At 40.4% G+C, this 142326-nt stretch overlaps 6 protein-coding genes, 3 non-coding genes and 1 pseudogene across 16 annotated transcripts; 6 read left to right on the forward strand and 4 right to left on the reverse strand.

Annotated features, from left to right (window-relative positions):
- The first annotated feature begins 8581 nt into the window (after positions 1-8581).
- On the forward strand, positions 8582-42202 carry CCNT1 (cyclin T1). 3 transcript variants are annotated; one of them, XR_007406588.1, is made up of 10 exons: positions 8582-9040; positions 11186-11267; positions 18039-18167; positions 20648-20708; positions 22171-22233; positions 23743-23788; positions 25353-25516; positions 25678-25748; positions 36130-38005; positions 38297-42202. XR_007406588.1 is itself a non-coding variant. In XM_025477466.3 (10 exons), exons 1-10 carry the CDS (start codon positions 8880-8882, stop codon positions 37848-37850), a joined length of 1959 nt encoding a protein of 652 aa, XP_025333251.1. In that variant the 5' UTR covers positions 8582-8879; the 3' UTR covers positions 37851-38095. The 3 variants fall into 3 exon arrangements, 2 of the variants coding, with proteins under 2 accessions (XP_025333251.1, XP_025333250.1); XM_025477466.3 differs by lacking the exon at positions 38297-42202 and having other exon boundaries at positions 36130-37302; positions 37842-38095; XM_025477465.3 differs by having other exon boundaries at positions 36130-42202.
- A 4153-nt stretch (positions 42203-46355) lies between these two features.
- KANSL2 (KAT8 regulatory NSL complex subunit 2) lies at positions 46356-65638 on the forward strand. Of its 6 annotated transcripts, none has more exons than XM_049102875.1 (10): positions 46356-46510; positions 47032-47290; positions 48482-48660; positions 49178-49292; positions 51871-52038; positions 52460-52622; positions 54160-54256; positions 58536-58789; positions 64074-64224; positions 64857-65638. In XM_049102875.1, the coding sequence occupies exons 1-10, from the start codon at positions 46384-46386 to the stop codon at positions 64910-64912; spliced, it is 1569 nt and encodes a 522-aa protein (XP_048958832.1). In that variant the 5' UTR covers positions 46356-46383; the 3' UTR covers positions 64913-65638. The 6 variants fall into 6 exon arrangements, with proteins under 6 accessions (XP_048958832.1, XP_048958831.1, XP_048958834.1 ...); XM_049102874.1 differs by having other exon boundaries at positions 64074-64193; XM_049102877.1 differs by having other exon boundaries at positions 58536-58687; positions 64074-64193.
- On the forward strand, positions 54348-54484 carry LOC112678337 (small nucleolar RNA SNORA2/SNORA34 family). The gene has a single exon (XR_003147517.1). It is a non-coding gene; the product is annotated as a small nucleolar RNA SNORA2/SNORA34 family (small nucleolar RNA).
- On the forward strand, positions 63021-63153 carry LOC112678338 (small nucleolar RNA SNORA2/SNORA34 family). Its single transcript, XR_003147518.1, has one exon. It is a non-coding gene; the product is annotated as a small nucleolar RNA SNORA2/SNORA34 family (small nucleolar RNA).
- Positions 64518-64653, forward strand: LOC112678339 (small nucleolar RNA SNORA2/SNORA34 family). Its single transcript, XR_003147519.1, has one exon. It is a non-coding gene; the product is annotated as a small nucleolar RNA SNORA2/SNORA34 family (small nucleolar RNA).
- A 15963-nt stretch (positions 65639-81601) lies between the features above and the next one.
- Positions 81602-84276, reverse strand: LOC112678181 (lysozyme C, milk isozyme). Its single transcript, XM_025477271.3, has 4 exons — positions 83973-84276; positions 82805-82966; positions 82135-82213; positions 81602-81783 (listed from the first exon to the last, which is right to left on the reverse strand). Exons 1-4 carry the CDS (start codon positions 84109-84111, stop codon positions 81717-81719), a joined length of 447 nt encoding a protein of 148 aa, XP_025333056.1. The 5' UTR covers positions 84112-84276; the 3' UTR covers positions 81602-81716.
- A 10276-nt stretch (positions 84277-94552) lies between these two features.
- LOC112678154 (olfactory receptor 11A1-like) lies at positions 94553-95556 on the reverse strand. Its single transcript, XM_025477259.2, is given in 2 exon segments — positions 94553-94896; positions 94899-95556. Coding segments are annotated over 2 exon segments (1002 nt in total).
- A 23311-nt stretch (positions 95557-118867) lies between these two features.
- LALBA (lactalbumin alpha) lies at positions 118868-120895 on the forward strand. Its single transcript, XM_025477270.2, has 4 exons — positions 118868-119035; positions 119362-119520; positions 119969-120044; positions 120561-120895. Exons 1-4 carry the CDS (start codon positions 118903-118905, stop codon positions 120619-120621), a joined length of 429 nt encoding a protein of 142 aa, XP_025333055.1. The 5' UTR covers positions 118868-118902; the 3' UTR covers positions 120622-120895.
- Positions 120896-124208: 3313 nt separating this feature from the next.
- Positions 124209-127079, reverse strand: LOC112678153 (olfactory receptor 8S1). The gene is made up of 2 exons (XM_025477258.1): positions 126310-127079; positions 124209-124371 (listed from the first exon to the last, which is right to left on the reverse strand). Exons 1-2 carry the CDS (start codon positions 127077-127079, stop codon positions 124209-124211), a joined length of 933 nt encoding a protein of 310 aa, XP_025333043.1.
- Positions 127080-129146: 2067 nt separating this feature from the next.
- LOC112678152 (membrane-associated progesterone receptor component 1-like) lies at positions 129147-131786 on the reverse strand (annotated as a pseudogene).
- Between the last annotated feature and the right edge of the window lie 10540 nt (positions 131787-142326).

Raw genomic sequence — 142326 nt, forward strand, 5'->3', positions numbered from 1 at the left:
GAGTTTGAGTAAGTTAAGCCTCTGTTTATTTTAAAAAACCACAGTGGTACCTATTTCATAGAATTATGAGAATTAAATGAGATCATACAGATTTACTTAGCATAGTGTTCAGCATATGATGGAAACAAACAGTATTCAAATGTGAATATGGTACTTCTCATGAGTCTTTATTTCAAGCAGTGATATGCTGAATCTGTCCATACTGATTTTTGAGCTCCTGTTAAATTTTCAGGAATTTTGCAAGCTGGTTAAAGCCATTATTAAAAATTATCTAAATTTACAATTGAATAAATTATTAAAAAGGTAATAAATACTAAAAACTCATCTCTTCCTAATCATTTTACTATATTTTACTATTACATATGTTCATTAAGTTATTTATATCTAAAAAAAAAAAAGTTATTTATATCTATTGTATCTGGATATTCTATTTTTATTCTTTTTTTGCATTGCTTTTCAGGATGGGAAGTTTCTGTTGACATATCTTCAAACTCTGATTCTTTCCTTGGTTGTGTCCAGTGCACTGATAAGCCCACCAAAGGCATTCATTTCCTTTACAGTGTTTTTTGTTTTTTTAAAAGTAAGCTCTAGGCCCAACATGGGGCTTGAACTCATGACTCCCAAGATCAAGAGTCCCATGCTCTACTGACTGAGCCAACCAGGTATCCCTGTTACAGTGTCTTTTATTTCTAACATTTTCTTTTGATTCTTAGTATTCATCTCCCTGCTTGCATTACTCATATATTCTTGCCTGTTGTCCACTTTTTTTCCAATAGAGTCCTTAGCCTATTCATCAGTTAAATTCCTAGCTTGACAATTCAAACACTTCTGCCATATATGACTCTAGTTCTGATGCTTGCTTTGTCTCTTGAGACTGTATTTTTTATCTTTTATTTTTTAAAAAAGATTTATTCATGAGAAAGAGAGAGAGAGAGAGAGAGAGAAAGAGGCAGAGGGAGAAGTAGGCTCCATGCAGGGAGCCCAATGTGGGATTTGATCCCGGGTCTCCAGGATCATGCCCTGGGCTGAAGGCGGCACTAAACCACTGAGTCACTTGGGCTGTCCTATTTTTTGCCTTTTAGCATGTCTTAAAACTTTTTTGTAAAAAGTTAAATGTGATATATTGGGTAAAAGGAATGGATGTTTTACGTTTATCTGTTTGGGAGTTTGGCTGGTGTTTCCTGTTTGCTATGGCTGTAGGTCTCAGAGGCTAAAATTTCCTGATGTTTGTCTCCCCTGTTGTCTTTGGGTTTCCCTACAGACTCCTTCTTCAATAGGGTCTGAGTTTGTAGTTCTTTCCTTCTTTCTGTTGTAATCTCGTTATTATATAGATCATCTACCAATATGCTGGTAAGGGTGGGCAGATGGGGAAAGTGCTTTATAATCTTATCAGGTCTCAGTATTTTAGTGAGCTTGTGTCCTCTCTGAACTGTGACCTTCACAAATGCTAGAGTTATTTTCCTTTTCCTACATTGGTTAGGCTCTGTTAAGTAGCTTCCATTGAATACAGGCCGTTGTTAAGGAGAACTGAATGCTCTGGGCCTATTTCTTTTTTTTTTTTTCTAAAGATTTTATTTATTTATTCATGAGAGTCAGAGAGAGAGAGAGAGAGAGAGAGAGAGGCAGAGACAAAGGCAGAAGGAAAAGCAGGCTCCATGTAGGGAGCCTGATGTGGGACTCGATCCCAGGTCTCTGGGATCAGGCTCTGGGCTGAAGGCAGCGCTAAACCACTGAGTCACCTGGGCTGCCCTCTGGGCCTATTTCTATGTAGCCCCCTTCCTTGCCAATAATGAAATTTTTCTCCAACCTTCTTAGTAAGACCTATAGGGCTCCTGAAAGTAAAACTCATGAAACTGTGGGGGCCCCCAAGAGTTTTTTTTGTGTTTGTTTTTGGTCTCTCACTCTATGCCAAGTTCAGTCTCCAGCAATTAGTCAATGGCCCTTTTAGTATTCCTATCAGTTGCTGGTTTCAGAAGTAGTTTCTGCTTCCAATAAGCCATGAGTCTTGTTCTGTCTCTTCTGATTCTTTTTTTTAAAGATTTTATTTATGTATTCATGAGAGACAGAGAGAGAGAGAGGCAGAGACACAGGCAGAGGGAGAAGCAGTCTCCATGCAGGGAGCCGGATGTGGGACTCGATCCTGGGTCTCCAGGATCACGCCCTGAGCCGAAGGCAGATGCTCAACCACTGAGTCACCCAGGCATCCCTGCCTCTTCTGATTCTCCAGTTTTTGTGGTGGGGGTTTGCCATGTCCCCTCAAGACTCAATCTAACAAGGGTTGTTGATTTTCAGTTTATTCAGGTTTTTTTGTTGTTTTAACAGGAGCAATGACTTCCAAACTCTTTACATAACAGAAACCAGAAGTCCCTATGTATTGTATCTATATGGAGGAAATACTATGTGTTGGTATGCTCATCTCTTCCCAATTCCATGCTCAGTGATGTCATGTTGGTAGCTTGAAATTGGCCATAATGGGCAGCCCAATGGCTCAGCGGTTTAGTGCCGCCTTCAACCCAGGGCCTGATCCTGGCGTCCCTGGATCGAGTACCACATCGGGCTCCCTGCATGGTGCCTGCCTCTCCCCCTGCATGTGTCTCTATCTCTATCTGTGTCTCTCATAAATAAATAAATCTTTTTTTTTTTTAATTTTTTTTTTAATTTTTATTTATTTATGATAGTCACACACAGAGAGAGAGAGAGAGGCATAGACACAGGCAGAGGGAGAAGCAGGCTCCATGCACCGGGAGCCCGACGTGGGATTCGATCCCGGGTCTCCAGGATCGCGCCCTGGGCCAAAGGCAGGCGCCAAATCGCTGCGCCACCCAGGGTTCCCATAAATAAATAAATCTTAAAAAAAAAAAAAAAAAAAGAAAAGAAATTGGCCATAATGGGAAAATTTATTCTACAGAAATTGGTAAATGTTCAAAGTTTGATTTCTTTTTGACTAGACTTAAGAAAGTGATAGAATATGTAAATAATGTAGATTAAGTTTAAAAGTGTATCATGTCTATGCCCATTACACTGTCAAGAGCACAGGGGCACCTGGGTGGCTCAGTGGTTTAGCGTCTCCCTTTGGCGCAGGTTGTGATCCTGGGGTCCTGGGATTGAGTCCCATATCAGATTCCTTGCAAGGAGCCTGCTTCTCCCTCTGACTATGTCTCTGGCTCTCTCTGTCTCTCATGAATAAATAACTAAAACCTTAAAAAGCATTCATTGTCAAAGAGCACAAAAAATCAAAAGGTTCTTCCAGTTTTCAAAAACTACTATCTAGTTCAGCAAAGATGTTGCTTAACTCACTGATAAATAGGGATGCCTGTGTGACTCAGTGGTTGAGCATCTGCCTTGGGCTCAGGGCTTGATCCTAGAGTTCTGGGATCAAGTCCTCCGACAGGCTCCCTGTGGGGAGGTGCTTCTCCCTCTGCCTGTGTCTCTGCCTCTCTGTGTCTCTCATGAATAAGTAAATAAAATCCTTAAAAAAAAAAGTCACTGATAAATAAGTGAGTTCCAACGTAAGTCTTATTGTTTCATCTTTTTTTTTTGGAGGGGGGGAGAGACAATGGGAGAGGGAGAGACGGAATCTTAAGCAGGCTCTACTGCTTGGCTTTATCTCACGATCTTGAGGTCATGACCTGAACTGAAATCAAGAGTCAGATGCTAACCTGACTCAGCCACCCAAGTGCCCCTTATTGTTTCACTTTTATTTTACTAATGCAAATGAAAATGTCAATGACTAGTCAAAACTTTTTTCATTTGTTGGGGCTCCTGGGTGGCTGAGTCAGTTAAGCATCTGACTCTTTAATTTGATTTCGTCTCAGGTACATGATCTCAGGGTTTTGAGATCAAGCTCCATGTGGGGCTCTCCACTCAGAAGGGAGTCTGCTTGGGATTCTCTACCTCTCTCTCTCTCTCTCTCTCTGACCCTCCCTTCGCTTGTACATGCTCTCCCTCTCTCAAATAAATGTATAAGTCTTTGAAAAAAACCCTATTCTCATTTGTCAAATGCAATCACAGGTTGGTTCTTGAATCAAGAAGTTGGCAAAACTGAGTAAAAGCATTTTTTAAAAAAGATTTTATTTATTTATTCACAAGAGAGAGAAAGAGAGAGAGAGGCAGAGACAGGCAGAGGGAGGAGAAGCAGGCTCCATACAGGGAGCCTGATGATGTAGGACTTGATCCTGGGACTCCAGGATCATGACCTGCCAAAGGCAGAGGCTCAACCACTGAGCCACCCAGGTGTCCTGAGTAAAAGCATTCTGTGAGAAACAACTGGTGATAAGAAATTTATAATAAAATTGTTTATTGTATTTTTTATAAATTGTGTGCTATACATCTTTTTTTTTTAAGATTTTTTATTTATTTATTCATAGAGACACAGAGAGAGAGAGAGGCAGAGACACAGGCAGAGGGAGAAGCAGGCTCCATGCAGGGAGCCCGATGTGGGACTCGATCCCAGGACTCCAGGATCATGCCCTGGGCCAAAGGCAGGCGCTAAACCGCTGAGCCACCCAGGGATCCCACATCCTTTTTTAAAAAAAAAAAAAAAGAAAAAAAAAAAAGATTTTTATTTATTTAAGAGAGAGAGCACGAGCCTGGGGGCGGGGTGAATAGAGGGAGAAGGAGAAGGAGACTCTTTGGTGAGCTTGATCCCAGGACCCTGACATCAAGACCTGAGCAGAAGACAGATGTTCAATGGACTGGGCCATCCAGATGCCCCCATGCTATACATCCTTTATATCAGTAAGGTTTTTTTCTTTTTTAAATTTTATTTATTTGAGAGAGAGAGAGCGCGCGCGCACAAGCCGGTGGAGGGGAAGTGGGAGAAGGAGAAGCAGGCTCCCTGCTCGGCAGGGAGCCCCATGTGGGGCTTGATCTGGGATCATGACCTAAGCTAAAGGCAGCTACTTAACCAACTGAGCCACCTAGGCACCCCTACATCAATAAGTTTACGTTTAAACTTACATATGTATACACACATATGCAATTATTTTCTGGATAGCTGATTATTAATAATTTATCAGTATACCCGCACACCATGGCCAATTTCAAGCTATCAGTATCACATCAACTGAATGTGGAATTGGGAAGAGTTACAAATGGCACACCAACCTTTGTTTTAATTTGGAGGCTATATAAATGTTGGAAAGAAATGATCTTAACAGTAGTAGATGATAATGTTCGACATGACATTCATAAGCACAACACAAAATAAGATCAAACCATGAAATATGGTGTAATACTATATTCAAAACAAGATTAGTCTAGGAAAAGTAGCTTTATAGGTTTCTTTTACAGGAAACAGTGTCCAATTTAAACTTAAAAGAAGAAAAAAAAAGAAAATTCGTCTAGTTTAAGATTTTGTCAATTGTTCTTTAAGGACAATTTACCTGAAGGTTAACATTATTTTGACAACAAACATGTACTGAACACCTACTGTGTGCCAAGATGATGTCCCATCAGGATCCAGAGATGACACCTAAGATCACACAGGTAGTTAAAAGAATAGCTGGGAATTTTAGGGATATTACATTAAATGAAATAAGCCAGTCACAGAGACAAACACTGTATAATTCTACTTAAGAGATCTAAAGCAAAGTAGAAACAAAGTAGAATGGGGGTTGTCAGGGCTGGGAGGAGGGGGAAATGAAGCATATTAGGCAGAAGAGTTTCAGTTTTGCAAAATGAAAAAGTTGTAGAGAGTTGTTCTATTACAATGTGAATATGGCTGACACTATGGTACTGTACGTACAAGAGTTGAGGGTTTAAAAGAAAAAAGAATAGCTGAGATTTGAATCAGGCCTGATTAAAAACTCATGTTTAGCAATGGCTATTCCTGCCTCCTTCTTTCAAGTCTTTATCTTCTCAAAGAATAATTTACAGGTCCCTGTCCTCTGTATGGCAGGATAGCAACCCACTGATTACCACCTGCATTGTCTAGCTTAACAGATCCCTGAAACTTTTTCTCGGAAAATTGTTATACTCAGCCAGGATAGCAAATGCAAAATTGGAATCCTCAATCTAAGAGTTTAAATGGAGGACCAGCTGTGCCTGGATGGGTCAGTGGGTTAAGTGTCTGCCTTCAGTTCAGGTCGTGCTCTCAGGGTCCTGGGCTTGAGTCCTGGGCTTGAGTGGGTAGGGTCCTGGGCTTGAGCCTCCAGGCAGTTCCCTGTTAAGTGGGGAAGTCTGCTTCTCCCTCTCCATCTGTCTCTCCCCCATTCGCGCATGCATACACACACTCTCTCTCAAATAAATAAAATCTTTTTTTAATAATGTAGAACCAGGGATGCCTGGGTGGCTCAGGGGTTGAGCGTCCAGGGGTTGAGCATCTGCCTTCAGCTCAGGGTGTGATCCTGGAGTCCCGGGATCTGGTCCAATGTCGGGCTCCTTGCATGGAGCCTGCTTCTCCCCCTGCCTGTGTCTCAGCCTCTCTCTCTGTGTCTCTCATGAATAAGTAAATAAAATCTTAAAGAAAAAAAAGAATAATGGAGAACCAAACACAGGACAGAAATGGGCAAGAGGATTCTGGAAGAAATAATTTTGGCTGTTTAAAAGACAATATAGGGGATCCCTGGGTGGCTCAGCCGTTTAGCACCTGCCTTCCACCCAGAGTGTAATCCTGGAGACCCGGGATCGAGTCCCACGTCCATGCAGGGAGCATGGAGCCTGCCTCTCTCTCTGTATTATCTCTCATGAATAAATAAAATCTTAAAAAAAAGACAATATAATGACTACATAGTTGAAAAAATGCTTAATCTATTAAAAGAAACAAGTCTGTGATGTTAGAAGTTTGAAATTATACATTTTTAAATGTTATAACCTGAAATAAGTCATTTAAATCTTCCCAAAACTCAATTTTTCTGGAGTAAAATGTAGCTAATGCTAATTATAGGTAGTATATGGCAAAGGAGGGGCTGAAATGGGAGGAAATACTTCTGAGAGTGAATCAGAATCAAACTGAGCAGCAGCAGCATGTCTAAAATGACAAAACTCAAAATATTATAAGAGATAAAAAAATTCTAATACTCTCCCAATTTAATCAAAGTAAACGGTTTCAGAAACGCAAGAATGAAGTCTGTTAAAATGGAAAGAACAATGGAATTAGACTTGATTTAAACACCTACACTTCATAGCAGTGTAGTGTAGGGCAAACTTCTTAATCTCCCCGAGCCCTAAATTTCTTCATTGTAGGGTGCATTTATGTGACATGTACTGACTACCAGGGCCGGGACTGTACTAGGTAGGTGCTATGGATACAACTCACTTTTCATATAACAACAAATACTATGATGACATCTACTGAATGTCAATAGATTTCCTATGTGCCAAGTACTATTATAAAGCCTTTCAACTGGGCAGCCCGAGTGGCTCAGCGGTTTAGCGCCGCTTTCAGCCCAGGGCCTGATCCTGGAGTCCTGGGATCGAGTCCCATGTTGGGCTCCCTGCATGGGGCCTGCTTCTCCCTCTGCCTGTGTCTCTGCCTCTCTCTCTCTCTGTGTCTCTCATGAATAAATAAATAATATATTAAAAAAATAAAGCCTTTCAACTAATTCCATCTTCATTTAATCCTTCTCAACCTAAAACGTAGGTACTGTTGTTGTCATTTACATTTATACAAGAGGTACAAAGAGGTTAAGATATCTAGGCCAGGATCAAACACGCGTTAGGCGTTCAGCGGGGATGTTTCTTGGCGGGGGACAATTCTTACGTGTGCAAGGTGGAGGTGGAAGCTTTCCACAACGAAGGGCCAGTTTTAGTTCACTCGTCCACAGAACAGGGACTGAAATAGTACTACTACCTCTCGGGGTTTGGGCCTGCTATTTATTTATTTGATTTGATTTTTATTTATTTACCTCTTGGGGTTTGGGCCTGCTATTTATTTATTTATTTATTTATTTATTTATTAGATTTTTATTTATTTACCTCTTGGGGTTTGGGCCTATTTATTTATTTATTAGATTTTTATTTATTTACTCATGAGAGACACAGAGGGAGAAGCAGGCTCCCTCCGGGGAGCCCCATGCAGGACTCGATCCCGGGACCCCGGGGTCACAACCTGAGCTAAAGGCAGATGCTCAACCCCGGAGCCACCCAGGTTCCCCGGGGTTGGGCCGCCTTTTAAATGAAAATAGTATATTTAAGAGTAAACAGTGTGTCTGGAGCATGGGAATCCGTAAATCAATACTATTAATTAAATTTGCATTCCGTTATGTGGTATCACTATGGCGAAGCACAGGCAATTCTTTTCAAAGCTCTAGATAATGCTGCAAAGCGCCTTCGCAAAGTTTACACCGCTACCAAGAACCGAAGAGCTTTCTACCTGCTTTCTCTTACGATATATACGGTAGGGCCACTCTCTTTGATTACTCTGTCCAGTTTTGGACAATCTCACCTGTTCCCTCTGTCAAGCTCGCTATCCTCCCCCATTTTACGTCGCCACCTCCGTCACAAACGAAGTTCTCCGAGGAACCGCCGAGGGGCGCGTGGGCGGGCGCCTCCTCCCGCCACAACAGTTGCCTGGCCACCTCGTCCACCACGCGACGACTCAGCGCAGCTCTCGCGGGAGGAGACGCGGTTTCCAACGAGACCTTCTAACCCCACCCAACCCTCTAAGGGTCACGTGACTGGCGCCTGCGTCCTCGACTCGAGGTCTTTCCTGGTCTCCTACTGGCTGTTAACTCGGCTACAGGCCGTCGCGAGGCCCATTCCGGAAGTAGCCCCTTTATCTAGCATTCTTTTGCGGAAGCCTGTTACAACCCAGCCGGCCACCTTTCAGCGGAAGTTCGTCACGTCGCAGTTGCCCCCGCACAGCGGATGTGTGTCGCCGCTTAGGTGACGCTGGGAAGTGCTTGCAGCCTCCGCCGCTGCCTTCTGGTTGAAGCACTATGGAGGGAGAGAGGAAGAACAACAACAAACGGTGGTATTTTAGTCGAGAACAGCTGGAAAATAGCCCATCCCGTCGTTTTGGCCTGGACCCAGATAAAGAACTTTCTTATCGCCAGCAGGCGGCCAATCTGCTCCAGGACATGGGACAACGTCTTAACGTGTATCCTTGCGGCCTAGGCCTCCGGCCTTGGAGTCAGACCCGCCTTGCTCGGGCGTCCGGGCTCCAGGCTCTGTCAGAGACGGTAGAGGAAAGAGGGGGGACGGGGGCTGAATGTCTGGGTGGAGGAGCCCACGGTGGGGCGGGCTGAAAGTCAGTGTTTGCGCCCGAGAAGCGAGGCGGAGTTAATTTCCCGCTCGCTCACCAGGGCCACCAGCCTTGCTGGGAACTCGTATCCTTCGCAGCTTTGTATTTGAACCAGCCCTTCGTAGTTTCCTTTCGTTGTGTTCTGTTCTCTTAGTCTGGTGACTTAAGAGATTTTACTTTCCCGCTATGCCCTAGGGGTTTGGAGGAGGTTTCGCTGTGGATGGCCGCCTCTTGAACTTTAGTGTGTAAAGAGAGTTTGAGAAATTCAAGACCTGGAAAGTCTTCGAAAGACAGAGGGTGGCCCAGAACTAACGCCCCAGCTTTGATTCAAAATCCGTTCCTTCCGCTTAGGAACTGTTTAAGAAACCTGTCGAATTCTTGGTTTTCTCGTCTGTAAAATGGAGTCCTGCCCCCTTGCATCTAGTTTTTAATGCCTAACAAAATGTGTGGCACTCGTGTTCAAACGGTAGTTATTGTTAAAGTTTTAGAATTTCAGAGGAAGGAAGGATGTCAGTTTCTATTTGTAAGGATATAGACCCAGGGATCTAATGTTTTAAAAGACCATTTACAGAATGTGGAGTTTTTAATGTACTCAGTTCTAATGTGTATTTGTTTTTTTTTAATATTCCAAAGATCAAGTTATTAATTTATTTTTAAAGATTTTATTTATTTATTCATGAGACACACACACAGAGGCAGACACACAGGCAGAGGGAGAAGCAGGCTCCATGCAGGGAGCCCGATGCGGGACTCGATCCCGGGTCCCCAGGATCACACCCCGGGCCGAAGGCGGCGCTAAACCGCTGAGCCACCCCGGGCTGCCCAAGATCAAGTAATTTAGTGATTTTTTTTTCCCCCCTCAAGTATTTTTGTCAGAAAATATACTCATTTCCTAGCAGAGAAAGCTTATGTAGTTATAAACTTCTTTGCGCTCGGGAAGTGGGGAATTATTTCTGAGTGCAGCTTCTGTTTAAGTGTGTCGCTGGCTGTAATGTTTGTTGTGTCTTAAAGTGTTTGCTCGCTTCAAAAGAAGTGTTCTCTTTATTGTGGATATCCAGTTTGTTTCCTAAGCATCCGGTTAGTACTGAGTTGAGCTTTTGTTTGAAATTGTTTCAGTATGTCTAGCCCTTTTTTCTGTGTGTGTTATTAAGGTTGTTGACATCTTGGGACCACGGCCTCTTCTGATAACCCGCGTTCTCTTCTGAGGTTTTTAGAAGTAAGACATTTAAAATTTTTTCTTGTTAGTGAATGAGTATATCAAATCTTTCCGCAGTGTTCCTGTTCCCAGGGATCACCGAATGGGAAGGCTTAGTCTCCACAGACAAGTGGGACTGAAAAAGCTCATTTCTGGACCTTAGAAAGTGAGGATATAGTGGAGACATACCTAGGAGCTGGATTAGGGAGGGCATTGTAAGTCATGTGAAGAGATACCCTGAGCTAATGGATCACCACTGCAGGACTTTCAGGAGGCAAATGACAGGTTTAGGTCTACATAATTTTCTTATATTCCTTGATCCACACGTGTTAAGAAGCTTGCTTATCAATTCAGATTTACATATTGAAAACTGGTTGTGTGTAGGGCATTATATTGTGTCAATTGGTGTTTAATAATTGATGAAAGAAAACAGATTTGCTCTTTAATTTGGAAAATTAAGTATGATTTTCATTTAGAAGCACATACTGGGGCAGCCCGGGTGGCTCGGCGGTTTAGCGCCGCCTTCAGCCCAGGGCCTGATCCTGGAGACCCCGGATCGAGTCCTACGTCGGGCTGGAGTCCAACGTCGGGCTCCTTGCATGGAGCCTGCTTCTCCCTTTGCCTGTGTCTCTGCCCCCCCCCCCCCCCCCCCCCCGTCTCATGAATAAATAAATAAAATCTTAAAAAACAAAAAAAGGAAGCACATACTATGTTTGTCTTGCTTGGTCCTTTTGGGAGGATAGGGAGGTTATATATTTGGGGGTTGTACTGCTGTCTGTTTTGGAGCCTTAACTTTAGGATTTTAGCTCACAATTGACTATCAACACTGCTATAGTATACATGCATCGATTCTACATGATTCAGTCCTTTACACAGTTCCATCGAAACGTAAGTATTTTTTTGTATGGTATAATCTTTTTGTAATCAATTGCAACAACTTGTGTGTGTGTGGGGGTGGGGTGGTGAGGGTGGAGTTGATCTTTGTTGCTGAACTGGGATTTGAAGTTTAGAATTTAGGATTGATCACTTTCATTATGTGTCACACTGGATCCAGTTTTCCTGTAAACTGTCCAGGCAGTTATTTAGTAGATTTAGTACATCCTTAGAATAGATGGCTTCTCTGATAAAGAAATAGATTGTTGAACGCTTAAACTTGGCGTTTTCGGGTTGGGAGAGGAGCATTAAAGGGGAAATATTGCTTAATTTAAGTGTAGTTTTTGAAGTGGTAAATAATAAAATAGCCAGAGGAAGACAAGTGAATGTAAGTGATTTAGATTTTCTAAAAGCCTTTGATATAATTGCAATCAATGGTTGGAGAGGGAAGGCACATTATGTGATGACTGGGAGGTGACTTTTAAGATAGGAAAAAGAAAATAATAGTAATAAAGGGATTTTTCTTTTCTGGACAGAATTGTAAATAGTGCTATTTTCAGTTTTGATACCTGAAATGGTCCTATTTAACATTATTATAAATGACTTGGAAGCAAGTGCATAGTGATATCCCAGTTGCAGGTAAGATTTATTTATTTAATAAAATGACAAGGTAATAGGACTAAGCCTGATGAATACTTCATATGGGTTTGTGAGTGAAATTTTTTTTTTTTTTAAGAGAAAGGTTATGTTTTGAGGAAAAGTGTTTAAGACTTCCCTCTAGGATGATAGACTTTGAGCTCTTTTTTGTTTTTTTTTTTGTTTTTTCTTTTTTTGTTTTGCTTTTTTTTTTTTTTTTAGACTTTGAGCTCTTTTTTTAATGCCATGGAAAGAGAATCTATGAAGCTAGATATTGCTCTTATAATGTAAGGAATTGGTGTATTTACTGTTGGGAATAACTGCATAGGAAACCATTTGCATCTGTGGATTAAGTATTCCCACTTATTACTGATTATCCAGTCAGCTTGCCTTTCTCTTACCAGTAGACCTCTTACCTCCAGCCATGTTCTACCTCTGATTGCAAGAGCAATTTTATTAAGATAGAAAAAAGCATTTAATGAGGCTATCTGATAGTTCTAGAATAGAAGGTAGTAGATAAAGAATGAAATTCGAAGAGGAAGTCCATAATCATCTTGCCAGTTCTGAATGTCTTCTACGTCTTACCTTTTATTATTGTAAAGATTTGAAATCCAGGATGTAATACATCTCAAATCAACTTGTCCACTTTATGCATGTATATAGTATATATTTCTATTTTTATCTTTTAAATTATATTTTTCCTTATTTCCTGTGTTTTAAGCTTAGCAAGGGCAGAGACTCACTTTTCTGTGTATCCTCCAAAGCACCGTCAGTAAACTTGAATGAATGAACGATCTAGTAATTATTTAATATGGAGAGATTCTAGTGGATAACATGACCTTTGCCAAAATCCAATGACTTTTTAATTTTGAGACTGTTGATCTCTCTAGAGAATCAATTTTAGGCATCTGGAATTAACAGATCAGAAGCATCACCTTTTAATATCTTAATTTTAAGAGTTAACTTATGATAAATCCAAGTTCAAATTGGAGAATATTTAATACATTGTTGTAGCATTGATATTTATCCTGTCAAGCTCCCATGCATTTTTTCATGTTATTTTTTTCTCATTACAAGGGTAATATGTATGGCAAAAATTAATACAGAAATGTATAATGTAGAAAGTGAAAGCTGTTCTGTAATCCTACCCTTCAGAGGTAACTATTAATAAATGTTTTTTTCATATAGTTCCTTGGACATTTTTGTGTGCATATACTAGTATTTATGTATTTCTAATAAAAAATTTCTTCTTACCATACTACTGTTATGTGAGTTGCCTTTATCAGTTGAATATATATTGGATATCTTGACCTTTGAACAGGGTGGGGTTAGGGGTGCCAACCTTCACATCATTGAAAAACTACATATAACTCTTGACTCCCCAGAAAGTTAACTACTAATAGCCTACTTTGACCAGAAGCCTTACCAATAATCCAACTAACACATATTTTATATATCTATCATATACCATATCCTCACAAAAAAGTATGCTGGAGAAAAAAATATTATGAAAATCATAAGGAAGTGAAAATACAATTGCAGTACTGTACTGTATTTATAGGAAAAATCTGCACATACATGGACTGACACAGTTCAAACCAGTGTTGTTAAAGGGTCAGCTGTATTTTAATTGGCCACATGATTTTTTTTTGTGTAGTTACCATAATTTACTTCACCTATTTCTTTTAGCTACCTATTGGTGCATATTTGAGTTTTTTCTAGTTTAGTAACTATAAATAATGTTACATAAAATTGGTACATATATAATGTATGACTTACATGACCTTTCTAATATAAATTCCTGTAGGTAAAATTACTATGTCCGCAGGGCTGCATTTAAAAAATTTTGTTGTGTCAATTTGCCCTTCTGAAAGATTGTATCAGTATACATTGGTTTGTTGTGTTAATTTGCCCTACTGAAAGATTATATCAGTATACATTGTTTCATTGTGTCAGTTTGCCTTACTGAAAGATTATATCAGCATACATTGTTTCCAGCACTGTAATAAGAGAAAGTCCTCTGCATCCTCACAAATAACATACTCATTACATCAGGAAATATTAAGTTTTAACTAATTGCTGAGCACTTGGGATACAGTGGGGAGCAAGATAGAGGGTGTCCTGAATTATTTTCTTTTCTTTTTTTTTTTTTTTGAATTATTTTCTTAATTTACATTTTTTCAGTTAGTGAAGTTGACCTTATACCTATTATTGGTCATTGTTCTCATGAAATTGAAGAACTGGCTTAAAAATTGACTGTTGATTCTCTTTGCCCCTCTTTTCTGATTTTCTTATGTATACGAGCTCTCATGTATTAGAGCTGTATGTCAAATGTTGTGAATACTTTTCTCATTTTGTTGTATCTCTTTGTTCATAGTGTTTTGGAGCCTAAAAAAGTTTTGCCTTTTAAAATTAAAAAAAATTATTTTTTAAAACTTAAAAGATTTTATTTATTAGAGCGAGAGAGCAAGCACGAGAGAGACAGAGAGCATGAAGCAAGGGGGAAGGGTTGAAGGAGAGAGAGAAGCAGACTCCCCATTGATCAGGGAGCCCAATGTGGGACTTGACCTGAGCCGAAGACAGATGCTTAACTGACTGAGCCACTTAGGTGTCCTAAAATTTTTTTTTGTTGTTGGAGGTTTAACAGTAAAGCATAAAAATTTAAAGTGTGCAACTTGATTACTTTTTGCATTATTATTATCACATGTATATGTAACCATCACTCAGATCAAGATAAGTATATTTCCTACACCCTGGAAGATAAAGAATTTGCCTTTTGATGGAAATAAATTTTATTTCTTTCGTGGACATGATTAAAGGACTGATTTATTTTCACTTAAATTCTGGCATTGCAGTACTCTGAGAAGAAATTTAACCTCGCGAATTGAATTTCTGTATGTACTGTCAAATATTTTCAAATGAGGGAGTGTAAAATTATGGTGAGCAGCCTGGTGTGTGTATTTATGTCATATTTCATACATTATAAAATGTAGGTGTTGTATTTTAATGCCTAACAGATTTGATTGGGTGTATTATATTCTGATTATCCTTAAGGAGTCAAGCTTAGTGGTTAAGAGGATGAGCTCTGGAGTCAGACATGTCTAAGTTTGGATTTTTTTGCACTACTTACTAGTTATATGGCCTGAGTAAGTTACCATAGGCCTAGGTTTTTTCATCTCTTTGGAGTCAGTAATAATAGTGCCTATCTCACAGTGCAGTTAATAAGTTTATTTATTTATTAGAGAGGGAGTGTGAGTGGAGGGAGGGGCAGAGGGAGAGAGAATCTCAGGCAGACTCCCCATTAAGCAGCATGGAGTCCAAAACGGGGCTAGATCCCGAAATGCTGAGATCATGACCTGAGCTTAAATCAAGAGTTGGACACTTAACCAACTGACCCACCTAGGGCACCCCAGTAGTTAATAAGATTTAAATGAATTAATTTACAAAGTGCCTGTACGTAACAAGTAATAGGTAGCATTTTTATTCTTTTAAAATGATGGAGGAAATCTTATATTCTTATCTGGTATAAGAATTCCTCTTAGAAATTGCCTTTGAGGGCAGCCCCCGTGGCGCAGCGGTTTAGCGCCGCCTGCAGCCCAAGGCATGATCTGGAGACCCTGGATCGAGTCCCATGTAAGGCTCTCTGCATGGAGCCTGCTTCTCCCTCTGCCTGTGTCTCTGCCTCTCTCTCTCTCTCTCTCTCTCTCTGCATCTCTATGAATAAATAAATAAAATCTTAAAAAAAAAAAGAAATTGCCTTTGATAGGAAAATGCTGTTGTAAACTGGCTTGGTAAGTGATTCCATAAGGACCAATGAGTATTTACATGGTTGACTGCAAAATTTAGACTGAAATTTATCTTTTGCAGTCTTTCATTTAATGAGTTACTAGCTTGCCTTTTCTTAGCCATTGTTTGTGTATACTGTATTTTAGTTTGTGCCTTTTGAATAAATCTTTAGCTCCTTGAAGGCAAAGTAGTAGGCTTAAAATCTTAGTGTTGTCTTTAGCTAGTTCTTTTCCTTTTCTGTTTTTTTCCAATTAATTATAAAATCCTGTTAATTTTTAGAGTGTTAACTTTTTTCTGTATGTAGTTGTCATAAAACTAAAAGAAGACAATAAAGGAGGAAATGATGATATTCCTGTTCCTAACTGCAGAGATAATCCTATTGACATTTTAGAATTTTTTTTTCTCCACATGCAAATACATAACACATACATTTAGTGAAGCCGTATTAATTTTCTAAAATCATGCTATGGGTTTCTTTTTTTTCTTTTAAGATTTTATTTATTTATTCATGAGAGGTACAGAGAGAGAGAGAGAGGCAGAGACACAGGCAGAGGGAGAAGCAGGCTCCATGCTGGGAACCCCACGTGGGACTCGATCCCGGGTCTCCAGGATCACACCCTGGGCTGAAGGCAGCAGCGCTAAACCACTGAGCCCCCTGGGCTGCCCACCTGTGGGCTTTTTTCCCCTTTATTTCTACTGCTAGTGCCTACTCTAAACTTTATTTCTTAATGCCTGGATTACTAATTTTTTTCTTTTTAAAAATTAACTTTTAATGTGTTTCATTCTTTCCTTTTATTTATTTGAGAAAGTGCATTTATGATTGGGAGGAGGGGCAGAGGGAAAAGCAGACTCCCCACTGAGTCTCTGGACTCCTGGACCATGACCCCAGCCAAAGGCAGATGTTCAACCAAATGAGCCACCCAGGCGCCCCTAGATATTTCTTTCTAAATATTTCTTAAACTTTTTTTTTTTTCTAAAATCTTCACTGTCACTCTCTTGTTAAAGCTCTTTTGTGTTTCACATCCCATTATTTATATCACCTACTCAATTTAGTGTGCATCATGCTCTGATTCCTTACATCTTGTTCATGCCCCATCTTCTGGTTCTGCTTTGCTTATCCTAAGGTCTAGGAATATATATGGAGCTTGCTGCATACAACTGCAATAGATATGAAGGAAGAGAATTGTTACTGTGAATTGGATTTGTGGACAAAAATCTGTTTCAGCAAAGTAGCAGATAGTATCAGGGATACAAATAAATATTAGAATGCTTGTTCTACTCATTAAAGTGAAATAGATATTAAATTGTATAACATTATTTATTATATTTTTTTGACTCCTGGTTCTTGCCATTGCTGTCTTTGATTCACTGAAATATTCTTCTTAAGATTCAGTAGAAATTCTTGGTTTCCCAGGTCATTACCAGGCTACATTTATGTCATATTGCTTTAATCTCTTATATTGTTTAATGACTGAATTTGTTGTTTACTGGTGTGTTGGCTTGAGATTTTTTCCCCCAAAATGCCTTTGTATAACATCTTGAATATAATAAGTTTTGAATTCTCTTTTTTAAGATTTGTGTTCCCCTCAGATATAATTGAGATAATTCACATACAATAAAATTTATCCTTTTAAAGTGTACAACTCACTGGGTTGTTGTTTTTTCTTTTTTTTAAGATTTTATTTATTTTAGAGAGTGAGTGCGTGCTTGAGCAGGTGGAGGAGCAGAGGGGGAGGGGGAAGGAGGGGGAAAGAATATCAAGCCGACTCTGTGCTGAGTGTGGAGCCAGACAAGGGACTCCATCCCATGACCTCGAGATCATGACCTGAGCAGAAACCAAGAGTTGGACGCTTAACTGAGTGAGCCATCCAAGCGCCCCAATTCACTGGTTTTTAGTGTATTCATAAGGTTGTGCAACCATTGCCACGATCTAACTCAACAACATTTACATTCTCCCAGAAAGAAACTTAGGCATTAGTGGTCTCTTCCATTTTCATTTTCTTCCAGCCCCTGGCAACTACTAATCTACTTTCATTTTACTCCTTTAAAAAAAAAAAAAAAAAAGTATATAGAGGGTTATGATATAAACTTAAGAAAGAATCTCATTTTAAATAGCCAACTATTTACATCTAGTAGTTTATCTCAAAGATAGCTTTTAATGAGAGTTCATTGAAGGATTGGTTTTTGGGAGTGGATGTAAATGAATGGGTGGGAGAAGGGAAGACATTTTAAGGAGAAGAAAAGGCATTAACAAGAAGTGAAGTTGAGGCAAGCGAAGAACTTGGTTTGAGACTTAGATTTTTTTAAAGGTCTATCTTGATCTAGGAATAAATAATAAATATGGTTTATTTTCTTTCCTTCCAGTCTGTGGCTCCAGCAGCCTTATTTCTAGCAGCTAAAGTAGAGGAGCAACCAAAAAAATTGGAACATGTCATCAAAGTAGCACATGCTTGTCTCCATCCGCAGGAATCACTTCCTGATACTAGAAGTGAGGTAGGGGATTAATTACACATATCCATTTTTCTTTATTTATTTTGATGATAACTTAGTTTTGTAACTTTGATTTACTGAGGTCTGAATGGGGAGTTAAGCTTTTGGGTTTTGTTTTTTCCTTTACAAAAATGTCAGAAACTTTATGGCAAAAGTTTATTCATTATAGTAAAATTGGAAAATACAGAAAAAGAAGAAAATGTATTACCTAGATATAATTTGGACCACAGTTATGTAAGTGAATCATTATTATTTCTAGCTTCTTTGAATAGCTACACACGTGTGTACCTTGTATGTCTTTTCCACCTATTATATTGCAAATATTTTCCCATTTTCTTTATTTTTTAAGATTTTGTTTATTAGAGAGAGAGCCCACAAGTAGGTTGCAGGACACGGGGACAAACAAACTCCCTGCTGAGCAGGGAGCCCTCACTGAGGCTTGACCCCAGGACCCTGAGATTGTGACCTGAGCCAAAGTCAGATTTTTTTTTTTTTCAAAGTCAGATTTTGATTGAGCCACCCACCCAGGAGCCCCGTGAATAATATTCTTATAAATAAGTTTTTATTATGGACTCTAAAAAGAAAAAGAAAGATCCTGTCATTTTTTTTTTACTTTTAAAGAAATTACAAAAGTTATATATGTTAGTTATAAAGGAACCTGAACATTTAAGAATCGTTTAAAATTAAAACTCCTCTCCCCTCTCCCTAGTAGGATCCTGCTGATTATAATCCCAGTATATGTTCCATCAGACCTTTATCCTAAGCATGTACACATAGGCTTTTTTCCTTCCATCCTTCTTTGACTTTCTTAATGAGGGGAAACTCTGGCTTTGGAAGTCTGTTGTTGGGGAGTGATGAGTTGTGAGAAATTTGGAGATCTGATGTTTTACATGTTTAAACTGTGGATTCCTAAAAAAAAAAAAAAAAAAAACAACAAAACTGTGGATTCCTATTACTAAGATTATTTAAGTCTCTTATGATGGATGTGTGCATTATCCTTTAACAAATAGATAAATAAATTCGCATGTTTTGATCATGCTGGAGAAAGCAGTTCTTATCTAATTTGAGAGGGAGAGAAAGCACAGGGAGGGGCAAGGGATGGAATCTCAAGCAGACTCCCTGCTGTGCGTGATTTCCCACAACCCTGAGGTCCTGACCTGAGCTGAAATCACAAGTTGGATGCTTAACTGAGCCATCCAGACACCCCTTTATTTCGATGATAGCCCTTAGTTACGTGAATTGTTTCACATAGCAGTGTCTTGACTTCCTTTGTTTTTCTGTTGTGGGTACAGCAGTAGGTCTTGTTCAAAATTACTGCCTTGGACTTTTATTTTAGGTTTTAGACTAGCAAATGGCATTGGTCCATAGAACTGACCAAATGAAAAAAAAATTTGTTTTAACAAAGTAAAACAAAAAATAATTCTCACTTTTTTCCCTCTAAAGTATATTTATCAAATTTCTCATCTGAATTTTTATTCCTTGTGAGATGGGGAATCTTAGGGTAAGATATTTTCTTCACTATATGGAGAGAAGTACTAGCATAGCTTAAGTTCTTATTGGACTCACTGAAGATCATAAAGTTAGGTGGAAAGGTCACTGCAATGTAGCTCTAACTCCTGCCTTATGTCTCATTCTCTTAGAGTTCTAGACCAGTGCAGTCCCACTAGAAATCACTACAAAGGGACAAAGGGAGTCATGTGTAATTAAAAATTTTTAACTTTCATTGAATTTCATTTAAAATCTTCATTAGAAATAAAATCTTCATTTAAAAGAAGTGAAAGAACTGTTATATTTTATATTATTTATATAACCTCAAATATTGTCATTTTAGCATAAATCGATATTAAAACATTAATGAGGTCATTTACATTATTAGTTTTTAATTAAAAGTCCTCAAAATTTGGTGTATATTCTATTGCACATTTCAATTTAGACTAGCTACATTTTAGGTGCTCAGTAGCCATGTGTGGATAGTGGCTACAGTATTGGCTGGTACAAATCTGAGAGAATTTGTTGGTTTATTCCCTTTTCCTTTGAACTCTTCTAATTCTTAGAAATATAGCATTACCTCAAATGTGAAGGTTTGTCAGGAGTCAAATGTTTGAGGTTGCCTATAGTACTATAGGAAGGGTCTACAAATGTATTTTGATGGTGTTGAAAAAAAAAGTATATATATTTTTAGTTGTCTTTGTCTACATTACATGACTTTAAAACCTAAAATGTCAGTCTTGAAAATGAACCAAATCTCTGGTGCCTTTTCTGTAGCTAATTATGGATAAAGTGTTACTTCAATGTGCCATTTTTTCCTTCTTTTAAGAGGAGAATTTGTGCTAAATAGAGATAAAGATTGTATTTCAGTTCCTAGGCTGCCTGCTAATTCTACATCCCTGCCGTTTGTTGGTTTGGTTTCCCTGGAAGGAGTTGTTTATACTTTATATATTGTGCCTTCTGGGGGAATAATTTATATGTCTTCTCATCTGCAGGCTTACCTGCAACAAGTTCAAGATCTGGTGATACTAGAAAGCATAATTCTGCAGACTTTAGGTAAATTTATTTTTCTTTAAAACATTAAGAAATGTATATAGAGTTATAAATTTGCAAAATAGGAAACAGGAAGAAAATCTCTAGTGAAGGTTCTTGCAAATTATAGAGGTTGTGGAGTACAGAGTTTAACCCTGACCTATACCATAGAGAGAAGGTAGATATAGCTGTCCTTTGGAATAGCAGTTAGCAGGTTTTTTTTTAATTCTAGGATCATGATTTGCTTTGGAAGGTTTGGCACTTTTTAACTTTATGATAAATGCAGACACTAAAAAACTTTTCTCCTTTCATGGATTTTTTATTCTGTTTTTTTATTCTATTTAGATAACAGTATTTATTTTTAAAATTGGTAATCAGTGGTTTGTTTTTTATTAAAGTTCAATTTGCCAACATATAGTATAACAACCCAGTGCTCATCCTGTCAAGTGCCCTTCTTAGTGCTCGTCACCCAGTCGCCCCATCCCCCCACCCACCTCCACTTCCACTACCTCTTGTTCGTTTCCCAGAGTTGGGAGTCTCTCATGTTTTGTCACTCTCTCTAATGTTTTTTAAAGAGGTCACATAGAGTTCTGTTTTTTAGATTATTTATTTGAGAGAAAGAACATGCATGTGTGTGTGCCTATGTGGACGGGAGGGGCAGAGGGAGAGAATTTTCAGACTCTGCCCCAGATGCCTCTCTAATCAGTTTTTAAAACAGCAGAGTGGAGGTGGAGAAATTCAAGCTCCAGCAGTTGAATGGCTGGGAACCCAGATGTTCCATTATTATTTTTATCAGAGACACTACCTTCAAAAGCTTAGCAAATAAGGAAAATAAAAGAGATTTTCCTAGTTCTTTTGGCCTCTTTTTCTCTTCTCTGGGTAAGGGAGGAGTTCGTGAGTTGTGTTGGAAAGTTACTGGTATGGCTATATTTTAATGCATGTCGGTACACACAATTCTTCAAGGCTTATCTTTTTTTTTTTTTTTTGTAGCATATGTGCTGCCAAAGTGAGCACTAAAAGGTTATTTCAAGTTAATTTCTGTTAATTAGCTTTTTACTTTAAATTATCTTCAAAGTAACTATTTTAGGGGACAATGATATTTTTCTGGTGGAATAAATTTTTATTAATATTTTAATGTGGAAGCCAGTAAGATCTAAGTTGCATAAATCATTTATCCACTTAGAATAATTTTCTGTTTATAGATTATTGGTTCCTCAGGGGTCTTGAGACTGCATTAGCTTTATCATTTAGTTAAAAACATAATTGTCTTTGAAGATAATTTGTGTTAGAGAAGAATATGCTGTATGTGTTGTGTGACCCTCTGAAACAGCAGTGTTGGGAGAGGGCAATGAGGGAGACCTGTGATGATGACTCACATAAAAGAAGTATAAAATGTCTCCAGTATCTTTAGCTTTTTAATTAAAGTGCTTTTTTTTTAGCTTTTTAACTAAAGCTTTTTTTTTTTTTTTTTTTTTTTTTTTTAAAGGCTTTGAACTAACAATTGATCACCCACATACACATGTGGTAAAGTGCACTCAATTGGTTCGAGGTAAGGAATCCCAACTTGAAATTGTTTTACCATTTAATAGCCATGATTTATTTACTGTGACAAATATATAACATTGATGCTTTGCCCAGAAGTTAAATTGAAAGGATTTACTGGGCTTAAATCAAAATGATTATTTCTAATTTGGGATTTTTCTGCAGGGTTCTTAAAGTTTTTAGGTGATCTCCAGTTAAAGAAAATTAGTCTCTTGAGAATATTTGTCAGAGTCTGGAGCAGATTTTATAAAGTCAAATGATTAGTATGTAATGACAATTTAAGGATATTTTGGGAGTGGTGATCTTAATGTGATTCTAGGGTTGATTGTCCTAGGCAGCCTTTTATAGGCCACTCAGAGGATCATCTAGAATTTATTTGACTTATTTCCATGATTGACAAAGTCTTGGTAGGACATAGTTTTTATTCTTTTTTTTTTTTTTTTTTTTAAGATTTTATTTATTTATTCACAGAGAGAGAGAGAGAGAGAGAGGCAGAGACACAGGCAGAGGGAGAAGCAGGCTCCATGCAGGGAGCCTGACATGGGACTTGATCCCCGGTCTCCAGGATCACGCCCCAGGCTGAAGGCGGTGCTAAACCCGCGAGCCACCTGGGCTGCCCCATTTTTTAAATTCTATTTTAACCGTAATAACTGTAATTGTATGAAACCTTGTTCCTCTTCTTTAAGTGTTAATATCAATATCTAGACACTGGTGCAATGAAGTTCATTTTAATTTTGTAGATGAAACTGATAATTGGCCTCATTTTATATTTTGCTAATGTGTGCTTCGTCTGTAAATTCCCAATGTTTTCCCAAGTTGTTTATATTTACAAAGCATTAGAAAGTTTATATTGAGCAAGGATAAGGTTAAATAAAGGTGGATATATGCCCATATTGAAAAGACTTAAGTTTTAAGGAAAATTAAAGTTTACTTTATTACTCAGAGCAGTTTTTTGGGGAAGGGTGAATGTGTTTTGTATTTTGTTTTTTCCTTCATTGTGGTATATCAAGTAATTGTTATTTGATGATTTGGGGTCTGAATGACAGGCTATTCAATTTAAAAAAATTTTAAGCACAAATCACTTTTCTCAAATATATCAGGGTCTTCTAGGTTCTGATCTTGCGTCCAAATTAGTTCATCTTTTAGTTCAGTACTTTTCAGTGAACTCTTGCATCAGAATTTCTGGGTTACTTGTTAGAAATGTTTGTGTCCTCCAAACATATCGAGTCACACTGTAAAGAGGATATCTAGGAATTGCATTTTAAGCAAGTACCCCAAATACTTGGTGTGCAGAGTAAAGCTTGAGTCCCTAGGTCTGGAAGCAGCATAGTTATTATAATTAAAAGTTGCTAATTTATCTCTTTGGTAGAATACTAAACATTGGGTGGTCAGGGACCATGTCTGCTTTATTCATTATTATGTTTCTCTACTTGGATATATTAAATGCTCACTAAATAATTGTTGAGAATGAATGGAACTAATAATTTTTCCCTCCCCCCCCCCTTTTTTTTTTTAGCAAGCAAGGACTTAGCACAGACTTCTTACTTCATGGCAACTAACAGGTTTATATTTTAATATTTTTCCCCTCTATTTTTGGGATAGGACTTTACTGGGGTTAGAATTTTTACTTTTTGAGGGGTATATATCGGGTCTAGCATTTAGTCAACTAGAACCCAAAGACCCAGGATGGATATTTGATACAGTGTATTACAGACAATTCTCTGGTAAATGTTGATTTTTCTGTACAGTTTTCATATTGTAAATTAAATTTCCATGGGGCTTTTTAATTTGCTAAGGTGATGTAATTATGTAGTACTGATTGTTTGAAAGCCTACTTGATTCTGCATGTCTTACATTGCTTTAAAATATCCAAGAGCATGGGCACCTGGCTGCTCAGTTGGAAGAGCGAGTGGCTCTTGATCTCAGGGTCATGAGTTTGAGTTCCATGTTGGGTGTGGAGATTAGTTAAAAATAAAATCTAAAGAAATAAATAATCCAAGAGCATAATTCTGTAAGTTTAGGTAAACTTGTAGTTGATAGTGACTGAGAATCTAATTTGGAGGATTCTGCAATAATTACGGTATTTATTTATTTTCAAGATTTTATCTACTTATTAGCACAAGCAGAGGGACTGGGTGGGGAGTCCAACACCCAGGTTGATCTCAGGACCCTGAGATCATTACCTGAGCCAAAGTCAGATGCTTAACCAAATGAGCCACCCAGGTGCCCCAATAATTATGGTATTTAAAAGACTTCCGTTTTCTTCCCCCATTGCCAGATAAATGTGCATGTATATGTGTAAAGAGTTATAATATTTTTTCTTCCTTCTAACCTTTTTAAAACAAAAATTATTAATATATGACTTGTATTACCAAATTATTTGCTCAGTCTCATCTCCAATTGATTAATCATGGAAAACCAAAGATATTCCTACTGACTGTCAGGACTAAGAAGTTCATTTTTATACCCTGATAGAAGAAAGTTTTGAAGTAAACCATCAATTAAACACATTCACAATTGAGAGAGTGTTCATTTTTTAATTTTATTTTTATTTTTTATTTAAATTCAATTTAGTTAATATGTACTGTATTATTAGTTTTAGGGGTAGAATTTAGTGATTCATCAGTTGGATATAACATCCAGTGCTTATTACATCAAGTGCCCTTCTAAATGCCCATCACCCAATTTCCCCTCTGTACATTATTTTAAATAGACCAGACCTGTGATTGGCACGAGATAAGATGATTTTAAGACAGTTTAAAGTATTTGATTTAGGGATTATATATCAACCAAAAATATTATAATTTTCCTTAAGTTCTAAGTTATTCTCAGGATAATAGATCCTTATTTTAAAAAACTGAGTACCCTATTTGGTTTGGGTCCTGGTCTTTCGTCAGTGGGTGAGATTGAATGAAATCTAGCCAAAAAAATTCAGAAATGTTACCTGAGCAGGTGGGTTAATGGAAAATCATGTTGAGTGCTGGATCAGAGCACTGGATATTTCTTACCCTTCTTACTCTCCAGTGTTTTAATTTTTTTTTTCTTTTTAAATAATGGAGAGTTTTAACTTTGGGTTCAGAATTGAGAGCTCATGACACTCTCTTGTTTCCTTCCCTCTGATGTCAGCCTGCATTTGACCACATTTAGCCTGCAGTACACACCTCCTGTGGTGGCCTGTGTCTGCATTCATCTGGCTTGCAAGTGGTCCAACTGGGAGATCCCAGTCTCAACTGATGGGAAGCACTGGTGGGAGTATGTTGACGCCACTGTGACCTTGGAACTTTTAGATGGTAAGTTTTAGAGTAAGGGACCTTGGAAAGCACTTGCTCTTCATCTGTCACATATCTGGCCCAAAGTGACTTGATTCAGATGAAAATAGTTAGTTGAGGTTATTCTTGTTTTTTACTTCTGTTTCTCTGAGTTTTTCTTAAATGTTCTATTTCATTTGTAGAACTGACACATGAATTTCTACAGATTCTGGAGAAAACTCCTAACCGGCTCAAACGAATTCGGAATTGGAGGGTAAGAATTATTGCTGTCAGCTTGTGGTACAAAACCAGTTTATTTTTCTTTTAACTGCACAGTAAATATACCAAAATTGGATATGTACCCTGGATTTGGAATTTCCCTTTTTCTTAGTTATGTCATAATCATGACTTCAGCTTCATAGCTTGGATACTGGCCCGGAAGTTAATGGTAATAGGTGATAGCAGGATTTGTTTTGTGTTGTGCAACTCTTGTGATAGTCAGCAACATTGGTTGAGTGTTTTCTATGTAGAGACTGTTAGGGGAAAAAATGTAACTTCTCTGAGTCCTAAAGTGTTGGATTCTGGTAGAAGAAAGGTAGAGTTACAAGGTTAGAGCTGGTATCATTCTGTCTTTGACATTACTTGCTTTTAAATGGATTGTAGAATTTTGTTTTTATAGATGGAAGGCAAAAGTTGTATTTCAAATATTTTTCAAAACTTATAATGAGATCATTCTTTTTTTTCCTTGGCATCAGATAGAAAGTTTGTTTAAAAATATTCCTGCCAAAAAAAAAAAAATTCCTGCAGGGCAGCCCCTGTGGTAGTACAGCGGTTTAGCGCCGCCTGCAGCCTGGGGTGTGATCCTGGAGACCCAGGATCGAGTCCCATGTCAGGCTTCCTGTATGGAGCCTGCTTCTCCCTCTGCCTGTGTCTCTGCCTCTCTCTCTCTGTGTCTCTATGAATAAATAAACAAAATCTTAAAAAAATAAAAAGATAAAAATATTCCTGCAATCTCAGAAATTCAGATTGATAAATTTAATCTCATTCTCCCGAGTTTGTGAGTTGTAGAAAATGAGTTTACCTAGATTTTTTTTTTTTTTTTTTTTTTTTAAAATTTTTTTAATTTTTATTTATTTATGATAGTCACAGAGAGAGAGAGAGAGAGAGGCAGAGACACAGGCAGAGGGAGAAGCAGGCTCCATGCACCGGGAGCCCGATGTGGGATTCGATCCCGGGTCTCCAGGATCGCGCCCTGGGCCAAAGGCAGGCACCAAACCGCTGCGCCACCCAGGGATCCCGAGTTTACCTAGATTTTAAAGAATTGACAGTACATAGGTCATCACTGTGGTCATATGACACTTCACCAAAATTTCTGAAATTTGCTTTTGGACTAACTGCTGTCATAAGTCATAAGACATGGATAAATTTTAGATATGCACAAATTATTTTTTTAGTTGGCTTGTAGCATTGGTATAGATTACTATAACTTTTTGGTGGTGTGATAGAATACTTAATATAAGATTTATCCTTTTAGCCAATTTTTTAGTATACAGTACTGTGTTGTTAACTATAGGCATTATACAGTAGGTCTCCAGGACTTATCTTGTAACTGACTTTGTATCCTTTGACTAACAGGTTCTTGTTTTTCCCTACTCTCCAGTCCTCTATTTTACTCTGTCTGAATGAATTTAATTCTCTTAGGTTCTTCATATAAGTGAGATCATATTTTGTCTTTCTGTGTCCGGCTTATTTCACAGCAAAAGGCCTTCATTCATGTTGTGGCAAGTGGCAGGATTTCCATCCTTTTCTTTTTTTTTTTTTTTTTTAATTATGGTAAAATGCATATAGCATAAAGATACCATCTTAACCATTTTTAAATGTATATTTTAGTAGTATTAAATATATTCATATTGTTTAACCGTTATTACCGTTCATCTCCATAATACATTTCATCTTGTTTTTGCTGAGTTCTGAGTTCAGTGTGGGGCTTGATCCCATAACCCTGAGATCATGACCCAAGAGCTGACACCAAGAATTGGATGCTTAGTCAACTGTGCCACCCACGTGCCTCTCATTTCATCTTGTAAAATTGAAACTATACCCATTATTATAAGTCCCCACTCTCCCTCCCTCTCAACCCTTGGCAACCACAATTATACTTTCTATCTTTATGATTTTACTACTTTTAAGTACTTCATATAAGTGGAATCATAAAGTATTTGTCTTTTTGTGGCGTATTTCACTTAGCATAAAGTCCTAAAGTTTCATCCATGTTGTAGCATATTGTAGAATTTTATTTATTTTATTTTATTTATTTATTTATTTTAAAGATTTTATTTATTTATTCATGAGAGACACAGAGAGAGAGGCAGAGACACAGGCAGAGGGAGAAGCAGGCTCCATGCAGGGAGCCCCACGTGGGACTCGATCCCGGGTCTCCAGGATCACACCCCAGGCTGAAGGCGGCACTAAACCACTGAGCCACCGAGGCTGCCCCGAATTTTGTTTATTTTAAAAGCTGAGTGAGGGATCCCTGGGTGGCGCAGCGGTTTAGCGCCTGCCTTTGGCCCAGGGCGCGATCCTGGAGACCCGGGATCGAATCCCACATCGGGCTCCTGGTGCATGGAGCCTGCTTCTCCCTCTGCCTGTGTCTCTGCCTCTCTCTCTCTCTCTCTCTGTATGACTATCATAAATAAATAAATAAAAAAAAAAAAAAAAAAAAAAAAAATAAAAGCTGAGTGATACTCCATTGTATGTACCTAACACATTTTGCCTATCCATTCATCTGTTAATGAACAATTAGGTTGCTTCCATATTTTAGCTGCTGTGAACATGGGTGTATAAGTATCTCTTTAAGACCTTGCTTTTTATTCTGGTTATATATCCAGAATTGGAATTGCTGGATTATATGGTAGTTCTGTTTTTAATATTAACTTTTGAAGTGGTTTTAAAACTTTTTAACTAGAAAAATAAAACAAATTTTTGAAGTCCAGATTGTTCATTTTTTCTTTTGTTACCTATACCATTGATATCATATCCAGAAATTAATTCCTTTTGTTACCTGTATCATTGATTTCATATCCACTGTTAGGAAGCTTTTGTCCTCTTCTAAGAGTTTTATTAAGCCCTTTATCCATTTTTGAGTTAATTTTGTATATAGTACTAGATAAGGGTCCAACTTCATTCTTTTGTATGTGGATATCCAGTTTTCCCAGCACCATTTATTGAAAAGATTATCCTTTCCCTGTTGAATGTTTGGCATCTTTGGTGAAAATCATTTGACCATGTATGCAAGGGCTTATTTCTGAGTTTTCTCTTCTGTTTCATTCATCTGTATGTCTTTATGCCAGTACCACACTTTACAGTGATTATTTTAGCTTTGCAGTAAGTGTTAAAATCAGGAAGTATAAATTCTCCAGTTTTGTTTTTCATTTTCACTTTGATTTGGCTATTTGTGGTCCTCTGAGATCCCATATGAATTTTAGGGTGGCCTTTCTATTTCTGCAAAAAACATCATTGGGATTTTGATAGGGACTGCATTGATTTTGTAGAAGCTTAGGGTAATAATATTCACATTTCAACAATTTTAAGCCTTTGAATCTAGAACATAAATTTTCCATTTAGGTCTTTTTTTTTTTTTAAGATTTTATTTATTTATTCATGAGAGATACAGAGAGAGGGAGGCAGAGACACAAGTAGAGGGAGAAGCAGGCTCCATGTAAGGATCCTGGGAATCCGGGATCACGCCCTGAGCCAAAGGCAGATGCCCAACTGCTAAGCCACCCAGGCGTCCCTCCATTTAGATCTTATGTAATTTCTTTTAGCAATGTTTTGCAGTTTTAATTGTACAAGTCTTTCACCTCCGTGGTTAATTTATAAGGTTTGGTGGTTTTTTTTTTAATACTGTTGTAAATAGGATAGTTTTCATAATTTACTTCATAGATTGTTCATGTATAGAAATGCAGCTGAATTTTATGTGTTGACTTTATATCCTGTTACTTTGTTGAATTCATGTATTAATTCTAACTTTTTGTGTATGTAGACATTTCTATATAAGGTTATATCATCTGCAGACAAATATTTTACTTATTTGCCAATTCTTTTCTTTTCTTTTCTTTTCTTTTCTTTTCTTTTCTTTTCTTTTCTTTTTTTTCTTTTTTTGAGAGAGAGAGGGAGGGAAAACATGTGAGTGGGGAGGGGCAGAGGGAGAGAGAGAGAGAGAATCTTAAGCAGACTCCATGCTCAACACTGAGCCCAGTGTGGGGCTCCATCTCACAACTCTGACATCATGACCTGAGTAAAAATCAAGAGTCAGATGCTTAACTGACTGAGTCACCTGGGTGTCCCTGAATGCTTTTTGTTGCCTGGTTGTTCTGATGTGAAGTGAAAGGGGGCATCCTTCTCTTGTTTTAGATCTTAGCAGAAAACCTTTTCAGTTTTTCACTGTTGAGTGTGATATTTGCTATGAGTGTTTCATATATGGGTTTTATTATGTTGAGGTAGTTTCCTTCTATTCCTAGTTTGTTGCGTGTTTTTTTATCATGAGAAGGTGTTGGATTTTGTCAAATGCTTTCTATATCTAGAAAATCGTGTTTTTTTTTTTCCTTTATTGGGTTTATATGGCATATGGATGATCTTTGTATGTTGAACCATTCTTGTATTCCAGGAATAAATCCCACTTGGTCATAGTGTATAATCCTTTTAATATGCTGCTTAAAAAAGATTGGTGTTACTTCTTTAAAAGATTCACCAATGAAGGCATCAGGTCCAGGGCTGTTCTTTGTTGGGAGATTATTTTTTTATTTTATTTTTTGAGATTATTTTATTATTAATTCAATCTCCTTGCTAGTTATAAATCTACTCAGATTTTCTATTTCTTTATGGGTTATTCTCAGTAGGTTTTGTATTTCTAGGAATTTAATTTGTCCATTTCATCTAGATTATCTAATTTATTGGCATATAATTGTTGAGAGTACTTTTATAATCCTTTTTATTCTGTAGAATTGATAGCAATGTCTCCACTTTTATTTCTGATTTTAGTAGTTTGAATCTTGTTTTTTTCCTAGGCCATCTAGCTAAAGGCTTAATTTTGTTCTCAAAAAGCCAATTTCTAGTTTTATTAATTTTTCTCTATTCTATTTTCTATTTTATTTCTGCTCTAATTGTTATTTCCTTCCTTCTACTTGCTTTGGCTTTCGTTCTTTTTTTTTTTTTTTTTTTAAGATTTTATTTATTTATTCATGAGAGACACCCACACAGAGAGAGGCAGAGACACAGGCAGAGGGAGAAGCAGGCTCCATGCAGGGAGCCCGATGTGGGACTCGATCCCGGGACTCCAGGATCGCGCCCTGGGCCAAAGGCAGGCGCTAAACCGATGAGCCACCCAGGGATTCCCGTTCTTTTTTTTTTTTTTTAAGATTTTATGATTTTTTTTTTTTTTAAGATTTTATTTATTCAAGAGACACACAGAGAGAGGCAGAGACAAAGGCCGAGGGAGAAGCAGGCTCCCCATGGGGAGCCTGATGGGGGTGTTGATCCCACAACCCGGGATCACAACCTGAGCCAAAAGGAGATGCTCGGGATCCCTGGGTGGCGCAGCGGTTTGGCGCCTGCCTTTGGCCCAGGGCGCGATCCTGGAGACCCGGGATCGAATCCCATGTCGGGCTCCCGGTGCATGGAGCCTGCTTCTCCCTCTGCTTATGTCTCTGCCTCTCTCTCTTTCTCTCTCTCTGTGTGTGACTATCATAAATAAATAAAAATTAAAAAAAAAAAAAAAAAAAAAGATTTTATTTATTTATTTTGGGGAGAGGGGAAAGAGAGTGTGAGCCCTTGAGAGTGAGTGCTCACACATGGGAGCAGGGGGAGGGACAGAGGAAGAAGTAGATTTCCCACGGAACATGGAGCCTGACCCTGGCTGGATCCCAGGACCCAGAGATCATGACCTGAGCCAAAGGCAGACGCTTAACTGACTGAGCCACCCAGCAATCACCTTGTTGCTGATTTCTAACTTTGTCTTGTCAGAAAAGCTAATTTGTATCATATTTGTCTTTTTTTTTTTTTTTTTTAAGATTTTATTTATTAATGAGAGAGACAGAGAGAGGCAGGCTCCTCACAGGGAGCCCAATGTGGGCCTTGATCATCCCTGAACTGGGATCACGCCCTGAGCCAAAGGCAGATTCTCAACCTCTGAGCCACCTAGGCGTTCCCATATCTGTCTTTTAAAAATCTAGACTGGGCAGCCCTGGTGGTGCAGCGCTTTGGCGCCGCCTGCAGCCTGGGGTGTGATCCTGGAGACCCGGGATCGAGTCCCACATCGGGCTCCCTGTGTAGAGCCTGCTTCTCCCTCTGCCTGAGTCTCTGCCTCTCTCTCTCTGTGTCTATGACTAAATAAAATCTTAAAAAAAAAAATTCATTAAAAAAATAAAAAAAATAAAAATCTAGACTCACTTTGTGGCTTCATATATGGTGTCTCCTGGTAAAGGTCCATGTGTACTTGAGAAGAATGGTTTATACTGTTGTTGGGTATGTTCTGTTTATGTCTGTTACATCTGGTTGGTTTATATTTTAAGTTCTGTTTCCTTATCTTTTGTCTGGTTTTTCTGTCCAGTGTTGTGGGTGGGTATTGAAGTCTCCAAGTGAAGTCTTCTGTCAGTTTTGATGGTCTTTTATTGGTATATAAATGTTTATAATTGTTATAATTGCTATATTGAGTCTTTTATTAATATATAATGTCCTTTCGTATCTCTTGAAACCTTTTTTGTTTTTTTATTTTTAAAAAAATTTTTAAAGATTTTTATTTATTCATGAGGGACACACAGAGAGAGGCAGAGACATAGGCAGAGGGAGTAGCAGGCTCCATGCTAGGAACCCGATGTGGGACTCAATCCTGGAACCCCAGGATCATGCCCTGAGCCGAAGTCAAATGCTCAACCGCTGAGCCACCCAGGCATCCCACCTTTTTTGTTTTAAAGTATATTTTGTCGCATATCAGTATAGCCATCCTTGCTCTCTCTTGATTACTGTTTGCATGATTTATGTTTTTCCCTCCCATTTTCAGCCTGTTTGGGTCTTAGGATCTCAGTTGCTTGTAGATGGCATATAGCTGGATCATATATTTTTATGCATTTTGACAATCCCAGTCTTTATTGGAGAGTTTAACCTATTTACATTTTTTTTTAAAGATTTTATTTATTCATGACAAAGAGAGAGAGAGGGAGAGAGGCAGAGACACAGGCAGAGGGAGAAGCAGGCTCCATGCTGGGAGCCTGATGTGAGACCCGATCCCGGGTCTCCAGCATCATACCCTGCGCTGAAAGCGGCGCTAAACCGCTGGGCCACCGAGGCTGCCCCCTATTTACATTTAAAATAATTATAGAAAATGTCATTATGCTTACACAGTTTGTTTTCTATATGCCTTGTCTTTTTTTGTCCCTCATTTCCTGCATTACTGTCTTTTAGTTGATTTTTTCATAGTGAAAATTTTAAATTCCTTTCTCATTTTGTGTATATTCTATTGCTGTTTTCTTTTTGGTTACCATGAAGATTACATTACATCATAAAGATATAATAGTTTGAATTTATACTAGTTTAACTTCAGTACATGCAGAACTTTTCTTCTTGCTACCTGCATCTCCATATCTTTTAGTTGTTGATGTCACAAAGTTGTATCTTTTATATACTCTATGTCTCAGAACATTAACTAATAGTCCTTTTAAATGCATTAGGCTCTTAAATTAAATAGAAAATAAGATTTGAGTTACAAACCAAAGTTACAGTAATACTAGGTTTTCCTTTCATTATACTTTGCAGGACTTCTTGAGCACTTGAGCACTTCTTGGATGACTGGTCTAGTAGTCATGAACTCCCTCAGCTTTTACCTATTTGGAAGGTCTTAATTTCTTCCTCATTTTTAAAGGACATTTTTGCTGCATATAGGATTCTTGGTTCACAGGGTTTTTTTTCTTTTAGCACTTGCAGTGTATTGGCCCACTGTCTTCTGGCCTCCAAAGTTGCTGATGAGATACTTGTTCATGATCTTATTGAGGATCCCTTGTACCTGCTGATTCACTTCTCTCGTTGCTTTCAAGATTCTCTGGCTTTGGCTTTTGAAGTTTAGTATGTCTTGTGTGAGCCTCTTTGAGTTCATCTCACTTGGAATTTGTTGAGCTTTTGTTTCTATTCATGTCTTTATCAAAGTTGGGAAGTTAGCAGCCATTTTTTTTCCATATATTCTCTCCGCCCCTTTTTGTCTTTTGTCCTTCTGGAATTTTCATGATGCATGTGTTGGTCCACTCGATGGTGTCTCTTAGACTCTGTTCACTTGCTTCAATCTTTTTTCATTATAATTTTCATTGTCCTGTCCTAACGTTTGCTGATTCTTTCTTCTGCCTGTTCAAATCTGCCTTTGAATCCTTCTGGTGGATTTTTCATTGCAGTTATTGTATTTCTCAGCTCCAGGATTTCTTTTTGGTTTCCTTTTAGGTTTTCTGTCTCTTTATTGATATTTCCATTTTGTTCATATATTGTTTTATTAGCTTTGTCCACAATTCCCCTTATATAGTTATTTGAGTATCTTTAAGGGAGTTATTTTAAAGCCTTTGTGTTGTAGTTCTGCCATTTCAGAGGCAGTTTCTGTTTGTTTATTTTTTTTCTTTTGAATGGGTCGTACTTTCTTGTTTTTTTTTAAATGCTTTGTGATTTTTTTGTTGAACACTGGACATTTGAATCTGATAATGTGGTAATTCTGGACATCAGATTCCCAGGCTTTTCTATTTTTTCTTAACTGTTTTTGGATGGAGGGGTGGATTTGATTTTGTATGGTGTCTTTGCTGAAGGTCACCCTGAGGTATAAACTAAGATATTCTCACTTCTTTTCTGATCCTTTCCCTGAGAATATGTGATCAAAATTTTCTAGTTCTCTCTGTATATGTAGTTTTTATTTTTATTTATTTTAAAAAAGATTTTATTTATTCATGAAAGACAGAGAAGAGAGACATAGAGGGAGAAGCAGACTCCTTGCAGGGAGCCCATTGTGGGACTCAATCCCCCGATTAGGATGACACCCTGAGGAAAGGAGAAAAAAATGAGTGGGAAATATCAGAAAGGGAGACAGAACATGAAAGACTCCTAACTCTGGGAAACGAACTAGGGGTGGTGGAAGGGGCGGGGGGTGGGGGTGACTGGGTGACGGGCACTGAGGTGGGCACTTGACAGGATGAGCACTGGGTGTTATTCTATATGTTGGCAAATGGAACACCAATAAAAAATAAATTTATTAAAAAAAAAAAAGGGATGACACCCTGAGCCCAAGGCAGATTCTCAACCGCTGAGCCACCCAGGCATCCCTGCAGTTGTTTTTTTAATATCCTGCTCTTTAATGTCTGGCTCCCGAAAGGGGAAAAAAAACAATAAATGAAGGGGAGAAAGGGTGCCATCTTTTAAGTCCCCTGGAAGTCACTTTAGCCAGAGGCGCAGGAGGTTGTAACAGTAGAGGTAAGTGCAGCAACAGTGGCTGCCTGCCTTTGGGTCTGTACCTCTGTGATCAGAAGCTGCAATCAGGGATCAGAGCACAGAGCCTGATATTTGCAGGATAGAGTCCTTTTTGTGTACTTGCTCCTCCAGGGTGTGTAAGCTATTCTAGGAACAGGTGCACAGCTGCCTCCATTGTGGCTGGGGTAGGAGATGGGTAGTTACTAATGTGCTGAGAGATGCAAGAGTTGATGTAAGTTAACTCCAGTTTACTGTCCAAGGCTTAACCCAAAAGTTGCAAGCCTTTTTTTTTTTTTAAAGATTTAAAAATTTTTTTATTTATTTGTGAGAGACAGAGACAGAGAGAGAGGCAGAGACACAGGCAGAAGGAGAAACAGGCTCCATGCAGGGAGCCCGATGTGGGACTCGATCCTGGGTCCCCAGGGTCAGGCCCTGGGCTGAAGGCGGCGCTAAACCACGGAGCCACCTGGGCTGCCCAAGTTGCAAGCCTTTAACAGACTCCAGAGTTCCAAAATAGTTACATCAGACAAATTCTGCCAGTGAAATTATTGTCTAGGTGGGGAGACAGATTTCTGGTGCTTCCTTCTCTAACTTTTCCCCAGAATCCTTTTTTAAGGCAAGGTATGATTTCATTGTACTTATATGCCACATTTGCTTATCCATTTACCCATTGATGGACATATAAGTTGCTTCCATCTCTTGGCATGAATAATGCTGCAGTGAACATGCAAGTGCAGAGATCTCCTTGAGATCTTGTTTGTGTTACTCTTGACTTAAGGTTTTTTTTTTTTTTTTTTTTTTTTTTTTTAAATTTTTATTTATTTATGATAGTCACACAGAGAGAGGGAGAGAGAGGCAGAGACACAGGCAGAGGGAGAAGCAGGCTCCATGCACCGGGAGCCTGACGTGGGATTCGATCCTGGGTCTCCAGGATCGTGCCCTGGGCCAAAGGCAGGCGCCAAACCGCTGCGCCACCCAGGGATCCCTTGACTTAAGGTTTTTAAAATCTTACTTCTAATGTTACAATCCCAGAGTAGCCTCCTGCCTGTGGGCTATCCAGGTCTTCCAGTGTTGCAGCAACCACAATCTCCTCAATCCAGGTTTTTTTTTTTTTTTCCATTTTATAAATTACCTGTGGTGAAGAGATGTCATTTGCTTCATTCTAGGCATGCCAGGCTGCCAAGAAAACAAAAGCAGATGATCGAGGAGCAGATGAAAACACTTCGGAGCAGACTATTCTCAATATGATTTCCCAGAGCTCTTCAGACACAACTATTGCAGGTTTAATGAGCATGTCAACTTCTTCTACAAGTGCAGTGCCTTCCCTTCCAGCCACTGAAGAGTCATCCAGCAACCTAAGCAATGTGGAGATGCTGCAGGGCGAGCGTTGGCTTTCCTCCCAACCTCCTTTTAAACTGGAACCTGCTCAGGGTCATCGGACTAGTGAGAATTTAGCACTTATAGGAGTTGATCATTCTTTGCAACAGGATGGTTCTAATGCATTTATTTCCCAGAAGCAGAATAGTAAGAGTGTGCCATCAGCTAAAGTGTCACTGAAAGAATACCGTGCAAAGCATGCAGAAGAGTTGGCTGCCCAGAAGAGGCAATTGGAGAACATGGAGGCCAATGTGAAGTCACAATATGCATATGCTGCCCAGAATCTCCTGTCTCACCATGATAGCCACTCTTCAGTCATTCTGAAAATGCCCATAGAGGGCTCAGAAAACCCCGAGCGGCCTTTTCTGGAAAAGACTGACAAAGCAGCTCTCAAAATGAGAATCCCAGTGGCAAGTGGAGATAAAGCTGCCTCTTCAAAACCAGAGGAGATAAAAATGCGCATTAAAGTCCATGCTGCAGCTGACAAGCACAATTCTGTAGAGGACAGTGTCACAAAGAGCCGAGAGCACAAAGAAAAGCACAAGACTCACCCATCTAATCATCATCATCATCATAATCATCACTCACACAAGCACTCTCACTCACAGCTTCCAGCTGGTACTGGGAACAAACGTCCAGGTGATCCAAAACATAGTAGCCAGACAAGCACCTTAGCACACAAAACCTATAGCTTGTCTAGTTCTTTCTCCTCTTCCAGTTCTACTCGTAAAAGGGGTCCTCCTGAAGAGACTGGAGGCCCAATGTTTGATCATCCAGCCAAGATTGCCAAGAGTACTAAATCCTCTTCTGTAAATTTCACCTTTCCTCCTCTTCCTACAATGGCCCAGTTGCCTGGGCATAGCTCAGACACAAGTGGCCTTTCCTTTTCACAGCCCAGCTGTAAAACTCGAGTTCCTCATATGAAACTGGATAAAGGGCCCACTGGAGCCAATGGTCACAATGTAAGCCAGACAATAGACTATCAAGATACTGTGAATATGCTTCACTCCCTTCTCAGTGCCCAGGGTGTTCAGCCCACTCAGCCCCCTGCATTTGAATTTGTTCATTATGGTGAATATCTGAATCCACGGGCTGGGGGAATGTCCTCCAGATCTGGCAATACAGACAAACCCCGGCTACCACCTCTACCATCAGAACCTCCTCCACCACTTCCACCCCTTCCTAAGTAAAAGAGACAGAGGAGGGAAAAAAATTCCTTAAAAACAACTTTTTTTTTTTTTTTTTTTTTGGTAACTACTGATTCTGAACTAAGGAAATTACTTCCCTTATGAAATATGTCACCCTTCTTGGACTAGGGAATAAATTAATGTCGACATGCAAGTGGGAGGGTGGTAGAGGGGCTTGGTTATTATAGCTACTGCCTCAGAAATTTAACTATTTTATTATAGTTTTTACTGGTATTAGAGAGGTGAGAATGTGTTGAAGCTGTGAAGGATTAAGAATACTTTCTCTGTTCTTGGCCTCTCCACCTCCTAATTAGGTTGATTAGAGTTGATGTCTTCCCTCTTCTTGCCAAGACTGAAATATGGAGGGTTTGTTTTATCAAACAGTTGTGGATCCTTTTGGTGTTTAATATATCAGAAGAGAGGAAGTATTTAAACGTCAAATCTTTTAAGAGACTTTTAAAAAAATAATTTAAAGAAAGTAAGTTATCTGTTTAGTTTTTTTTATATCATTGGGGAGGGGATAGGGATTTTGCTGTGTGTATGAGATACATAGCAGTGACTCCTGGGGGGTGGGATTGAAGGGTGGGGGGTATGGAGGGGGGATGGGGGGGTAGGCTTTTGGCCTTGAGTTCTGATAGGCTCGGCCACTTGAAGTGTTGAGACCTTAAAGTGTGTACGTAAGTGTGGGTGTGTGTTTTTAAGTGTGTGTGTTTAAAAATCATGTTTTATCTTTCCCTCCCTGTCCCTCACCATCTTCACTTCCCAACAGTCTACTAGAGAGAACACAGTGTGGCCTTTAGAACATAAAGGAAGGAAGAGGCATGTGTTTAACATGGTATTTTCCCATTTCTTTATGTTTTAATTGAGTGGTAGCCTTCTAAATTCTAGTTTGGGCAAGTGCAGCCAATAGCCTGATTCTAGACTCCATTATAAAAACTTCCCCTTTAACCCTCCCTTTTCCTTTTGATACAGAACAAAGGTGGGGTTGAGGAAGAAGGATTGGAGAGCAAGGCTGGCTTCTGCCCTACAGAATCGGGTGTGTCTTTTTTTCAAGTTGGGCTTTGGGAAAGTGTTCAAGTGAGAGCAGTCTCAGGGTCTCTGAAGGGAAGGGGGATGTGCTGTATATCCTGCCTATGAAAGCCCAGACCATATATGAGAATAGCTCTGGGAGAAGCCATGGAGCTAGAGGATACTGAAAACAATGAAATTGTGATTGGGTGTTTTTAGGGTATTGTATTTTAAATTGCATTATGAATGTAAGACTTGCTTTTTATCTGTATATCTGAAGGGAAACAGCTGCATCCTTAATTTTTGCAACCTATACGATTCAGAGATTGGAGCTTGTGAATTTAACAGTACTGGTGTCATGAGGGTGAGCAAGCCTAGTCCACAGATCCAGATTGTCCATCTTTGGTGGCTTTAGTTTCTAGGCAGAGGTTTTTCAGAAGATTTCTAAGAGTCCTTTAAAAAAATGGATCAGAAGTTCTATTCTTATGGGTGCTTGATTGTGGTGCAGATTTCAGGATAATTGGTGTTCAAGATCCTAGCACTCAAAACTCATCACTTTTGTTGAGGCAAGAAATCTGTCAAGGGGCTAGAAAGAATTCTAAACCAGGTTGTGTAACTGAAAATGCCACCAAGCCACAGATCATTTGATGTGATATTCTTTGGTCTTCATGGTCTTTTTGGCTATGGAAAAGATGATGCAGTTTGAATTTGTCCTTATTTTTAATGCAGCTTCCTTTACGCCAAATAGTCTGTATAGAAAAATTGAATATTTTTCATTGGAAGGCATGGGGAGACAGGAGTTGTACATGTGCTGCTGCTTGCCAGGAGTAGGTTGGGGAGAAAACTGAGGCAGTTGGAATTGTTGATGCACTGGCCTAATATAGGAAGGAATTTGTACAGTAAACCTTAAGGTGAATTAATGTCCTGCATCTCTGCATATTTGAACTCTCTAGAGTGCCTGCCATTGCTGTGTAAAATGAGCTCTCTGCCGACTTATAAACCAGTATTACTTAGAGTGTTACTTCATTTTTATAGATGACATTTTCCTCTATCTCCCTGATATTTTCTGTGTTGTGCTAGGTAATTGGTAGATGTGTGATGTGTTTACTAAATCTAGGCTTTCTATTTGTTTAGATTTTGTTTGGTGGAGTCTACTTTCCTTCCTGACCTTCCCAAAAGTTTATTTAGTTTGGATCTGTATCTTTGTGGAATCAATCACTGATATGATTATGAAAATGTCTTTTCCAGCATTCAGTTTTTCTCATCAAGTGTCACATTTTTTCTAATCATATGCACTCCTTCACCACAGAGGCAGACATACCCACTTGGCCTCAAGCAATTCTCCGTGGCATCTGTAGTTAGTTCCTTAGACCTCCTGTCTGTAGTGAACTAGACAGTGCTTACTAGAGCCTAAGAGCTGCTTTATGCTCTGCAGTCTGGCCTTTGCACTAGTAGTTCATTGCTGATGTAGGTCAATTTAAAGACTTCTATATTATTGCCTCCTGATACTGTTTTAAGATATTTACAGTGTCTCTTTTTAGATCTCTGTGTATGTCATGAACGTCCTGTGTGCTCTGCATGAAGCTGCTGCATTTGGGTTAGCAGATGTGCCTGTCAGCTAGCATGCCTATTGTTCAAATTACATAAACTTAGGCTTCAAAGGATTGTGTGGTTTCTAAACTCTGTGTTTTCTCTAAGCTCACACCTTCAAAGGGTGAGAAATGGGATTTATACATCCGAAGTTAGTCTAGTTAAACATGGCTTTTTTTCTCCTTTTAACCTAGACTATTAAGGATAAGTGGTGGTAAGCAGGCCTGGAGCCTCAAGTTCTGTAAATCTCATTACTAAAACCTTGCTTGACTCTTAACGTTGGCAAAAACAAACACCTGTGGAATGTCCTGAAGGCTTTTAATCAGATACCTGTGTTGCTGTTGGCTGAACTCTAGTGAAGCATTAATTTAAAGCTAAATTGGTCTTCTGGAATATCAGTTATGCTTTTTGGGTTTAGAAAATATGTAGGAATTAGTCTAAGCTTCTCACTCATGAATCAATGTGTTTCCGAGACTCTCAGCTTCCTCTTTTTTTTTTCTTTAAATGATTTTTTTTGTGTTTTGATTCAATGTATCCTTTTTCATAGTTCTGTATTATTGGCTTCACCAGTGTTGATAGAAAAAGAAATCAAATCTTGAGTTGGAAACAGCAATGGATTAGGATATAGAAATAAAATCATGGTAACATCAGTGCTGGATTTCCTTAAGCTTCTGCTACCTAATTCCCCATGTTGAAAGTGCATACTCCTCATGTTTTGCTTCTGGACAAAGGCAATTAGAGGAGTCTTAGCCCAGTATGATAGGATTTTAAAGATCTTTCCCAACAGAAACACAGGAATTGCGGGAACATGGGGACAGATGAGTTTTTTTAAAGGATTGTTCTTTTGTCAATAAGTTATTTTGATACTAATGCTAGTAAAAGGGATATTCTAGAACATCTTGAAGTTGGAATACAAATGATATTCTCTTGGGTTTAGGAGAATTTAAGCAGTCTATGCAACCCTTCACATTGTGAGAAATAAGCCCTTCGCAGTCCCACTAAGCTTTCGGTGACTTCAATGCCTCCCCAGATTCCCTGTGTTGCTGCTTGTTGACACCCAGCTTTTAACTGAGTGTTTGCTCCTGATGGTTTAAGAGATGTTCATGTTGTATCACACTATCAAGTTTTATTTTGTCTTTTTATCCCTCTGTGGGTGTGTGTTTGAAACAAGCATGGTACTGTAATCCTACCTGATAGAGTGTTCTGGAATGAGAATTCTTTCCTAAGCGGGAGACCCTTCCATTTTAATGTTTCTAAAGTTTTTAATATGGACTTGGCATTGGAAAAGGGAGGGAAAGAAAATGTTTACTAAAAAGCAGTGTCTGATCTTCCCCTTTATGAGTGCATATTTATGGTCGAATGAAAAGAAGAGAAAGACTCTTGGGTTTTCCGTTGCCATGTTAAGTATGGAGAGGGATGCTTGACAGCATGCTAATTGAAGCCAGAACAAGTATGTCTCCATCAGGTTATCAGGAACTCTTCAGTTGAATGCTGAGGACCTAACTGGTTAGTGGTAGATCATATTGGAATTGGTTACAAGATAGAAGTGCTGTCTGGGTTAAGCACCCTAAGAAAAGAATGCAGCAGCCTAACATAGTGTTAAACTAGGTTTCTGGATTTGAAACTGATCCTTCCCTCGCCCCATTCCACACACCTGAAACTGTCCGTTTTCTTATCAGACCAAAGAGCAAAGAAGAAAAAAAAAGTAAAATACTTTACCAATCTATGTCACTCAGGTACAATTTTGTGGTAATATTTTTGTCTGTTTTCTTTGTATTGCTCTTAAGAGTCCTTTCTCAGCACACTCTTCTGCTGTTGCCTCTGTCCTCCTCGGGGCACCTCAGTTCTGGATGCTACCCCTGGGATCTCTACCGCTGTTATGTGACTGATAGGATGTAAGTGACCATTACAGTAAGGGCTCTTTGTAAAAAATTCAAAAAAACATTTTTAAAAAATTTAAAAAAGGATGTTGTATACATTTTATAGTCTGGCTATCAGTTTGATATCTTGCTGTCAAGTATGTTTCTCAATCTGTATTTATCCATCCCATCAATAAATGTTAATGATAAAACACTCATCTGATTGTTGTTTATGTGTCCTAAGTCTTTAAATTAGGCTTTAACTGCCGTTTACTCTTATGATTATAGTTTTTAGTTTTGGTAGTATATACTTTCTGACTACACAAGATTCTGGAGAATTCGAGTCCAGGAAAGACCTAAGATTTGGTTGTCACAGTGAACCTGGTAGTAGTATAAAGTATGATGTAGTCAGAGGGGGAAAAAAACCCACACTCAATATAGCATTCTTGGTGGTGCCTGGAAAAACTGATAGTGAATGCTCACTCTTTTCCTGATACATATAAAACCACACACACACGCACACACACACGGTAAATCTTATAAATTACACATTTAAAGGGAAAGAATACTTGTGCCAAAATATTTCAAAATTATAACAAAGCAGAAACTATGGCTTAAAAACTAAAAGGAAAAAAAGGTCAATTTGACAGAATGATGTACGCATCTGAAAAAAAAATCACTTGAGTTCTCGTCAACCTTCTATTTTCTAAAATAAGACAACTTAAGATTTTTGATTGCTGTATCTCTCCTGAAACTTTTGTGGAAGTTGCTGACATTTTAGACATTCTGGTCTGGTTTGAATGGAAGAAAAGCAAATGAAGAATGTAGGAATGGATGATATTACAAAATCCTAAGTTTTAGTGACTTGCCTTTGTTAAGAGAGTTAATATCAACTGTGTCATCCTTGGCAATAGATGAGGTACATAAATCACAGTATAAAGGTGGATCCCCATGAATAGGGCTTGTTAAACTAATTCATACAGTTAGGCTTCATCTTATGATCAATGCTTGCATGATCCTGGTCTCTATCATTCAATGTTCTGAGGAAAATTTGAAACCCTTTCTGTGTCTTCTGTGGATTTTATTGGCTTGATAGGATGCATGTATTTATTGCAGTCTGGCTCTGGGGCTTATTTCTGAACTGATTTCGTTTATGTCACATGTCTTAACTTGTGCTACCTTTTTTTGTACTGTGGCATATCCGCCCTTTTATTTCATAAACACTCAGGCAAAAACAAGTTAAAATTGAATATTAGGTAGACCTTTTCTGAAGAATAGTTTCAGGTACTTTCCTGCCTTAAATTTATTCATTCATTAGAAAATAGTACCTATCAAGTGCTGTGTACTGTTTACTGATGGAATATGGCAGTAAACGTAACAGACATCCTGCCCTCAAAGAACTTAACACATTTTAGTTGTAGTGGAGATAAGTAAAAGTTAGTATGTTAGATAATAAGTACTTTGGAGAATGTTAAGCGGAGAAAGAATAGAGATTTTTTGTGTGTCTGTGTTTAAGCTAAGTAGGGCTCTTGAAATTGGAAATAAGATGGCTAGGAAGGAAGAAGGCCCCATAAAATTACAATTCAGCAAAGATCTGAACGAGATGAGAGCAAGCCATAACAGTAGCTGGGGTAAGAACATTACAGGCTCTTTTAGGAAACAAGTACAAGGTTCTGAGGTGAGAATATGCTGGTATGTTTGAAAATTGCAGGAAGGCCAGTCTAGCTGGTATGGACACAAGATGAAGAGAGAGTAGTAGGATGTGTGATTAGAGAGGAAATGGAATGCTAGGTACTGTAGGGCCTTGTAAGCCACCATGTAAGATCGTGAAATGCATCAATGGAAAGCTTGGAGCAGAAAAGGGACGTGGTCTAGCTGAGGTTTTTTTTTTTTTGTAGCTGAGGTTTTAAAGTGTTCTTTTAGCCATCTGTATTTGAAATGGCTTTCGTAATAAGGTAAGAGATGAGAGTGGTTTGGGTCAGGTAATGAGAAGTTATATCTTGAATTTGGAGGCAGTAGGATCTGCTGTAAGTTTGGAAGAGAATAGTCATGGGTGATTCCCAGTGTTTGGCCTGACCAACTGGAAAGGTGGAGTTGTCATACTGAGACGGGGGTAACTACAAAAAGAGCAGGAGTTTGGCATCCATTCATATTCATTCTCTGTGTCATGTGCACACACACCCCTTTCTCTAGGATTGGCACTGAGAACTACAAATTCTCAAAAATTCTCTTTCCTTCGAAACTTCATCTTTGCCAATCTATTTACAAGCAGCCTCAGGTCCACTTGAACCTATTCATTAGCTAGCAGAGTGTTCAGTGGATTAAAGACAGATATCTTAAAAAAAAAAAAAAAAAACAAAGAAAACCCAGCCATCTTCTTTGTTAAACAGCACAAAGAATTTGCCAACATGTTGATCCTTTAATAATATCTTCCCTCTTTCCCACTTAAAGGTAGTGGTTGTAAATAGCAATTTTTTGCTTGTTTTAGCAGGTGGATTTTTTTTTTTTCCTGCCTGTGTGGCTCAGCGGTTGAGCGCCTGCTTTCTGCCCAGGGCATGATCCTGGAGTCCTAGGATCGAGTCCCACATCAGGCTTCCTGCACGCAGCCTGCTTCTCCCTCTGCCTATGTCTCTGCCTCTCTCTCTCTCTGTGTCTCATGAATAAATAAATGAAATCTTTAAAGAAAAAAATATTTTTTTCCCAACTAAGACCTATAGTTGACACTAAACAATGAAGGTCTGTTGCATCCCTAGCTAGTTCCTAATGCCTCTTTTCATTGTTCACTGTAGTAGAGTTTTGATATTACCACATCTGGTTTCAGATTCCTATTTTTTAATAAGATTTTATTTATTTATTTACAGAGACAGAGCACAAACGCGGGAGTGGGAGGGAGAGGGAGAAGCAGGCTCCCCGCATAACATCTCTGCTCCATTCTAGCACCCTGGGATCATGACCTGAGACAAAAACAGACAGTTAACCAACTGTACCATCCAGGCACCCCTCCTTTTTTTTTTTTTTAAGGTTTTATTTTTAAGTAATCTCTGCACTCAATATGGGGCTCCAGTTCACGCCACCAAGATCAAGAGTTGCATGCTCTAGCAATTGAGCCAGCCAGGCACCCCTGGTTGCAGATTCTGATTCCCATATTTTCCAGCTAGTTTTGAGTTGTAGAGAGTTTATAACAAATGTCTTCTTTGTATCCCTTCTGAGGGTTGGAGCGTTTGCTTATGTGTATATATCATCTTTTCTGTGGATACTATGTTTGTATTTGCATCCACAATCTGAAACTGCTCTAGAATGTTTACTCAAAAGAACAGGGTCATCTCTCTTGTTCTCTCTGTATCCCTAGTGCCTAGCACTTAGGTTCTCAAGTATTTGTTGAATGAATGAATGAATGTTCAGAAAAGGGCCTTCTGGGGACACCCTAATCTGGAAATGACATCTCTTCTACCTCCCCCTCTACCCCCCTCCTTTGTTTTAATCACTTCGTGTGCCTAAAGTGTAGTTGTCCAGCATTGTAGATTCTCTATGCACACTTGCAGTGTGAATCATACTCATCAGCTCATTGTTGCTGGAGAAACCTCTTAAATGAAACTGACACTAGATAAACGTTGTAAGGCTGGGATGCAGAAAAAAGGTCCAGAAGGGTTACAGGGAGAAATTGTTGGTTCCTTTCTACAACAGGTGGGGTGGAGATGAAAAAAAAGATACTTTTGCTGAAAAATCGTTAAAGTATGATAAGATTGGGATTGTCTGCTGTTTCTCTATACCTGCATTAGTTAGCATGAAATTGTAGAGAATTTTAGAGAAGTAGGGTCAAAACCAGAACTCCTATTTCCTTATTCTCAATCCAATGCTCTATGCTACATGAGAGGCAATTAAGGGATAAGGAATGAGAGCTGGGTTCAAATTCACCTCCCTTTTCCATTTACTAGATAGATAGAGAGGCCCATTCTGTTCCTCGGTTATCTTATCCGTAAGATGGAGATAACAACCTCGGCCTCTCAGGGTTTGCTCTGAAAATCAAGTGTTTAAATATGAAACTTCCCAGACTCCGTAAATACTCGTTTCAATAAATGACCTGCTCACTAAAGAAAATTACAGCCTTTTCCTGTATAAACAGTAGGAATCAACTGTACAGTGACCTTCCGGCCTCTGTATGTCTGAGTTTTTGCAGCCGCGGGGCCGGGGTGGTCGGGGGAGTAGCCGCCTCGGACCACGCAGCGGCCAAGCGCAGCCCGAAAACCAGCAACGCCGCGCTGGCGAGTCCCGCGGTGCGCGCGTGCGCGCACCGGGGGGGCGGAGTCACTGGCTGACGGACAGTTCGTTTTAGCCACCCCGGCCGCGCTGTCTCTAGCGCCCCGCCCCCTCAGGCGTGATAGGTAGCGGGCCTCGACCAATGGTGACGCACAGCCGTGGGCACCGTAACCAATCAGGGGTTGGGAGCCTGGAAAGGAGCGGGGCCGAGTTAGAAGCGGCTGGCGCGGCCAGAGGGCTGAGCGGCGCGGCGCGGCGCGGCGGCAGAGGTAAGATGGCGGCGGGGCTTCCTCTCGCTTCTGCAGTTAGGCAGCCGCTTCGCCCCTCGTGCTGTCTCCGAGCTGCTGCTTTGTTTCAGCCAGCGTCGAGGTTGCTCTCTTCCTATAGGCTCCCAGAAGCCAGATTCTCCCGTGCCTGGAGCCAGAGGACAAAATGGCGCTTGCACGGGCGGCCGGGGACGGGCAGGGCCCAGCCGTGAGCTCTGAGGCGGCCGGGACAAAGGCGGCGTGCGGGGAGGCGGAGGCCGGGCGCGGTGCTGCGGCGTGGCCGGCGCTCCCTCCTCGTGCGGCGGCCGTGCGAGACTGGGAGGCGCGCGACGCGCGGGTGGTCCGGGTGGGGGAGAAGTTGCCGTGAGACTAATGGCTGCGAGGAGGGGGGCGGGGGGCGGGGACCTACGGAGGGAGACTTGGGCCAGCCCTTTGGAAACTACCCGCGCGGGCAGCCCGGATGTTGTGCAGCAGGAATTTTCGGGAGGGCTAAGGGCTTTCTGATCTTTTGTGTGACCCTGCAGGTTTTGGTATGAATAGGATTCGGATCCACGTCTTGCCGACCAATCGGGGGAGGATCACCCCAGTGCCCAGGTCTCAGGAGCCCCTGTCTTGTTCATTCACTCATCGCCCATGCTCGCAGCCTCGTCTGGAAGGGCAGGAGTTTTGCATTAAGCATATCCTAGAAGACAAGAATGCACCCTTCAAGCAGTGCAGTTATATATCGACGAAGAATGGAAAAAGATGTCCCAGTGCTGCTCCAAAGCCCGAGAAGAAAGATGGGTATATATTTATATATATATATATATATATATATGTACAGATCATTTATGTCGTGTGTACTTTGAGTTTTAAAGGGAGGAGGGGGGTGGGTGGGATGAGGTATATCGTGAGGTTGTGAATAGCTGGAGTTTTATTTTTTTTTTATTTTTTATTTTTTAACTTTTTTTTTAATTTTATTTATTTATGATAGTCACAGAGAGAGAGAGAGAGGCAGAGACATAGGCAGAGGGAGAAGCAGACTCCATGCACCGGGAGCCCGACGTGGGATTCGATCCCGGGTCTCCAGGATCGCGCCCTGGGCCAAAGGCAGGCGCTAAACCGCTGCACCACCCAGGGATCCCCATAGCTGGAGTTTTAATGTTGAAAACTGGAAAGAGGGCCACTGACTTCATACCTTTTAGACCTTTTCTTTTGTCTGTAAAATAAGGGGATATTCTAGATTATTCTTACCCACCCACCCCCCCCTCCCCCGGGGTCCCCTGGCTCTTTGGGTCATGACCCTGAGCCTCCTTAAGCTGTGTATACGTGTATTCTTCTGGGAGAGGCTTTGTGGCTTTCATCATAGAAGCAAAAGTATTCACGCAGAAACAGAATTTGGCTAGTTAACTCTGCATGTGTAGTTTGGTTTTGAAATTGTGCCCCACGTCTTATTACCCACAGTGGATTGATAGCTGAAGTAAAATACAGAGTTGCCAGAACCAGTTTTGAGAGATGAAAGTGGATCTCTTTGATTTGTTCTAAGATGATGTCAGCATTTTTTATAGTTGAAATGTTTGGTTTGATGAATGAAGCACCAGGTTATGCTGCCTGCATTTCTGCTTGGTAATATATAATGAGCTGACCTTGGGCCGGTTAAATTGCTCTGCCTCACTGGCCTTTTTAATTTATAAATGAAGGTAATGCTCATTTTAATTTTTTTTAAAAGATTTTCTTTATTCATGAGAGAGAGAGAGGCAGAGACACCGGCAGAGGGAGAAGCAGGCCCCATGGAGGGAGCCTGATGTGGGACTCAATCCTGGGACTTCAGGATCAGGCCCTGGGCTGAAGGCAGGCGCTAAACCACTGAGCCACCTGGGCTGCCCTCATTTTAATTTCCTAAGAATGATCTAAAGATTAGTGACTAAGAAAATGGTTGAACTCTTTGAAGAAGAAGGGACTGGAGTATAAATGTTAATATTTTTGTCTCCTTAGGGTGTCTTTCTGTGCTGAACATGCCCGTAGGAATGCCCTGGCACTTCATGCTCAAATGAAGAAGACCAATTCAGGGCCTATGGGTGAAACACTCTTGTGCCAGCTGAGTTCTTACGCTAAGACAGAGCTGGGGTCTCAGACTCCAGAAAGTAGCCGCAGTGAAGCCAGCCGAATTCTGGGTAAGGATCTTCTCCTAGAATGAAAAAGGAAAAAGTAAGTTAAAGAACTTGTTTTGGGTAGCACAGTGCCTTGTGAATATACATGGCATGTGATAATAATGTAATTCATTGACAGTTTGGTGAGAATTCCAGGATTGCTGTGTTCACCAGTTCTTTTCAGTTTGAAGTAGTGTGTGCTTGGGTTTATTTTTCTGAGTTTTTGATGATTTCCTTCATTGTTGTTTATGCTTGTCTTTGTGAGGCAAGGTAATTTCAGGAAGCAAGAATAATTTTGAGTTGACCTTTCTGCCCTTTTGAGGGCAAGGTTACCTTATTTATGTTTTAAGTAATCTTACCTGGGTTGTATTTTTTCAAGCCAATTTTATTTGTCAGTGCCTTTGTACTAAGTTGTTGGGGCTTTTTTTGTTTGTTTTCTTAAACGTTAAGGTTTGGGTTGATGTGTTAAGTAATCTAGTTTTGTGTGGTGGAGTTACGGAGGTGGGAAGTCTTAATGGCTGCTCTCCCTTCCTTGCCTCAGATGAAGACAGCTGGAGTGATGGGGAGCAGGAACCCATTACTGTGGATCAGACATGGAGAGGTGACCCTGACAGTGAAGCTGATAGCATAGACAGTGATCAAGAAGATCCCCTAAAGTAAGTTGTAACTCCACATAAGGCTTTAAAATTTTTTTGTAGTTAGAATGTGGACTGTAGTAATGCATGCAATTAATAGATTAATAACCTAGGAGGGGTGAAGAGAGTTTAGCTATTTTGTGAGCAGTAATAGCTTCTGTATTTTAAAGTGTCCTGTCCTGGTTCACCACCATCTTGCTGCAGGGCAAGATTTTATTCTGTTTTGGAAGTCTTGTAATTTGGAAAAATTTTTGGATATCAAATTCTACACATGAAAAAGCCTAGGGGAGAAAATAGGAACTGTCTTGGACATAATGGGAGGTTGGTTGAGAAATGCTTAAATCCGTTGGAGAAGAGGAAATTGATATAAATGGATTCCTGGCTTAAGCCTCAGGAACAATAATGTGATTGTATTTGAATAACTACTTTTTTTTTTTTTTTTTTGCAAAGTTACATTTTATGAGGGTTTTTTTTTTCTAGTAGGAAAAAAAAAGATGTTCAAGAGTTTCCTTGGTTTCATGCCTAAGAAAGAGAAACTGATTTAGAAACCTAGAAGTGACTAATCAGTCTAATTATATCTTAACTAAGATTCTGCTCTTCACTTAGTTCATGATCACCTTAAGAGTTGTAGAAAAAAAAAAAAAACCGTTGCTACTCACTGCCTTCTATTTCTGTCTCATGGTTTGGGTTTAGTTTAGTTTTTTCTTTTTTTGTTTTCTTCATTCTTTTTGACTACTGTCTTTTGAGAAACATTTCGCATTGACAGCATACAAGTATAGTAAATAGGTAATGAATTTCTAGTCTTTTTACAAAATCGTTTAGGTTTACATTTGCTAAGTAGAATAATTTCATCTGTTTTTCTTGAGTAATGTCAGTTACTCAGTTCAAACAATGAGTGTCAGTTCAAACAATCTTGTTTGGAAAGTTTCATCTAAGTAGTTTGAAAGTTCATTAACTGGCAGGATTCTTTCTCAGCAGTAATTTTATACCAGACATTCTTTTTTTTTTCCTCTCCCATTGTGGTTCTGAAAGAAAAAAAAAAAAGCCAGACTTGCTGCTTTGAAGAGGTGTATGCTCTGTAGGGTCACAAAGTGACTGTCCTTTGGTGTGGTAAATACTCAGCTTTGAAGGTCCAGAAACTTGATTTTTGTCAGTAGTAATCTACAGTGGATCAGTCTCTGGGGGACACATTTATGCTAGTGTAACTTAAAAATACCAGTTAATTTTATGAGATGTATAAATGTTAAAAGGACTAGATACTTGATGTCAGTGTCTCCTAAAAGGAACATTCAAAGGGGAAAATAAAATAGGCAACTAAATATAAGGCTTTCCTTAATTCCCCTATGAGATCCAAAAAAAATTTTGGCCTTCTAAAATATTTGCATTTTTAGGGATGTCAGTAGAGTTGTTAAATATCTTATAATACTAAAGTTTTTTTTTTTTTTTTTTTTTAAGATTTTATTTATTCATGAGAGAGAGAGAGAGAGGCAGACATAGGCAGAGGGAAAAGCAGGCTCCATGCAGGGAGCCCTATGTGGGACTTGATCCCAGGACTCTGGGATCATGCCCTGAGCCAAAGGCAGATGCTCAACCGCTGAACCACCCAGGCGTCCCTGATACTAAATTTGTTAATATGTTTCCATATTGCTGATGTCTTAAATTTAATAAAAGTTTCTTTATTTAATGAAATTCTTTTAATTTCATTTCTGGTGCCAGTGTTTTGTCACTAGGACCATTTTTTTTGAATCATTAACAATTTAACAGCGTATGTTTTCTTTACTTGCTTGTTTCAGAAGGGTGCTTTTTGTATTATTTATGATGATGTCATTAGATTTTATCCTAACTAGAATTAGTATTAGTGTAGTTTCTTTCCCCTCTTGTAGGTATGTATATGTGATTTTCCTCAAAGTAACCATTTACTTAATTGTTTTTATTTGTTAAAGATTTTATTCATTCATTCATTCATTCATTCATTTATTCATGAGAGATACAGAGAAAGAGGCAGACACACAGGCAGAGGGAGAAGCAGGCTCCCTGCAGAGAGTCTGATGTGGGACTTGATCCTATGATCCCAGGATCATGACCTGAGCCACTCAAGCGTCCCAGAATGTATTTTAAATTAGAAACTGAAATCACTGTCTTTTGTACTTCAACTAAAATAGGTTAAGGTATAAATGCTACTAAGTTGAATACTTTTAAGCTGTTCTGATAGCTTTAATTTCTTCACAATTAAATTATGAAACTGGGATAAGATTGTAGATTAATAAAAACTTTGAGTGTTCCATGTCTTCACTTCTTAAACATAATGCAGGTAACTGGGGAAAATAATGAAACCTCTTGCCTTCATCATGTTGTGAGATCACAAATTAGTATCCATACTTGGGGATTTTATTATTTTGTTTTTTAATAACTTTTTTTTTGTTTTTTAATAACTTGAATGCTGTATGTAAAAACATTCCTATTTAATAAGGTGATGGTCTCTGTGCTGACTTACTGTTAAATAAGAAACTTAAATCTCTTCTCTACCCTTTTCTGCGTTTAAGCTGTGGTTTTATTTTTGTGTTTTCTTATGTTTTTGCTTAACTCTGTTTTATTCCAGACATGCTGGTGTCTACACAGCAGAAGAAGTTGCCCTGATTATGCGTGAAAAGCTAATTCGTTTGCAGTCTTTGTACATTGATCAGTTTAAACGACTTCAGCATCTGCTCAAAGAGAAGAAGCGACGTTACTTACATAATCGCAAAGTGGAACATGAAGCTCTAGGCAAGTGTTCTTTTTTTAAAAAGATTTTATTTATTTATTCATGAGAGACACAGAGAGAGAGAGAGGCAGAAACACAGGCAGAGGGAGAAGCAGGCTCCGTGCAGGGAGTCCGATGTGGGACTCGATTCTGGAACTCCAGGATCACGCCCTAGGCTGAAGGTAGGCACTAAACCACTGAGCCACCCAGGGATCCCATCTAGGCAAGTTTTAATGTTAGTCCCAACAAGCTGTTGTGGCTTCAAAATGTGTATTTGGTAGTAGTTAGATTTATTTCTGTCTTGGTACCTGGAGTGAAGGAGAATTTGCTTTTGAAAGTGGCTATCTTATGGCCAGAGTTTTCTCTGTTTATTTCTTGTTAATTGGGGAAGCCATCCTTTATTGGTTGCTTGGCACGTAAATCTTGACTGTTGTGACTCACCAGGTAGTAGTCTCCTGACTGGCCCAGAGGGACTTTTGGCCAAAGAACGAGAGAACTTAAAGCGTCTAAAATGTCTTCGGCGGTATCGTCAGCGCTATGGAGTGGAAGCCTTATTACATAGGCAGCTGAAGGAGCGCAGAATGCTGGCTACAGATGGTGCTGCCCAACAGGTAATTTGTGTTTATATCTGTAAGGGGTATATATTTGCTTTGTTTACAAGTTAGAGTAATAGTCAAAACATTGTACAGTCTTGGATCGGAAATCTGACTTAATTGCACGTGGGGTAAATTGAAAAGAACACTTACGTGGAAGTCCAGAGACGTGAATTGTAGTCTTAGTTCTCTCTCTTTTTTTTTTTAGTTCTCTTTTGACCAGTTCTGTGTCTGCACTGTTAACTTCTTTGGGCCTCTGTTCTCTGTAAATTTACAGGTTGCCATAGATTTCTAAGTTCTTTGGTTCAGAAATTCTTCAGTTCAGAAATAGGGACTGGTTAAAGCGTAAGTTGCTTGGGAAACTTGTTTTAGAAGATGAGAGGATAGGTAGAATAATAGGAGCAAAGAATGTCAGGAGCTAAGTTGATAGGAAGCAGAGGTGTTTTTTTTTTTTTTTTGTTTTTTTTTTTAAGATTTTATTTATTTACTCATGAGAGAGAGAGTGAGGCAGAAACATAGGCAGAGGGAGAAGCAGGCTCCCCATAGGGAGCCTGATACAGGACTCAATCCTGGGACTCCAGGATCATGCCCTGAGCTGAAGGCAGAAGCTCAACCACTGTGCCACCTAGGCTTCCCAGAAGCAGAGTTAAGTGATCATTCTTAAATTTGTTTTTTTAAGCCCTTGGTCTCTGCTTAATTTTTAAAAATAATTTATTTATTTATTTATTTATCTATCTATCTATCTATCTATCTATCTATCTATCTATTTATTTTAGAGAGTGAGCAGGAGGGTCGGGGAGGGGCAGCAGGAGAGGGAGAGAGAATCTTAAGTAGACTCTGCACCTAGCATAGATCCTGATGCAGGGTTTGATCTCATGGCCCTGAGATCACAACCTGAGCCAAAACCAAGAGTTGGATTCCTAACTAGCTGTACCACCGAGGCACCTGGAATAATTCCATTTTTATCTGTTTTGTTTGTTAGGGCTCCACTTAAAATTGCAATTTACAAAAGGGTTTTGCTAGGGGCACCTGGCTGGTTCAGTCTATAGATCATGCAACTCTTGATCTTGAGGTTTTGAGTTCAAGCCCTAAAAAATTGTCACTAAAAGACAAAATAGTTTGGAAATCATTAAGCTTATCACCCACTTATATGGAGAGGTGTTTTGTATTAGGGTTGACACATTATTTGGACATGAGGTTTTAATTTTTTTCCTTTTGTGTAGTATTGGTGAGTGAACTTGTCAAATGTTGAGTTTTTTAGCCTTTAAGGACATACATTTCTTATTAGTAAATATCACAGGTATTTGGTTGTGTTTTCTTTAAGATTTATTTATTTTAGGGAGCTTGTGTGTAAGTGGGGGAGGGGCAAAGGGAACCTTCAAGCAGACTTCCGCGGAGCAGGGTGCCCAACACATCTGGATCTCACATCCATGAGATTGTGACCTGAGCTGAAACCAAGAGTTGAATGCTTTAATCATCTGAGCCACTTAGGAGTCCCAGTTGGTTGTATTTTCTTTTGAGGGTTTGTTTGATTTATCTATTTTCTCCATTTTAGGCTCATACAACTCGTTCCAGTCAGAGGTGCTTGGCCTTTGTGGATGATGTTCGTTGTTCCAATCAATCTCTTCCAATGACCAGACACTGCCTTACCCGTATCTTTTTTATTCAGTTCAGTTTGCTAGCTAGATTAAAGGCTGGTGGGAATCTCTGCTAGTTTGCTTAATTGAAGGTCTTTGTTTTCCTTTGGCCCTGAATCAAGGCCAGCAGTTTGCTGAAGCTGTTGGTTTCAAGCAGGAGCCAAAAGAAATGTCTTTCTATGGTCTGTTGGCCATTTCAGAACTTTGGAAATGTAATGGTCAATTCGTTAGAAAGAAACATCTGTGTCATTGGAGATAGGAGTGGGCTAATATTTACTCGTAGTAGATGAATACTGAGATTCCAAAATGTAGAGCTCTCTGATAGAACTTGTTCATTGGAAATACAATACTGTTGAATCCAGTTATCACACACAAAAAATTACTTTGGGTTTCCCGCTAAAATACTATAGGTTCTGAACTGACTTTTCTGTGAGAATTATCCTTCTGTATGGTCAGGGCCCTAATTTGTATATTTAGACTTTATTCAAATTGGAAACTTACTATTTCCAAAAACAATGATTCCACTCTCCCAGTTAGTTTGCCTTTAAACCATCATAGCATCTCTTGATTCTGCTATGAGACCACATTTACTACCAGGTTATAAGACTTCTGAGTTGTTTATTGGATTGTGAAAGTACATCTTTATTATGAATATGAAGAAAGTCACTTTGACAGTAAAAGCACTTGTTGAGTATGAAGATCTTTATTATCTGAAAGGCCTAAATCTTGCTGGATATCATTTGCCTGGCAAGAGATAAGAAATATTTGGAAATGAAGTGTATCTTCTTTAATAGGAAAAGAAGGAGAACCTTCTCTTGGTCTTCTGAGAGGAAAAAATTTTTTTCTGTTCTGTTTGTTGAATATTTTACCATTTTACTACTTTTTGTAATAAATGGTAAAAGATTGCTGTCCCTAATATACAAAATACTTGTGTGAGGTAATTAAAAATTAAAAATAAATGCTGAAAATATATAATTGGGCATTGGTAGACAGATTTAAAAGTAGAAGTGGTAATTAAAAGTATTTATCTTTACTTTACATATGTGAAATAGGAAATAAGGAAATTTTTAGTCTATGAGTTTGATACTTGTATATATATATTTAATGAATGAGTAAATTTCAGGTTGGTGAAATTGTAGTGAAATGGTCCTTCCAGCTACTGCCAGTGGGAAGACCAAGTGGTGCAAGCTTTTTAGAAAGCAGGTTGACAGTATTTATATTGTTTGATAATGATCATGTTACCTTGGAATTTAAGAAGATAGTCAAATGTAGACCAATATTTTTATATGAAATTCTTTTAAACGGAGACAGCCTTAAAATTTTCAGAAATGGGGTGGGTATAGAGAAGAAAATTATGATACAATATGGAATATGTTTAGGCAGTAAACATTAGATTTAACAAAATTTATGAATGACAGAAAAATGTATGATAATGACAAAAATAAGGTATGGAATTACATAAAATCAGATACTGAGAGGGAAAGTAAAAGAAGTGGACTACTTTTGGATGGTGGGGTTATTAATGCCCTTTATTCCTCTGCCCTGTACTTTTCAGGTTTTCTTCAGTGAGCTTGATTTACTTTATAAGTCAAAAAATCTCAATTTACAAATATTTTTTTTTCAATTTACAAATATTAAGGAGTATTTTAGATTTATAGTATTATATTCAAATAGTTTATTAGAATATTTTTAAAAGCAAAGTTGAAATGTATTTGAAAAGAGAAGGGAAGTATGATTTTTTTGTTTTATGTTTTTTTTCCTTTCCACTCCATAGTTGCTTAAGTCACTTACCCTTCCTTAAGTCCTTATCCCAGAGAAACATGCGACTGCCATTGGTGACCTGTTAACTCTTTACTCTGGTCTAATGGAGACAGCACTGGACTGAAAGTGAAGGACCCAGACTCTAGTTGTAGGTCAACCATTCCCTTCTCTTTGTCTCTCTTGTTCCCATTGTAAAGGAAAGGGGGTGGAGGAGGATGGGGGGGAGGGTTTTTCCAGAATATTGTATTAAATAAGAGACTTGTTAAAGTCCTTTGAATTCTATGAAAAAAGTTCTGATTAAAACAATTTAATGGAATGATTTTTAAGTATTCATATTGAGTAAGATTGGGCATTGGAGACTTTAGATTTTTTTAAGCACACAGAATGCACATCTGGTTATTCCCGTAGGATTCATGTGTTCATTTGTTCATTTTCATTCAGTAAATACTGTTTAATTTGTACTATTCACTGTTCCTTTAGAGTAGTAGTTCTCATCTGGGGAACCATTTATATCCCCATTTGGCAACGTGAGGAGACAGTTTTGCTTGTTTATAACTTGGGTGAGAGTGCTACTGACATCTAGTGGGTAGAGGCCAGGAATGCCACTAACCATCCTATAATGCACAGGACAGTCAGTAATATCAGTAGTATCATGGTTGTGAAACTCTGCCTTAAGAGTTTAGCAGTTTCCAAGAATTGATTGAGACAAATGGCTTTATTCAAGAAGTTTTATTTGTTTTAAAAATAAGGGCAGCCCGAGTGGCTCAGCGGTTGAGCGCCTGCCTTCAGCCTAGGTCCTGATCCTGGAGACCCGGGATCGAGTCCCACGTCAGGCTCCCTGCGTGGAGCCTGCCTGTGTGTGTGTGTGTGTGTGTGTGTGTGTGTGTGTGTGTGTGTGTTTGTGTCTCTAATGAATAAATAAATAAAATCTTTGGGATCCCTGGGTGGCTCAGCAGTTTAGCGCCTGACTTTGGCCCAGGGCGTGGTCCTGGAGTCCTGGGATCGGGTCCCATGTCGGGCTCCCTGCATGGAGCCTGCTTCTCCCTCTGTCTGTGTCTCTGTCTCTCATGAATAAATAAAATCTCTTAAAAAAAAAATAAAATGTATGCTTGACTTTTCAATTTTTAGAAATTACCTTAAAATTTGGGAGAAAATTACCCATAATTCTATAATCCTGGGTACAGTTTATAGAAAATTGTTGCTTTCTGGTTTAAAAGTAAGCTGACATTTGGGATGCCTGGGTGGGTCAGCAGTTGTGGGTGTCTGCCTTCGGCTCAGGGCATGATCCTGGAGTCCCGGGATCTTTTTTTTTTTTTTTTATGATGGGCACACAGTGAGAGAGAGAGAGAGAGAGAGAGAGGCAGAGACACAGGCAGAGGGAGAAGCAGGCTCCATGCACCAGGAGCCCGACGTGGGATTCGATCCCGGGTCTCCAGGATCGCGCCCTGGGCCAAAGGCAGGCGCCAAACCGCTGCGCCACCCAGGGATCCCATTTTTTTGTTCTTTTTTTTTTTTTTTATTTAGGAGTCCCGGGATCGAGTCCCATATCCGGCTCCCTGCGTGGAGCCTGCTTCTTCCTCTGCCTATGTCTCTGCCTCTCTCTCTGTGTCTATCATGAATAAATAAGTAAAATCTTTAAGAAGAAAAAAATAAATGTAAGCTGATATTTGAAATAACAGTTGTCTGTTAATCTAGGGGGAAAAACAGTTTAGATTACATGGTATCACTTGAATAAAACCCATTTAATGGAGTAACTTGAACCAAATTTTGTGGTTTTATCTAATCATTCTAATTATGATTCATCCTACAGAGAGCTTTTTTGCCATCTTGGAAATTAGCCTTTAACTATTTTACCCTTAATAGAAGTTGTTACTGCTCTTGGAGTGTTCCTGGAGTACTTCCTTTCCAGGGACCTCATAAGCAAAATTATCTTCATCTCTTTCTGTTTGGGGCCAGGACAAATTCCCTGCACTGGTAGTCCTACCCCCCCAAAAAGTAAAGGGACATGGAAATTTATTTATTTATTGTCTGTCTATTACTGGAGCTTTTATTTTCCTGAGTTCTCTGCTGCTTTAAACGTAAATATTTTGGGAACAAGATTCAAAAAGTTTTTGCAGTCTTTTTGCCAATCTACTTACCAGAGTTCTTGGAAGGGTTTGGTAGCACTTCTTTGCCATAGCAGTTTTCTTCTGAGTAGGTATAGTTTCCTAGGATTGTTATTGCTATTTGCTTAGCAGTGTTCTCAAACTCCTAAGTGAGAACAAGATTGGTGTCTCTAGTTTAAATGACTGGGATCCTGAAGCGTAGGTTAGGGACTTGATTTAAATTACTGGTAGAGCTAGAATTAGATGCTAGTGAATGATACTTATTTTGAGAAGAACTTTAAAAATTGCTAACTGTGCTTGCTTGGTTCTGTTTCAAATGTAACCCATTGTCTTCTGTAGTGCAGACCTTGAGTTTTACATGGCCGACAGCCCTTCTATTTTGTGCCTCCAATAGATCCATTTTATTTCCCTTGACCATTTTTCTACAGATATTTGTCAGGACACGAATCAGGTTCTCTTCAAATGCTGCCAGGGGTCTGAAGAGGTACCCTGCAACAAACCAGTTCCTGTAAGCCTCTCTGAGGATCCCTGCTGCCCACTGCATTTCCAGTTGCCTCCTCAGATGTATAAGCCCGAGCAGGTACTGTCTGTGCCAGACGATCTGGAAGCCGGCCCCATGGATCTGTACTTGAGTGCTGCCGAGCTTCAGCCCACTGAGAGTTTACCTCTGGAGTTCAGTGATGTAAGTTAGAGAAGCTCTGCTCTGGTTGGCCCTTCAGGCAAGGCCTTATTTATTAATGGTGAGACTAGGTTAGTCTTTTGTGGCTGGGAGACTTGATACCAAGTTTTTGAAATGATACATGTATGGGTTGTATTTGACGTTAGCATATTGATTTAGAGAGTTAAAATGGCAGGAGTTTATCTGAGGGAATAAAAAGGGAATTAAATTGTAAACTATGGGAAGTTAGAAAATCAAGATTATGGTTGGACTTGGTGTGGCCAGGAAGTCTGGTACCATCCACAAGGTAAGTGATTCGCTAGAATCTTAATAATACAAGTGAATTCTGATACCTACTCTTGACAGTTGTAAGCTTATGTTTTTGCTCTGTAGTAGTAAAGATTTCATTTTCAGGGTAAGGTGCCCACAGGAAATGACTCTAAACTTAACTCTGGCTATTGACTTTTATTTTTGATACATTATTACAGATTCTGTTGTGAATGGACTAGAACAACAGTGATCTCTTTTTAAGTATTTACAGTCTTCTAAGTATGTACACTACTTTTTTAAGCTTGTTCCTCAATTGGTCCCAGCCCATGAACCCATCTCTGATTTTATTGTTCCCCTAATTAGCACTACCCCTACTATGTGACTCAGGGATCAGTTGACTGACTTACCATCTCTATCTTAGCAAGTTACTTAATATTTAGTGTTCTGGATAAAGGTTTTCATTATTTGTTCTGAAGATAAGTCTTCTGAATTTCATAATAAAGGTGTGTTGTATATAACCATGACATGTGTAATGGGACAAATCTAAATGGAAAATTGAATATAGGTTGCAAGATTGTTTGCTAAGGGTAGAAGCAAAGTTTGGGTGACTTCAAAGATATTGCTTGCTAAGAAGGATATATCCGGACAGAGTAATATCTGAAAAAGAAAGGTAGTATTAAGAATAAACTGATTCCATTTTTTTTCATAATCCCCATCCCCTTCTTTGCTTAATGTATGATTTACAGGCTATTTTTGGTTTTTATTACTTCATTTATAATAAAATTATAATTTTTATTATAATCCTGATTTTTTTTTTTTTTTTTTTTTTTATTTATGATAGTCACAGAGAGAGAGAGAGAGAGAGAGGCAGAGACATAGGCAGAGGGAGAAGCAGGCTCCATGCACCGGGAGCCCGACGTGGGATTCGATCCCGGGTCTCCAGGATCGCGCCCTGGGCCAAAGGCAGGCGCCAAACCGCTGCGCCACCCAGGGATCCCTATAATCCTGATTTTAATTGCTTTTTTAAAAATTTCTTTCACACAGATTTTATAGAATGTGAAAACTAGAAAGGGACCTCCTTATATACTTTAGTGCTTCCCAAGTTTTTGCAGTGAGATTTTGTTGAAGAGCGTAAATGAATAGATAGCTCTGGATTGATAAGGACAGAGTTTTGTCCACTTCCCTTCATTTTAAATGTGAAGAATATACAGAGAAGTGCTATCTTCTTTTTTTTTTTTTTTGAACTTTTAATAACATGAGCAACTTTATAAGGTCTAAAAATTAACCTAATAAGCATTACATCACCAGATTCCTTTTGCATATTAATATACATATATGGAAATAGCACGTGTTTATGTAGGCATATTAGGTTAGTAACTTTTATTTCATCTGATAATTTCTTAGAGCCATTTCATTTTTGCTTTTCCCCTTTCACCTGTTTTTTGCCATATTGCTCTTTGGAGAATTTTTACACAAAATTATAGAGATTGTAAGATTCATGATGATAGGTGAAACTGACAGTTAAGGAATCTTAATTTTAAAAATATTTAGGGGGCACCCCGGGTGGCTCAGCAGTTTAGCGCCGCCTTCAGCCCAGGGTGTGATCCTGGAGACCCAGGATCCAGTCCCACATTGGGCTCCCTACATGGAGCCTGCTTCTCCCTCTGCCTGTGTCTCTGTATCCCCCCCCCCATCTCCCATGAATAAATAAGTAAAGTCTTTAAAAATAAATAAATAAATAAATATTTAGGAGCTTCTGGATGGCTCAAGTCAGTTAAGGGTCTGACTCTTGATTTTGGCTGAGGTCATGGTCTCAGTCCTGGGATTCCTCTCCCCATTGGGGCTCCATGCTCAGCCTGTAGCCTGTGTAGCCCTCCCTCACTGCCCATCCTCCCACTCATTCTCTCTCTCTCAAATAAAATCTTTAAGAATATTTAAAAACATTGTCAAATCTGTTCATTCTTGTTGCTTAGATTTGATTTTTTTTTTTTTTTTTTTTTAGGGATATGAGAAGTAGCCTTATTTTGGGGATTCCAGTGGGTTTTTAAGATGGACCTTTGATGTTAGAGGTTTAAAAACTATAAATGATCAATTATTTGTACTTGATCATCTATGTTTATATTAATGTACTTTTGATAAATCACATTGGTTATTATAAGTATAGTTTTTAATCTTTGGAGGTAAAATTTCTCTAGAAAATGTTGAAACAAAATCCAGTTTTTGAAAAGAAATTTTGTCCTATAAATTCTGTGTATATTTATTAGTATAAAATTTTGCTGAAAAAAATGATTTCTTAATTGTATGAATTTCACCAGGCAATCTTAGCTTATAACCTACATTCTGCCTTAGATATATTTTTATAGCTTAATAACTTCTGGTAATTTTATCTATGGGAGGACCAGGTATTAGGTATTAATATAGGTTAAAATTCAGTCTCATTCTGGGTATTATACTTGGCTGTTTTCTGTGCTTTGATCCAGGATGTTTGGCAAGTAACAACCTAATACATTAATCCTATTACATTTTTTGTGTGATTTTTGAAATCAGAACAAAATGTGGATTCTTTATGTCCTGATGGACTTATGTTTCTAAGTATTCTTGTTGTAATAGGCATTTCTGCTGGTTCTTCCTTCCTCTCTTGTTTTAGTTTTAGGTTCCTTTCCCCAATTTTAATTCTTGTAACATACAACATGAGTATGTGAGAAAAGCCTTTTCAATATCTATTTTCTTTAGAAAGCATTTCCATACCATTGTTATCTTGAGATTTGGAAACTTTATGCCTTACCACTTAAATGAGTTCTTTTGAATTCCAAGATAATTATTTGTATAATTGTGTAAAGTAAAAAAATTGGAGAAAACAGTTCACAGGCTTAACCATGTGAAAATACTGGTTTCTGTTTCTTTTTTTTTTTTTTTTTCTTTTCTGGTTTCTGTTTCTAATATAGAAGTTTCTAGGAGTACCTAGGTGACTCAGTCATTTGAGTGTTGGACTCTTGGTTTGGCTCAGGTTGCAATCTCATGGGTTATGAGATAAAGCCCTAAGTCCAGCTCTGTGCTTAGTGGGGAGTCTGCTTAAAGATTTTCTCCCGCTGCCCCTCTCTCACTCGCGCTCTCCCTAAAGTAAATAAAACATCTAAAAAAATAATTTCTAACAGATCTGAAATCGATGTTACATAGATGATCATATCCTTTTTCTGAATTTCTGCTTAAATTGCGCAGCTTTTAAGTGTACTACATTCTTAAATCTTTCTTTTTTTTAAGATTATTTATTTATTTATTCATGAGAACGGGGCCGGGGGGGGGGGGGGGCAGTGGGCAGAGTCACAGAGGGAGAAGCAGGCTTCATGCAGAGAGCCAGACGTGGGACTCGATCCCGGGTCTCCAGGATCGCGCCCTGGGCCGATCCAGTGATCCAGCGTCTCTGCGATCATGTCCTGGGCTGAAGGCAGCACTAAACCGCTGAGCCACCCAGGCTGCCCAGTACATTCTTTTTTTTTTTTTTTTTTAATTTTTTTAACTTTTATTTATTTATGATAGTCACAGAGAGAGAGAGAGAGAGAGAGAGAGAGAGAGAGGCAGAGACATAGGCAGAGGGAGAAGCAGGCTCCATGCACCGGGAGCCTGACGTGGGATTCGATCCCGGGTCTCCAGGATCGCGCCCTGGGCCAAAGGCAGGCGCCGAACCGCTGCGCCACCCAGGGATCCCTACATTCTTTAATTAATCTCTATCTTAATTATTGTGAAATGTGATTCTTAATGTGGTGATTAGCACACCAAAGAAGGGGAGAGGGTTTCAAACTCTTAGACTTAATTTGGAAGCACTACGCCTATGGTGAAGCTAGATTACTGGAAACAGCTTCTATAAAGTTAATTGGGCATGGGGGAGTAGAAACCCGTTGTAATTTTCACTCTTGGGAAGGGAGTTTTGCAGTAGACTCTTGGTAGCATGAAAGTCAGTTTGACACACAGAGGCTTTACAATGCTTTAGGCCCTGAATCAAGACCAGTGGTTTGCTGTAGCTGTTGGTTTCAAACAGGAGCCAAGAGTAATATGTTTCTGTGGTCTGTTAGCCATTCAGCACCCCAATGGGAATGGCTCTTTCAATTAGAAGAACATAGTCTATGGAATATGATGTCCTTTCTTTCCTTTCTCCCTCCCCTCCCTTCCCTCTTTCTTTTTAAAAGAGCAATTGAAGTATGTTTTGTTTAAGAATTAGGAATTTGCTGGGTGGGGATAGGGACTTAAAATAGTATTTCCTTAGCCCACTGTGACTGTTAAGACATTAATCAAGCAATCTCATATTGTCCAATCTTTTTTCAATTTTTTCTTTAGTAAGTTCTGCTCATCGTGGTGCTTGAACTCACAACCCTGAGATCAAGAGTTGCATGCTCTACTGACTGAGCCAGCCAGGCACCCCACATATTGTCCAGTCTTTTAAAGCAGTATTTTATTTTAGCTTGCGATTATGCTGATTGTCCATATTAGATTCACAACTGGCAAACTTAGGTGGTGACTACAGTTAGTTTTAAAAGAAATATACTTTTTTTAATAAAATTTTTTCGTAAAATATTTGTAACATGAAATTTGCTGTTTGAACTGTTTTTAAGTGTACAATTTAGTGGTATTAAGTACATTAACAGTATCGCACAACTGTTACTATTGTCCATCTCTGAAACTTTTGTATCAGCCCTGAGACTCTGCCCATTGAACTATAACTCCGGTTTCTTCTCTCCCTCCAGTCCCTGCTACTATTTTACTTTATGTCTCTGAATTTTTCTATTTGAAAATGCTTTTTCTTTTTTTAAGCTACTATAGTGGTCTGTGTTTTACTCTCAGCAGCAAGAAAAAGTTCTTAGTGCTTTTGGATCTTACCTGATTTGTTGGACATTGTGGGGAAATCTTTTTTTTTGATTGAAAGTAGGCAAGGGGGTAAAGGAAATAAGGGAAAATTGCTTTGAGATTTGTTGAAAAATATGCTAGCTTCAGCTTATTGGTTCCCTTGGTATTGCTGATAGGCTTTTTCTCTTTCTTTTCCTAGGACTTGGATGTCGTGGGTGATGGTATGCAGTGCCCTCCTTCACCCTTACTTTTTGATCCTTCTCTAACCCTTGAAGATCATTCAGTCAAAGAAATTGCTGAAGGCCCAGTGGATATTCTGGCAAGTGAAGGACAGCCCCATCCAGGCACAGGTCTCCCTGCTGGCTATGGCTAGCATGTACTCCCAGTGAGTGAGGTTGTCATCACAAGTAGACTATACAGGTGCCCCAGATGGCAGTTCTTCAGATGGGCTCCTAAAGAGAACACCACTAGTCCCAGACTCTGAGTAGGACACGTGATTTTTTAGTTAACTAGAAGAGGTTAAGATAAAGAATCTACATAAATGGTTCTTTTTAAAGGGAGAGTTTGACACTGGGATTGTTTTCATCATAGAGTAGGGACAAGTAATGTGATTTGGCTTCTTTGAGCCTTGGGTGGGGTACCAGTGGCCCTGACTGAAGACTAGCAGTTGTACTATAGCTGTTGGTTTCAAACAGAGGCCCAAAGGACTATCTTCCTCTGATCTGCTGGCTGTTTTGGAACCTCAGCAGTGAATGGCTGTTTCATTGGAAGAAACAATGCACAGCTCTCCCTCCCACTGGGAGGGCCTCAGGAATGCTACAAATAATGACTGCTGACTCCAAGGGTCAGAGATAGTTAAGTATGGGGAAGAGTGACGTCTCAGAGTTTTTAAAATTTCTGCCTTCTTGATGTTGATTAAGTTAGATTCATGTTTCAGACCATAATGAATGGATTTGTAACCAAAGTGACTTTCTTTTAACAGGGCCAGATGCAGATGGCTGGAGATGGGTGCAGATCACAGGGGTCTCGAAATACTGAGAAAGCCTCTGCACCATTGCCTCACAGTGGAGTGGCTACTGCAAATGGGAAGCCAGAACCCTCTTCTATCAGTTGATAGTTTGTTTTCGGAACCATTTGACTTTGGCGGATTTGAATTTTCCATTCTTTAAACAAGTATTTATGATTGTCTCTCACTGAAGGACAACTGACTACGATGGTTGTTTTTCCTCTGGGTTATTGAGTGCTATAGGTAAACAAACCAAATTTGTAGGGGGAGGGACCAATGGTGTCTACAGATTGTGGATGTCTTCCCACTCTGTGCAAGGAAGAGAGAGATAGGTGATTCCTGTTAGAGCTGCTGGGATTGAGTGTTTGGGATTGTGCCTGAGGGGAGAGACATCTTTGTAATGGGAATACCCAAGTCTTGGAACAAATCCACATAGGTGTTTAGGTAGGAGATGTGTACCCTTGGGATATTAATGGAACCCAGTGTCTGGTTATCTCTATCTAATGGCCTGTGTTTTAGCTTTTCTTTACCTCTCATCTGATTGGTAATCGGAACCTCCCTTCCCCCAGTGAACTCTAACCTATAACCTCTGAGAATAGCCCACATGACTGGACCCTCCTTAACCATCCATCTTGCTTCTAACCTGTGTAAATTTCTGTAGTGGCTCTCTTATGTAAGATACAATAAAAAAATTATTGTATATAATTTCTATTAAATGTTAAAATGTTATGAAAATATAAAGCAATCACTTGAATGCATGTTTTCTTTGTATTTGAATGCGTATATATGTTTTTGGGTTTCTTAGGGAGTTGTTTCTGATGGGAAAGGGAAAAACACAACAGGTAAATTTCCATCCCAAGAAGTAAATACATTTTCAGTAACTTGGTTTGATTAGGAGGATAAGATAAAAACCTGAAAGAAGTAAGAGAAAGGGGTGGAACTACCTTATGAAAGCCTATCGGTTCCAAAAATCCTTTTCATCCTACTTTCTGCCACCTACTCCCACTTCCATTTCTTTCCCCAATTAAATCCGTCTGATTATATCTCAAAATTCTCTAGATCTTGGAACGTATATATGTAAAACTTCCTGAAGTTGGGCCTGATGTTAGATCACAGAGAAGCATAAACTGTCAAGATCATTTTGATGGTGAATCTAAAGATAAGGTTAAAATAGAAGTTCACTTACGATTGAGTTACCTATGTTAGAAGTTGTCTCTAATAGGCATAACTTGGAGATATTGTAGATTAGGTTCCAGACCACTGTAGTAAAAACAAATACCTTGATAAAGCGAGTCAGGTAAATTTTCTGCTTTCCCAGTGCATGTAAAAGTTACATTTTTACTATACTATAGTCTATTAAGTATGGGATAGCGTTATGTCTTTAAAAAGTGCATACATTGTTTAAAATACTTATCATTCAGAAATGCCCATCATCTGAGCTTTTAGCAAGTCAATCACTGTTCATAGGTAACTATAACATATATAATAATGAAATATTGCAAGAATTACAGATGTGACACAGACACAAAGTGAGCAAATGCTTTTGGGAAAATGGTGGCAGTACATTTCCTCAATGCACGGTTCCCACAGACTTTCAATTTGTGAGAAATGCGGTATCTGCAAAGTGTAATAAAGTGAAGCACAGTAAAATGAGGTATGCTTGTAATTGTCCCTTGACCTTGGTCAGTTAAAGTGCTGCCCACTTTTCTTATTTATTAGCCCCATGATCTGTGGCTATTACAAGCTCAATCCTGGCCTGTAGAGAAGGCTCATTGAACTTAGTGGAACTGGTGTCCTTATCTGATGCCTTTGGTGAATAGGAATAATGTCCTCTGGGCCTCAGCATAATGGACCCATTTTGGCATATTTTTCCCCTGCACCTTTTGATTCCTTCATCTGCCTTTTTCGAGGGCAACTCCAGCATTTTCACTTTGCTGAGTGTTCACCTTTTTTTTCCAGATTTCTGAAAGGCACCTTGGAAGCTAAATTACCCCCATTCCCTGGGCTCCTGGCCAAGGTCTTAAATCCTGAGAACTGAGCACGTGCTCCCAAGTCAGTGACTTATCCAATTTTACGTTCCTTTCCCCTTTATTAAGCACCCTCAAAAATCCAGTTTCAGGGATATTCTGCTACCTTCTACCAGTGTCTGCTGGCTAGTTCTTATGGTTCCTTTGAGGTAAATTTTTTTTTTTTTTTTTAAGTATTTTATTTATTCCTGAGACAGAGGCAGAGACACAGGCAGAGGGAGAAGCAGGCTCCATGCAGGGAGCCTGACGTGGGACTCGATCCTGGGTCTCCAGGAGCAGGCCCTGGGCTGAAGGCGGCACTAAACCATTGAGCCAGCAGGACTGCCCGTAAAATTTCTTTACTTCCTTATCAGGCTCGATGCATTTCTAGTTGGGGTATGCTGTGATTTAACCCTAGTACAGGCCTACCAGGAAAGAAATGAGGTGGAGGCAGCTTTGTGGGAGGAAGAGGACACGTTTTGTGAGGATGGCCCTCTTTAAGGGAGTCTTCCTGCCTCCATGGGGGAAATGCTAGCTCTTCCTAGGGAGTGATGGGTCACCTCTGCAAACACGGGTCATGGAAGTCTGCAGAGCTGATATTCTTGAGCTTCCACATAGATGTCTTAATACCATACTTAATACCGTACTTATTTTTTTTTTTAATTTTTTTTTTTTTTTTATTTATGATAGAGAGAGAAAGGCAGAGACACAGAGGGAGAAGCAGACTCCATGCACCGGGAGCCCGACGTGGGATTCGATCCCGGGTCTCCAGGATCGCGCCCTGGGCCAAAGGCAGGCACCAAACCGCTGCGCCACCCAGGGATCCCTAATACCATACTTATACATTAATACAATCCAGGTTGTTGCGGTCACGCTCCTGACCTTGGCATCACAGTACCACTTTGAGCATTTAAGCTTCTCTGGAATTCAACTCATTAAATCCTCAGGCTGCTACTTAGCTGTGAGTGCTTGCTGAGTGTTCAGGTGAAAGAGACCTTTTTAAGAAACCCCACTGGCTCTCCTATTTCCACTTTAGCTTTCTAATTTTTTTTCAGCCTGTAATTACTTCTCCAGAAAGTATTCATCATGTAACGAAGTTTTTCCTTTGACCACCATAACCCATTTCCTCCACCCCCACCCCCAGTCTGTGGCAATCCCCAATCTGCTCTCTGTTTCTGTGAATCTGGTTTTTTAAGATTCCATGTGTAGGTGAGATTATACAGTATTTTTTTAAGATTTTAAATTTTTATTTATTAGAGCAAGCATGGGCTTGTGGTAACGAGAGGAGAGGGAGAGGCACTTCCCACTAAGCAGGGAATCTGACGTGAGGCTTGATCCCAGGACCCAAAGATCTTGACCTGAGGCGAAGGCAGACGCTTAACCGATTTAGCCACCCAGGTGACCTTACTGTATTTGTCTTTGGCTTATTTTACTTACCATAATACCTTCTAGGCACATCCATATTGTCCCAAATGGCAGAATTTCCTTTTTCCAGGAAGCCTTGTGACCAGTACATGGTTGGGATAAAGATAGGTTAATGCCTTCAGACTCCAGCAGCCAGAGATGGTATGTACTGGGCAAGAGGTCATAGTCTCAATCTTTGAGATCTAGCTTCCTCTAAGTGGAAAGAATATTTTCTGGATTCCCTGTTCTTTATATTCCTGACACTTTGATGGTCCCTAACTGGCTCAGCTGCCCAGATTTCACAGCCTGCAATGATTGGCCACTTTGGTTGTAACCATGTCACCAGGACTGTCCCCATCCTGGCATCATCAGATAATACCACCTGGCCTCACTGTTAGCACCCATGGATGGTTCCATTTGATGGATGTATCTGTCCAAATTTTCTGACTTGCCCAGGTATCACTTATGCAGCTAAGCTGAAGATGTGGTGATGGGAGTGGTGGTGGATAGAGAACCGAGTCCTACAGCTTGAAAATGACTTGTCTTCCCAGTTTTATGTACCTTCTGCTGATGAGCTATAGCTGTCGGCTGTCTGAATGTTCCTTAAACCTCTTCTACTTGTATTTCATGGCATACCATCCACCCAGTGACCAAAGTGAAAATCTGGAAGTGATCTATCGTTACCTCTCTCTTATGCCCACACCCAATTGATCACTACCATAATTCTTCCTTCCTAATATCCTTTGAGTTTGTTTCCTTTCTTCATCTCTACTGACATTTTGAGCCACAAGTTGCAAACTGATGACTTTTGTACCAGATTTGGCCCATAATTGGTTGTTTTTTTGTTTTGGCACAATTTTGAAAATGAAAAAATTATATTAAAATTCTCTTGACAATTTGGAAGACCTAGTGATGCTGGGCATTATTCTTGCATGAAAACAATTGACTAGAGCTAAATAGTGGTGGGTATTTTTAGTGACGTGCTTTTTATTTTCTATAGTTCTTGCCTCTGTTATTTTAGAACTGGCCTACTTCACTCATATTGGGTCTGGCTCCTCCAGGCACTGGAAATTGCAACCCCTTGTTCTCTCTTGAGAACTGATCTCCCAGCTTGAAGTCTTACCTCTTTTAAGTCTATACTGCAGCCAAACAAGCTTTATTTAGTCATTCTACTGCTTATGCCAAACTAATTTCAGTGGCACCTCACTGTTTTCAGGAAAACAAGCAACCTCTTTAGCATGGCATTTAAGACCATTTTATGCTCTGACCTTAATTATCTAATGACTTTTGTCTCAAAGAAATGTTCTTTCTCTTAATGTGCTACTTTCCAGCCATATGCAACTTCCTGGGTTTATTTGAAAAGGAAGCATTAAAACGTGGCCAAGAGATGCCTGGGTGGCTCAGCGTTTGAGCGTCTGCCTTTGGCTGAGGGCGTAATCCTGCGACCCGGGGTCGAGTCCCACATCGGGCTCCTCCTGAGGAGCCTGCTTCTCCCTCTGTCTGTGTCTCTGTCTCTCTCTCTCTGTGCCTTTCATGAATAAATAAATCTTTAAAAAATTATGCATCTAGGGCAGCCCCGGTGGCGCAGCAGTTTAGCGCCGCCTGCAGCCGGGGGTGTGATCCTGGGGACCTAGGATCGAGTCCCACATCAGGCTCCTTGCATGGAGACTGCTTCTCCCTCTGCCTGTGTCTCTGCCTCTCTCTCTCTCTCTCTCATGAATAAATAAATAAAATCTTAAAAAAAAAAATTATGCATCTATTGAGATGATTATGATTTTTAAATTTCTAATATATTGAAACATTTATTTCTAATTTTAAACACATTATATTCCTTGTATAAACCCAACTGATCATAATTTATTACTTTTTACATTTGTCTAGGTTCCTAGATTTATTTTTATTTTTTATTTTTTTAAAAATGACTGTTTATTCATGAGACACACAGAGGGAGAGGCAGACAGGCAGAGGGAGAAGCAGGCTCCATACAGGGAGCCCGATGTTGGACTCAACCCCTGGACCTGTGATCACCCTCTGAACTGAAGGCAGACGCTCAACCACTGAGCTACCTAGGTGTCCCTAGGTTCCTAGATTTAGTTTTCATATGTATTGGGATTTTTGCATCTGGATTTATAAATGAAATTGGCCAGTAATTTTCCTTTCTTGTTTTGCTGTCATGGTTTTCTTACCCTCATAAAATGAGTTGGGCTTTTATCCCCTCTTTACATTCTTTGCAATAATTTGTGTAAGTTTAGAATTATTTCTTCATTGAATATTTAACAGATCTTGCCCATGGAGACGTGATTGCAGGGTTTTTGTTGTTTCTATTGCTTTTTGTGGGAAGATACTTATTTTCTGCAATTTATTTAATGGGACATGAATGTTAAATTTACTGTTTCTTCTTGTGTCAGTTTTGGTAAGTTACACTTTTTTTTTAAGGTTGTATTTATTCATGAGAGACACACACACACACACAGAGAGAGAGAGAGAGAGAGAGAGAGAGAGAGAGAGAGAGGCAGAGACATAGGCAGAGAGAGAAGTAGGCTCCCTGCAGGGAGCCCAATATGGGACTCCACCCGGGTCTCCAGGATCACGCCCTGGGCGTGAAGGCAGGCACTCAACCGCTGAGCCATCCAGGCATCCCAGTTACACTTTTTCTAAGAATTTGTCCTCTCTCTCTTTCTGTGTCTCTCATGAATAAATAAATAAAATCTTCTTAAAAAAAATTTCCTTTGTCTTTCCTAAGAACCAACTTTGGGTTAAGTTGTTCTTTTCTATTGGAATTTTTTCTATTTTATTGATCTGCTTTTATCTTCTTTATTATTTCTTCCGACTTTGTTTCTGCCTTAAATTTACTGTTTTATATCTAGTAATGCTTTTCGTTAAAATATATTTTGCCTGATATTAATATATATATAGTGACTTCTTTCAATTAGTGTTTGTATGTATTCTTTTTATTTTATTTTTATTTTATTATTTAAAAAATATTTTATTTATTCATTCATGAGAGACACAGAGAGAGAGAGGCAGAGACACAGGCCGAGGGAGAAGCAGGCTCTATGCAGGGAGCCCAATGTGGGTCTCAATCCCGGGTCTCTTGGGACCACTCCCTGGACTGAAGGCAGACGCTCAACCACTGAGCCACCCAGGCATCCCATTTTATTTTTAATTGCAGTATAATTGACATACCATATCCTATTTCAGATGTACATCATAGTGATTTGATTTTTTTTTTATACTATTCTTTTTTTTTTTAATTTTTATTTATTTATGATAGTCACAGAGAGAGAGAGAGAGAGAGAGGCAGAGACACAGGCAGAGGGAGAAGCAGGCTCCATGCAACGGGAGCCTGACGTGGGATTCGATCCCGGGTCTCCAGAATCGTGCCCTGGGCCAAAGGCAGGCGCTAAACCACTGCGCCACCCAGGGATCCCTGATATTTTTTTTTAGATTTTATTTATATGAAAGCGAGAGAGAGAGAGAGACAGCACAAGCAGGAGAGTAACAGAAGGAGAGAGAGAAGCAGACTGCCTGCTGAGCAGGGAGCCCAACACAGGACTTGGTTTCAGGACCCTGGAGTTATAACCTGAGCCAAAGGCAGATACTTAACTGACTGAGTCACCCAGGCACCTGTGATTTGATATTTTTATATATTATGAAATGATCCCCATGGTAAGCCTAGGATCCATATCATCATTTTAGATTAAACTTTTCTGTATTTTCCTTTTCAGTGTTAGTCTTATAAACAGCATATAGTTGGGATTTACTTTTTCAACTAGTCTTTTTTTTTTTTTTTTTTTTTTAGGATTTTATTTATTCATGAGAGACTCAGAGAGAGAGGTAGAGACATAGCTAGAGGGAGAAGCAGGCTCCCTGCAGGGAAATCATGACCTGAGTCCAAGGCAGATGCTCAACCACTGAGCCACCTAGGTGTCCCGTTTTTAACTAGTCTTAATAATTGTCTTTTTTTTTTTTTTTTTAATAGCTGTCTTTTAGCTGAAACATATAGACAGTTTCACTTTGGGGTGATTTTTTCCTTTATTTTGACTTTATTCTTACAAGAAATTTTGCTGGGTATAGGATTCTAGGCTTGGCAATTGTTTTGTTTCAGGACTGCCTTCTGGCTTCTATTGCTGTTATTCCTTCAGAGGTTATCAGTTTATCTCCACCCATCCCCACTGGGGCTGCATACAAGGTGTAAGATGCCTATCTGTCCTTTGTGAGATCCATTGGGCTCTGTGCGTGTGTGCGCGCGCGCATGTGAGTGCGCGTGTGTGTGTATGTGTATTTATAGGGTGATTGTTTAAATCAGAATCCATATAAAGTGTACATGTTATGATGAGTTGATATGTCCTATAAGCTGCTTTTACTCCATAGGTTACTCCTTTTTTTCTTTCAATTTTGTTGTGAAAGAAAGCATTGTTTCTCTTGTAGAGATTTCAGAGTCTGGATTTAGTTGATTACATTGTTTAACATGTTATTCTGTCATTTGTATTTATTTCCTGCAAATTGGCAGTTGAGTCCAGAGGCTTAATCAGATTTTAGTTCATGATTTTGGGAAATCTGCTTTGGAGATTACGCTGTGTTCTTCCATCAGGAGGCACATAATGTCTGGGTGTCTTTCTTTTTGTGATGGTAGCAGCCATTTGATGCCCAGTGCCTAGATCTGTTGATTCATTGGGAGTCATAAAATTATGATATTCTATCTTCATTTCTTCTTCATTTCTTATCTGGGAAACCTCTATGAAGAGAGAAATTTCTCCTTATCTACTATTTGTTTATCCAGTGGTACAGTTTGCATAGGGAAGGCAGAATAAATGTTTACTTCTTTTTCTCCATTTACTATTTTTAAAAATGAGTTGGTTCATTAGCAGCCTCTAAAAGAAATCAGAATTTTAAAAATTATTATTATAAACTTAAGTATTTAAGCATTTTTGATGTGTTTTAGTCCATTACAATTAAAATGTTTATTAATAATACTAAAATTGCCCTATCTTTGCCCAGAAAGATATTCTTTAAATTGACTTCTGAGTCCTTTTGATGTGACCTCAGTAGTCTTTGATAGTTTCTTTGCTATTTATACGCCAAGATGTTTTATAGGCTTTTTTTTAAAAGATTTTTTAAAATTTTATTCACGAGAGACACAGAGGGAGAGGCAGAGACATAGGCAGAGGCAGAAAGAAGCAGGCGCCATGGAGGGAGCCTGATGTGGGACTCGATCTCGGGTCTCCAGGATCACGCCCTGGGCCGAAGGCGGTGCTAAACCACTGAGCTACTGGGGCTGCACTATAGGCTTATCTTATTAATTTCCAGCTCCAAAACTAGAATCACCCATTTCTACAAGGAGCCCTGGTTCTTTTTTAATAGGACAGGGTGTTTCTCAATCTGAGTGCCAGGGATGCCTGTTGCTACTAGACCGGTCATTGTTTCTAGACAGAATTAAGAAATATTCTTTTTCTCTGTTTTCAAAAAGATACAATGCCTCAGGATTTCATAATGACACTTCTAATTCAAATTCAGGATTAAACAGTTTTAACTTAATCTCTTCTGTTTTACATTTGTACATCTTTTCCCCTCATGTTGACCATCTTGGTTCTCAAGGATATCAAGGATGATAGAGCTAGAATATGACCTAATTGGACATTTGGTTTATTGTACCCTGTAATATAAACATTTCAGAATAACAATATTAACACTATCACCAGAATATGATTAGTGAAAACAGTGAAGACATTTTTGCAGATCTTTTGCCTTTAGGGTAGATCCCACTAGGGATATTCAGTAAAATTTTTAGTATTTTAAGGTCATTTTGGAATAATTCCTTCTTGTGGATAAACACTTAGTGCCTTTATATTTTTAGTGCTTGCTTAAAAATTAGTTATTTTATAATTATATAAAATGTTATAGGATTCTGTGGTCAAAATGATAAAACAGTGTATTTTTAAAAAAGCATATACCTTGCCTATTTCATTTATCTCCTCTTCACCATATAGGTATTTACTCATATAAATTTTATACTTTATTATTCCATTTAAAAAATGTAAGTGTATATATTTGCATTATCTCTTAAAGATTGGACTTAGTGACTACTTGTATTTCCTTCCTTTGAACCCTCACCCCCCCACCTTTCCCTCATTCATGGCTCAGCTTTATGGTTCTCTTTTGATTTGTTGATGATGGATGTGGAGGGAATTTTAAGATGCTGAGACACTGAGTGGACTGTCTTCAGATGCCCAGAGATTACAAGAAATAAGGAAGAACTTTGTCAAGAGACTGTGAATGAAGTGTGAAGGTTGTAATGTCAGGCTTTCTTCCCTGAATGTCATGGTAATAGGACAAGGGTTGAAATGATGTAATAGGAATGGAATTTTATGCAACTGATATGTGTTAAAAATGGGCACTTTGGACCATGTACTATTTTCCATGGTGTCAAGCAGCAATATGATGTCCTAATATTTTGCATGGGAGATGGTCTGTCTCCTATCTGCATTACTCTTAGACTTGAAAAGGCCATGCTAAGGCTGTCAAAAACAAACACAAAATATTAATATCTTCAATAAATATCTATCAAGCTTGGCCTGGACCATTCAGTATTTTTAAAGTAATTTTACATGTGTCTTCTCTAGTCTGTTATAGATCTGTGTTTTTGGTTAAATTCTTTAAGGCTGTCATACCCCCATATACAGGTCTTGGTGGGAGTACCTCATTTTACTTCCAATATTACCTAAAGCCTATATAAATCTTTTTCATGACTTTATTTTCTGTCCTTCACACTTTTACCCTACCATCTGCTTCTCACTTGCTTTATGAGTACTGATTGATAAGTAAATGAACCTAGACCCTAGAACCTTCACTGAGCACCTACTAATGTTCTGGGTGTTGGGCGAGGCTCTTGAGACACTCAGATAGCTAGATTGCTCCTGCCCTTTTTGTGCTCATCTGTAGTGTGAGGGAATTGGTTCCCATCTCTTCTCACACCAGCATTCCAGAGCACTGAGTCTTAAAGCTCCAAGCAATACTTCTTTTTTCCATCACTTCTACTTGATGGCAGCTTCTCTTCCTAACCTGATATCTGCTGCTTGGTGTCAGCGATCCCCTTGAAGGCAAGTGCTAAAATGATCAGCACAAATTCTGTAGTTTAGTGCTCTCTGCTACACCTTTCTCCTCCCTGCCACAACACCATGTTTCACACCAAGCTGTGATTCCTGCAGCTTGCTCCAGCCAGAGGTACTGAGGCAGGCCTATTTCTGAGACGCTCCAGCTCCTCTAATGAATGACTGGCTCATGGACTCCCTACTGACTTTGCCAAATGTGTAGAATTGCATTATGCTTTCGGTTGCCTCCACCCTACCTTCTTTCCTTCCTTCTCTCCTTTACAAGGGTCAGGCATGCTTTTGTAGTTTGATGGCACCCAATTTATTAGCAGTTTGTTACAGCAGCCTTAGGAACCTAATACAGTTGGTGTTACTGGGTAAGTCAATATTTCTGAGTCTTGGTTTCTTCACCTTTTACAAAGGAGGATTATACTAAATTATATACAAAATTCTTTGGGTGATGGGGATCCCTGGGTGGCTCAGTGGTTTAGAGCCTGCCTTTGGCCCGGGGCGTGATCCTGGAGACCTGGGATCGAGTCCCACATCGGGCTCCCTGTATGGAGCCTGCTTCTCCCTCTGCCTGTGTCTCTGCCTCTCTCTCTCTCCCTCTCTCTCTCTGTCTCTTGTGAATAAATAAATAAAATCTCAAACAAAATTCTTTGAGTGAATTAATCTCTTTAAAAAAAAAAGATTCTATTTATTCATGAGAGACACAGAAAGAGAAATAGACATAGGCAGAGGGAGAAGCTGGCTCCCCACAGGGAGCCCAGTGTGGGACTAGATCCCAGGACCTTGGAATCACCACCTGAATCAAAGGGAGATGTTCAACCGCTGAGCTGTCCAGGTGCCCCAAATTAGTTAATTTCTTAAGCTTTAGCTTCCCTTTCTGTGAAGGGAAGATGAATATATAACGATGCCTGGCACATAGAAGTACTAATTAAGTGTAAGCCAGTAAAGCTGGTACTAATAATAGCAGTAGTAATTCTTCTAGTTCTGGCAATCTGTAGTGTATAGCCAGTCCCCCAAAAAATGCTGAGGAAGAGAGCTTAACAGGAGGAGAAATATCCTGTAATTTAGGGGTGAAGACAGAGTAAGGAGTGGAACACACAGAAAGACTTCCTAAATAGCTCAGACCAAGGGTCGGATGCAGGCAGAAGGGCGTTCTTAAAGCAATAGGTTCTCTCCCCTCCCCCAGTAATGCAAGGGCAGAAATTTATTCTCTCATAGTTCTAGAAGCCAGAAGTCTGAAATCAAGATGTTGGCAGGACCGCGCTCCCTCTGAAACCTGTAGGGAAAACTCTTTCCTTGCCTTTTCCTAGCTTCTGGTGTTTTGCAATCAATTTTTGGCATTCTTCAGCTTGCAGCTTCGTAATGCCAATCTCTGTTTTCTTCACACATCGTTTCCCCTGTATTTCTCAGTCTTCACGTGGCTGTCGTCTTAATAAGGACACCAGTCATATTGGATTAGGGGCCTGCCCTACTAATTACATCTGCTATGACCCAAATAAGTTCACATTCCAAGGTACTGGCAGTTAGGACTTTTACATGTCTTTCTTGGGGGTCACAATGTAACCCATAACACCAAGTAATTAGTGTCAGAGCTGGTGTAAGAATCCAAATAGACTCATGAGTAAGATTGTTTCACATGGTGCCCTGTACAAGTCCATATTCTTGTAATGAATTTATCCCAGTTGTGTAGGATATTAACTCTGAAGTTTAATTAATTATTTTTTTAAAAAAGATTTTGTTTATTTATTCATGAGAGACTCCAGCTGAGACAGAGACAGGCTGAGACATAGGCAGAGGGAGAAGCAGGCTCCATGCAGGGAGCCCGATGTGGGACTCGATTTCAGGTTTCCAGGATCACACCCTGGGCTGAAGGCAGCGCTAAACCGCTGAGCCACCTGGGCTGCCCAAGTTCCCCTACTTCTGTCCATACTTGTCAGATAGGGGTTTGTAACCCTGATGTCCACAAACTTTTCTTTCCCTACCTTTGACTGTAGGGTCAATATTACTCAAACAAGGATTTCTAAAAATGTGAACAAACCCAATCTCCTTTTTCTAGAGAAAATGAAGCTTATTGGTGTTGAATAAAATGATACAGTTCAAGATCAAAACATTAATTGTGTGTGGCATGAGTTTTTCCCATCCAGAGAATAACTCTGCTGACTCTGCAGCTGGCTGTTCTCTACCCTGGAATCTCCTCTGCTGTGGGGTGAAATAATTGCTTGCCTTTCTTTCTAGTGCAGCTTCCTTTGGTGTAGCAAAGAAAAAAGAATTAGCTTTTAGGACAGATGTTTTGTTTGATTCTGCAATTCTGAGGCAAACTACTTCAAAGTCCAGTTTGTATCTGGATTTTGGGATGATGAAAAAAGTCTACTATTACCTCTTCTGTTGCTTTCCATTAAATATTTATTAAATGAGCAGAATAGTTCACAGCTGGTTAGAATCAGAGATGTGTATCTGTTCCTGTTCTAGTATTACAGAGATCTCTGAGATGAGTAAAAGATAACAAGACCAGACATGGATAGCCGGTTGATTGGGCACCATTTATTGGAAATGTAATCCTTTCTCCACTGCAATACAGTGCTACTTTGTCTTATCAGTTGGTCAGGTTTGTGAGAGTCACTCTTCTGTTCCACTCACCTATTTGCCTATCTTTGCCCCAATACCAAGCTATCATAATTACTATCGTTTTGTAATAGTTCTTGATACCTGGTAGCATGAGTTTTCTGGTTTTGTTTTTCTTTCTTTCTTTCTTTCTTTCTTTCTTTCTTTCTTTCTTTCTTTCTTTTTTTTTTTAAGATTGTACTTATTTATTTGAGAGAGCATGAGCAGGGGGAGGGGCAGAGAGAGAGGGACACGCAGACTCCCCACTGAGCAGGGAGCCTGACAGAACTGGCCCTGGGGGCTTGATCCCAGGACCCCAAAATCGCAACCTGATGCTTAACCAACTGAGCCACCCAGGTGCCCCTCTGGTTTTGTTTTTCTCTACATTGCCTTTAGTTCTTTAGTTGATGTTTTAGAATTAAAAAGAACAATATTGCTTTTTCAGGGGTGAATAAAAATATCCTGCACCAAAACTTTGTTTAAAGAAGTGACCCCCCCCCAAAAAAAACCTTTTGTTTCATAAATGCCTAACCAACATTTATAAAAACTATGTATACATTCCCTTCATTGGTTTATGTCGGGAGAGGAAAGAAGCTCTTTCGATTTTGATTAAGGGCCCATTTATACTGGTTGGTTACTGGTAGGATTATTTGGGGATTTTAGATTCTCTTCCTAGGTTTACAGTATAATAAAAGGCAAGGCCCTCTTGTAAATCCCTTTTCAAGGCAATTAACCACAAAGTAAAGGCTCAGTAAACATATTTAAACTAAACGTAAAAATAAAAAAATAAACTAAACGTAATGCAAATCCATCAAGGAAGGTACAGAATCTGCATCCTCACAGTGAAGAGTCCTGCTGGTAATCCAACTGGGGACAGGATTTGTGATGGTCAAGTAAAGAGGATGACGCTGAGAAGACACAGGGCTGAGGAAGAGTAAGAGTCAGTTTTTTTTTTTCTTTTTCTTAAACCACCCCAAAACTCAATGGCTTATAACAGCATTTTTTTTCCTACTCTTGGGTCTGGTGTGGTGTAGGGGGGAAGGAGCTCTACTTTAGGAGCCAGGATTTGGACTGGGTTCAAGTCTATTCCACATGTTTCAGTCTGGGGCCCCGGTTGGGGAGAGCGGGTTGGGGACAGTGAGTACCTGGGGCATGCTCTTGCCTGGCAGTCACAGGAGCACAGGAGGCCGAACAAAACCATGCAATCACATTTTTAGTTTCTATTTGTGTCATATCTGCTAACATTCTGTTGGCAAAGCAAACCGCATGTCCGAGTTCAACATCCATGCGTAGGGGACTCTGTCCTTGTAGTGCTCTGGAAGATCACGTGATGGAGGGAGGGGGTAGGGAATAGAGAATAATAATGTACTCTAGCACAGGAAGGGACAGGGTTCTTGGATGGTTGTGAGAACCCACCTTGCTGCCTCCTGGAATATTGAGGTGCAGAGAAATTCCTTCAGAAAAACGGGGAGAGAATTAGCCCTGCTAAAGAGCTGTGTGATATTGGTGCCAGAATATAGACTGGCCTCTATTTCCTTGTCACTTTACCTGCCTGTCCTTCCACTGCTTTCTTTTCCTACCTGGGAACCTTCAGAAGGGGCTAAGCCAAGGTGATGGCAACCAGACAAGGGAGGAGTCTAGCCAGCTACTGTAGCAGCAGCAGCAGGAAAGATGGTGCCCAGAGAGCTAGCTACCCAGAAGTTTCCAGCAGCAGGAACAGCAAGGCAGTGTCGTGGCCATCAGAGAGTGAGCATCAGAGTCTTTCTATAACACATACAGTGTGCTCAATCAGATCTGGTCTCTGAAAGTACTCCATCAACTGTTCAGAGTTATTGTATCAGGAGGTTAAATGGGAAACTTGTCCGGTTTAGGTTCGGCTGTGGCTTCAAGACACTAGAGAGCACATTTCAAAGTGAAATGTAAGACCAAAAATATTTAAAAAGGAGATTGTGGGGGTACCTGTGTGGCTCAGGTACAGGGCTGCCTTGGGCTCAGGTCATGATCCCGGAGTCCTGGGATCAATCCCCCATAAGATGTCAGTCTCCCTGCTGGATGGGGAGTCTGCTTCTCCCTCTGCCCCTGCCCCTGCTCATTCACTGTCTCTTTCTCAAATAAATAAAATCTTTAAAAAAATAAAAAGGAGACTGTGGGGAATATGTTTTGCATCTTTAGTTGATCTTCCACTGGTCAGTCTATAAAAGATGTTGGAGATGCCAAGAAAAGAGCTGGAGAGAGGAGAGGAGACTCCCTTGGACAGAGTTGGTGTGCTCTCATTACCCGAGGGTGACCAGAAAAGTCATGGTACCTGCCTGAGTTTTTATACCAGAGGCAAGAGAAGAACCTACCCCACAGAATAATATTTAAAGGGATAGTGGGGCACAAAATACTATTATATGGAAACATTTACACCATGGGAATGTGATTATGACTTACTTTATTGAATGATTTATTAATTACTGTAGCAGAAACTACTAGTTGTCCACCCAAATCCATTTGCCCATTTTCCCATAATACTAGCACTGTTATCAGGACCTGGGCTGCCCTGCTGGTACCAGGTCTCCCAGGCTCCTTTGCCACCGGGGATGGCTTGTGATTAAATTCTGTCTCTGGAGTGTACATGGAAGTGACATGTGCTTCTTCCAGGCCTGGACCTTAAAACATTGTCTGTGTGTTTCTCCAGACCAACTCCCCTTCCTGCAATTTATTTATTTATGCACTTTTAAAAGATTTTATTTATTTATTAGAGAGAGCAAGCGAGCATGAGCAGAGCAGGGAACAGAAGGAGAGGGAGAAGCAGACTCTCCAGTGAGCAGCGGGAGCCCAACTTGGGGCCGGATCCCAGGAACCCAAGATCATGACCTTAGCTGAAGGCAGATGCCTAACCGACTGAGTCACCCACATGTTCCCCCAACCCCCTTTTCTGCAAAATCTAGCTTGGAGGACAACACCCTAGGGCAGTGCTTCTCTGTGTGTTTTTTAAAGCATAAGAATCACCTGGAGAGCTCATTAAAACAGATTAAAACAAGGATTCAGTAGGTCTGCCAGTGGGCCCAATAATTTGCATTTCTAACAAGCTTCCCATTGATGCTGGTGCTGCTGATCTGTGGACCACACTTTGAGTAGCACTGCTTTTAGAGGATGGTGGAGATGCAAAATGGAAAGAATCTGAGTTTCTGAATGTCTGCGTGGGACAGAGGAGCCTGTCCACCCATCTCGGACTGCTTTGCGAGAACACTATATTTTGGGGACTGTGTTATGGCAGCTGAGTCATTACCCTAGCTGACTATCCTCCTGATATTCTGCTGGTCCTTCTCTACATCTAAACCAAATCTCTCTCATAATTTTTTTCCTGTTTCATCTTGAACTCTCCTTCCTGGTGATGGAGAATAATATTAGCCATCTTTACTAAATGAATTTCATAAGAGCTCGCATCTAGGATTCTGTATCAAACTCCAGCAGGGCCCAGGAAAGGATTGTCCTTAACCATCTTTCCCGAGGAGATAGAAGGAACTCCAGTGATGGGCTTGGAGAGAAGAGGACCTCCAGGTGTCTACATCTGGTAGCAAGCCTCTGTTGTAACCCAGCCCTTAAGCATCATACTGGAGACAGCTGAACTTGAGTAACTTTTATTTTGGAGGCAGGGGAAATTCAGAGCTTCCCAGAACCTTGAGGAATGAGCCTGCCTTCTGGGCCACGTTCTCCAGGAGCCGTATCCGATGACCATCTCACAGGTTACAGCTGGCCAGGTATTTGGACAAATCTTTGCCTTTGCAGTGTTTAACCCAGGCCACCCTAAGAATAGAGAAATAGGGCATAGATCAGAGGCAGGGCCAGGAGTCTAGAGGGGCTTAGCTGAGGTAGGGTCTTCAGGCTGGAGTCAGTTTATGCTGTGGGAGAGTCTCAGACGGGGAGGGTTTGCCGGCGTGAGAAGGCTTGAGTCGGTGTTGCAGGGAGGCCTCGGGTGAGCATGGCACAGTATTGCTCTGCCTCACTTCCGTCAGGAGAACGGTCTCAGCTCCCTACAAAGCCCAGGGAGAGGCCTACAGCAGAGATGCTGCGATTCTATGAGCGTCCCTCATACTGTCTGGGTCTGGGCCCATGCCTGTCAGAGTGGCTGCTCTCTGCCCCTCACGTTCTGCTTACCAGGCAGACATCCCATTAGGATCTTTCACAACCCTCTTGGCACAGGCGATATCATCATCGATGTTGTCATCCAGGAACTCTGAAAGGAAAAGTGGTTGAATGGAGAGGGGAAAAAAAATCCTCTTTTTCTGTTTCATTAATCAATACTTTTTTGATGGGGGAAGTTCCAGAGGAAATTGAGCCTGGGTCAGAGACCCTCTATCTCTGGAGCCCTTTTGTGGATTTGCCTTCCATTTGCCTGGGTTTTCTTGCCTTGCTTTGAATCTGCCTCTGAGCGTCGTTCCCTCCGGAGGGCAGCCAGGACCTGATGGACCAGGGAGAGCCTTTGTGTTCAGGAAACTGCTTAGTGTGTCCAGAGTTCTGTGTGGGGGTATGTGGACTGGTGATGCAGCCATGCGTGTGCCAGGAACGGGATAAAACGGCTTGAGGGATGGGAACCCATGAAGGTGAGGCTTAGTCAGAGGTCAGTGTATCTTCCTTCTTCCTTTTAGGCAGGAGGAATTCTGTGGAATCCTCTTTTAGTGTGAGGACTCTCTGGGGCCCCTTTATTCCCTGTCCTGGGCTTCTCCAGCACAGGCGAGGGGCAGGTGTTAGGGAGTAGGGTGTTCAATCTTGCACCTGTTTTACCTGCCCCACTTCACCCAGCCCTTGGAGGGGATCGAGTCCTTACTGCTGCACATTATGTTGCAGGCATTTGCCGAGGAGTGAGAGTTGCTTTTGCACCACCACTTGCTGTTCAGCTGGAAGATTCCATAGTCACTACTGCCATTGGAATTTCTCCCATTAAAGGCCTGGGTGTTGAAGTTACTCTCATACTCAGCCATGCAGACCCCTGTGTCGAGGGAGCAAAAGTGTGAGTAGAAAAGGGGGATTGTTTCATGATGAGCACACCTCATGCTATACTAGAATGGCCAGAAAGTCCCTTGAGACTGAAATGAAAAGACTATAAAATCCTCAGTGTTAGATTTATGTTTATCATCCATTGTATATTCCTAGTCCCAAGGAATAATTAGCCCATGGGAAGAATGTAATAACAATTTGTTTAATAAATGCATTTGTAATGCCCAATAATCAAGCAAGCACTATCTCCCAGTCTATCTTTCCAGCCTCATCTCCCAGCCAAATAGCCGACTCTTGCCTTGGATACTCACATTGCCTTTTATCCCAAAGTATATGGAAGAGAAGAGATGGAGAAGTAATGGAGGAGGATCCTAGAAAGGAAGCCCCAAAAGCTGTCCTTGGGGAGTGATAGGAAAGAGTATGTTTGACATGAAGAAAAATGAAGATATTTAAGGGAAATTGGAATAGCTTCATGTGTTCTTACTGATGAGATGAGTGACCTTGTCTCTGCCTCACCTTCTGTTCTCACAGTCCTTATCCTACTCCCTTGTGACTTGGATAGAACAGACTTTGGACAAACACAGCAGTTGTAGGGTTTTTTTTGATGGACAGAAGGGCAGGGAAGACAGTGGGAATCAGTGCCAACCATGCTGCAGGGACCAGTATCCAAAAGGATGCAGGTGAAAGCAAAGGTCATGGGAGCAAAACGAAGAGGTTAGGTGAGTCTCTGGGTATTTTTGAGGAAGTATTCTAGGCCACTGGGAGGGAAGGTGATTTTGGGGAACAGCAGAAGAAATTTTACTTGGATAAGATAATCCCTGGTGGAAGAGAGAAAGGAGATCCTGATAGGAATATAAGCAGTGGAGGCAGAGACAAGAAGAGCTGTCAGGGAGTGGAAGAGAGCCCTGATAAATGTGTAAATCAGGAAGTGAAAAGGGAGAAATTGGCTGGGGAAGAAGGTCTTTTCTGGGCAGAGACAGAAAGAAGTTCATACTCACAGTTTGCCAGGCTGTAGCCATGGAAGCCATCCATTCCCATGCTCTTCAGCTTGCGGGCCAGCTCACACTTGGAGAAGATTTTGGCCTCATCTGCTACAAAGAAGTAGCTGAGGATGGTGATGACCAGAATAGACCTCATTTCTGTAGCTGGTGAAACACAAGTCTGCTATGTCCAGGATGTTGTTGTCTCTTATAACCCTCTGGGCACAAAGATATCTCTGATTGGGTAATAGTGCTGGCATCTATGCCAGGAAGGACACGGCTGCCCAAAGATAGTTCCCCCAAACTGGTCCAGCCAGTATAAACTTCAGGGAAGGGGATGTAACCAAGAATAATACCAGGAATAAAGTCTCATTTTGGTGGGGGTGGGTCCTGGATTTGGGCAAATGTGTGGAGGAGGGAAATGGGGAGAGAAGGGAATTGGTAAGAGAAAGAAGTATCATTTTCAACCCTTGTGCTTTTGTTGGAATATCTCCAGAGGGGATTGTCCCTGTGTGTTTTGCTGAACTTTGGCTCATAATCTGTGCTTGGCAGAAGGTATTTTCCTACTCAGTCTAGTAGGAGACCCATGATGAGCATCACTGAGTTTGGAGAAATTGAGGATCTTCTTGCATCTGCAATCAGTAAACCATTGATTGAATAGGAGACCACTAGAGTATAAGTTCATAATATCTCTGTGTCTGCAAGAAGTCATCATATTAAAAACCGCAACTATATTGAATTCTAATATCTGTGTGATCAATGATCATCAAACATCCTATATTAGGGTTCTCCAGAGAAACAGAACTAATAGAGGATGTGTGTGTGTGTGTGTGTGTGTGTGTATAGTTAGTTAGACAAAGTTGATAATTATTAGAGCACAAGGTCTTATTTTTAATTTGGTGGATAGACATTATGGAAGAAGAGTTATCACTAGACCAATACTTTCTTTTTTATTTTTTTTAAATATTTTATTTATTTATTCATGAGAGACACAGAGAAAGAGGCAGAGACATAGGCAGAGGGAAAAGCAGGCCTCCCATGGGGAGCCCAATGCAGAACTCGATCCCAAGACCCGGGGATCAAAACATGAGCTGAAGGCAGATGCTCAACCACTGAGCCACCCAGGCATCCCTAGATCAATACTTTCTAAGAAGACACACAAGAGTAATAATAGTGGTAGTGCTGGAAGGCGGCTTCTGTAGGTCTTCTTGAAGTAACTGGCAAGACTTTGCTGTTAAAGGGCACTGTATGATGTTGACTTGGAAACATACAGGAATGGATACTAGGCATAACTTATTTATAATATTCACTCAGGGTAGCTAATTGGTCTGGCTATCCATCTGCTTATGCTTTCATTGATTAGATTAATTCCATGTCTATGTCCAGAGACATTCAGGAGCTTAAGGAGGTTGATCTTTACTCTAAAGGCACCTATGAAAATATGCATTTGGGTTAGGTTTTTTTTCTCCAGGCAAGTGGAAGGAAAGACAATAAGGAAAGATTATGAAAGATATTGGCAAAGGTGGTGTAGATTTTGGACCATGGAGTCTTATCTGGATGAGGAAGGAAGGGGAGAGAGAAGGAGATTATTACATAGAGGAACAGTAGAAGTCTATCAGTGGACTGGATGTTTCAATGGAATCCAAACAGGAGTAGTGGGAATGAGTGAACAAGTGACCGGAAAGAATAAGAGGTTGGTGAGAAAAGTGCATACCTGAGTTTATGGTATTGGTGGTGAAGCAGTACTGAGTGATGGTGGCAAGATTCAGGATGGGACCAGGAGGATGCGTGACTGAAGTGGATCAAAGGAGATGCTTCTTGGGTTGGAGAGGCTAGGTGTTGGACAGGACATTCATATGGATGTTTGAATCACAGAGTAGGAGGATTTTGAGATGGAGGGAAATTCTGTGAAAGGTCAGTGTTCTCAAGGAATGGGGGAGAACAACCAAAGGGAGGTGATAGGTGTAGGGCCAGAATACATAAACCTCAAAGAAATAGGAGACTTTAAAGCAGATGGGGTTGGTGATGATCTCAAAGTGTCAGGAGTGAGATTGATTACTTCTAGATTCAGCTATACCCAGGTTGGGGAGAATAAATAGTCTCTAATTGAGGAGGTGATTATTACAGACGTAGTGAGGATTCTGAATTTGTGTGTATTCTTTCTTTCTTTCTTTTTTAAGATTTTATTTATTTATTCATGAGAGACACACAGAGAGAGGCAGAGACAGGGGCAGAGGGAGAAGCAGGCTCCCTCCAGGGAGCTTGATGCGGGATTTGATTCCAGAACCCTGGGAACACACTGTGAGCTGAAGGCAGATGCTCAACCACTGAGCCACCCTGGCATCCTTGTGTGTGTTATTTTTATTTGGTTTTCATTTATGTAGGTTTTCATGTCTTCATTACACATGTATGCACCTACAAACAATATATGCATTGTTTTGTGTGGTTTTAAATTTCAAACAAATGGCGTAATACTGTGCGTATTTTTCTGGACTTTGCATTAAAAAAATTTTTTTAAATTTAAATTCAGTTAGTCAACATAAAGTACATTCTTAGTTTCAGATGTAGTGTGCAATGATTCATCAGTTGCATCTAACACCCAGTGCTCTTCACATCACATGCCCTCCTTAATGCTCACTACCAAATTACCCCACCCCCCACCCACCTTTCCTCCAGCAATTTTCAGTTTGTTTCCTAGAGTTGAGTCTCTCATGGTTTTTCTCCCTTTCTGATGGCACCTTGCATTTTTCATTCAACTTGTTTTCGAGGTTTATTCATGCTGTTACTTGCTGTCATATTAACTACTCTACAATATTTCATTGTATTGCCACTATTTTGTAGTCATTCTACTGATGAATATTTAGACTGTTTCCAATTTTTGTTATTCAGAAAATGCTGAACATAATTGTATGTACCTTCTTCTTTACCCATAATATTCTGCAGTTTCACTTTGGTGTGTCCAAGTGCAGATTTGTATTTTATTTTGTTTCGTATTTTAAATATATTCTTTAAAAAAAACTTATTTATTTTTTATTTTAAAAACTTTTTATTTATTCAGAGAGAGAGAGAGAGAGAGAGAGGCAGAGTCACAGGCAGAGGGAGAAGAAGGCTCCATGCAGGAAGCCTGAAGTGGGACTAGAACCCAGGCCTTTCAGGATCACACCCCGGGCTGCAGGCGGCGCTAAACCGCTGCACCACCGGGGCTGCCCCATATTTTAAATATATTCTAATGAGAATTTATATCTCTTTTTAAGTCTGGGAAATTTTCAGTATCTGTTCAAGTTACTCTTCTTTCTGTTTCTCCTTTCTGTTTTTCCTGGAACCCTGTATCAGCAAATGTTGGAGCTTCTCCGTTTAAACTCTAGACCTTTGTACTATATTTGGTATTTTATCTCTTTGCCTCTCTGTACTATACTCTGGGTGAAGTATTTAACATTATCTTGTAATTCGCTAATTCTGTCTTCACCTCTCTTAAGTCTAGAGTTTATTCCACCTATTGAGTCTTGAAATATTTCAATGAAATATATATTTTTCATTTCTAATTTTCAAATTTGTTCTTGTGCATATCTATCTGTGCTTGTTTTTTTTTTAAACCATCCAAGACCTAATGGCCACGTTATTTTTTTTTTAAGATTTTATTTATGAGAGACACAGAGAGGAAGAGAGAGGCAGAGACACAGGCAGAGGAAGAAGCAGGCTCCTGATGTGGGAGGAGGGAGCCTGATGTGGGACTCAACCCCGGGTCTCCAGGATCACACCCTGGGCTGAAGGCAGGTGCTCAACTGCTGAGCCACCCAGGGATCCCTCTGTGCTTGTTTTTAAAAAATATTTTATTTATTTGCGAAAGAGAGAGAGAGAATATGAGCAAAAGTGGCAGGCGCTAGGGGAGGAGCAGAGGGATAAACAGACTTCCCACTGAGCAGGGAGCCCGATGTGAGGCTCCATCTGAGGACCCCGAGATCATGACCTGAATAAAAGGCAGTTACTTGACTGATTGAACCACCCAGGTGCCCCTATCTGTACTTATTATTATTATTTTTTATTTATGATAGTCACACACAGAGAGAGAGAGAGGCAGAGACATAGGCAGAGGGAGAAGCAGGCTCCATGCACCGGGAGCCCGACGTGGGATTTGATCCCAGGTCTCCAGGATTGCGCCCTGGACCAAAGGCAGGCCCTAAACCGCTGCGCCATCCAGGGATCCCCTCTGTACTTGTTTTAATTCTGTCTAGATGTTTCATGATTTTCTCTCTAGTACTATATGTAAATTATTCATATACTATCTTCTTAAGGATCCAAATACTTTAAGGCATTTCCAGACTTTTATTTTTTAATTTTTCATTTTTTTTTCATTTCCAGACTTTTAATGTATTATTTAAAACTTGAAGTATAGCTGACACACACTGTTACATTAGTTTCAGATGTACAACTAGTGATTCCACAAGTTCATACATTAAGCCATGCTCACCACAAATATAGCTACCATCTGTCACCATGCAACACTGTTAGAATACCTGCATTCACTCATATGTGGAATTTACAAAACAAAGCAGATGGATATAGGGGGAACAAAAAGAGAGGCAGACTAGAAAAAGGACTCTTTTTTTTTTTTTTTTTTAAGATTTTATTTATTTCAGAGAGAGAGAGAGAGAGCACGCGAGCAAGCACAAGCAGGAGGTGGGGCAGAAGGAGAGGGAGTAGCAGGCTCCCCTGGAGCAGGGAGCCCAGGGGGCCCAGGGAGCTGCAGGTAGGCCTTGATCCTGAACCCTGGGATCATGATCTGAGCTGAAGGCAGACACTTACCTGACTGAGCCACTCAGGTGTCTCCAGAAAACAGACTAAACTGTAGAAAATAAACGGAGGGTTGCTGGAGGGGAGATGAGTGGGGGGTGGGTGGGTGTTGGGTTCAATGGATGATGGGGATTAAGGAGAGCCCTTGTGATGAGCACCAGTTGTTGTATGTAAGTGACAAATCACTAAATTCTAGTCCTGAAATCAATATTACATTGTATGTTAACTAACTGGAATTTAAATAAAAACTTGGAGAAAACACAAGAACAAAAGCAACAACAAAAACCCCACACCCTTGACTATATTCCCTATGCTGTGATTTTTATCCCCATGACATATTCATTCCGAACTGGAAACCTGTGTCTTCCCCTCCCCTTCATCCACTTTGCCCATCAACCTACTCCTCTCCGGTCACCATCGGTTTGTTTTCTGTATTTATGGGTCTGTTTCTACTCTTTTTGTTCCCTTATTTGTTTTGTTTTTTTAGATTCCACATATAAGTGAAATCATATGGTGTTTGTCTTTCTCTCAGACTCTTAATGTTTTAGTATTCTCTAGCGTAAATTTATCTCCCAATTGTTGATTTTTTGGCTATCTTTTGTAGAGTTAGGTGTTTTCCAAGTGTTTTATAATGTTGGACCTCTGACTCATCTTGAGTGGGAGACCACACGTATGCACTCTCCATGGCTGGTCATGAAGCTCTGTGCTCTCTTGCCTCCTTAGATGTGCTCTGGATAAGCTTTGGCCTCAGACAGTAGCAGGCAGCAGGTTTTTCTCATTTCTCTTTAATGAAAAGACATCCTGTTCCCAGCTCCTCCTTTCTAGAATGACTTTGGCTCTAGTTCCTGCTGTAGGTGGAGAACTTGGAGCCTCCTTTAACCTGCAGGAGCTGAACTCAGAGCTGCCTCTTCTTCCTTAAACCTGGAATCTGGCAGGACTTTAGCTTCAGCCCTACTCACAGCTTTTATTATTAGTTTCCTTACATTTGTGGCCCATGGGGATATTTATTTTGTTTTTGAGCTATTATATGCCTTTCACATTTTTCTTTTCTTTCTTTTTTTTTTTTTTTTTAAGATTTTATTTATTCATGAGAGACAGAGAGAGAGAGAGAGAGAGAGAGAGGCAGAGACACAGGCAGGCAGAGGGAGAAGCAGGTTCCATGCAGGGAGCCCGATGTGGGACTCGATCCCGGGTCTCCAGGATCACGCCCTGGGCTGAAGGCAGGCTCCAAACCACTGAGCCACCCAGGGATCCCCCTTTCACATTTTTTCAATTACTGCTGTGTGCTTGCTGTAGGTAGGGTATCTCAAAGCATGGACTTACCATGCCATATTGAACTGAAGTCCCATTAATAACTGAAACATTTTTTAAAAAGATTTTATTTGAGAGAGAGAGAGAGAAAGTATGAGCAGAGGGAGGAGCAGAGGGGGAGGGAGAGGGAGAAAAATCTCCAGCAGACTCCCCACTGAGCACAGAGGCACCCCCACCCCATCCTTCCCGCTGGATCCCACAACCCTGAGATCATGGCCTGAGCTAAAACCAAGAGGTGGACGCTCAACCAACTGAGCCACCCAGGTGCCCCTAGCTGAAACATTTTAAAAAACCCAATCTGCTTCCTTTTCATTAGGAACGTAACCATGTGTTTCCCAGGGGAGGAATCTGGGAGAAGTTTCTGGAACTCTTCCTTTTTCCTTTGCTTCTCCTACTTATTTCCTTTTTTTAAATTTTATTTTATTTTTATTTTTTTTTACAGATTTTATTTATTCATTTGAGAGAGAGAGAGAGAGAGAGTGCCCAAGAGAGCACGACCTTGGGGGAGGGACAAGCAGACTCCCTGCTGACCCGGGATCCTGACTCATGATCTCGACCTGAGCCCAAGGCAGATGCTTAATGCCAGAGCCACCCAGGTGCCCCTTTCTTTCCTTTCTTACCTCTCCTGCCTGCAGCTTTTACTTTCCCTTCCATGATCTCTCTCCTTCCCCTGTCCTGTCATTTCCCTGTTCCCTGTCCCCCTGCCTCTCCCTCCCCTCCCTTCTCTATTTTTCTTCTCAGACTCTCTCCCCTGGGGTCTCTCCTCTGTTTATGTCCGGTTGTCTTGTGACCCGGCATCCTCCCAGTGTCGTCTCAGTCCTTTAACGCCAGGGGACGAGAAGGAGCAGCTGTGGCTCCTGTTTGTATGTGACCTGGTTCCACTGGGGGAAGGGCTGGCCCCTGCCATGGAGGAGGGACTGGAGGGGTGGTGGCCTCCTGACTTACTGAGAGGAAGGGAGGGTGAGGGAGGTCCCTAATGTGTGTTCAGACGTGCCATGGGCCAATCAGGCACAGAGACAGAGAATATGTATTTTGTTTAATTTCCACAAGGCTCCTGTGAAGTATGTATGTATGTCTTGTGATTCTTCCTTTCATGTCACACAGCAGGAATCTGAGACTCCAGGGGGTTAAGTAATTCCCTTGGGCTAGGCCCTGGGCGGCAGGACGCAGATGCGCTGGCTGGGCCTGGGCTCTCCCCACCACGCGACTGTGGGCATTGGACTACCGATTAAAACATGCACTTTTTATTTATTATTATTATTATTATTATTATTATTATTATTATTATTATTTTAAGTGGTGACACTTTATTTTTTAATTTTTAAATTTTAAAAAATATTTTATTTATTTATTCCTAAGAGTCAGAGAGAGAGGTTAGAGACACAGGCAGAGGGAGAAGCAGGTTCCCTGCAGGGAGCCCAATGCAGGTCCCCAGGATCACGCCCTGGGCCAAAGGTAGATGCTCAATGGCTGAGCCACCCGGGTGCCCCATACAATGGTGACACTTTAGATAAGGACTTCTGGCTTCAGGAGTAGGCATGGGACTGCTTATGGTGGGCTGTCATGTGGTGGTGGTGGTGAGGGGGGTGAGGAGAGGGGCTTGGAACTTTCTCAAAACCCTGGAAATAGTATCATAAAGGCAGCCACCTGCTTTGTGCAGTCCTTGGGACCCGCACCTCCCTGCGTGAGCACGACAATTGTCCCTGACCTGTCTGTAGACTGTTCCCAGTGCTTCTCACACAGACAGTAGGCAAACCCCGCTGGGCACGCTGTGAGGTAAGCCTGGGGGGAGGGGGGAAGACGCTGCTGGGGTCTGCGTTTGGGGGCCCTGATGTGCATCCTGTTCATTCGGTCCTGGCCTTCCCTCCAAGACACTATTACAACACAGGATTTCACTTTTGACTTTAATGCAAAGAGTAACCATCACAGAGACATTGCTAATACTCGTATACAGCCGAGGTTCTGTCCACTTCCTGAGCAACTTTCCAGACAGGGGAAATTTCTTTTTAAAGATTTATTTATTTATTCGAGCAAGAGAGTGGGCAGGGGGAGGGGCAGAGAGAGAGGGAGAGAGAATCCCAAGCAGCAGACTTCCCACTGAGCTTGGAGTCCTCACAAGGGATGGGTGGGGAGTGGAGAGTGGGGTGTGTTTCGATCTCACCACCCTGAGATCATGATTTGAGTTGCAACCAAGAGTTGGATGCTAAACTGGCTGAGCCCCTGAGGGGCTTCCAGACAGGGAAATTTTCTATTTGTTTTTTCTTGCTCTGTATTCCCACCCCACCTAGACAGGGTCAGCTATCCCAGGTTTTCTACAATTATTATTTTTTTAAAGATTTTATTTATTTATTCATGAGAGACACAGAGAAAGAGAGAGAGAGAGAGAGAGAGAGAGAGAGGCAGAGACACAAGCAGAGGGAGAAGCAGGCTCCATGCAGGGAGCCCGACATGGGACTCAATCCCAGGTCTCCAGGATCACGCCCTGGGCTGAAGGTGGCACAAAACCGCTGAGCTACCTGGGCTGCCCTATCCCAGGTTTCCTACTTTCCTCCAGATCCTCTCTCGGGCCCTTTCTGTATTTCTGCCTATCTGTCTGATTCCCATCATTCAGGGTTAAATCTTTACATCCATGAGGCACTGTATACACCCCCCCCCCCCATTTTGGTCAGTTTTCCTATTATCCTTGTAACTCCTAGTAGCCATGCCCTCTCCCTACACTGAGAAGCAACTGTAGCATTTGTTATGTGTTGATCCCTGGGCCCCATTTCTAGAGGTTCTGATTTTGTAGGTCTGGTGAAGAGCCTAGAAATCATTTGTAAACAGCTACTCTAGATCATTCTGGTATAGCTAATCTATATACCATATCTTGAGAAACATGTAGATAGATTTCAAATAAAAAAATTAGAAATGTTTTTGTGTCTTTTTAAAAAAGAATTTTATTTATTTATTTTTAAAGATTTTGGTTTATTTATTCATGAGAGATACAGAGAGAGAGAGAGAGAGAGAGAGAGAGAGAGAGGCAGAGACATAGGCAGAGGAAGAAGCAGGCTCTCTATGGGGAGCCTGATGAGAGATTCAATCCCAGGACCCTGGGATCACGATCTGAGCCAAAGGCAGACCCTCAACCACTGAGCCATCCAGATGCCCCTCCTTGTGTCATTTTTAAAAGACTTTAGGGGTGCCTGAGTGGCTCAGTTCGTTGGGCATCTGACTCTTCGTTTCAGCTCAAGTCATGGTCTCATGGTTGTGAGATCAAGATCCTGGTAGGGCTCCAATACTCAACAGGATGTCTGCTTGGGATTCTCTCCCTCCACCTCTGCCCATCGTCCTTCTCCTCTCTCTCTCAAATGAATAAATAAAATCTAAAAGAAAAAGGCAGGGGGTTTTAAAGATTTCCTGTTAGAGGCAAAATTTCAGAATTCTCTCTTTGGATTTAATTTATTTCCTTATTTTCTCATTTACTCTCCTCCCTTTTCCCTACTTCTTACTTGTCTGACATCAGGAGGACTAATGGGAACTCTCAGGGCAGTGGCCCACTTGGTCTCCTGGGCTACCAGCATGAATGACTGACCCTTTTTCTCTCAAGTAGGGGCCCTGTCTGATAAAGGGGAAGTGGCTCTCATGCCACCACTACCTAAATAACTACTCTACAGATTTTTATGCCCAAGTCTATCTTATTGTTTCTGAGATTTCATTTGAAGCATGTCATAAGATCTTATTTAATTCTGGTCCTTATTGCCATCTCCTTACCCCTCTTTTCTCTATCTGCCAACCTTAATCTTGTCATTTTAGATTAATAATCTGCGAATGGGGATGCCTGGGTGGCTCAGCAGTTAAGCATCTGCCTTCAGCCCAGGGTGTGATCCTGGAGTCCCGGGATCTAGTCCCATGTTGGGCTCCCTGCATGGAGCCTGCTTCTCCCTCTGCCTGTGTCTCTGCCTCTCTCTCTGTGTGTGTCTCTCATGAATGAATAAATAAAATCTTCAATAAAAATCTGCAAATGTTCCCCACTTGAGTTGTGCTCTGCTCCATCTGGCATTCTTTTCCATTTCCATTTCCATTCATTCATTCATTCATTCATTCATTTGTTCCTTTTTTCAACTATTATTTGTGGAGTGTCTATAATATTTAGACTCTGTAGCAGGCATAAGATTTTGTTTTTTTTTTTTTTAAAGATTTTATTACTTATTTATTTATTTATTCATGAGAGACACACAGAGAGAGAGAGGCAGAGACAGATGGAGGGAGAAGCAGGCTCTATGCAGGGAGCCCGATGTGGGACTCGATCCAGGGTCTCCAGGATCACGCCCTGAGCAGAAGGCAGGCGCCCAACCCCTGAGCCACCCAGGGATCCCCTGGGCATAAGATTTTGATCGCTTCCCCATTCCAAATGGAAAAATTAAGTTACCTCATTTTGTCAGACATCTGTTTTCAATCCCACAGTATTTATCTTTTCATCACAGTAGTCTCTAGTCCTCTAGACTTTGAGGAAGGGGCTAAGCTGGAATCCAGGAAGAAGTCAATAGCTGCCCTACCCCCCACAGAGGAGTATGTCTTAGGATAAGCTGTCCCCAGAGTCTATGAAGGGCCCCCTTTACCTCTTGGTTCTTGAGGCTGTAAATGATGGGGTTGACCATAGGAGTGAATACAGTATAGAGGACAGAGAAGGCCTTTCGGAGCAAGGGGGCCATGTGGTCTGTTGGGGCTACATAGACCACAATGAGGGTGCCATAAAACACCCCGACCACGCTGAGGTGGGAGGAACAGGTGGAGAAGGCTTTCTGCCTACCATGGCCTGAAGGTATTTGCAGCACAGTCCTCAAGATGAAGGCATAGGTGCCACAATCAACAGGAAGGGGGCCAATGTCAGAAAGCCTGAGATGCTCACCCCAGCTCCCCACATGACCCCCACATCCCCACAGAACAGCCCTACAACTGGAGCAAAGTCACAGAAGTAGTGGTCGATCTCCCTGCTGCCAGGGCAGAGGGGAAGAGGGGCTGCCAGGGCCAGAGTGAAGGCAGAGAAAGAAAAGCCACTGACCCAGGCTCCAGCAGCGAGGCAGCCACACAACCAGGTGCTCATCAGGGCAGGGTAGCGAAGAGGGTGGCAGATGGCCAAGTAACGGTCATAGGACATAGCAGATAGCAGGAGGCACTCAACAGCAGCCAGGGAGGCAAACACGTAGAACTGGACCAGACAGCTGACCAGTGAGATGGCTTCCCTCCCTTCCAGAAAGCTCCACAGCAGCTGAGGCATGATGTTGGAGGTATAACCAATCTCCAGCAAGGAGAAGTGGCAGAGGAAGAAATACATGGGTGTGTGGAGTGTCCGACTGGAGGCCACAGCCAGCACGATGAGGGCGTTGCCCCCAACTGTTACCACATAAATGGCCAAAAAGAAGGTGAAGGGGAGGAAGCCTAGGTGTTGCAGATCCCCAAAGCCAACCAGGATCAGCCAGGTGGTCTGGTTTTCACTGTCACCACTGGATTGCTTCCTCATCTAGATCTGGGCCGAGGAGAAGAGAGGAAGGTAACTTTAACCAAGATCCTATAAGGACCACACCCTATGCTTGGTTTATTCATTTATTCATCACAGCAAGCATTAGAGATAGGCCTTATTGTCTCCTGTATATAGAGGAGAAACTGAGACCCAGTAAGATTAAGTCAATTATTCAAGGCAATTATGATGTAGTCAAGATGTGAACCCACATTTGCTTGAGTCCAAAGCTTCTGCAATAGTCTACTATCCTACAATTCTTTCCTAAATCCTTCCTGAGTGATAAAAATATTAGTATCAGAGCAGTATAGGACTCTTCCAATCGTCAGTGAGGTATTTACTGACAATCTTGGCTGAGTATCAACGGCAGAATCACACCTGGTGGGGTCCTCTGGAGGGGTGGGGTGGGAGGACTCCATCACTCAGTTGGCAGGTGGTCCTACTCAGAGGTCATGCACATTCCTGAAGCAGCTAATCATCTCGTACTATTTTCCTCTTCTAAGACAATGAGATGGAAATTTTGATGAGCAATCTATATCATTTATTCTGTAAGAGGTGCAATATAGAAAGATCTGAATTAATTCAGATCCCACTTTGCTGGGTATTCATTCCTTTTCCTTGGACAAGTGACCTGGTGACCACTGGTAAGGCAATTCTTACACTGTGCTCAGTCTCTTATCAGTTTATTGGAAGATGAGAATACTTTCTTTTTCTTGGTTCTCCTGCCCTGTATTCTCTATACAGGTCTCATGGTCATTTTATCTCACCTGATGTGGATTATTTAGACATTTCTATCCTGTGACAGGATTCCTTCTCTTAGTTTTTACACTATTATGCTAATGCCAAACACACAGGAAGACCTTGATAAGTACTTGTGGAATGAATGAATGAATGAATGAATAAATAAATAAATAAAATAAGTGAACTAGTTATAGTAATTTTCCAATGGTAAATTGCCACAGAAAAATTGCAGCATCTGACAGTTAATGCTTAGGCTAAGGAAAGAGGCATTTAAATGATTGCTAACATAGACGAGGCATCTCTGAGTCCTCCCCTAACTGAGGGAATATTGGAATATCGTCACTTAGTTTGAGATGGAACCATGATTAAGGCTGGCGATGGAAGTCAAGTAGGTGTGTGTGTATGTTTGTAGTAGGGGGAAGAAACCAGAAAGTCCAACATGATAGAAAGTTTTCTCATTTTTGAAGTTAAGAAAGGTGACATTCCACATTAGTAAATGGCGGCAAGAACACAGGGTTTTTGTGTTCCTTCCAGGGTCCTACCTTTCCCTCTGGTTTTGGGCTTCCATCATGCAGACACACATTTGGTCACATGGGAGATACTGACAGTGGGAACAGAATACTTTCATATGTATTTGATACATATTTTATCTTTTTATATACTAATGGCTTTTTTTTTTTTTGAGAGAGAGTAGGGGGAAGGACAGTTGAGGGACAGGGGGAGAGAGAGACAGAGAGAGAGAGAGAGAGAGAGAGAGAGAAAATCTTCAGCAGGCTCCTTGCCCAGTGCAGAGCCTGACGTGGGGTTCAGTCTTAACGACCCTGAGATCATAACCCGAGCTGAAATCAAGAGTCAGATGCTTAACTGACTGAGCCACCCACGTGCTCCTTTTAGTGGCTTCTTAAAGAGCCAGAGAGGGACTTGAATTGAGAATGAAATAGACCCTGGGTGTAGCAGAAAGATGGAACAAGGGAAGAAGCTAGTAAAACTAACCAAACCAACCAACCAACCAACAAACCAACCAACCAACAAACCAACCAACCAGTTAACTGACCCAAAACTTCCTAAGTCTTCTCAAGTCTCTGAGTCAATGCTTATGATAAAAAAGTTACTGTTGCTCTTGTTAACCAGTGAATTTGACTTTGGCCTCTGGTAAAATTCTTGAATATATTCTTTCTAGAAAACATGCAAGTCTCATAAGGAAACATCACCAGGAGCTATATAACAATAGTTATAATGTCAAACCTTACATAATGTTTCTTATTGATAGTATTAATAATTTAGTAGATCAGGAGAACGGAGTAGAAAAAGGACATAATTAATTTTGGTAAAGCTTCATAGAAAAGATGGTAACTGTGAGCTTAAAGATAACATTTTTAGTTTGGCTACCCTACACCAAAATTATTCATTAATGACTCTGAAAATCTGGAGAAACCTGTGTAGTGAAGAGGAGAAGGCTTTATCTTCTTGTCTTCTTCACCTATTTTGGCAGTGACTTCGATAAAAAGTAAATATGCATGGCCCATCAAGCTACAGATGATATGAAACAAAGAGGGGAAGCCCGTATTATAGGTGATAAAATTATAATCCAAAATAATCTTGTGTTTTGGAATGCTAGACTAAAAACAAGATGAAATTTAACAGGGGCACGTGTAAAATCTGCTTGTAGGCTTTACCTGTCAGCTGAAAAATAGCCATTTATGTGAAAATTATTTGCGATTTTTGTTGATTATTATGAATTAGGACTTCGGAACTGTGAAGCATGAGGAACATATGAAGAATGTGGAGATGTTTACTCTGGAAATGACAAAATAATGGGTGACTATGATAGCTATTTTCAAGTATTGGAAGGATTCCTTCTGCCTCCATCCCCAGGGCTTATTTATTTCATAGCTGGAAGTTTGTACCTTTTGACCATCTTCATTCAATTCCTTCCTCTCTCCCCCTACCTTTCCTCTACCCACCCAGAAGGATTCTTATGAAGAGGGACTATAGTTAGCCCATAGATGCTCAGAGGGCAGAACAAGGACAAAGGGGTGGTGTGGTGGAAAGCCCATACTCTCCTACCTGTGCTGATTTCAAAGAGGTGATTCTTATGGGGCAAATAATCGTGTTATTTATAGCATGATTTTTGGGCATTAAAATAAAGATCATTGGACAGGGTCAGAGGTGGAGGAAATGAACTTTCTTCCTAGAGGCTCCAGAAGTTGGCAAATAATGGGTCCTATTCTTTGAAACCTACTGGAACAAACACAAGACATTTAAAAAATATGGCAAGCTCTCTTCCAAATGTGTTTAGATTGGGTCAGAGGTGGTTCTCTCTGTTGGCAGTGAGTAGTGTTGAGCCGGATGAACCTTAGATAGAGTGGAAAGGGAGTCTGATCTGCTTTGGGCTTTGAGTCAACTCCTTTTCTCCTAGTTGTCTTACCTCCAGATTAAATTCTTCTGCCAGCTGACCGCTCTGTGGACTTTCTGCTTTTCTTTTATGGAGGCTCCATGTTATTGGCTTCTCTCTACTTCAGGGTGCTCACAGAAGACTGTGGTCCTTATCCTGTACATGCTGCTATGGACACTACTGCCTTTTCTAGAGCAGGGCAGCCTCCTTCCCTTGTGGGAGTTGAAGAAGAGCCTCCTTGGGGAGAATATGTAGCTTGGAGCCACCTGGAATGGCTGCATCTGTGTTTTGGTTCTAGGGGAATGTTCTGGTCCACCAGGGACCACATCCAGGTGTTTGACTCAAATCTAATGACCTCTTTCTTACAAGATAGGGAAAGACTTGGAAAGGCCTCAGAATAGTCACAATTAAGAACAAAATTTCTCAATATTTATAAAATATATTTTATATATAATTTATATGTTTTATAATTATAATATTTTATAATTATTTTATAATTCTTATCAGCTTATTTAGTGAATATTTGATGCTCAGAATGAACCCTAAGGTGAAATGTGAATATGCTGTGATTTGTTCTTGCAGCATTGGGATGGATTATCTATCTAACAGCTAGATTAGTAGTCTTTCTGTTGTGGCATGAATTAGGACCTGGGGTCCTGCTTTAATCTCTTAGCAGGGAGGAGGCAGGAAGAAACTGCTATACAATTCTGTAGATACATAACATCAGAGATTAATATAAAACCAGGTCAGGCGCCATTGAGATAGTGGAATAGTAGTGGCAGAAACTAAATGCAGCCAAATGACAAATGTGAAGAAGGAAACCTGTTGCAGAAATATAGCACCAAATTCCTTCCACATGAAGCTAGGAAGAGGACAGCACAGGGTCATGGCAGGGGCTGGGTTTTTCCAGTAACAGTCTAGGATGGCCCTTCCTGGAAGAAACTGGACAAGTATTTTACTTGACAGGTGAAAGGCAGAGTGGAAAAACTTGGATGAGGAAAAGGTGACCTGCAATAAATTAATTAGCATATTCTCTTTGAGAAAGTAGTTGAGAATAAAATATGTCTGCCCAGGTCTTGGGTTGTGTAAGGAGCCTTGGGTTGTATAAAGATATGTCAGGTGTGGGCAGCCCTGGTGGCGCAGTGGTTTAGCACTACCTGCAGCCCAGGGTGTGATCCTGGAGACCCGGGATCAAGTCCCACATCAGGCTCCTTGCATGGAGCCTGCTTCTCCCTCTGCCTGTGTCTCTGCCCCTCTCTCTCTGTGTTTCTCATGAATAAATAAATAAATAATTCTTAAAAAAAAAAGATATGTCAGGTGAGAAGAAGAATAAGAGCCTTTCTTTTTAGAAAGGCTCTGTGTTTATGGATTTAGAATTTATGAAAATTGTAATAAAAATATCCAATGTGTACTTAAAATTTATTTTAATTTCAGATTTATTTATTTATTTATATATATATTTATTTATTTATTTGTTATTTTATTGGAGTTCAATTTGCCAACATATAGCCTAACACCCAGTGCTCATCCTGTCAAGTGCTCCCCCTCAGTGCCCGTCACCCAGTTACCCCCACCCCCTGCCCACTTCCCTTTCCACCACCCCTTGTTCGTTTCCCAGAGTTAGGAGTCTCTCATGTTCTGTCTCTCTTTCTGATATTTCCCACTCATTTTTTCTCCTTTCCCTTTTATACCCTTTCACTATTTTTTATATTTCAAAAAAAAAAAATTTCAGCTCTTTTTCTGAAGTGTTACCTGTGAGTTTAAGGTGGAAATAAAGGATCTATTCGCTGTTTTCTAAGTATTAGATTAAGATTTCATTTAAAAATGTATCACAACATTAATTAATTCAAGAAATAATTACTGAGTACTTATGACCAGTCAGGCACCGTTCTAAATTCTAGGTATACAGCAATGAACAAAACAAAAATTGGTTAATAGAGTTATCTATTTACTACTTTCAATGACCCATGCCTTGATGATGAGTTCATGTTACCCGCATCAGACAGCCCCTTCACCCAGACCCAGCCCCCTGGAATGCAGAAATCCTGCCTGAGAAAAAAATTTATCTTCCTAGGGCAAGATTTTTCTTTTGTTTATTGATTTATTTAAGTAATCTCTATACCCAACACGGGGCTTGAACTCATGACCCAGAGATTACGAGTCACATGTTCCACCAACCAAGCCAGCCAGGTGCCTCTAGGACAAGATTCTTGTATCTTTTATTCCAACTCACTGATATAAGCATCAATTTTGAGTGGAGAGGATATAGAGGGGAGGATGTGGTAAACCAGATAGCAAAGTAACTACCAAAAGAGACTATTTGTTGAATAGTCTGTGCTAGGTACTCTGATCATAGTTTTACAAACTTATCTCACTAAAGCCTCATAAGAATCATGGGAGGTAATTATTATTAATTTTTGTGCATAACACATTTTAAAATTTTATTTAAATTCAATTAATTAACATATAATGTATTATTGGTTACAGAGGTAGAGTTCAGTTATTCATCAGTCTTATATAACACCCAGGGCTCCTTGCATCATATGCCCTCCTTAATGCCCATCACCCAGTTACCCAGCCCCCACCCCCCCTCCCCTCTAGCAACCCTTAGTTTGTTTCCTATGATTAAGAATCTCTTATGGTTTGTCTCCCTCTCTGATTTCATCTTGTTTTATTTTTCCCTCTCTTCCCCTATGATCCTGTTTTGTTTCTTAAATTCCGCATATGAGTGAGATCATATAATAATTGTCTTTCTCTGATTGACTTATTTTGCTTAACATATGGGAGGTAATTATTATCATTATCTATAGTTTATATATATCAGGCAACTACAGTACAGAGAGGTCTTTTTAAAATTTAATTAATTAATTAATTAATTTCAGAGAGGTCTTATACATTGTTCAGGATCATATAGTTAGTAAGTGGCAGAACCAGAATTCAATGCTGACATTTTATAGCTGTGCCTTTGGATAACTGAAGAGAGTGTAAATAGAAGATATTAAGAAAAAGAAGAAAACTGTGATGAGTTAGCCTGGAAATATGATTAAGCTAGTCCATAAAAACTATCTTCAGATGCTTGCTATCTCCTGATTAGAAGTATTGATGTACAGACATACGTAAAATGCATCCTAACTTGGTTTCTGGTTCCTTGGTTCCTGTCAATTGCCCAGATTTCATCCTGGAAAAAACGTAAAGCAAATATTATCAAATATTATCAAACAATGGCCTCAGTCATTAAAACAAAGTTTCAATAAAGCATTCTTAAAATACCTCATTGGGAGCAGTGAAGCTTCCTGGTGAACCCTGCAGGGGATAAACTTGCTGTGAAACGTGCTTGCAGATAACTACATGAACTAGTATTCTCAATAAGGCTGTTAGTTAATTCCATAAAATGTTGAAGGATATTTAACAAAGTTCGGCTTTTGAATAACTGATCATCCTGTGTCACTTCCTGAAAGTAAGTAGGTAGCCAGGCCAATGATCTTTCAAGACTGATTTTTTTTGTATATTTTTTTATTGGGAGTTTGATTTGCCAACATATAGTATAACACCCAGTGCTCATCCTGTCAAATGCCCCCCTCAGTGCCCAGTCACCCCATCCCCCCACCCACCTCCCCTTCCACTATCCCTTGTTTGTTTCCCAGAGTTAGGAGTCTTTTATGTTCTGTCAAGACTGATTTTGGATCATGGCATGAAAAACATGAGCACACACACATTAAAATAACTCTATTATTTAAAAATTTATCTCCTTCTGGTTTTTATATGCATTTTTACATAGTTATCATTATTATATATATAACTTTAATCCTAATATTTCACCTAATATTGTTACTTATTGTAAGTATTGAATATATCCCTCCATTTAAAATATTCATATAGAGGCACCTGGGTGGCTCAGTTGGTTGTGTCCAACTCTTGATTTCAGGTCATAATCTTGGGGTTTAGTAGGATTGAGTCCCACACTGGGCTCTGCATTGGGCATGGAGCCTGCCTAGGATTCTCTCTCCCTGTCCTTCTGCCCCCATCCCCTACTCGCTCACTTTCTCTCTTAAAAAAAAAAAAAAGGTAATATTCATTATATAGATGTAGCACAATCTTGCCTAGCCATTTCTTGACTGAAGCTTTGAGTTGCGAGGGACCCTAGACCAAAAATATTCCAACATTTCACTAAGCAGGAGGGTCATTTATCGAAATATTTCCACGGATAAGAAGAAAATATATTTTGGTGTATCTCATTTATTCAACAACTATATATTTTGAACCCCACAACATGTTATACATTTTTGGATGGTCAAGAAGAGGTTCTTTCTTCCTGCAGGGAACTGTGGTGCAATAGGGATGTGATACCTGCCACAGAAGAGCTATGGATTTTTTTGAACTTGCAGAGGAAGGAGTAAGGGAAGTTAATGGAGTGCAGGGAATGTGAAATAGAATTTAAAGGGGAGCAAAGGGCTTAGAAAATTAAAAAGGAGGCAAAGGGTCTTCAGCTTCCACTTATGAAGGAGTAGTTGGGGATGCCTGGGTAGCTCAGTGGTTGGCCATCTGCCTTTGACTCAGGGCATGATCCCAGGGTTCCAGGATGGAGTCCCACATCAGGCTCCCTGCAAGGAGCCTGACGGGCACTGAGGGGGGCACTTGACAGGATGAGCACTGGGTGTTATTCTGTATGTTGGCAAATTGAACACCAATAAAAAATAAATTTATAAAAAAAAAAAGAAGGAACCTGCTTCTCCCTCTGCCTATGACTCTGCCTCTCTGTGTGTCTCTCATGAGTAAATAAATAAAATCTTACAAAAAAGGAGTAATTGGTACCAGACTAGCTATCCTCATGCAAACAATTACATACTGGACAAATCATAGGAAATACCTGTTTTCAGCTATTGGAAAACATGCAGCACAAAACTATACTTTCAGAGAGAAGGGAAACAATTGAAGTGAGCCCTACCATCACCTTAGCTTTTTTTCCTTCCCACACTTTTGAGATCTGAGATCCAGGAAGGCAGAGCATGGTTGTATTGCTGAGTTAAAGAGACAAAAATAGATTATAGGGAGGCAGAGACTGAATTGTGGAGTAGAAGAGGAGGATGGTATGCAGAGAAAAACTTCTAGAAACCTGTATAAGGATCCCCACAGACTTTAGCTGAATATTGCTAGGAGCTGTACATTGAGTAACTACTGGAATTCATTCAGAGTGGCAGACATTTGAATTCTGATCAGCCAAGGTGGAGGAATTTCACTGAAAACTAGGAGCATTCTTAGACACATCAGAAAGGCCACCCTTTAAGAATAGTATTGAACTAGCTCAAGTATAAAAGCTAATCTAGACCTGTTGTAACAAATTTTAAAAGCAGGGTTTGAAAAGATTAAACTGAACCTGAAGTATCTTTCTTTTTAAAAATGGAAATATAATTAACACACGTTACATTAGTTTCATGTGAATAACAGCAATTCAAGGGGCACCTGGCTGGCTCAGTTGGCAGAGCGTATGACTCTTGATCTCAGGGTTGCAAGTTTGAACCCTGTGTTGGGTGTAGAGATAATTTAAATAAATACAAGCTTAAAACCAACAACAACAACAAACCCACAGAGATTCAACAAGTCTATATATTATTTCAAGCTCACAAGTGTAGCTACCATCTGTCACCATACAATGTTCTTACAATACCATTGACTATATTCCTTACGGTGTACCTTTCATCCCCATGACTTATTCATTCCATAACTGGAAGCCTGTACCTTTCCCTCCCTTTCACCCCTTTTGTCCATTCCCCTACTCCTCTGGCAGCCACCAGTTTTTCTCTGTATTTGAATCTGTTTTGCTTTTTGCTTGTTTGTTTTTGAACCTCATGTATTTTAATTGTCTAGTAATATCAAGCCAAAATTCTTTTTAAAAAAGATTTATTTATTTATTTTAGAGAGAGAGAGAAAGAGAAAGAAAGAGAGAGTGTGAGTAGAGGGAGGGACATGGGCAGAGAATCTCAAGCAGACTCCGTCCTGAGTGTGGAGTCAATGCAGGGCATGATCCCACGAGCCTGAGATCATGGCTTGAGCCGAAATCGAGTCAGATATGTCTAGTTGACTGGGCCACCCAGGTGCCCTCGAAGCCAAAACTCTGTAAAGAAAGACAACAAAATTGAGACACTCAACAACAGAACTCCAGAATATCCAGCATCCAGTAAAACAATTAGTAGAAATGCAGAGGAGCAGGGAAATGTGATCATTAGCTAGAAAAAAAAAAAAGAGGTAATAAAGGATACCGGCAATATTGCAGAATAGGAAACCCAGACTCTCCTTTACCCATGGGGGCAAGGGTTTGACAACAATATACGAACCAATTAATTGTATGTGTGAGAAATCCAGAAACCAGGTAAGAGACGCCCAGATGGGCTTCTTCCTGTTAGATTTTGGGAGTTCTGATTCTCTCCTGCTTCAGCTTCTAAATGGCTGACTTCTTCACCATCAACAAAATGACAAATCTGAAACAGCATAAATAGGGAAAGTCTGCTTACTGCGCTAGAACGGGAGACCCCATGGGGTGGGAGACCCTGCTACCTCCAGGTTCAGTGAGTATGTAAAATATCCTGCTCCAACTCTCCTGCTGGTGACTCCATGAGACTAGCTTGCATCCTCCATTCTGGCTGGAGACAGAGCTGGGAGAGAGTTGCCTCGAGTCTGGGCACAACGACACCAACCAACATGCTTTCTAAATGATTAAGAAGAGGGATCCCTGGGTGGTGCAGCGGTTTGGCTCCTGCCTTTGGCCCAGGGCGTGATCCTGGAGACCCGGGATCGGGTCGCACGTCGGGCTCCTGGTGCATGGAGCCTGCTTCTCCCTCTGCCTGTGTCTCTGCCTCTCTCTCTCTCTCTCTCTCTCTGTGACTATAAAAAAAAAAATGATTAAGAAGAAACATATCTTCTGTTACCCCATTTATTATATTCATTCGAGGAAAAATAGTGGATGTTTGTAGGAAGCAGCATTTGTGCTTTTGTGAAATTTGAAAGCTTATGTTTTTTTTAAAAAAATATTTTATTTACTCATGAGAGAGAGAGAGAGAGAGAGAGAGAGGCGGAGACACGAGCAGAGGGAGAAGCAGGCTCCATGCAGGGAGCCTGATGTGGGACACAATCCTGGGACTCCAGGATCACTCCCTGGGCTGAAGGCAGGTGCTAAACAAACCACTGAGCCACCGAGGGGGCCCCTGAAAGCTTATGTTATTCAAGTGTATTCCTGAAAGTGGACACAAACTGTTAATATCTAATCTTTTGAGACCAGCAACCCCAAACATGGATAAACAAGTAATAGATGTATTTTTGGTTTGAGGGGTGGTGAAGGCTATTTTCTGTAAAAAAAAAAAAAAAAGAAAAAAAAAAAGAAAAAAAAAGAGGATTCAGGAGAGAGAATAGACAATATATCCCAGCCAAACACACTGAAGCTCCAGCAGGAAAATTCTTGCCATTCACTCACCAGAACCCTTCTCAGCATCTCATGGCATGGCTGGTCTGATTGGGAGGAAATCCTCAGTTCCCGACTCCTTCCTCCGGAAGCGAAGGAGTGAAATATATGTCCAATGTGCTGATTTTGTGTGTGTGTGTGTGTTGCAAAGGAACTCGTTTCTGTCTTGCCTTCATTTAAGTATTGATAGGAGTAGGATGTCAGGTTGGGGGCCGTTGAAAACAAAGCCTGGGTGGCTCAGCGGTTGAGCATCTGCCTTGGGCTCAGGGCCTGATCCCAGAATCTTAGATCGAGGCCTGCATCGGGCTCTCTGCATGGATCCTGCTTCTCCTTCTGCCCCTGTCTCTGCCTCTCTGTGTGTCTCTCATGAATAAAGAAATAAACCCTAAAAAAAAAAAAAAAAAAGAAAGAAAGAAAAAGAAAAAAGAAAACAAAGCCAATCAGGTCAGGCACCAGGGTTTGCAGTACCACAGATGGACACCAGGTGGGACTCCAGTACCGCAACTTTCTACTCCCCGAGAGAGGCTGTCTATTGCAAAGGGACAAGCTGATAGATCTCTCCTTTCCCTTTATTCCCTTTCACTAATTTTTATATTCCCCAAATGAATGAGACCATATACTGTTTGTCCTTTTCCGATGGACTTATTTCACTCAGCATAATACCCTCCAGGTCCCCCCACGTCGAAGCAAATAGTGGGTATTTGTCGTTTCTAATGGGGTAATGGAAGGGGAAGTGGGCGGGTGTGTGTGTGTGTTGGGGTGACTGGGTGATGGGCACTGAGGGAGGCACTTGGCGGAATGAGCACTGGGTGTTATGCTATATGTTGGCAAATTGAACTCCAATAAAAAAATAAAAATAAAAATAAAAAAGTAAATTACTTTCAAAAACCAAAAAAAAAAAAAAAAAAAAAAAACTCCAATAGTAACTCAACCGTCTACCAGCAAGTAAATAAATAAATATGTTGTGGTATACTCATATAATAGAAAACTACTAAGTAATAAAACGGAATGAATCATGTAGCATTGATGAATATCAAAAAAACTATACGGGGTGAAGGAAGTCCGGCACAAAACACGATTCCATTAACGTGAATTTCTAGAACAGGCAAAACTCGTTTATAGTTACAGGAAATAAGATCAAAGCTTACCTGGTATCAGGGAGGAGGCACTGACTGCTCAGGGATGTGAGGGAACTTTTTTTTTTGTGTGTGTGCAATATTTATTTATTTATTTATTTATTTATTTATTTATTTATTTATTTATTTATTTATGATAGTCACAGAGAGAGAGAGAGAGGCGCAGAGACACAGGCAGAGGGAGAAGCAGGCTCCATGCACCGGGAGCCCGACGTGGGATTCGATCCCGGGTCTCCAGGATCGCGCCCTGGGCCAAAGGCAGGCGCCAAACCGCTGCGCCACCCAGGGATCCCCCTGTGTGCAATATTTTAAGATATAAAATTACCCATGTTTTTATTTAAAAATTTTTAATTGGAGTTCGATTTGCCAACATATTGCATAACACTCAGTGCTCATCCTGTCAAGTGCCCCCCTCAGTGCCCGTCACCCAGTCACCCCCACCCCCCACCCACCTCCCTTTCCACTACCCCTGTTTATTTCCCAGAGTTAGGAGTCTCTCATGGTCTGTCACTGAGGGAACTTTTTGTAGTGATGGAAATGTTCTAAATCTTGATGGTGGAGGTATAAATTTATCAAAACCTATCAAAATGTACACTTAAAATAGGTGCATTTAATTATATGTGAAATTTCCCTCAACAAAGGTATTTAAAAATCTATGTTAGTTAAAGTCATCTTGAGTAGAGGAAACGTTGAATTGTCAGAGCTCCCACTGCTGTCAACTCAGAAGCGGTAAGAGCCTCTTTTTTTTTTATTATTTTTTTTTTTTAGACAACATAAAAAATAGTTCTGTTTTAATTGGTATTTCTTTTAGTAGCTTGAATATTTATTTCATATTTTATTATTCATTTATATGCCACTTATAATTTTTATATTCATATTATTTGTCCATTTTCAATAAAAGCTTAGGTGTCCTTTTTATGAGTTTGAGTGAGTTTTTAATATATAATTATTTTAATATAGTAATAAATGGGTCATTGTTGATATAAGCATTTTTCTCAGTTTGAATTGTCTTACAATCTTATGGGATTTTGCTCTTTAGTGAGCTTCATATTTTATTTTATTTTATTTTATTTTATTATTATTATTTTTTAAATAAATTAATTTTTTATTGGTGTTCAATTTAAGAGCCTCTTTAAGAGTGAAATAAGTCAATCAGAGAAGGACAAACATTATATGGTCTCATTCATTCATTTGGGGAATATAAAAAATAGTGGAAGGGAATAAAGGGGAAAGGAGAAAAAATGAGTGGGAAATATCAGAAAGGGAGACAGACCATGAGAGACTCCTAATGGGAGTCTGGGAAACGAACAAGGGGTGGTGGAAAGTGAGGTGGGCGGGGGGTGGGGGTGACTGGGTGACGGGCACTGAGGGGGACACTTGATGGGATGAGCACTGGGTGTTATGCTATATGTTGACAAATTGAACTCCAATAATAATAATAAAAAAGGAATAGAAATCCATGTTACTGTTTCCACAGGCTCCCGAATGCAGCCTTGTTGAAAGGTGCACGCCACAGGATTCCTGACCTTTGTATGTCTGCCCTGTTTCCAACTTCCTGAATACTAACCTACTACTACATTCTGTTCAACTTTTGAAATCTCTTTTGGGTTTTGATGTCTCCTTCTTACTCATCGACTTCTCACCCACTTTGAACGTCCTGGTACAGATGTCCCAATGCCTGTCACATACCCTGGAGGTTGTTCTTTTCAGACTGGCCTGGTTTCTCTTCTATCATTCTCATTCTGACAGATATTCAGCGTAGTTTGGTTCTTTGTAACAAAAAACATTTACATGTACACCCCATCCACCCTCAAGGGTTAGATTCTTCTTCTTATTTTTTTAATCTTTTATTTATTTTTAATTTTTTATTTAAATTCAATTTGCCAACATATAGTATAATACCCAGTGCTCATCCCATGAAGTGCCTTCTTTAATGCTGGTCACCCAGTTACCCCATCCCCCAACCCACCTCCCCTTCCACAGCCTTTTGTTAGGAGTTAGGAGTCTCTCATGGTTTGTCTTCTCTAATTTTCCCCCACTCAGTTTAAGGTTTAGTTTCTTCTTGAATAGAGTTGGAAAATGGGAGTTTTATCTTGCATTCCTCTAGAGCTGTATTTTGGGGAATTATTCCTTAGCTGCAGGTACTGATTTCCACTATTTCCATCTTGGTAGATCCTTATCTATCTATCTATCTATCTACCTATCTACCTACCTACCTACCTATTCGTGAGCATATATAGAGAGAGGCAGAGAAGAGGCAGAGGGAGAAGCAGGCTGCTTGCAGGGAGCCTGATGGGGGACTTAATCCCGGGACCCTGAGCAGAAGGCCAATGCTCAACCCCTGAGCCACTCAGGTACCTCCATCCTGTTAGATCCTGGTTGACATCTCTGATGGCCTGGGCCAGGAACTTCCAGGCTACTTCTCTTATTTGGGCTCTACCCTCTTTCCATGGGCATCAGAGTAAAGGCTGATATGGATGAGGAAATTACCTATTACTGCTTGGTTTTTATTCTTCACAACACTGGCCTGTAAGACTGGATGGGTATTTCCAACATTCTTCTCAAAAGACTAGTGTATCAAAGGAATCTTAGGTTATTGATTTGATACTTTTCTTCCTTACTAATACAGATATTTAATGTTAGAATTTCCTTCTAAACACTGCTTTAGCTGCATCCTACTAATTTTAGTTTTTTTTTAAGATTTTATTTATTTATTCATGAGAGACACACACACACACACACACACACACACACACACACACACACACACACAGAGGGGCAGAGACACAGGCAGAGAAGCAGGCTCCACGCAGGGAGCCCAACACGGGACTCGATCCCTGGTCCCCAGGATCAGGCCCTAGACTGAAGGCGGCGCTAAACCGCTGAGCCACCTGGGCTGCCCTACAAATTTTAGTTTTAATATGTTATATTTTAATTTTTATTCAGTTCAAAATATTTCTTAATTTCCCTAAAGATTTCCTCTTTGACCAGTTGGTTATTTAGAATTGTGTTTAATTTCAAAATGTTTGGGGAGCCGTCCACATATCTTTCAGTTACTGTTTTTTAATTTAATTCTGTTATGATATTTTAGGTTTTTTTCCCCCATGTATGTTATTTTCCCATTCTATTTTACTCCTGTCTGAGTTAGAATTTTCATATTTCTATTCTTTTACAAGTTGACCTGAAAATTTTACCAATACATTTTCAATAAAGTTAATTAGTACCTTAACCATTATGTTATACAAAACCTTAGAAAACTTTACTCTGAATATTGCCTGACTTATATTATTTTCAATAATTTTAATTATGAATATCTAACCCCACAAATTAGATATTGTTATTATTCTCTTTGTTACGTGTCATGTCTAGGAAACAGATTGTGAGAGGGAGATTGGTGTGCAAGTAGTTTATTGGAGAGTGCTTTTGGAATCAGCACCTGTATATGTGAGTGTGTGGGGCAGTGGGTAGGAAGCTGAAGTGAGTAGGATTGGTCAGAGGGACAACTTGAACGATAGTGCAGTCACAACAAAGTGCTTCAGCATCTATGTCATGGGCGTGGTCCTGGAGTGGATTAAGAACAGTGGTCGTGCAGCAGCCATGGAGAAGCTCAGCTCCATCAAATCACAAATGATTTATGATATTATTGATAATTCTCAAGGATTCTATGTATGTCCAGTGGAGTCCAAGAACAGGAGCAAGATGAATATTCCATTCCGCACTGGCAATGTCAAAGGAGATGATGCTTTAGAAAAAAGATTTCTTGATAAAGCTCTCGAACTCAATAGGATTTCCTTGAAGGGGCATAGGTCTGTGGGAGGCATCCAGGCCTCTCTGTATAATACTGTCACGATTGAGGATATTTAGAAGCTGGCAGCCTTCATGAAGAACTTTTTGGAGATGCATCAGCTGTGAACACATCTTAATCAACATATGCTCTCCCCTTGAATAGTGTACAAAATTGGAAGTAACTTGGGGATGGCGGTAGAAACTTAGCAAACACGATATTTTTTTCAAGTGAACCTGCTTCTTAGGGACCTCGTTTTTCAAAGAACAATAGCACAACATCCACATTTCTGCAAAGCTGGTTGGTCTTAATGGCCCTCACCTTCATTCTGACTTGAACTGGCAGTGTTTTTTTTTTTTTTTTAATCTTCCTTTAGCTTTTCTAGTGAATTCCAGCTAATTTTGTCTTTGCTGCTACTTTTTCTAGCTAGATCTCAGTATTCAAACTTGCCTGTGGACTTAATAATGCAACTTGAAGTTACTTATTTCTGGGACACACACACACACACACACACACAGCACAGAGGTTGGGTGGGGACCTCTAGATGCTGAATCTTGATCCTTTACAAAATGACACGATGGGGTCTCCTGGGTTTTGCAGCTGTTAATTCAGGACCACACTGACTGTGTGGTGAGTGTTGAGGGATTTCAGGCTAAAGGGCAAGATAAAAGTGACATACTATATGTTCATATAGCAAGGTCTGTTTTTAATACCAAATAGTTTATATGTCTATGCAGTCTGTTTCTAATAATGCGATTCTTGATGATGCACGTAGAGACTTAGAAAATTTGTTAGAATCCTTGTCTTCATGTATTAGGTGTTATAACACTTGCAATGGTGTGTCCCTCCCCTCTCCCTTTAGTCTTCAAAAAAACTACTTTGTAAGATTTCAAATTTCCCTGATTCCCTTTGATGTTCCTTTTAGTGGGTAGAAGAGAAGGTTGGTTGGTTGCTTTGTTCTTTATTTTTCAGTGAGGCTGTTAAATTAGGATTCTCTGTTAAACTCCCTGCTCGTTGGTTTCACTGGACAGTTCTCTTTATAGCATTTGACCAGTGATGCTGTGAAGTTCTGGAAGATCTTTGTGGAAGAGTTTTTTCTCCTATTGTTTATTCACTGTCAGTTATTTTCTCTTGACTATGTGGAGGACATTCAAGTCCTAAAACATGTAAACCTTTATCAATAAATTTCTTTACCTGCTATTAAACAAAACAAAACAAAACAAAATAAAGTGCTCAATCTCATGGGAAGTTGTGAAGTCTCAATGGCCAGGCAAGTGCTGTCCCCTACTGAGGCAAGGGGGCTCATTCCTCTGAGAGTAACTGCTCAGAGAGGGTTTCAGCTGAATGCTATCTGCAGATAATCCTCCTAGCAACTGGGGGAATGAGTGCTTTCATCGTGTAACTGGTAAAAGGAATCAGGTCTGTGCACCATATCATCCATTATAGCGCATCCTTGCCTGGATGTGGACATGTTAACATGAACTACAAACCTGAAGGAGAACAGGCCAATGGTTTTGTGTTCTCAAGAGAGAACTTTAGTATTACTGTTAATTGTTAATTATTTTTTTCCATGAACCATGAGAGGCAGACATATTCCCTGGTAGTTTCTTTTTGCTAAAAGCCAAAAAACTAAAAGAAAGCTTATCACTTTTGGAGATATCAAAGAAATTAGTGAAAAAATGTTAGAATTTATAACCTATTTTGGTGAGGTGGCTGGGTGGAAGATATATTTACAAAAAAGCACTTGTTCTCTGTACTATTGGTAAATACCTAAAAATGGAAAGAGGAAAATACCTCATTCACATTAACAACAAAAAAGTGTCATATACTTAGGAATAAGTTCAATAAAAAAGGCACTGAATATGTAAAAAGAATACTATAAAATCTTACTGAAATATATAAAATAAAATATGAATAAAAGAAACATACTTGTAACCTGAGATTAAAAATTTAACAGTAAAAAGTTACTTTCTAAAAATTATTGTATATATAATACAGTAACAAGAAATTATCTGAAAAGGAATAAAGAAAGCAATCTTATTTACAATAGCATTAAAAACAATAAAATACTTAGGAATTAATTTAACCAAGGAGGTAAAAAATTTGTACATTGAAAACTATAAGACATCAATGGAAGAAAATGAAGAAGATACAAAGAAGGATATCACATGTTCATGATTGGAATAATTAATTTTGTTAAAATATTTATACTATTTATTATGTAAACTATAAAAATAGAAAAAAACAATGTTAAAATTTGTATGGAGCCACAAAAGACCTCAAATAGCCAAAACATTCCTGAGAAAGAAAAAACTGGAGGCATCACACGTCCTTATTTCAAACTATATTACAAGGCTACAGTAATCTAAGTAGTATGGTACTGGCATTAAAAACAAGATACCTAAAGTAATGGAACAGAGAATGCAGATATGAGCCCACACATGTATGGTTAACTAATCCTTGACAGAGAAGTCAATATTCAACAAGGAAAAGATAGTGTCTTTAAGAAGTGGTGTTGGGAAAACCGAATATAAATGTGCAAAAGAATGTGATTGGACTTTTATTTTATACCACTCATGAGAATTAACTGAGAATGGATTAAGGACCTAAATGTAAGTCTTGAAATGATAAAACTCATATAAGAAAGCACAGGGAAAAATCTCCTTGACTTTGGTCTTGGCAATGATTTTTTGATATAACATCAAAAGCACAAGCAACAAAAATAAACAAATGGGATCATGTCAAAGTAAAAAGCAAACGTAGCAGCAAAAGTACAGCAAAAGTAACAATCTACAAAATGAGAAGACAATCTATTGCTAAGAACATTAAGTAAATCTTAAATATTCTTACCACAGGCACACATGTACACAAACTGTCATTACGTGAGGGACTAGGGATGTTAACTAACCTTAATGTGGCAATCATTTCACACTATACATGTGGGTCAAATCATCATGTTGTGCACCTTTATGTCAAATCTTAATTAAATATTTATCTAATGAAGCCTAATAAGAGAAAAAAAGAATGTGAAAGAGAATGTGCAAATGTGGCAAAATTTTGGCAGTGGGTGAATCTACTACACAAAGAGTAAATGTGAGTTGATTATAATATTCTTACAAATTTTATATAAGTTAAAAAAAATTTTGGGACTCCTGGGTGGCTCAGTGGTTGCTTGAGTGTCTCCCTTTAGCTCGGGTCATGATCCTGGAGTCCTGGGATAAGAGTCCTGGATTGAGCTCCCTGTGGGGGGCCTGGCCTGCTTCTCCTTCTGCCTGTGTTTCTGCCTCTCTCATCAATAAATAAATAAAATCTTAAAAAATAAACATAGACATTTTATAAATTAAAATGAGGGCACTTGTGTGGCTCAGTTGGTTAAGCATCTGACTCCTGATTTTGACTTGGGTCATGATATTAGGGTCTTGAGATCAAGCTCCATGTTGGGCTCTGTGTTCAGTGGAGAGTCCCTCTCCTCCCTCTACCTGTCTTTCTGCCCTTCCTTCACTCATGCTCTCTAAATAAATAGGTAAATAAAGAAAATTTATTTTTTTATAAATTTATTTTTTATTGGTGTTCAATTTGCCAACATACAGAATAACACCCAGTGCTCATCCTGTCAAGAGCCCACCTCAGTGCCCGCCACCCAGTCACCCCCACCCCCACCCTCCTCCCCTTCCACCACCCCTAGTTATTTCTTTATAAAGAAATTTATTATAAATTTATTTCTTTCTGCCCTTCCTTCACTCATGCTCTCTAAATAAATAGGTAAATAAAGAAAATTTTTTTAAAAAAATGAAAAATAGGTTAAGATTTGCATTCTTGGTAATTACAGACCTATGAATTTGTTTTAATTAATATTTCATTAAAAAGGTAAAATTCATTTTAGTATGTTTTAAAATAATTTGTATAGTTAGTATATTTTAGAGATTTTGTTCGTTCATTCATTCATTCATTCATGAGAGACACACAGAGAGAGGCAGATACACAGGCAGAGGGAGCAGCAGGCTCCCTATGGGGAGCCCCATGTGGAACTCCATCCTGCACCCCCAGGATCACGCCCTGAGCCCAAGGCAGGTGGTCAACCACTGAGCCACCCAGGCCTCCCTAGTTAGTATATTTTAAAATAATTTGCAAGTTAGGATTTATATATATATATTTTTAAAATTTTTATTTATTTATGATAGTCACACAGAGAGAGAAAGAGAGGCAGAGACACAGGCAGAGGGAGAAGCAGGCTCCATGCACCGGGAACCCGACGTGGGATTCGATCCCGGGTCTCCAGGATCGTGCCCTGGGCCAAAGGCAGGCGCCAAACCGCTGCGCCACCCAGGGATCCCCAAGATTTATATTTGTATATTTGCATTTTTTTGTTGATACTTTTCTCAGTTCACAGAAGTGAATCATTAAGCAGAAGAGCAGTTATAGAAATAGTGGTACAAATACAACAATTCAAAATAAGCTATGTAAATTGAGAAGACTTTGGTGCAGATACAGAATGTGAGTCCATAGTGCTAAGTGACTTCGCAAGGACTTTTGCACAAGCAACCCCAAAAGAAAAGCACCAATAGAAATCACTCCCTTTCCAAATGTTATTTGCTATAAATAACTCTCTAATTCAATTAATAATTTGTCTGAAATTTTTGTGTCAAGTCCAAGATCTAGTCTCATTGTACACCTAGTGATAATTTTCCTGGATTATGGGAGGAAGTAGAACAGGTGAGTGTATTAACCAGAAGAAGTAGTAATCAATATTATTGTGGATTTAGGGTTTGGAAGGTCTTCCTCCAAACAGTAGCCCTGGGCTCTCTCTATAAATTACCACTCATCTGCAAGCTACAGTTTTGGATGGCACCTGCCAACTGCATTTTGAAGCAGATGATTTTGATTCCTTAATCTCTAGAAGTCCTTCAAATAAGTCTGGTTTGGGAAACTTGAGTTTTAGCACAGCATCTGAGAGAATGAACAGCTTCCTAGCATATTCCTGAAAAATCCATGTGTGGTCAATGCCTCCTCACTGCTTTAATTCAGATCTCAGCCTACACACAGAGGACCCTACCTGTCTGGTAGCTGGAGCTTTCCTTCATTAGCTGTGCTGATATCTTTCCACATGCTTCCTCTTTCAGTGCTGTGGTCTTTGTTTGTTGTTCTTCTTTGGTGTATTGCCAAGAATCTGTGTCTTTCTCTGAATGCTTGTAATTGTTCCCTTTAGACATCTCCCATCTTCTTTTTCATATGACCACCAGATATGCTATTTTACAAACATTTCCAGGGAAATAATGGCTCCTCTTGCCTGAGGCACATTTATTTTCTGGGCTTAGCTGTGTAGATTTGAATACTGCTTTTTATTGCTTCAGGGAAGGGCAGAGACACAACCAAATTTTGGGCAAGCAGGCTGCTGCTGTAAGTCTTGACTTGGCTAGAAGCATAGTAAACCCCTGTGATTTCTGATATCTTGGCCCACCATTTTATTCTATCACAAGTACTTAGTCCATAGGTCAGTGCAGGAGGCATTTTACATCAGATTTCACTATTGGAGAGACCAGTCCTCAGGACTAGCTTTTTCTTTCTTTCTTTTTTTTTTAATATTTTATTTATTTATTCATGAGAGACAGACAGAGAGAGGCAGAGACATAGGCAGAAGGAGAAGTAGGCTCCCTGAGGGGAGCCGGATGTGGGACCCAACCCCAAGGACCCCGGGAACACGCCCTGAGCCAAAGGCAGATGGTCAACCACTGAGCCACCTAGGCATCCCAGGACTAGCTTTATTTATCTGTCCCTCTTTTGTATGGTTTAAGATCATCCTCTGCTCCCAGCCATATTTTCAATCATACTTGTTTAGTGTGATAGAATTCCTATTTTTGTTCTTCACGCACCTCTCAATGCCTCTGGGTAGAATGGAAGAGAAAGGCAGTAGTAACATTTCACTGTGTTTCTGAACATGTATCTCTTTGCTATCAGGACTTTCTGTTCATCTCTCTTGGCACCAAGATCCTGTATACTTGTTTCACTCATGCTACTACACATACTGGTTATCCATGATATGGAAGACAGATAAAACTGAGAGGGGTTTGCCCTGATTCTGAAGAGCTGTAGGATATAACAGTTAGGAATACCTTCAATTTGGAAGTCTTAGAATAAAGAGAATGAGCCCTGCCATGAAGGAGGATAATAGTTATTGGCATCATGACGTGAAGCTTGATGCCAGCAGGTTGGAGTAATTATTTAGAACTAGTACTCACAACTCTACTTGCTCAATGGCACCGATCTTAAAAAAGCTCAGATCCAGAATCTTGTTTTATGGACTCTAACTATATCCTAGTCCAATCTTTTTTTTTTTAATTTATTTTTATTTTTTAATTTTTATTTATTTATTTATATTTTTAAAAGATTTTATTTATTTATCCATGAGAGACACAGAGAGAGACAGAGACACAGGCAGAGGGAGAATCAGACTCCATGCAGGGAGCCCCACGTGTGACTAGATCCTGGGTCTCCAGGATCACACCCAGGCTGAAGGCAGCGCGAAACCGCTGAGCCACCCGGGCTGCCCTACAGGTGGTTTTAGGGTTGTCCCCAAAATGCAGCTCCTTTAATGTTGAGAAGTTTTCACTCTCTTACATAGGTGAGGACTGGATAAAAATGAATCTCTTCTACATGTCTCCTACTTTCTCACACATGGAGTTGTTTTCCTTATCGTTATCCAGCAGTCTCGATTCCATGTGGCCGACCTTTTTTTTTTTAATTGTACTTATTTACATTTTTTTAGAGAGAGAGAGAGCACTGTATGAAGGGGGAAAGGGGGAGAGAGAGGGAAGGAGGGGAGAGGAGGGGAGGGGAGGGGAGACGGAGGGAGGGAGGGAGGGAGAGATACAGAGAGACAGAGAGAGAGAGAGAGAGAGAGAGAGAGAGAAAGAGAGAGAGGCAGAGACAGAGGTAGAAGCAGGCTCCCCACAAGGAGCCAGATACGAGAATGTCCTAGTCCAATCTTAAAGTGCTCAAAGTCTTGTCTTTTTAACCTTTTGTGACCAACTCTGAGGCTGTCTATAAGTTTCTATATCCATGACAAATCTTCAAGTTATTACTTTTGGATTTACATAATATCTTAATTAACATAAATGTAGTACCTGGCTATTTAGTGGTAGTGGTGGTTAGGGGTGGAGAGCCTGGTAATAGCTCATAGGATAGCTAGATACTGTCATACATACTTTTCAAATTCTCTATTTTCCTGAAGTAGGAAGTCTCTGGATCCAGGTTATATCTGATTTTTATAGTCTATGTTGCTATAGTTTATCCCTATTCCTGAGCCCCTAGCCATGAACCACCATATCATGGGATTTTTTCTGGGCTTTGCCGAATGCCTGGATTGACTGGACAACTGCCAGCTCTGATCCTGGGACTATGGCATGTAATGACATATACTCCCTTTCCATATTCTGTATGTCTCTAGGGGGCAAGGGGTGTTGGCCATGGGCCCTTATTTTATTTTCTGATTGCCTCACTCATATTAGCCCTGAAGCCTCCTTTGTTCCTGAGGTAGACTGGGGACATCCTGCTTCCTTCAAGAAACAAAGGTACAAACAAAACCAAATGGGAACAGAATCATGCTTGAAACTCTCTCTGGGCAGAAAACAATACCTGGTATGGACTAGAGAGTAGGGGAGGAGAAGGAAAAATGGGGTGAAAGTACAGAAGGAAGCTGGCAGGCTCAGCTGGCATGGCCAGTCTCTCTTTATCCTCTTCCAGGAGGTAGGGCTTTATTCCAGGGCCCCTGAGGCTTTCTCCACAAATAAAAGGAGGTGAAGTTGTGTGGTGCCTCCATTTCAGGCTCTTGGGGGCAGCCAAAATGATGTCCTTTGTCTCTCTGCTCCTGGTTAGCATCTTGTTCCCTGCCATCCAGGCAAAGCAATTTACAAAATGTGAGCTGTCCCAGGTGCTGAAAGACATGGATGGCTTTGGAGGCATTGCTTTGCCTGAATGTGAGTTCCCTGCTGCCTTGCTTCATCTCATTTTTCATCTACCTGTCTCTTCTACCCTCATTTTCTTCTCCATTTTCATACAATTATATAATAATCCTCTTATCTTCTTAACTGTTTACTCTTTTGTTACATCTATTCATGTATCTTCCATTTCTTATCATCTGATCCTTATTGGAACTCTTCTTCTCATTAAGACACTTTGTGCATTGTCATATTTGGAAATTAATTAGAGAGTCTTTCTATGTCTGGTAATACAGGTCCTCATTTATGCTATAAATGCTGTGTTTGGACACCTCTGTAATAGCTCTTTCTCATCTTTCCCTCAGGGATCTGTACTATATTTCATACCAGTGGTTATGATACACAAACCATAGTCAATAACAATGGTGGCACAGACTATGGACTTTTCCAGATCAGCAATAAATTTTGGTGCAAGGACGACCAGAACCTTCAGTCAAGGAACATCTGTGACATCTCCTGTGACAGTGAGTAGTCCCTTTTACCCTGTTCCTCTGTTTTCCTGGAGCCTACCCCTGGGATAATCTCATTTTTGGTATCAAAGACACCTCTGACTTCATTGTCTTCTACTCCACTTTAATTGTGGGACTTGAATAGACAGTAAAAGGGTGTTAGAATTTTCATGTTCACCAAAGCCGCAGGCAGTTCCCTGAAGTAGATGAGCTTAGCGGTTTGGAAATCTTGAAGTCTGATACCCTGCATTTTCAGAGTTGATGAAGCTGATAATTCCTCTGAAGATACCCAAGAGAAGTGAAGGGGGGAATTACCGTATTGGCTTTCTAATATAGGAAGACAAGAGGCATAAGCCTCCATTTCAGAGAAGGACCAGACTTGCTTGATCCAGGGAAGAGGGAACTCACTATCTTTCTGGGTAATACTTAGCTCTCACATTCCTGTCCTTGTAACTCCTGCCAGAGTTCCTGGATGATGACCTTACTGATGACATGATTTGTGCCAAGAAGATCCTGGATAAGGAAGGAATTGACTACTGGTGAATCCTCATTCTATTTTCTACTTTTCCCTTCTCTTCCTTTTTCTCACTTCTTTAGGCCAGCACCACTGCCCTCTCCTTCTATCTCCTGGCTATTTAATGTAGAATGTATTTTCCAAAACAAAACTCATCCAGCAGACTCAGGTTTCCAATTTTCAAGCCTCCTCCATGACACTCTTGTTTGGTAATATTCCTATTAAGCATAGGGAATAGAGGACTGGGACCTAGGTCTCCCTTCACCTGAACATGGACATCTATTTCTGATTGTTTAGTCCTAGACCCTGAAGTAAGCTTTTGATACCATTCATGTCCTTTCCAGCCCTACAATTTTCTTGAAGTTTTAAGTGTATCCTATTCCACTAGGTGGCTCAGTGTCCCTTGTCATTTGGCTAGGAAAGTCTTTCTCTAATTTTCATCCACACTCTACCACCTTGGCCCTCCTGCGGGTAAAGTTAGATGGAAGTTCAAGCTAAAATCCAGTTAGCCAACTTGTGCTGTCTCCTTTTCCATTATCAGGTTGGCCCATAAACCACTCTGCTCTGAGAAGCTGGAGCAGTGGCGCTGTGAGAAGTTGTGAGTGCCTGCTGTCACTGGTGCTTCTGCTTCTGTATGTTCCTGGAATGCCTCTTCCCTAAGGCTACCTCAGTTTGCTTCTTTCTTCTTCCTTGAAGCTGATTTGTCTCTGAATCCTGAGCTCTGTGGTGACACCACTGGACACTTGAGGACTATTCTCCAGCAATGCATGGCTGGTACACTGGACTTTTGACCCTTGTTCAGTGCCCTCTGATGGCACTTTCAGTACAACAATGGATTTCATCTCTGTCTTGAATAAAGGGCCTGATTTTGAATGACTAGCTGTATTTTCTTCCCAGAGGGAGGAGGAGGAAATAGCATGAATGGGTGGACACTGAAGTTGTAGGTCATAGTCACCTCTCATCTCTATTGAAGAGGAAATAGGCTGAACTTATAATAGAAAGATGGAGGTTACTTTCTGTACCAATTCAATTCAACAAGGTTACTGATCATTTGGCATATTCAAAGAACTATCGAGGGAGTCAAAAATAGGCAAGAGGGTCTCTTTCCTCACGGACTAGGAGGAAAGAGAAGATAAGTATTGATAAATAATTATAATACAAGGAATAATGTCATAGCATCATGAGAGAGGTTAGAAATGTTCTTCAAGCATTCATAAGAGAAAAAGGTACTTTATTTAGGGGAGTGCTATGGGAAAAAGAGATCAAAGAAGGATTCATGAAAGGAGTGACAGTTAAGTTGGTTTTGAAGTATGGGTTGGATTTTGACTGGTGGAGATGTGGGATAGGAGAAGAACAGAAAGGACAAGGGCAAGGATGGGGCACCAAGAATCTATAATGTGGGGGACGTGGGTGGCTCAGTGGTTGAGCATCTGCTTCTGGCTCAAGTTGTGATCCCGGAGTCTTGGGATCGAGTTCCACATCGAGCTCCCTGTAGGGAGCCTACTCCTCCCACTGCCTATGTCTCTGCCTTTCTCTTTGTGTCTGTCATGAATAAATAAATAAAAAAATCTTTAAAAAGAAAAGAATCTGAAATGGGTGACTTGAATGGTTTGAGGGACTTCCTTACTCTTGAGGTAAGGAAATATCCTTTTTTTTGGTTTTTGTTTTTGTTTTAGATAAGGAAATATCCTTCACAAAGTGCTGCGAGAGGATCACAGGACCCTTACAGTCAGCTTAGCCATTGAAGAATTTTGACATTTGGGCCTTTTTATTTTTATTTTTTATTTTTTATTTTTTTATTTTTTTATTTTTTAAATAAATTTTAAAAATTTTTATTTATTTATGATAGTCACACACACACAGAGAGAGAGAGAGAGGCAGAGACACAGGCAGAGGGAGAAGCAGGCTCCATGCACCGGGAGCCCGACGTGGGATTCGATCCTGGGTCTCCAGGATCGCGCCCTGGGCCAAAGGCAGGCGCCAAACCTCTGCGCCACCCAGGGATCCCCATTTGGGCCTTTTTATTTGAACTCTGTACTCCATTAGTCTTCCTTGCTGCTTTGCTTTTTTTTTTTAATTTTAAGATTTTTTTGAAATTTTTATTCTTATAAATTTATTTTTTATTGGTGTTTAATTTGCCAACATATAGAATAACATCCAGTGCTCATCCTGTCAAGTGCCCCCCTCAGTACCCGTCACCCAGTCACCCCTAACCCCCGCCCACCTCCTCTTTCACCACCCCTAGTTCGTTTCCCAGAGTTCAGAGTCTTTCATGTTCTGTCTCCCTTTCTGATATTTACCACTCATTTTTTCTCCTTTCCCCTTTATTGCCTTTCACTATTTTTTATATTCCCCAAATGAATGAGACCATATAATGTTTGTCCTTCTCCCATTGACTTATTTCACTCAGCATAATACACTCCAGTTCCATCCACGTCGAAGCAAATGGTGGGTATTTGTCGTTTCTAAAGATTTTTCTTTTTTTTTTTTAAAGATTTTATTTATTTATTCATTAGAGACAGAGAGAGAGAGAGAGAGAGAGAGGCGCAGAGACACAGACAGAGGGAGAAGCAGACTCCTCGCAGGAAGCCCAATGTGGGACTCAATCCTGGGACTGAGATCACACCCTGAGCCAAAGGCAGCTGCTCAACTGCTGAGCCATCCAGGTGTCCCTAAGATTTTACTTTTAAGTAATCTATACACCCAAAGTGGGACTCAAACTCACAACCCCGAGATCAAGAGTAGCATGCTCTACTGATTGAGTCAGCTAGGTGCCCCTGCTTTGCTTATTTTTAAGGGCAATTTATCCCAATGATTATGAGATATGTAAAAGGAGGAGATTTGAGTCCTAAAGTCTGTTTTGGCTACTCATTGATGGTGTGAACCTGGGCATGTCATCTCTGCCCTCTGTGCTTCCAGCATTTCAAACTTCCAATTTAAAGCACCATATTTCTGTACAGATAGCTAACAGAGACATGAAAAGATGCTCAACATCACTTGGCATCATGGAAATACGAATCAAAACTACAATGAGATGCCACCTCACACCTGTCAGAATGGTTAGAATTAACAACACAGGAAACCACGTGTTGGTGAGGATGCAGAGAAGGGGAACCCTCTTACACTGTTGGTAGGAAACCAAAGTGGTTGTATCAGTTTTGAGGTTCTTCAAAAATTAAAAATAGAACTACTCCATGATCCAGCAATTGCACTATTAGGTATTTACCCAAAGGAAACAAAAAAAAAAAACTGATTTGAAGGGATATATGCACCCCTAGGTTATAGCGGCATTATCAACAATAGCCAAATTATGGAAAGAGCTCAAATGCCCTTTGACTGGTGAATGGATAAAGAAGATGTATATACACACACATAATGGAGTATTACTCAGCCTTGCCATTTGCAATGACATGGATGGAGCTAGGGTATTATGCTGAGTGAAATAATTCAGTCAGAGAAAGACAAATACCATATGATTTCTCTCCTATATGGAATTTAAGAAACAAAACATATGAACATATGGGAAAGATGAACATATGGTAAAAAAAAAGAGGCAAACCAAGAAACACTTTTTTAAAAAAAAAAAAAGATTTTATTTATTCATGAGAGACAGAGAGAGAGGCAGAGACATAGGCAGAGGGGGAAGCAGGCTCCCAGCCAGGAACCTGATGTGGGCATTGATATGGGCCTTGCTGAGGGCCTCGATCCCTGGCCTCAATCCTGGGACTTGTTCCCGGGACTCGATCCCGGGACTAGGATCATGCCCTGAGCTGAAGGCAGACGCTCAACCACTGAGCCACCCAGGTGTCCCTCTTTCTCTCTTTCTATCCCAATTTCTCCTCCATGCTACTTTCCTCTGACATCTACATATAATTTTCTTTGGATAAGTACCCCAAATTGGGAATACTGGATCATGTAATAGTTCTTTTTTAGTTTTTTTTGGGATCCTTCATAGGGTTTTTTGTGAGAATTTTCTTGAGTGGTAACTGGGCCTCCTGTGGATAGATATCAGATGCTCCATGGAGGTATCCCCATCTTGCTTCATTAGGGGAGGATTTTGGGGTCAGAGGAACTAATGCTTCTCTTTTGCAAAAGGAAGAATGCTGAGATAGCTGGTAATAGCTCTTCCTGCTTCCTCTTCTGTTGCACAACTCTTTCTCCTGTTACGAGAGGATGCAGTGGAGCTAGGTTACAAGGTAAGCCTGAGCTTCCTGGCCAGCACCCTCCTGAGAGCTGTCTTCACTTCCTGGTTCTTCAGACTGTAGATGAGAGGGTTTAGCAGTGGGGTCACCACACTGTACTGCATGGAGAGTACTTGTTCCAGGGCTGAGCCAGATGCTGGGGTCATGTACCTTGGAGGGAATAGCACAAATGAGTAAACTGAGACCAGAACAATGGTCACAATACTGTTGGCAGCCATGGTCCATCCCATCCCAGAGACTCTGCAAAGAGGGTCCTCAGAGCTGAATGAACTAATGGTGGTAACAGCATCTAGATATGATTGTGTGATTAGGGAGAGCTGAGTCATTTCTACCTTCAATGCCTCCAAACATGTGTTATCTTGTAAGAGCTGCCCCAAGGAAAAGGAAAGTGCTGAAGGTTAGAATAAAACTAACAATTTCATGTGTTTCTGTAGTACTTCAAAGTCTTCAAAGCATATTTTCTTAATAGTTATGATAAAGGTGTGAGGATTTTTTCCTCTTCTTTTCCTTGTATATACAACTATATGTTCTCATCTTGTGAGGATTGCTTCTTACAAAAGTGTATGGTTATTCTAATAATGCTATCATTGTTCCCAACATTTATGGCTCTGGGAATTACCCTCAGTCACGGCACATCATTTTATATAATGCTAGTGGAACAAACATTTGTCCTTTTAGGTGCCTTTTTCTTTGGTTTAGAAAAGAAGCCAAGCTTGGTAAATAAAGTGGAAGATAAAAATGTGTTAAGCACAAGATATGAATCAAAAATAATAAGGTTAAATATTGAGGATCATTTTTTAAAATTTATTTTTTATTGGTGTTCAATTTGCCAACATATGGAATAACACCCAGTGCTCATCCCATCAAGTGCCCCCCTCAGTGCCTGTCACCCAGTCACCCCACCCCCCACCCACCTCCCTTTCTACCACCCCTTGTTCGTTTTCCAGAGTTAGGAGTCTCTCATGTTCTGTCTCCCTTGAGGTTCATTTTGTTGAGGATCACTGAGAGTATTTCCCAAAGAAGCATTATTATTTATTTATTTATTTATTTATTTATTTATTTATTTATTTCAACAGTGCCATCATCATTGGAATGTTATTTGTAGGTTCTGGTGTGCTTGATTTAAAAAGATATTCATTTTACTGTCATTTTTCTTCATCTAATTTATCCCTCCTAATATTTCTGTGGAGTAGGTAGGAGCAATCTTATAGTCTCCTTATGGCATATGAAGAATAGGATACAGAGAAGATAAAGAGATTTGTCCATAGCCTCAAATGAGCTCTTCTGGACTATTCCTTATCATCTTTTTCTTCTCCTTCTTTCTCTCTAAGTAATAGGCAAGTGAGAAAAGTATGGAGCAATTTGTATAAATCCATCTCCAGTTCACCAGTAGACATCATGGACCATTAATTATTCTGCTCCTAGTAAGTGAGGACTTGTCAGCTAGAGCTGTTTATGTTTGAGACAAGCGTGGTAGGAAAGAGCACGAGATTTGGAGTCACTTATATTATGGCTCAATTTCTAACTTGCTCTAGGGACTCTGAGAAATTACTTGGTACTCTTGAAACTTAGGTTCCTTACCTGAAAGTGAGATTAATAATATTTCTCTTATAGTGTGCTACATATTAAAATTGAGCTTGACCACGTAAAATGGCTGGTGTATAGAAGTTGTCTAATAAATACTTATAGCACAAATAAGCTTCAGAGACATCATCTTCCAGTAGGAAAAAAGATATCATCTGTTTCAAGAATGATATGTTTTATTGTTTTGTCTAGCACTGAATAAAAATCTACAAGGGCTTTCTGATTTCCTTTTCCTATTAATCATAAGTTAACAAAAGGAACGATGTCTCTAGTCCTTTTACAAGCTCATCTTTCAGAGTTAGACAATTGAGACCTGAGAAAGAAAATAGATTTTTTATAATTCACACAGCTCGTCTACAGCAGAGCCAGAACTAGAACTCAGGCCTTCTGAATTCCAATCCAGTCATTTTCCTGCTATTTTGCAATGCTCTGTTCTACAGACCAGGACACTTTTGGGCAAGGGATATCCTACATTGACATTTGGGAGGTTATAGTATGACATACCTGATAACTCCTGAACCATAAAAGTTGGTGATCACAAGAAGATGAGAAGAGCAGGTGGAAAAGATCTTTCTCCGACCAGTGGCAGAGTTGATTCCTAGGGCTGTCATGATGATACGGGTGTAGGAGCCCAGCAATAGGACAAAGGCACCAAGGCCCAGGACTGCCATGGTGGTCAGATTGGAGGCAACACTAACATAGGGGTCAGAACAGGTCAGCAGGAGCACTGGGGGAAGCTCACAGGCAAAACTACGGACAAGATTGGGCCCACAGAAGTGCTGCTGAGCCAGAAGGATGCTGTTAACCAGGCTAGTCCCTACTCCTATGGCCCAGGATGCTACCACCAGGCCAGTACATAGCTTCTTGTTCATAGCCACCACATACAACAGTGGGTGGCACACAGCCTGGAACCGGTCATAGGCCATGACTGAAAGGAGGCAAGTTTCAGTGGCCCCAGAAAATATGACCAAGGAGATCTGGGTGAAACATTCAACAGAGGAAACAGTCTTCCACTTGGAAAGGAGGTTCTCTAGCAATTTAGGCACAATGATTGAGGAATAGAAAGCATCCAAGAAGGAGAGGTGACTCAGGAAGAAGTACATGGGTGTGTGGAGGTGAGAATCAGCCCTGGTGACTAGCAGCATCGCCAGGTTCCCCAGAATGGTCAGGAGGTAAATCCCCAGGAAGAGCACAAAGAGCAGAGCCTGGATCTGAGGATTGTTGGATAGTCCTAGGAGGACAAATGTGACTGTGGTTATGTTGCCAACTTCCATGGTGCACTTCAGTTCTCCTTTCAGGACAAGAATGGAAAAGAATGATCTAATGAGTTATCAGTCTTGGGGATGAAGCATTGGAAGTAAAACTTCATGGCTGATCCAGGACAGATTGTGTAGCAGGAACACCCCTGCCACGTCAGACCTCATTAGTCCTTCCTGGCTCAGGGAAGGAAACTATTGGCTAAGGTGGAGAAAGTGGGAAAGAAGAAAGTAGACAAGCAGATATGGAAAGGAAAGAGAAGAGAATAGGGATTATCCGGACTGGAGAAGGAAAGAAAAGCATTTGGGAACAGATTCCAGAGCACTGAGAAGTACTGTTCTCCAGTTCCAAAAGAAACTGAGCTCAAACCACAGGAGGGCTGACTGGCACAGTGAATAAGTGATGACATTTTAACTGATTGGCTGACAGACCATGATGAATGATTGATTGATAGAGGTACTGTGCACCTAATGATGGTGCAAGTCATTTCTCTGCTACAGTAAGTCCAAGAGTAAGTCCCTTGAGTTTCTCATTTTAAAAAATCTGGGAAAACTAGATGGTTCTAAAGCCCATTCCAGCTTAGAAATTCTAAAGATTAAAAAAAAAAAAAAAGAAATTCTAAAGATTAAAAAAAAAAGAAATTCTAAAGATTAAGGGACAATTTAATTTGGGTTTCACTGGTACTAAATAGAAATACTTTCTCCCCTTCTGTGTCAACCCAAGCAGAAGTGGTACATGAGTGTGCTAATTTCACGGAAGCCAGGAAGGAGGAAGCCCTCAAAATGGAGGTGAGGGTTGTGCCCATCGGCTACTCCAAGGTCTTCCCATTCCTGGGTTTCTGTGAATCTATACTATACAGAACTCTTCTGTTCTGTAATCTTAAAACTTTACATGAAAGTCCATGAAGACTGTGCTATCCTCTGAGATGGTACCAGAGGATTTGGATAAAGTCAACTCAAATTTGGACCATTTTCTGTGCATCACAGGGATGGTAAAAGCGGGAGAGAGAGAGAGAAGAGAGAAAAGAGAGAAAAAACCCACCAAGAACACCTGGTAAAATGTAGAGTTATAGGTTTTAGCCTAGATCAGAGCAAGGTAAAATTGTCACCTTTCTCTTTGATGGGTAACTCAGTAGATAAGTGAGATTCTGATCTCTATTGATGGCTTGTGCACTCATGGATTCCCAGAGAAGGTAGTTACAGGAGAAGATGGATATGAATGAGAAGATTTGTCTTCACCTGTGCATCCTAGGCCAACAAGAGATGATCTCAGTGGATGGTAACCAAATGACAGTATTTCCAACCCTGGACCAAAAATCCCAGATGTGGCTGGGGCTTTTGTGGGCTACCCTCAACTTTGTCCTTCCTTTAGAAGACTCAGGGGTGGAACTTCTTAGCAAGGAAATGTCCCTATAGTCTTTCTGTCTAAGGGGAAGACTTCTTGACTCTGCCTCCCATATAACAATGGCCAGAGGGACTTGATCTCAGTTCTAGACCTTGGAGGCTGAGGGAGGTCCCTGGAGATGTCCTTAAGCAGGAGGCCTGCCCTGAATGTGAATGAGGTCTCCAAGGGCCAACTATTCCTTCCCAGAATCACTCTTGTTTCAGTGGGTTGCATCATACAAGGGGAAGGGGGGAACTAGGGTAGCCAATAATGTCTAAAGATAAAAATATAGAATTCTAAAGATTTCTGGTACAAAAACCTGGAATTTCTTTCTTCTTTCTCTCCCTTCATCTTTCCCTTCCTTCTCATTTTGTTATGCTTTTTTTTTTTAAAAAAAGATTTTATTTATTTTTCATGAGAGGCACAGAGAGAGAGAGAGAGAGGCAGAGACACAGGCAGAGGGAGAAGCAGGCTCCATGCAGGGAGCCCGACCTGGGACTCGATCCCGTGTCTCCAGGATCATGCCCTGGGCTGAAGACAGCACTAAACCGCTGGGCTACCACGGCTGTCCAGCATTTTGTTATGTTTATATTTATGATTATGAAAATAATATAGTGATAAAATATAGAAAATTAAAAAGATACTGAAGATACTTTAAAAATGAAAAAAGATATTAGGGTGCCTGGATGGCTCAGTTGTTTTTTTTTTTTTTTTTTTTAACTGGGTAAAACCATTTTATTAACTGACCAAAGCACTTCATTTTGTTTTCTGATTTGAGGTAAAACCATTAAACACGGTTCACAAGAAAATACAAGAACTATTCAACTACAGTTACAAGAGTTTGAAACCTCACTAGTTGTTCATATAATACTTTTACAAATTCATACAACTGTACAGTCTACTTAAGCTAAGTTTATTGTTAACCAAAAGACCAATATCAAAGACCTTGACGCTTGCCCTACTACTCTTGGCAGTGGCTATGGTTTTGTAACAAGGGAAGAATAACTGTTACCTTAAGAAATATACTTTAAAAACCATTTGGCTAGTAATGTGTACTTTCTTCATTCCTCAGGGGTGTGTGTTGTGTGGTGTGCGTGTAGGCTCTCCAGAGGGCAAACGCCTGCTTCTGTTCACCATAATCCCTCTCACGGCAAAAACTGTGTGAAATCACCACTGTCCCACTGTGAACATGGGGATTGGGGAAATAGTTCTACATTTTCTTTGTATATTTAGGTTTTTCGGGAAGCCAGTAGATTTCTTCCGAAGCTTTCTTTTGAACATTCAGATGGTGTCTTTAGAGCCTTATTATACATTGCTGTGTTAGTGGGGGCTTCTAAGTGTCCAGAGGAGGACAAAAAGAATGATGCAGTCTAGAAACACAGTGAATGTATTTTTCCCAACCAAGCTCAGCATTAAGATTTCTTTCTTTCTTTTTTCCTGGGCAGCTCTCTTTAGTCAATACCAAGGCAGGCTTTGGAACACGGCAGATTTGCTTTAGAGGTAGATAAAACAGAAATCATGCAGTTAAGTCAATTGAGGAAGAAGGGCTTTGCACTCTTGAGGACATCAGGACCAGAAAGTGATCCTTTTTTCTTGGGACTAGAAGGACTTTTCTCATTTAACATTTTTACCTGTTTGGGGGAAATACCCAAGTCTTACCTGTCTCTCTCAGGAAAAACGAATTTAAAGGCAGCCTGCACTAACTACAGACAGAGGGAGAGAGTGCCAACATTTGGATTACAGCACTGCAGTTCACGGTCTGGGTCTGTGACACACAAACACGTCATGCACTTGGAGACAGAGGTTAATTGTATCAGTGTCACTAGTGATGTTAATTACAAAAACGTACAGCAAGTTCGAAACTTCTCTAAATATCGAAATCACTATGTTTTAAAGACAGACTGGAATGTTACAAATGATTCTGCAAAATGCAAAAATAGATATGCTTCCACTGGGTGCTTTAATGATTTTTCCGAGCATTCTCATCTTTTGCTTCTTCCTCATCAGAGTACGCAGTGGGCTCCTCCCCCTCCTTCAGCAGTTTGCCCACGATGATACTTGAAAGTGAACTGAGAGTCCCAGTCACTCGGGGTCTCCCTGCTGGGCAGGGGTGAGGTCAGAAAGGTCATCGTACTCGTCCTTCAGTGCTTCCTTATCCAGGCAAAATGTGGCAAGGCCCTGGGATGCATCTCTTCCAGCAAAGACCCCGTATGGCCCCTCGGGCCCGTAGAACTTGCAGCCTTTGGTCACGATGAACACCTTGCAGTTGATGGTCATGAGTATGTGTGGGTCCTGGACGCCGTCGAGTGCCGCAGCTAGACTGGGGTGAAGTCAGGCGGCTTAAGGCGGGGCAGGGGGGCGGCTGGTCCCCGTGCACGATCTTGTACAGCAGGAAGATGCAGAGGCCGAGCAGCAGCAGGTTGAGCGGCGACGTGAAAATCTCGTGCAGCAGTCCGCCACCCTCCAGCTCACTCGGGTCGGTGCTGGTCGCCGCCACATCCTCTGCAGCCAGGATCGCTGGCGCAAAGGTTGGGCCGGGCTAGGGAGGGCTGCGGAGCTGGCTGCTTTCTCCTCCTTCTCAGCAAGCTAGTTGGTTAAGCATCCAACTCTTGATTTCTGCTGAGGTCATGATCTCAGGGTCATGGGATTGAGCCCTGAGTCGGGTTCCTTGCTCAGTATGGAGTCCACTTAAGATTCTCTCTCTCTTCTCCCTCTGCCAGTCCTCAACACCGCCCCCCCCACAACTGCTCACTCTTTCTAAGAAAAAAAAAAAAAAGATATCAAAGATATTTTAATTATGAAAGAAGAAAATAAACATCTAACATGTCACCCACCCCAAATTAATTATTTTATTTATTGCAATTAAATAAAATCCAAATTGATTAAAAAGTTCAAAACAAATTTTTAATCGCGGCAAAAACTTTTTATTGTGAACACGTTTAAACATATACAGAAGTAGAAAGAGTAGTGTATTGACTCTTCTGTATCCATCATTGAGCTTCAACAAATATGAGCTCTTTGACCCGTACCCAGCTTTGACCACATGGAACTGCATTCCATGAGCAGACATGTGTCTAAAACACAGGAAAGTTCTGTTACTGAAAGGTAGAAGGAAAGGGCAGTACTGAGGAAGAATGATCAGTCTATTTTATATATATAAATATACATATACATATAAATATATATATTTATTTATTTATTGAAGTTCGATTTGCCAACATATAGTATAACACCCAGTGCTCATCTGTCAAACGCCTTCCTCAGTGCCTGTCACCCAGTCACCTCATCCCCCCACCTGCCTCCACTTCTACTACGCCTTGTTCAATTCCCAGAGTGCTCATGTTTTGTCTTCCTAATTTTTCCCACTCATTTTCCCTCCTTTCCCCTTTAATCCCTTTCACTATTTTTTTTCCTTTCACTATTTTTATATTCCCCATTTGAGTGAAACAATATGATGTTTGTCCTTCTCCAATTGGCTTACTTCACTCAGCATAATACCCTCCAGTTCCATCCACGTTGAAGCAAATGGTGGGTATTTGTCGTTTCTAATGGCTGAGGAATATCCCATTGTATACATAAACCACATCTTCCTTATTCATTCATCTGTCGATGGACATCGAGGCTCCTTTCACAGTCTGGCTGTTGTGGACATTGCTGCTACAAACATTGGGTGCAGGTGTCCCGGCGTTTCACTGCATCTGTATCTTTGATGTAAATACCTAGTAGTGTAATTGCTGGGTCATATGGTAGCTCTATTTTTAACTTTTTGAGGAACCTCCACACAGTTTCCCAGAGTGGCTGCACCAGTTCACATTCCCACCAACAGTGCAAGATGGTTCCCCTTTCTCCACATCCTCTTCAACATTTGTTGTTTCCTGTCTTGTTAATTTCCCCCATTCTCACTGGTGTGAGGTGGTATCTCATTGTGGTTTTGATTTGTATTTCCTTGATGGCAAATGATGCGGAGCATTTTCTCATCTGCTTGTTGGCCATGTGTAGATCTTCTTTGGTGAAATTTCTGTTCATGTCTTCTGCCCATTTCATGATTGGATTTTTTGTTTCTTGGGTGTTGAGTTTAATAAGCTCTTTATAGATCAGATACTAGCCCTTTATCTGATATGTCGTTTGCAAATATCTTTTCCCATTCTGTAGGTGTCTTTTAGTTTTGTTGACTGTTTCTTTGGCTGTGCAGAAGCTTCTTATCTTGATGAAGCCCCAATAATTCATTTTTGCTCTTGTTTCCCTTGCCTTCATAGATGTGTCTTGCAAGAAGTTGCTGTGGCCAAGTTCAGAAAGGGTGTTGCCTGTGTTCTCTATAGAATTTTGATGGATTCTTGTCTCACGTTTAGATCTTTCATCCATTTTGAGTTTATCTTTGTGTATGGTGTAAGAGAATGATCTAGTTTCATTCTTCTGCATGTGGATGTCCAATGTTCCCAGCACCATTTATTGAAGAGACTGTGCTTTTTTCCAGTGGATAGTCTTTCCTCCTTTATCGAATATTAGTTGATCATAGAGTTAAGGGCCCATTTCTGGGTTCTCTATTCTGTTCCATTGATCTATGTGTCTGTTTTTGTGCCAGTACCACACTGTCTTGATGATCACAGCTTTGTAGTACAACCTGAAATCCAGCATTGTGATGCCCCTGGCTCTGGTTTTCTTTTTCAACAATCCTCTGACTATTTGGGGTCTTTTCTGATTCCACACAAATCTTAAGATTATTTGTTCCAACTCTCTGAAGAAAGTCCATGGTATTTTGATACGGATTGCATTGAATGTGTAAATTGCCCTGGGTAGCATAGACATTTTCACAATATTAATTCTTCCAATCCATGAGCATGGCATATTTTTCCATCTCTTTGTGCCTTCCTCAATTTCTTTCAGAAGTGTTCCGTAGTTTTTAGGGTATAGATCCTTTACATCTTTGGTTAGGTTTATTCCTAGGTATCTTATGCTTTTGGGTGCAATTGTAAATGGGATTGACTCCTTAATTTCTCTTTCTTCAGTCTCATTGTTAGTGTATAGAAATGCCACTGATTTCTGGGCATTGATTTTGTATCCTGCCACACTGCCAAATTGTTGTATGAGTTCTGGCAATCTTGGGGTGGAGTCTTGGGTTTTCTATGTACAATATCATGTCATCTGTGAAGAGGGAGAGCCTGACTTTTTCTTTGCCAATTTGAATGTTGTTTATTTCTTTTTGGTGTCTGAGTACTGAGACTAGGACTTCTAGTACTATGTTGAATAGCACTGGTGAGAGTGGTCATCCCTGTTGTGTTCCTGATCTTAGGGGAAAGGCTCCCAGTTTTTCCACATTGAGAATGACATTTGCTGTGGGCTTTTCATAGATGGATTTTACGATTCTGAGGAATGTTCCCTCTATCCCTACACTCGGAAGTGTTTTGGTCAGGAATGGATGCTGCATTTTGTCGAATGCTTTCTCTGCATCTATTGAGAGGATCATATGGTTCTTGTTTTTTCTCTTGTTGATGTGATCTATCACGTTGATTGTTTTACGAGTGTTGAACCAGCCTTGCATCCCGGGGATAAATCCCACTTGTTCATGGTGAATAATCTTCTGAATGTGCTGTTGGATCCAATTGGCTAGTATCTTGGTCGAATTTTTGCATCTGTGTTCATCAGGGATATTGGTCTTAATTCTCCTTGTTGATGTGGCCTTTGTCTGGTTTTGGAATTAAGGTGATGCTGGCCTCATAAAACGAGTTTGGAAGTATTCCCTCCCTTTCTATCATTTGGAACAGCTTTAGTAGAATAGGTGTTATTTCTTCTTTAAACATTTGATAGAATTCCCCTAGGAAGCCAAGTCTATTTTTTTAAAGATTTTATTTATTTTTAGAGAGAGTGTGTGTGCCCATGAGTGTGAATTGGGGGAGGAGCAGAAAGACAGGGAGAGAATCCCAAGCTGACTCTGTGATGAGCACAGAGCCCCATGCAGGACTTGCTCTCACAACCCTGAGGTCATGACGTGAGCTGAAACCAAGAGTTGGGAGCTTAACTGACTGAGGAGGCATCTAGGTGCTCCAGATGATCAGTCTTTGTAATGGATGAGGATTGAATGGTGATTAAGTATAGAAGATAACAAAGCAACAATATAGAAGGAACTTGGGCTTTTCAGTTGGGACCACCCATATGCATCTCTGAACTTAAAAGAAAAGTAATCTTTTGTTTGAGGCACTGTATTTGGGGATCTTTTCTATAACAGCTTAGCTTTAATCTTTCTAAAATAGATTTTCTGACCTACCCAAATTGTCTCCAATGTCCCATCACCAAAACTAAGGTTGCGATAACCCTCTTTTTTTTCCTTTGCATTCAGGGGCGTATTCATTGTGTTTGAGATAATACCTCAGGTGTTTTCTTAGCTACACAGGGTAAAAGGAAGTTTTCTTATTACAAACTGACAAAGGTAAGAGGTAAAATATTTTTCACAGCAGCCATTTGAAGATTTAGTTCTAGGGGAACCTGAGTGGCTCAGTTGGTTAAGTGTCTGCCTTCGAGCTCAGGTTATGATCCTGGAGCTCTGAGATCAAGCCCTGCATTGGGTTCTCTGCTCAGTGGGGAGTCTGTTTTTCCCTCTGCCCCTCATCTTGCTAGTGTTCTCTCTCTCTCTCTCAAATAAATAAACATCATCTTAAAAAAAATCTAGTTCCACATATTCAGAAATAGGTCTGGGTTTAATATAAATAATTCCTAATCATCCAAGGTTTCTTTTATAACTTAATATAGATAATAAATTAGGCTAAAATGCACTGTAATATCTGGTAGACTTCAGGATTTTTAGTATATCACAAAATATATTTTGATATACCAAAGAAGCAAGACTTGCAAGCAGATGTCTTAGACATAATTAATTTATAGTTATAAGGTTCTACTTTTTTTTTAAAAAAGCTTTTATTTATTCATTTGAGAGAGAGAGAGACAGAGACAGAGACAGTGGCAGAGATAGCAAGAGAGTGAGAGAGAGCACAAGTGGAGAGGGGGAGGGAGAAGCAGGCTCCATGCTGAGCAGGGACCCTGACTTGGGGCTAGATCCCAGGACCCTGAGATCATGTCCTGAGCCGAAGGCAGATGCGCAGTTGACTGAGCCACCCAGGCACGTCTATAAAGTTATACTCTTGAGAGAATTTACTTTTTGGGATGTCTCTTAGTCTCTAGAGGACAAACACAGAGAGTAGAGTCAGTGTAGCAGGCACACAAACTCTGTACTATATATAGAGATGCCTGGCCCAGGGAGAGGACGCACCCTGCTCCCTCACACCGCATATGAATTATGTGAATTATGTTGCATAGCACTGGGTCCATTCTCCGGATATCCTTCATGTTCTCCCCTGTTAGTCAAATACTGAATGGCCATGTTTCCAGGCAGAGGATCTGCAGGGTTGCAATCTGTGAAAAAAGAACAGATTGATAGCAAGACCTTTGAAATATAGACAAGCAGTTATTCCGGTTGTCTTCAATTAGATGGCTTCCTGAACTGTTGATGTCACAGTGATGGATTCTGGTTTGGAAGTTAACCTTTGGTGGCTTAAATGGATCATCAGGTAAAAATGTGATATTCAGAGAGAATAGACCATCATCATATACAGAACCTGGACCATTCATAAAAGTTGTCTCCCTTGGGCTCTGCACTGCAGTTAGGAGGAGGCCAAAGGTTACCTAGCGTTATACCAGCAAGAGCTAAGCAGGCACAGCTCATTGCATACATGTTCTCATGAGAAATAATAAAAGGTCCTTAAGTAAGAGAACCTGACTGCACCATTTGTCACACATGCTTATTCTAGACTCACTTGGTGGTTGAGGTGGTTGTTGGGGTTTGCTGACTTGCTTTATCCAAAGGAAATCAAACTTATCCCACCATTATAATAGGAGATAGTTTTGCAACTTGGAGTGAAGCCCCTCTGGGCTTAGGCTCCTACACTTCCCCAGAAACTGGGAGATAGGGGCACTGTCTTCTCTGATACATTCAGAAGAGCTGGTTCTTAGGTTCTTGAGAAAGACATTACTGGGTAGTAAAGCTGACAAGGGGCTTTTTCTTATTTATTTATTTATTTATTTATTTATTTATTTATTTATTTATTTATAAATATTTTATATATTTATTCATGACACACACACACACACACACAGAGGCAGAGACATAGAGGGAGAAGCAGACTCCCTGCATGGAGCCCCATGTGGGACTCCATCCTGGCAGGATCATACCCTGAGCTGAAGGCAGACACTCAACCACTGAGCCACCTAGGTGTCCCACATTTTTATTTTTTTATTTTTTTGTTATTTTAAAAAATATTTATTTATTTATTTATATTCATGATAGACATGGAGAGAGAGAGAGAGAGAGGCAGAGACACAGGCAGAGGGAGAAGCAGGCTCCATGCCGGGAGCCCAACACGGGACTCGATCCCGGGACTCCAGGATCGCGCCCTGGGCCAAAGGCAGGCGACAAACCACTGAGCCACCCAGGGATCCCCATTTTTATTTTCTTAAAGGGTTTTATTTATTTATTTGAGAGAGAAATAGAATATGAGCAGGAGGAGGACAGAGGCACAGAGGGAGAAGCAGCCCCCCTCCCACTGCCACCAGCAGAAGGCCCATTGTGGGGCTCAATCCCAGGACCCCCAAGATTATGACCTGTGCTGAAGGCAAACGCTTAACCAACTGAGCCACCCAGGCACCCAAGGGGCTTTTTGACTTTTAAAAAGATTTACATACATTTCAAAATGACAGAGAAAGAACTTATACTTACATGTTTTCTCAGGTAAATGCTGTAAGAAAAAGGAAGAGGGAGAGAAGTTAGAAGTTTATTTTCAGTGGGGGAATTAGCCTTTTATTTTTACTTTGCAGCAAGTGCCCTTATGTCGTCCAATTGCTTCTGCCACCCAGTGTTGAAAAGGCTCTTATTTCTCCACTGCGTTTCCTTTGTGCCTTTCAAAAATCAGTTCACTAGATCTGTGTGGACCGATGTCTGGTTTCTCTGCTTTCATTGCTCTCCATGTCTATTCCTTTGCTGTCCTTTTGCAGATACAACACTGTGTTGAATACTGTAACTTTATAGTAAGTCCTGAGGGGGGTACTTGATGGGACGAGCCCTGGGTGTTATACTATATGTTGGCAAATCTAACTCCAATAAAAAAATATACAAAAAAAAAATACTAAGTCCTAAAATCAGATTATGTAAGTCATCTAAATTTGTTCTTTCTCAGATTTGTTTTGGATGGCTTAATACCTTTGCTTTTCTATTTTCACTAGTTTCCACAGGCCAAATAAGGTTTCGAACCCTTCTCTCTGGCTGGAAGGGGGTTGCACTAGCACCCTCACCCTCTGGTGGGCTTCGATGAATTTCCTGCTTCAGGCTGAGCCTTTTGTTTCACAAGGGAGCTGGGGCAGTGGGCCTGGGAGATCTGATGGTGGCTGCTGTTCCCTGCCCCCAGCCAGCCCCTGAGGATGGGGACGGGAGAGCTTTCTTTGATGTCCCCCCACCATCCTCCCTGTGAGAGCCAGGTGGGGTTCCTGGGGGAACAGCCTGCAAGAAGGTGGGAGCTTCTTCTCTTTGACTGTACATCAAGAGCCTCAGCATTTCTAGTTTCATCTCCCTCCCAGTTTGGAGGGCGCCAGGAGCTTCTGTCCTGAGTAAGCAAATGCTTGGGTCTTGCGTCCCCCTGCAGCCACATTCTTACCTCCAGATTTCTGGCCATCTGCCTGAGACAGTTCTCTGATGGTTAAGATAAGTGGTTGACTTTCACTTTGTCCAGCATTTTTCTTATCATAAGAGCAAGAGCGTTAGCTGGCCAGTCCTCTGCATTTCTGAGCCCAAATCAGAAGTCTGAGTTTTTAAAAAGAACATTATAGTTCTTGTTTCCAGGTTGCCTTTTTAAAAATTTTTTTAAATTAAAAAATTTTTTCCAGGTTGCTTTTTATTTTCCCATATTTGAGTCTCTTTACACACCCTCCCGATTTTTTTTCCTCTGTGGGGGCTGTTTTGGTCTATTGCCTCCTTGCACTTTTTTAATGTGGTTTTTCTGATAAGCTACTTGATGTTTGCCTCTCTCTTTATACTGCTTTGTTTGTTCATTGTGGCCAAAGTCTGCCTGGTTGAGTTCCATAAGTGGCGACAGTCTCCTGACAGAAGGGAGCTCCCTGCCCACCCCCCTCAACTGCCCATGTGCCTGTAGCAGCCTGCAAGTTGCCATCCTGCCTCCAGGTCTCCAGGCATGTGTATGTTTGCACTCTGGGCTTCCATGCTTTCCCATCCTCAAGATAGAAGGACTTATCTCTAAGACAACCTACAGAATGGGAGAAAATATTTACAATTGACATACAGATAAAGGACTAGTATCCAAGATCTATAAAGAACTTATTAAACTCAACACCCAAGAAACAAAAAAATCCAATCATGAAATGGGCAGAAGACAGGAACAGACATTTCTCCAAAGAAGACATACACATGGCCAAAAAGCACATGAAAAAATCTCCACATCACTTGCCATCAGGGAAATACAAATCAAAACCACAATGAGATACCACCTCACACCAGTGAGAATGGGGAAAATTAACAAGACAGGAAACAACAAATGTTGGAGAGGATGTGGAGAAAGGGGAACCCTCTTGCACTGTTGGTGGGAATGTGAACTGGTGCAGCCACTCTGGAAAACTGTGTGGAGGTTCCTCAAAGAGTTAAAAATAAAACTACCCTATGACCCAGCAATTGCACTACTGGGTATTTACCCCAAAGATACTAATGTAGTGAAACGCCAGGACACTTGCACCCCAATGTCCATAGCAGCAATGTCCACAGCAGCCAAACTGTGGAAGGACCCATGATGTCCTTTAACAGATGGATGGATAAAGAAGATGTGTACACACACACACACACACACACACACACACACTGGAATATTACTCAGCCATCAGAAAGGATGAATATCTACCATTTGCTTCAACGTGGATGGAACTGGAGGGTATCATGCTGAGTGAAGTAAGTCAATTGGAGAAGGACAATCATCATATGGTTTCACTCATGTGGAATATAAGAAATAGTGAAAGAGACTATAAGGGAAAGATGGGAAACTGAGTGGGAAAAAATTAGAGAGGGAGACAAAGCATGAGAGACTCCTGACCCTGGGAAACAAACAAAGGGTTGCAGAAGGGGAAGAGGGTGGAAGGATAGGGTAACGGGGTGATAGGCAGGCCCTAAGGAGGGCACTTGATGAGATGAGCACTGGGTGTTATACTATATATTGACAAATTGAATTTAAATAAAAAAAAGAAAGATTTATCTTGGTTTTAGTTCTTCCTTAGATGTTTGGTGGTTGGGCAGAAATATATTTGCATGAGGTAATGCCAACCTTTCACCTATAGGCTTATCACCTAAATGCTACTCCTCCTGGAAGCATTTTCAGGTCCTGGAGGGAGTGGCCTGGGCGCATTGGTCCTAGCAGCACTCTCCTGGGGCTGAGTGCACTGGCCCAGCTTCCCCATGGTGACAGCTCAGCTCAGGACAACCAGGAAGTCTGAGTTTGGGAATAGAGTTCCGTGGGACATGTTCCAGCTGTCAACTCTCTACATTTTTGCATATAATAACGTATTGAATATATTCAATATGGTCAACTGTGCCATATCTTCATTTTGCAGATCACTGGTCCAATTCATCGTCACTGCTTAATGCTCAGAGAGAAACCTATTACTTTTGCTTCCAACTTCTTGTGGGAAGTTCCTTCAAGTTCTTGAGTACTTATAATGCATTCTTCCAGAAGATAAAATTTCCCCAAACCTAAATACTTTCTAATTTTCCTATTTCTCAAAAGAGGTTGTGGGTTTTATTATTTATTTATTTTTAAAAAAGATTTTATTTATTTATTCATGAGGGACACACAGAGAGAGGCAGAGACATAGGCAGAGGGAGAAGCAGGATTTCCACAGAGAACTGGTTGTGGGACTCCATCCTGTGACCTGAGATCTCTCCCTGAGCCCAAGGCAGATGCTCAACCACTAAGCCATCAAGATGTTCCTGGTTATGGATTTAGGGCAAAATAATCATAGCTCATTTAGACTTCACTGCAGAGGCCTATATAACCAATTGATCGTTTCTCCCTATGGCTCATGAGAAACCTTCCCTGGCAGCCATGCCAGGCTGCCTGCTGACCCCATACTTACTATTCCTCTCTCATTAAACTGCAAAAGGGCAAGAGGATTTTTTTTTTGTATTAATGGCAAGAGTTAAACATGTTTCCATTGATAAAGAAGACTCCAAGGATCCAAAATGACAAATCTTACAAATCTATGATTTGCAGGAAAAGGATACAATATGACAGCAGTATTAAAATAAAGTATGGGATCCCTGGGTGGTGCAGCGGTTTGACGCCTGCCTTTGGCCCAGGGCGCGATCCTGGAGTCCCGGGATCGAATCCCATGTCGGGCTCCCGGTGCATGGAGCCTGCTTCTCCCTCTGCCTGTATCTCTGCCTCTCTCTCTCTCTCTCTCTGTGACTATCATAAAATAAAAAAAATAAAAAAATAAAAAAATAAAATAAAGTATGAGGATGCCTGGTAGCTCAGCAGTTGAGCTCCTGCCTTTGGCTCAGGGTGTGATCCTGGAGTCCTGGGATCAAGTCCCACATCGGGTTCCCTGCAGGGAGCCTGCTTCTCCCTCTGCCTATGTCTCTGCCTCTCTCTCTATGTCTCTCATGAATAAATAAATAAATCTTAAAAAACATAAAAAAGATATGCATCACAGCCAAAGGCTGTCTCATAACAAGGGGAGAGAACTGGAGGGAGCTCACTTGTTTTCCCTCCACAAAGCCATGAAGCACATGCTTTCTCTCTTAATTAAAAACCATCATCATGTATGTGAAACATACCAGGCCCAGGAGCTCAGATGTAACTGGGCATGTGTGACATGTTGCTTCCTCAAACCAGCCTAGTAAACTAGTGGCGACTGCATGAACCATCTTCACAAAGGTAGCAGCCATTTGAAGATCCAAGGTGAGGCCAGACATTCCCTCGGGAGCTAGCAAACATTCTCCTCCACGTAGCGGTGTTCAAGGAGGGGGACTTTGCTCCTTAACCTAAAATTCTCAGTAGCCATTTCAACAGAGACTCATCAGGGAGCTCCTTTTTAACATGCTGAATATTCCTAAACTTCTAGAAGGCTGAGATACTTTTTATTTTTCATCCTTATCTCTCCTTTCTAATGATCCCAGTCTTCCAGCTGGGTTCTCTGCTATGGTATCTGTCTCTTATCCATGCTACATAGTAGATATCAACCAAGCACTGTTTCTCTATCACACGGGGGAACCAAAGTGTGGTCAAAAGTGTGACCAAAGTGTGGTCATTGACAAAATGTGTACTTAATATTTCCTGGATCCACAATATATTTTGGTGAATATTTACTAAAAATAAATTAGGATTTTGATGGAATCTTGTCTCACATTTAGATCTTTCATCCATTTTGAGTTTATCTTTGTGTATGGTGAAAGAGAATGGTCTAGTTTCATTCTTCTGCATGTGGATGTCCAATTTTCCCAGCACCATTTATTGAAGAGACTGTCTTTCTTCCAGTGGATAGTCTTTCCTGCTTTGTCGAATATTAGTTGACCATAAAGTTGAGGGTCCACTTCTGGGTTCTCTATTCTGTTCCATTGATCTATGTGTCTGTTTTTGTGCCAGTAACACACTGTCTTGATGACCACAGCTTTGTAGTACAACCTGAAATCTGGCATTGTGATGCCCCCAGATATGGTTTTCTTTTTTAAAATTCCCCTGGCTATTCGGGGTCTTTTCTGATTCCACACAAATCTTAAAATAATTTGTTCTAACTCTCTGAAGAAAGTCCATGGTATTTTGATAGGGATTGCATTAAATGGGT

This window comes from Canis lupus, chromosome 27 (assembly GCF_003254725.2).
Source record: "Canis lupus dingo isolate Sandy chromosome 27, ASM325472v2, whole genome shotgun sequence".
NCBI classification, from domain to species: domain Eukaryota; kingdom Metazoa; phylum Chordata; class Mammalia; order Carnivora; family Canidae; genus Canis; species Canis lupus.

What these genes read in the sequence shown, in the direction of transcription:
- CCNT1 (XM_025477465.3), top strand. Translation starts at nt 8,880, where the DNA reads ATGGAGGGAGAGAGGAAGAACAACAACAAACGGTGGTATTTTAGTCGA. An exon ending in GTGCACTCAATTGGTTCGAG is followed by an intron (nt 22,234 to 23,742) that starts GTAAGGAATCCC and finishes TTTTTTTTTTAG; the next exon opens with CAAGCAAGGACTTAGCACAG. An exon ending in TACTTCATGGCAACTAACAG is followed by an intron (nt 23,789 to 25,352) that starts GTTTATATTTTA and finishes CTCTGATGTCAG; the next exon opens with CCTGCATTTGACCACATTTA.
- KANSL2 (XM_049102874.1), top strand. Translation starts at nt 46,384, where the DNA reads ATGGTGACGCACAGCCGTGGGCACCGTAACCAATCAGGGGTTGGGAGC. An exon ending in GATCAAGAAGATCCCCTAAA is followed by an intron (nt 49,293 to 51,870) that starts GTAAGTTGTAAC and finishes GTTTTATTCCAG; the next exon opens with ACATGCTGGTGTCTACACAG. An exon ending in GACCAGACACTGCCTTACCC is followed by an intron (nt 54,257 to 58,535) that starts GTATCTTTTTTA and finishes ATTTTTCTACAG; the next exon opens with ATATTTGTCAGGACACGAAT.
- LOC112678181 (XM_025477271.3), bottom strand. Translation starts at nt 84,111, where the DNA reads ATGAGGTCTATTCTGGTCATCACCATCCTCAGCTACTTCTTTGTAGCA. An exon ending in TGGCTACAGCCTGGCAAACT is followed by an intron (nt 82,967 to 83,972) that starts GTGAGTATGAAC and finishes CCCTCGACACAG; the next exon opens with GGGTCTGCATGGCTGAGTAT. An exon ending in CCTAATGGGATGTCTGCCTG is followed by an intron (nt 81,784 to 82,134) that starts GTAAGCAGAACG and finishes CTCTATTCTTAG; the next exon opens with GGTGGCCTGGGTTAAACACT.
- LALBA (XM_025477270.2), top strand. Translation starts at nt 118,903, where the DNA reads ATGATGTCCTTTGTCTCTCTGCTCCTGGTTAGCATCTTGTTCCCTGCC. An exon ending in CTGTGACATCTCCTGTGACA is followed by an intron (nt 119,521 to 119,968) that starts GTGAGTAGTCCC and finishes AACTCCTGCCAG; the next exon opens with AGTTCCTGGATGATGACCTT. An exon ending in AAGGAAGGAATTGACTACTG is followed by an intron (nt 120,045 to 120,560) that starts GTGAATCCTCAT and finishes TTCCATTATCAG; the next exon opens with GTTGGCCCATAAACCACTCT.
- LOC112678153 (XM_025477258.1), bottom strand. Translation starts at nt 127,079, where the DNA reads ATGGAAGTTGGCAACATAACCACAGTCACATTTGTCCTCCTAGGACTA. An exon ending in TATGGTTCAGGAGTTATCAG is followed by an intron (nt 124,372 to 126,309) that starts GTATGTCATACT and finishes ATTCCCTCCAAG; the next exon opens with GTACATGACCCCAGCATCTG.